The sequence below is a fragment of the Microtus oregoni genome, unplaced genomic scaffold (genome assembly GCF_018167655.1).
Source record: "Microtus oregoni isolate MIOR12 unplaced genomic scaffold, Mior012 000129F_ref0000347, whole genome shotgun sequence".
Lineage (NCBI taxonomy): Eukaryota > Metazoa > Chordata > Mammalia > Rodentia > Cricetidae > Microtus > Microtus oregoni.
This window is the reverse complement of record NW_024544772.1, coordinates 669,169-813,347: the sequence shown is the minus strand read 5'-3', so window position 1 is coordinate 813,347 and position 144,179 is coordinate 669,169. Positions and strand designations below refer to the sequence as shown.

At 44.1% G+C, this 144,179-nt stretch overlaps 1 protein-coding gene and 3 pseudogenes across 4 annotated transcripts; 2 read left to right on the top strand and 2 right to left on the bottom strand.

Annotated features, from left to right (window-relative positions):
* Positions 1–40,141: 40,141 nt before the first annotated feature.
* On the bottom strand, positions 40,142–55,686 carry LOC121444522 (WASH complex subunit 4-like). Of its 4 annotated transcripts, none has more exons than XM_041646340.1 (12): positions 55,564–55,686; positions 52,682–52,821; positions 50,858–50,911; positions 50,709–50,774; positions 49,891–49,936; positions 49,300–49,367; positions 46,661–46,743; positions 45,205–45,247; positions 44,712–44,815; positions 43,843–43,966; positions 41,776–41,899; positions 40,142–40,642 (listed from the first exon to the last, which is right to left on the bottom strand). In XM_041646340.1, the coding sequence occupies exons 1-12, from the start codon at positions 55,622–55,624 to the stop codon at positions 40,539–40,541; spliced, it is 1,017 nt and encodes a 338-aa protein (XP_041502274.1). In that variant the 5' UTR covers positions 55,625–55,686; the 3' UTR covers positions 40,142–40,538. The 4 variants fall into 4 exon arrangements, with proteins under 4 accessions (XP_041502274.1, XP_041502277.1, XP_041502276.1 ...); XM_041646343.1 differs by having other exon boundaries at positions 40,142–40,451; XM_041646342.1 differs by having other exon boundaries at positions 43,843–43,963.
* Positions 55,687–65,236: 9,550 nt separating this feature from the next.
* LOC121444524 lies at positions 65,237–65,407 on the bottom strand (annotated as a pseudogene).
* Positions 65,408–67,714: 2,307 nt separating this feature from the next.
* Positions 67,715–108,317, top strand: LOC121444505 (annotated as a pseudogene).
* Positions 108,318–122,374: 14,057 nt separating this feature from the next.
* Positions 122,375–123,473, top strand: LOC121444514 (annotated as a pseudogene).
* Positions 123,474–144,179: the final 20,706 nt, after the last annotated feature.

Below are 144,179 nucleotides of genomic sequence, written 5' to 3'. Positions count from 1 at the left end.
GACCCCCAAAACTCCACCAAAGAACTTATACAGCTGATAAACAGCTTTAGTAATGTGGCAGGATACTCCACAAAGATCAACTCCAAAAAATCAGTCGCCCTCTTATACACAAAGGATATGGAAGCAGAGAGGGAAATCAGAGAAGCTTCACCTTTCAAGATAGCCACAAACAGCATAAAATATCTTGGGGTAAATCTAACCAAGGAAGTGAAAGATCTACTTGACAAGAACTTTAAGGCATTGAAGAAAGAAATTGAAGAGGATACCAAAAAATGGATGGACCTCCCTTGCTCTTGGATTGGGAGGATCAACATAGTAAAAATGGCAATTCTACCAAAGGCTAGACCAAATTGAACCAAAGAAGGAGGAGACCTAGAAGGATAAAATATGGTGCATTCCCTCTGAGAGTCAGGCCAAATGAAGGATTGACAATGTTTCCCACTGAGGAGGAGGCTTATTCCATTTTGCCTTCTTTGTGCTCCAAGCCCTCCCACAAGAGTGATGATGAGGACTGGGAGAAGAAGAGGTGAGGGTGTACCATAATGCCCTGGTACAAGTTCTCACCCAAATTGTAGCCAAATCACCTGACCTGGGACAGCTGATCTACATGCTGGACCCTAACTGGCAGTTTGACAACTCTAACATTTTAACCAAGTTTGTGAAGATGAAGGAACCAAAAATCACCCCGTTACAGGATGTCAGGATCCTTACATGATGGGCGTCAGACATCAATATCATACTGGTATTTGGGGGTCTGATGGGTTTATGGGGTCTTTGCCACACTCCACCTAGCATCATGGACTCCCTAGTTTACTGATTTGATGGAGCTCGGTGCATTCATCATATGTGTGCATGTCACACAGTGGGCATCAATGTGTACATGTTTATTCTGTTTGTGGGTGAGTCTGTTGATGAGTTTTATAGCCCAAGTCCTACAGAACATGATTAATGAAAGGGAACACCATTTTCCAGATATGGCAGGGCAATGATTTAAATGAACTCATAAGGGTTGGATGGCATGCATAAGACCTATGAGAGTTCAAGGCATACCGAATCCAGGCATGACAAAGTAGGTGGCAGACAGAATTCTGGCAAAAGGAAGTAGGTAGCTTGACATCCGTCCCACTGCCTAAGAGCAACTGGGAGTAGACACTTTTCTCTAAGCAGGAGGCTCTTGGTCACTCAACATGCTCCAGTGGAGATCAAAATCCAGTGACTTACAGCCAGTACGAATTAAACCATTCATCAAATGAAACCTAATTTTCTCTGAATTTGCGTATACATTTGTGTCCCTTCCTGATTAATCTACTCTTTATCCTCTTAAGTCCCAATACCTCACTCTGATATCTGTCACATCTTTCCATTTTACATGTTTTTCCCTCAAGCTTTATCCTGCCCCGAGATCCTCCAATTTTTTGTCCCCTCTCCACTCCTCCCTGGACAGCCATCTTGTCCTTTACCACACCAAGCATCCCCAGTCCATCCTCTCCAAGATGAAAAGACCATAAATCCTGCTTTGTTTGGAGGCATGTATTTCTGTGATATCCCATCCACCAAACACAATCCATCATTGACCAAAGAACACAATATGTTCACAAATTTTTGTTTTTCGAGCAAGAATATTTCATTGGAAAAGATACCAGGATTAATAGAAGACCTGAGGTATCTCTGAAAAAAACACATTCCCCAAACACAGTATTAAGTCTGCCCCTCAAAATTGGAGAATTTCACTTTAACAGATCTTCACCAAATCATAGACATAGAAATGAAAGTCATTATCAAACTTGATGAAATACACAGAAGGTTTGGTGGGAACTTGGCAAATAATTTAACCTATCTCTTGGGTTCCATCTTTTTTGTTGTACTGCACACTTTCGCCTGCCAAGGAATCCATGCTTTATTCCCAAGTCAACTCTACTGGAGGACATTCAGGCATGATGTGGAGGTTGCCTTCAATGGAGTCATCAAGATGGTGGTAAATGTACAGGACTGGATCTCGTTGACAGTGTAGAAACAGGTCGTCATGGTCTGCACCTCATCTGGGACCACGCCACTCCACTCCTCCTTAGAGCCTGGCATGATGTGGAGGTTGTAAATGTACAAGACCGGATCTTTCTTGTAGGTAATATAGAACCAGGTCTTCATGATTGGCACCTCCTCTAGAACCATCTCCTTCCAGTCATCCTTACAGAGATTTTTTCCAGCGATGATATGATTCACTGCTCTGCCAACTATGGTGTTTGACAGATGAGTGTCTGTCACCAAAGGAAATGGCACATGATTAGGCAGGATCTTAAGGTTTAAAATCCTTTCATTGCTGTGAAGCTCCAAGCCATAGACACAATCAATCCCATCATATTTCTACAAATAGACAGAGGGATATGTTGGCAGTTGATCTAGAATGATGTCTTTCCACTGGGTGACTGGTTCATTGGCTTCCTTCCAGCCATGAGAAATTCTGCGGCCAACAATATTCTCCAGGGCCTCAAAAGGCTTACTCAGTTTTTGCTTCTGGAGAGATGGCCCATTCTTCTTCTGAAGAGGTGGCATGCATCTCATACTAAGAGGCATCTTCATCATGGCGGTAGACTTACTGAGATAGGCCACAACACTCCTGTTCCACTGTCTCTTGGCTCTCTTTCTGTGCTTGGGCTTCATAGCTGCCAATCTCTGCATTGGAAGCATTCTTCAGTTTCAATCAGACACAAAGTGGTTTCCTCCACCATAAGTGCCTGCAAGGATAAGAAGGTGAGGATGTGAGGTCACGGCTCCTTTCAGGAATAGCTTTGGGGCAAGTTAAAAAGGCAGTGCTGAATAGATTTGGATACCTAAATGTAATTTGGTCTTAAAAAATTAATAGGAAAATTATCAAACTATTGTCTACAGCTCAGTATATGTGTATAAGCGACACATTCCTGCTGCACAAAGCAATTGACCTCGACTGAGAAAGCTAATTCCTGACTGACTACGTCAATGAGAAGGGAAGGTATGCCTATCCCCAAAGTGAGAAAGAAAAATCTGAACAGATGCCAAAGAATTCGAAGGACAGCCACTTCTCTCCTTCCCACTCAAACTATTGGTTAGGTCAGTGATCCAAAACCACCTGCCCAAGGTCATGGCACTCCAGTCCACTGGCTCTCTGTATTGTGTCTCCTGATCCAGACCCAGGTTTATTACATAAAGCCATTCTGTGTTTTCATTAGAGAAGTGACTACTGTGAGACAAACTGCCAATAGAAAGACACATTAATCTGGGCAACAGCACCATTTAGAAGTAATTATCTTTTCAAACACATATGGACAAAGAGGATCTTTGCCATTGAAGTGGACTGATGAATTGGACTTTTTTTTAGCAAAGATAGAGTGGGGAGAATACCGGGCATTCACCGACCCCAGCTATCAAATATAGGAGCTGTTAACAACATAAATTTGGGACCCAGAGGAAATTTGAAAGAAATCTTTCTGGGACTACAGAAGTCCTAGTTGCTTCCTAAACATATTTACCAAAAGAAAATGTCTTGGCTCTCTAGATTCTATCTTCTGGAAATGTTCTGTGGCCTAATCCTGTTGAACAGTTGTGGAACCCAAGAGCTGATCTCACCTCCTCAGCCACCTTGAAGATAGTAAACTCACCGTCACAGAAGACTAGTGATTCATGTGGAATAGATTTTCCACCCCCAACCACAGCTTTGTGACATCACCAAGGCTCTACTTATGTCATAAAACCCCTCATAGGCAGGTTTCTTCCCTACTAACCCACAGAAATATCCAGCGTAAAAGTCCTAAAATGCTGCTCATGCAACCCCCTAAAGACCCAAATAAAAACCCCATTCTTCTTTCCAATTACTTGAGTCATATTTTGCCAAGTAACTCAATCCCTTTATGTGTTTTTTTTTCTGTAAAAATTCTTTGGTGTCTGAGTCAACAACTCACATGAATGTTTTTTTTTTTCCTAGCTCAAACCTCTTCATTGGTTATCTTCTATTGATTTTTATATTACTTCATAATACTAAATATCAAAATATCCACTTCCTTTTCTCCTCCCACTTTCTTCTCACTCCCCCACTAAACCTCTCCACTCCAACTCCAGTCCAAATAGAAGACAGGGTACTTTAACATGTGGGAAGTCCAAACCCACACTTCATCCATCCAGATTTAGGAAGGTATGCATCCAAAAAAAAATATGATCACAAAAAAAAAGCCTGTAATGAAGTGCAGAAAAATGCCAGTGCCATTATCATTGGTTCTCATTCTGCCCCAATTGTCAGCCACATTCAGAACTTCCAGTTTGATCCCATGTTCTTTCATTCCAAGGTCACTGGTTTAGTTGAAATCCCCTAAGTTCAGGCACAGTGTCTCAGTGTGTGGACCAAGCCATTTTATTCCTGATATCCTTGCTCTTATTCTCCATCTGTCTGCTCTTCCTCTGGAGCTTGGAAGCTCCATCTAGTTTTCTGATTTTTACCCTGACTTTATCTCCATCATTGGGCAAACAAAAGTGCCATGGTGATATTCAAGATAGTCATCAGTCTGACTATGGGACAAGCACCCATAGTGCCTATGGACATGGCACAGTGTAGTCAACATCACCTCACCTTCCTAATTTCCTAGAGGGGGTCACCCCAAGGTTTTCTAAGAACCCCTCGAGAGATAATGATCTTGACATCTCCAAAATGGCCCCCTAAATTGAGATATCATCACTGTATGTGTATTAACTTGTGTGTGTTTGTGTGTGTGTATTTAAATCACAATCAAAACAAATGGATTGTAATATTGAAATTTCTTTTCATCTTGAGAAGAATATTTGCTACAAAAACACTGTAACAGTAGTACTGAGAGTGTAAGCTGTCTCAGCAAGGAGTAGTAACTGGAGGAATCCTCCAGGAGGTAGTCTCAGGTCCCAGGAATTACGTCCAAGAAAAGTCAATGAACTCATGGATGGAAGATAAAACTCAGCCTAAATAACACTCCAAATCATTTACGTGGAACACGAGATACTCTTGCAACAGTTACAGGATGTCTAAAATGCCTGGACTAGATCATAAGGGGAACACAATGATGTGGAGTTGAGAGTGCATGGCAAAACCTATTGGATCTGGCAAAAATTATGGAAGCATACCAAGAAAACCACCAGTGGGACAAACCCTAAAAAATCTGTATGACAACATATCATGTTGACAATTCTGAGATTTAAAGACAAAGGAAAGATCTTAAATATATCACTGTCACACCTGTGAGCATTAACCAGTTCCATCATAGTGTGACTTCCTGATGTTTTTAAGATAACCTGTCACTCTCGGCGCCAGGGGAGACAGCATTGGGGTGAGTTTCTGGCCCCGGGGCGCCAGCCTAGGAAAGGGAGCTCAGAGGTTCCTTGGCCCCCTATCCTTCTTGGGCTCTCTGCAGGGCCTCCACTCCCTGCATACCGCCTCTTTCTTCGTAGCCCACCCAGCTCTCATCCAGAACCCTCCCCACTTCGGGCCCACTGCCCTCTTTCTGAACATAACATCACCCAGCCCAGCCTGTCTGGGCACTGGGTCCGAATCCTTGGGGCACTCAAGCGGGCGGGACTCCCTTTGTTTCTATCGCCTGCCTGCACCAAGCAGGGTAGGTGCTTTGTTTGCGACCTGCCCACCAGCACGGAGGCCTGAGCTCTGGGCACCAGGAGAGACAGTATTGGGGAGAGCCAACGTTGGGGAGAGCCAGCATTGGGTAGGCAAGGAGACCTGATCCGGTAAAAGAAGATTCATAAGGGAGCATTTGGAAGAAGAGATGGGCAGACGCCAAGGCAAGAATTCGCCCAACAAGCTGAAAAGCAACATGAAGCCACCAGAAACCAGCGACCTCACAACGGGAGGACATGAACACCATAATCAAGATGAAGTAGAAAAGACTGACTTCATGAAAGTGATTGATGCCCTTAAACAGCATGTAAAAAACGCCCTTATAGAAATGGATGAGAAATATAACAGAAAGTTTGAAGAATTGAATAAATCAGTGAATGATACCCTAGAAAACCAAGGAAAAACAATCAAACAGATAATGGAAACAGTTCAAGACTTGAAAACTGAACTGGAGGCAAAGAAGAAAACACAAACAGAGGGCTGGCTGGACATGGAAAATTTACGTAAACAAACAGAGTCTACAGAAACAAGCATAACCAAAAGAATACAAGAGTTAGAAGAAAGAATCTCAGATTCTGAAGATACCATAGAGAAAATAAACACACTGATCAAAGAAAACAGCAAGTCCAACAAACTCTCATCACAAAATATTCAGGAAATATGGGACACAATAAAAAGACCAAACCTAAGAATAATAGGAGTAGAAGAAGGAGCAGCTCAATGGTCCAGAAAATATATTTAATAAAATTATAGAAGAAAACTTTCCCAACCTAAAGAAAGATATACCTATGAAGGTGCAAGAAGCATACAGAACACCGAATAGGCTGGATCAAAAAAAAAAAAATCCCCTCGCCATATAATTATCAAAACACAAAGCATACAGAATAAGGAAAGAATATTAAGAGCTGCAAAGGAAAAAGGCCAAATTACTTATAAAGGTAAACCTATCAGACTTACACCTGACTTCTCCATGGAAACCATGAAAGCCAGAAGGTCCTGGATAGATGTACTGCAGAAACTAAGAGACCATGGATGCAAGCCCAGATTACTATACCCAGCCAAGATTTTGTTCACTATAAATGGAAAAAATAAAATTTTCCACGATAAAAACAAATTTAAACAATGCGCAGCCACAAATCCAGCCTTACAGAAAGTAATAGAAGGAAAATCACTAACCAAGGAGTCCAACAATGACCACAATAACTCAGACATCTAGAGACCCTTCACAAACACAAATCAAAGAAGGGAAACACACAAACTCTACTACTAAAAAAACGACCGGAGTTAACAACCACTGGTCATTAATATCACTTAATGTCAATGGACTTAACTCACCTATTAAAAGGCACAGGCTAAGAGATTGGATACGAAAACAGGATCCAACATTCTGCTGTTTACAAGAAACACACCTCACCCACAAAGACAGGCACCTACTCAGAGTAAAGGGCTGGGAAAAGGCTTATCAAGCAAATGGACTTAAGAAACAAGCAGGTGTGGCCATACTAATCTCTAACAAAGTTGACTTCAAACTTAAATCAATCAGAAGAGATGGAGAGGGGCATTTTTATACTCATAACAGGAACAGTTCATCAGGATGAAGTCTCAATCCTGAACATCTATGCCCCTAATATAAAAGCACCCACGTACATAAAAGAAACATTGCTAAAACTTAAGGCAGCCATCAAACCGCACACACTAATAGTAGGAGACTTCAACACTCCTCTCTCACCAATGGAGAGGTCAATCAGACAGAAACCTAACAGAGAAATAAGAGAATTAATGGAGGTAATGAATCAAATGGACTTAACAGACATCTATAGAACAATCCATCCAAATAGGAAAGAATATACCTTCTTCTCTGCAGCTCATGGAACTTTCTCAAAAATCGACCACATAGTCGGTACAAAGCAAACATCCACATTCACAAAAAATATTAGTAACCACCTGTGTCTTGTCAGATCACCATGGATAAAAGTTAGAATTCAACAACAATGCTACCCCCAGGAAGCCTACAAACTCATGGAAACTGAACAGTCAACTACTGAACCATACCTGGATTAAGGAAGAAATTAAGAAAGAAATTAAAGTCTTCCTGGAATTCAATGAAAATAAAGAAACAACATACTTAAACTTATGGGACACTATGAAAGCAGTCCTAAGAGGAATGTTAATAGCACTAAGTGCCCACTTAAAGAAAACAGAAAGCTCACATTGGAGACTTGACAGCCCACCTGAAAGCTCTAGAAAAAAAAGAAGCAGACTCACCTAGGAGGAGTAGAAGACTGGAAATAATCAAACTGAGGGCTGAAATCATCAAAATAGAAACACAGAAAACAATCCAAAGAATCAATGAAACAAAAAGCTGGTTCCTGGAGAAAATCAACAAGATTGACAAACCCCTATCCAAACTAATCAAACAGCAGAGAGAGAATTTGCAAATTAATAAGATCAGAAATGAAAAGGGGGACATAACCACAGACACAGAGGAAATTCAGAGAATCATTAGATCTTACTACAAAAGCTTATATGCCACAAAACTGGAAAATATAAAGGAAATGGACACTTTTTTAGATAAATACCATATACCAAAGTTAAACCAGGACCAGGTGAACAATCTAAATAGACCTGTTAGTCACGAAGAATTAGAAGAGGTTATCAAAAACCTCCCGACCAAAAAAAGCCCAGGACCAGATGGTTTCAATGCGGAATTCTACCAGAACTTCCAAGAAGAACTAATACCTATACTCCTTAATGTATTGCACAATATAGAAACAGAAGAGTCATTGCCAAATTCCTTTTATGAAGCTACAGTCACTCTGATACCAAAACCACACAAGGCTCAACCAAGAAAGAGAATTACAGGCCAATCTCACTCATGAACATCGACACAAAAATCCTCAACAAAATACTAGCAAACCGTATCCAAGAACACATTAGAAAAATTAACCATTATGATCAAGTAGGCTTCATCCCAGGGATGCAGGACTGGTTCAACATACGAAAATATATCAATGTAATCCAGCATATAAATAAACTGAAAGAAAAAAACCATATGATCATTTCATTAGATGCTGAAAAAGCATTTGACAAAATTCAACATCCCTTCATGAAAAAAGTATTGGAGAGATTAGGGATACAAGGGTCATACCTAAATATAACAAAAGCTATATACAGCAAGCCGACAGCTAACATCAAATTAAATGGAGAGAAACTCAAAGCCATCCCATTAAACTCAGGAACACGACAAGGCTGTCCACTCTCGCCATACCTCTTCAATATAGTGCTTGAAGTTCTAGCAATAGCAATAAGACAACATAAGGGGATCAAGGGGATTCGAATTGGAAAGGAAGAAGTGAAACTTTCGTTATTTGCAGATGATATGATAGTGTACATAAGCGACCCCAAAACTCCACCAAAAACTTTTACAGCTGATAAACACCTTTAGTAATGTGGCAGGATACAAGATCTTTAAGGTATTGAAGAAAGAAACTGAGGAGTATACCAGAAAATGGAAGGACCTCCTTTGCTCTTGGATTGGGAGGATCAACATAGTAAAAATGGCAATTCTACCAAAGGCAATTTATACATTCAATGCAATCCTCATCAAGGTCCCATCAAAATTCTTCACAGATCTTGAGAGGACAATAATCAACTTTATATGGAAAAACAAAAAACCCAGGATAGCCAAAACAATCCTATACAATAAAGGATTGTCTGGAGGCATTACCATCCCTGACTTCAAACTCTATTACAGAGCTACAGTGATGAAAACAGTGTGGTACTGGCATAAAAACAGAGAAGTCGACCAATGGAATCATATAGAAGACCCGGATTTTAACCCACAAACCTATGAACACCTCATTTTTGATAAAGGAGACAAAAGTATACAATGGAAGAAAGAAAGCATCTTCAACAAATGGTGCTGGCATAACTGGAGGTCAACCTGTAGAAGAATGAAAATAGACCCATATCTATCACCATGAACAAAACTCAAGTCCAAATGTATTAAAGACCTTACTATCAGTCAGAACACATTGAACCTGATAGAAGAGAAAGTGGGAAGTACCCTATAGCAGATGGGCACAGGAGATCGCTTCCTATGTGTAACCCCAACAGCACAGACATTAAGGGCAGCATTGAATAAATGGGGCCTACTAAAACTGAGAAGCTTCTGTAAAGCAAAGGACACTGTCACCAAGACAAAAAGGCAACCTACTGACTGGGAGAAGATCTTCACCAACCCCGCAACAGACAAACGTCTGATCTCCAAAATATATAGAGAACTCAGGAAACTAGACTTTAAAATGCTAATTAACCCAATTAAAAAATGGGGCACTGATCTGAACAGAGAATTCTCAGCCGAGGAAGTTCAAATGGCCAAAAGACACTTAAGGTCATGCTCAACCTCCTTAGCGATCAGGGAAATGCAAATCAAAACAACTTTGAGATATCATCTTACACCTGTCAGAATGGCTAAAATAAAAAATTCCAATGATAGCCTATGCTGGAGAGGCTGTGAAGGAAGGGGTACCCTCATCCATTGCTGGTGGGAATGCAATCTTGTGCAACCACTCTGGAAATCGGTGTTTCGGTTTCTCAGGAAATTCGGGATCAACCTACCCCTGGACCCAGCAATACCACTCCTGGGAATATACCCAAGAGATGCCCGATCATATGACAAGAGCATTTGTTCAACTATGTTCATAGCAGTTTTATTTGTAATTGCCAGAACCTGGAAACAACCTAGATGCCCTTCAATGGAAGAATGGATGAAGAAAGTGTGGAATATATACACATTAGAGTACTACGCTGCGGTAAAAAACAATGACTTCTCGAATTTTGCATGCAAATGGATGGAAATAGAAAACACTATCCTGAGTGAGTTAACCCAGACCCAAAAAGATGAATATGGGATGTACTCACTCATAATTGGTTTCTAGCCATAAAAAAAGGGTCACGGAGTCTACAATTGGTGATCCCAAAGAAGCTAAGTAAGAAGGTGAACCAAAGGAAAAACATATAGTTGTCCTCTTGGCTATGGGAAGTAGACAAAATGGCCGGGGAGAAAATTGAGATCTTGGGGGTGGGGTGGGATGGGGGTAAAGGGGAGATGGGGAGAGAAAAGGGAGAAGGGGAGAATGGGGGGAACTTGGGGAAAAAGGAGGATTGGGATAAAGGAAGGTTGGATAGGGGAGCACGGAAGCACAATTCTTAGTTAAGGGAGCCACCTTAGTGTTGGCAAGAGACTTGAACCTCGAGTGGCTCCCAGATGCCCAAGCCAAGGTCCCCAGTTAGTTCCTTTGGCAGCTGAGGATAGGGAACCTGAAATGACCCTATCCTAGAGCAATACTGACGAATATCTTGCATATCATCATAGAACCTTCATCTGGTGATGGATGGAGATAGAGACAGAGACCCACACTGGAGCACTGGACTGAGCTCCCAAGGTCCCAATGAGGAGCAGAGGGAGGGAGAACATGAGCAAAGAAGTCGGGACCACGAGGGGTGCACCCACCCACTGAGACAGTGGAGCTGATCTATTGAGAGCTCACCAAGGCCAGCTGGACTGTGACTGAAAAAGCATGGGATAAAACTGGACTCTCTGAGCATGGCAAACAATCAGGGCTGATGAGAAGCCAAGGACAATGGCACGGGGTTTTGAACCTACGTAATGTGCTGGCTCTGTGGGAGCCTAGCCAGTTTGGATGTTCACTTTCCTAGAAATGGACGGAGAGGGGAGGATCTAGGACTTACCACAGGGCAGGGAACCCTGACTGCTCTTTGGACTGGAGAGGGAGGGGGGAGGAGTGGAGGGAGGGGGAGAAGGGTGGGAGGAGGGGGAGAAGGGTGGGAGGAGGGGGAGAAGGGTGGGAGGAGGGGGAGGGAAATGGGAGGCTGGGAGGAGGTAGAAACTTGTTTTTTTTTCTCCATTTCTCAATAAAAAAATGGAAAAAAAGAAAAGCATTCATACTTAACACCTAAAAAAACCAAAAAAACCAAAAAAACAAAAAAAAAGTTAATCTGTCAATTCTGTCTATTTAGTTACAGGGAAATTTGCTTTGCTTGCACAGATTAACTAGCAGCATCATTTACTGCACAATCAAAGGCAAGGCAAAGCAATCATAGACATGTTGTTGAATGCTGATGATGTTATTCAGAGTTTTGTGGGGTTTTTCTGAAAGGGAAATCATTGTTGACTCTCATGCCTGAAACAGATCTGTTTATTAGATGTCTCCTGAAGTATTGAAATAAATAAACTAAAATAGTTTTTTTTCTCACATACTAGTAACATTTTTGTTGCTATATCCAAATATGTGTTCTGCTTCTGCTCCTTCATCTAATAGCCACTGAGATACCAGCCCATTGAGGTGTGGTCTCTCTCTCTCTTTCAAAAAGCAACATCTACCTTCAGCTTGATCTCTTGCTTCCAGCTTCTCTTCGGCTACTAGGCTCCTTTCCTGATCCCACAGAGGGCTCTTGTCAGTGATGGTCATCTGTAAGTTTTTGCCCTTTAAAGAAATAATCATTCTATTAATCACAATTCTAAACTGGTGTGGGAGATTGTTTGTGACTTATGCCTTCATATGTGATACAAGCAACCTGGGTGTGGAGGGTGTTCTCTCTGTTCATGTGGGAAAGGCATGGCAGCAGGAGTAGGAGGTTGCACGTTCTCTTTAAGGAAATCAGTAAACAGTGGGGACCAAGTACAAAGATGTCCTGAAATATCAAGGCATGTCCTATCAGCCCCAAAGCTTCCAGCTAGGTTCAGGTTTACCACAATCTCCAAAACCCACTGAGCATGAAGTATTCAGAACCAGGAACCTGTGTGTGCCATATCATTCATATGATATCATCGTGAGTACACCAATCTGTTTTTTAATGCTACATTCTTTTGTCCCATCAGAACCATGTTTATTACCAATAAACATAACTTGCTGCATCTTTTGGGTCTTATAATTGCTTTAAAAGGAAATCATCGGTGAAACTCATGTATTAAGCAGAATCTGTCTCTGTGATATATCCTGTAGGAATGAAATAAAAATATAAACTAAAATAGGTTTTTCTCACATACTGGTAATTTTTTTTTTTGCTATGACCAAGTATGTGTGTTGCAGGAGCTTTTTTCTTTCCTTCAGTTTATGTCCGATGAGATACCAGCCCATTGGGGTGTGCTCTCTCTCTCTCTTTCAAAAAGCAGGATTAGCCTTCAGCTTGATTTCTTTCTTCAAGCTTCACTTTCAGCTACGAGGCTCCTTTCCTGATCCTGCAGAAGGCTGTTGTTTGGAATGCTGATCTTTAAATTTTCCCTTTAATGAAATAACCATTCTATTAATCACAAATCTAAACTGGTGTGGGAGACTGTGACTTATGCTTTCATATGTGATGAAAGCAACTAGGGTGTGGAGGGGGTTCTCTCTGTTCTTGTTGGGGAAGGCATGGCACCAGTAATAGGAGGCTGCTCGGTCCCTGTAAGGGAATCAGTAAACAGTGGAGACCAAGTGAAAGGATGCCCTGAAACATCTAGGCTTGTCTTTCATACCCCAATGCCTACAGCTAAATTCTGGGTCTCCAGACATCCAAAACCTGCTGCGGGCTAAGTTTTCAGGACCAGAAACCTGTGTGGGCCATATCATATGCAATCATATCGATTACACCAATCTGTTTTTTAATGCTACATCATTTTGTCCCACCAGAACCATCTTTCTTACCAATAAACATAACTTGCTGCATTTTTTGGGTCTTAGAATTGGTCTAATGTGGTGCTGGAGAGTTCTTATGTACCTTTTTGTGTTGTTATGAGACCTTAAGGGGACAGCAATTGTTTCAGAAATCAAAGGCAGTTGGGTTCAAACATGAGGTTAGCAGTTGGCTGGACATTGGTACTCTATGGAAGTACTCTATAGTGACTCTATGGAAGGATGGATTTAACTAAGATAGGGAGGCAGCACCTGTGGAGGCAGGTTGCCTTACTTTGCAAATGACCCATTTTGAGGCCTTACTTCAGACAACTATGTTCTATTCATCTTGGTTTCTTCATCAGATTAGGACAAGAATTAAACCTCACTCTCCAGGATCTGTGAACACTAAATGAGTTAAGTATGTATGAACACAGTGATGTCTGCCAGTCTGTCACCAGGGGCAGAGCTCATGGACCTCTGACTCATTGTACAGGAATGCCAGCCATCATTATGTGGTCTGCTTAACTTTATAGCACAAGAGTTGTCATGGTTGCTCATCTGATCTTCCTCATATGGTCTCCATCCATACAGAAGCAAAAAAAAATATTCCCTGAGAGGATAATTTCTTTACAAATGAAAGGTTCTAGAACAGAAGAGACATAGAAGATTTATCTAGGCAAGCTGTGTACAGGATACAGGGGAAATAGAAGAGGGATTGAAGAAAAGAGAGAGAGACACGGAAGAATGGTTGAATTTTATTGGATAAGTGAGTGAACCAATGGATGAGTATGCCTTGTAGGATAAAACATGCTGCATTCCCTCTGACAGTCAAGCTAAATTGAGAATTTACAAGGTTTTCTACTAAGGAGGACACTTATTCCATTTTTCCTTCTTTGTGCTCCAGGCCCACCCAGGAGAGTGACGATGAGGACGAGGATAAGGGGTGAGGATGTACCAGTGTTGCCTGGTACAGGTTCTCACCCACATTGTAGTCAAATCACTTGTCCAGGGACAGCTGATCTACATGCTGAATGCTGACTGGCAGTTTGATACCTCCAACTTTTTAATCAATTTGTGAAGATGAAGGAACCAAAAATTGCCCCATGACAACAGGGCGGGATCCTTGCATGATAGGAGGCAGGCATCAATATAACACTGGTATTTGGGGGTATGATGGGTTTGTAGTGACTTTCCCACACTCCACCTAACATCACACATTCCCTAGTTATGTATTTTTATGGAGATCGGTACATTCACCATAAGTGTTCATATCACACAGCAGTGTGCATCAATGTGTACACATTTATCCTGTGTGCCGGTGAGACTGTTCATGAGTTTATAGCCCAAGTCCCACAGAACATGATCAATGAAAGGGAACACTGTTTTCAAGATATGGTAGGGCAGATATTTAAATGAACTCACCAGATGCTCATATACCTCTTCAAACAACTCTAAGGAATCAACCAACTTGCATGTGTTACCAAAGGCATTGGGAAAATTGTATGTCTCTCCAAAATACACTGAGTTCTTTTTCATCAAGATCAGGGAATGTAGAATATTGAGCATCTTCCACATTAATTCTGGGTCCACCAGAATCTTTCCAAAATAAGTTAGGACATCTGTTTTCACAGATTCATCACCATTTTTTCAAAGGGCCTACAGGGCCTTGGTGATTTCCTTCTGGAACTACAGGACATTTACAGCATGGCACCAGATCCCATGAATATTTTTTATCAACATCCAAAGATCTAGCACATTTTCTATATGACCAACTTTACATATCTACTCAGGGATCTCTACCTTATTCACCATATAATCAACAATCACTACAAGAGACAGCTTATATATATATAGTTGGGACTATATAAGATTGACCAGTGCACACATAGCCATCTGTCTTCTATACCAGATTATTTGGGAATGTCTCCATTTGTCCCAATGATTACAGACACATTGCCACCAACACCAATAACTCAAGGACTTTCCTCTCTAACAGAAGCAAGTCTAGTTCCTTCTCCATCTTTTTTTTGTTTATTTTATTTTATAGTTATTGCAAAAAAATTTCCACCTCCTTCCCATTTCTCATTACCCTCCCCATCCTCACACACATTGTCCCATTCCGTCACTTCTGTAACCCTTTCCCCTCCCCCAACTCCATTCCCCCTCTCTCTCAAGACTGAAGAGCAGTCCAGATTCTCTGCCCTCCCCGAAGTCCAAGGTTCTCCCACTTCTATCCAGGACCAGGAAGGTGAGAATCCAAACAGGGTAGGCTCCCACAAAGCCAGTTCATGTATTAGGATCGAAGCCTAGTGCCATTTTCCTTGGCTTCTCATCAGCCTTCTTTCTCTGCCAGTTTCAGGAAGTACGGTTTCATTCCATGCTATTCAGTCCCAGTCCCGCTGGCTATGGTGAGCTCCCAATAGATCAGTTCCACTATCATAGTGGGTGGGTGCATCCCTCATTTTCCTGACTTCCTTGCTCATGTTCTTCCTCTTTCTGCTCCTCATTTGGATCTAATTTTTTAATTGAAAAAAAAATTCTGCCTTCTTCCAGCCTCCCATTTCCCTCCTCCTCATCCCACTCTTCTTCCCCTCCCCCCACTGCTCTCCCTTCCTTCTCCAGACTGAAGAGCAGTCAGGGTTCCTGCTCTGTGGAAAGTCCAAAGATCTCCCCCATCAATCCTGGCCTAGGATGATGAACATCCAACCTGGCTAGGCTCCCACAAAGCCAGAACATGAAGTAGGATCAAAACCTAGTACCATTGTCCTTGGCTTCTCAGCAGCCCTATTGTCCACCATATTCAGAGAGTCCACTTTTATCCCATGCTTTTTCAGTCACAGTTCAGCTGGCCTTGTGATCTTAAGCTCAGTCCGGTGCTCCAATTTGGGTCTCTGTCTATATCTCGATCCATCGCCAGATGAAGGTTCTAAGGTGATATGCAAGATAGTCATCAGTATGGCTATAGAATAGTGTCATTTCAGGTTCCCTCTCCTCAGTTGCTAAAGCTACTAGCTAGGAACATCTCCTTTGAAACCTGCGAACCCCTCTAGAGTCAAGTCTTTGGCCAACCCTAAGATGGCTTCCTTAATTAGGATATAAATTTCTATGCTCCGGTGTCCACCCTTCCTTTATCCCAAACATCCCATTCCCCCATGCTCCCGCAATTCTCCCCTTCTCACATTTCTTACTCCATATCCCCTTAGCCCCATGCCACCTCACCCACAAGATCCCAGGTTTTGCCCTGCAATCTTGTCTACTTCACATATCCAGGCGGATGACTATATGTCTTTTTTTGGGGGGTGGGTTCACGTTCTTATTTAGCTTCTCTAAAATCATAAATTATATGCTCAATGTCCTTAATTTATGGCTAGAAACCAATTATGAGTGAGTACATCCCATGTTCATCTTTTTGCGTCTGGGATACCTCACTCAGTATAGTGTTTTCTATTTCCATCCATTCTCATGCAAAATTTGTGAAGTCATTTTTTTTTACCGCTGAGTAGTACTCTAGTATGTATATATTCCACACTTTCTTAATCCATTCTTACATTGAAGGGCATCTAGGTTGTTTCCAGGTTCTGGCAATTACAAATAATACTGCTATGAACATAGTTGAAGAAATGCTTTTGACATATGATAGGGCTTGTCTTGGGTATATTCCCAAGAGTGGTATTACTGGATCTTGGGGGTAGGTTGATCCCAAATTTCCTTAGAAATCACAACACAGATTTCTAAAGTGGTTGCACAAGTTTGCATTCCCACCAGCAATGGACGAGTGTGCCCCTTACTCCTCAACCTCTCCAGTAAAGGCTATCATTTGTGTTTTTGATTTTAGCCATTCTGACAGTGTAAGATGATACCTCAAATTTGTTGTAATTTGCATTTCCCTGATCACCAAGGAGGATGAACATGACCTTGAGTGTATTTTCGCCATCTGAACTTTTTTTGTTTGGAATTCTCCTTTCAGTTCAGTGCCCCATTTTTGAATTGTGTTTATTAGCATTTTAAAGTCTAGTTTCTTGAGTTCTTTATATATTTTGGAGATCAGACATTTGTCTCTTGCGGGTTGGTGAAGATCTTCTCCCAGTAAGTGGGTTGCCTTCTTTTCTTAGTGACAGTGTCCTTTGCTTTACAGAAGCTTCTCACTTTTAGGAGGTCCCATTTATTCAATGTTGTCCTTAATGTCTGTGCTGCCGGGGATAGGCCTAGGAAGTGATCTCCTGTGCCCATATGTGGTAGAGCACTTCCCACTTTCTCTTCTATCAGGTTCAGTGTGTTCAGCCTGATATTGAGCTCTTTAATCCACTTGGACTTGATTTTTGTCCATGGCGATAGATGTAGATTTATTTTCGTTATTCTACAGGTTGATGACCAGATCTGCCAGCACCACTTGTTGAAGACGCTTTCTTTCTTCCATTGAATAATTTTAGCTCCTTTATCAAATATCAGATGTTCATAGATTTGTGGGATAACATCCAGGTTTTCTACTCTATTCCATTGATCAACTTCTCTGTTTTTGTGCCAATACCAAGGTGTTTTCATTACTGAAGTTCTGTAATAGATTTGAAGTCAGGGATGGTAATGTCTTCAGAAGATCTTTTATTGTATAAGACTGTTTTGACAATCCTGGGTTCTCTGTTTTTCATATAAAGTTGATTAATATCCTCTCAAGATCTTGAAGAATTTTGATGGGACATAAATGGGAATAGCATTGAATTTATAAATTACCCTTGGTAGAATTGCCATTTTTACTATGTTGATCCTCCCAATCCATGATCAAGGGAGGTCCTTCCATTTTCTGGTATCCTTCTCAATTTCTTTCTTCAAAGACTTAAAGTTCTTTTCAAATAGGTCCTTCAGATCCTTGGTTAGAGTTACCCCAAGATATTTTATGCTATTTGTGGCTATCATGAAAGATGATGCTTCTCTGATTTCTCTCTCTGCTTCCTTATCCTTTGTGTATAGGAGGGCAACTGATTTTTTGGAATTGGTCTTGTATCCTGCCATGCTACTAAAGGTGTTTATCAGCTGTAGGAGTTCTTTGCTGGAGTTTTTAGGCTCGCTCCTGTACACTATCATATCATCTACAAATAATGAAAGTTTAACTTCTTCCTTTCCAATTCAAATCCTTTGGATCCCCTTATGTTTTCTTATTGCTATGGCGAGAACTTCAAGCAGTATATTGAAGATGTATGGAGAGAGTGGACAGCCTTGTCATGCTCTTGATTTTGTTGGGATAGCTTTGAGTTTCTCTGCATTTAATTTGATGTAAGTTGTCGGCTTGCTATAAATGGCTTTTATTATAGTTAGGTATGACCCTTGTATCTTTAGTCTCTCTAAGACCTTTATCATGAAGGGATGTTGAATTTTGTCAAATGTTTTTTCAGCATCTAATGAAATGATCATTTTTTTTCAGTTTATTTATATGATGGATAACATTGACATATTTGCATATGTTGAACCAGCCCTGCATCCCTAGAATGAAGCCTACCTGATAATAATGGATAATTTTTCTAATGTGTTCTTGGATTCAGTTTGCCACTATTTTATTGAGGATTTTCGTGTCGATGTTCATGAGTGAGATTGGCCTGTAATTCTCGTTCTTGGTTGAGTCTTTGTGTGATTTTGGTGTCAGGTAACTGTAGCTTCATACAAGGCAATGACTTTTCTGTTTCTTTACTGTGAAATACATTAAGGAGTATAGGTATTAGGTCTTCTTGGATGTTCTGGTAGAATTCTGCATTGAAACTGTCTGGACCTGGGCTTTTTTTGGTAGGGAGATTTTTATAACAAATTCTAATTCTTCGTGACTAACAGGTCTATTCAGATTGTTCACCTGGTTCTGGTCAAACTTTGGTATATGGAACTTATCTAACAAAGTGTCTGTTTCTTTAAAATTTTCCAATTTTATGGCATATAGGCTTTTGTAGTAAGATCTAATGATTCTCTGAATTTCCTCTTGTCTGTTTTTATGTCCCCCTTTTCATTTCTGATCTTATTAATTTGCATATTCCCTCTCTGCTGTTTGATTAGTTTGGATAGGGGTTTATCAATCTTGTTGATTTTCTCCAGGAACCAGCTTTTTCTTTCATTGATTCTTTGAATTGTTTTTTTGTGATTCTATTTTGTTGATTTCAGCCCTCAGTTTAATTATTTCCAGTCTTCTACTCCTCCTATGTGAGTCTGCTTCCTTTTTTTTCCCAGAGCTTTCAGGTGGGCTGTTAAGTCTCCAACATGTGCTTTCTCTGTTTTCTTTAAGTGGGCACTTAGTGCTGTGAACTTTCCTCTTTGCACAGCTTTCATAGTGTCTCATAGTTTTTAGTATGTTGAGTCTTTATTTTCATTGATTTCAAGAAAGACTTTAAATTCTTTCCTTATTTCTTCCTGGATCCAGGTGTGGTTCAGTAGTTGACTGTCAGTTACCATGACTTCGTAGGCTTTCTTGGGGTACCACTGTTGATGAATTCTAAATTTAATCCATGGTGATCCAATAAGATTCAGGTTGTTCCTAATATTTTGTAACTGTGTAAGTTTGCTTTGTTAACGATTATGTGGTCAATTATCGAGAAGGTTCCATGAGCTGCAGAGAAGAAGGTATTTTCTTTCCTATTTTGGTGGAATGATCTATAGATGTCTGTTAATTCCATTTGATTCATTACCTCCCTTAATCCTCTTATTTCTCTGTTAGTTTTTTGTCGGATTGACCTGTCCATTGGTGAGAGAGGAGTGTTGAAATCTCCTACAATTATTGGTTGTGGATTGATGACTGCCTTGTGTTTTAGTAATGTTTCTTTTACATAAGTGGGTGTTTTTATATTAGGGGCATAGATATTCAGGATTGAGACTTTGTCCTCATGAATTGTTTCTGTTATGAGTAAAAATGTCCATCTCCATCTACTCTGATTGATTTTAGTTTTAAGTCAACTTTGTTAGAAATTAGTATGGCTACACCTGCTTCTTTCTTAGGTACATTTGCTTGATAAACCTTTTCCCAGTCCTTTACTCTGTCTTTGTGGTTGGGGTGTGTTTCTTGTAAACAGCAGAATGTTGGATCCTGTTTTCATATCCAATCACTTAGCCTGTGCATTTTTATAGGTGAGTTGAGTCCATTGATATTAAGTGATATTAAAGAACAGTGGTTGATTACTCTGGTCACTTTTTTATTTTTTTGGTAATAGAGTTTGTGTTTTTCCCTTTTTCTAGTTGTGCTGGTGAAGGGTCACTAGATGTCTGAGTTATTGTGGGCATTGTTGCACTCCTTGTGTGGTGATTTTCCTTCTATTACTTTCTGTAAGGATGGATTTGTGGCTACATGTTGTTTAAATTTATTTTTATCCTGGAAAGTTTTGTTTTCTCCATTTATACTAAATTAAAGCTGGACTGGGTATAGTAATCTGGGCTTACATCCATGTTCTCTTTTTTTCTGCAGTACATCTATCCAAACCTTCTGGCTTTCCTCCTTTCAATAGAGAAGTCAGTTGTAGGTCTGATAAGTTTACCTTCATAAGTAACTTGGCCTTATTTCTTTGCAGATCTTTATATTCTTTCTTTATTCTGTATGTTTTGTGTTTTGATTATTATATGGCAAGAAGATATATATATATATATATATATATATATATATATATATATATATTTGGTCCAGCCTATTCGGTTTTCTGTGCTTCTTGAACCTTCAAAGGAATATCTTTCTTTAGGTTGGGAAATTTTTCTTCTATAATTTTATTAAATATACTTTCTGGACAGTTGAACTGTACTTCTTCTCCTACTCTACCCCTATAATTCTTTGGTTTGGTCTTTTTATTGTGTCCATATTTCCTGAATGTTTTGTTTGTTGGTTTTGCTGTTTTCTTTGATCAGTGTTTTTATTTTCTCTATGTTATCTTCAGTGTCTGACATTCTTTCTTTTATCTCTTGTAATCTGTTGGTAGTACTTGTCTCAGTAGTTCCTGTTTGTTTACCCAGATTTTCCATCTCCCTTCTTTCCTTGGTTTGTGTTTTCTTCATTACTTCCATTTCATTCTTATAGTCTTGAACTGCTTCCCTTACATTTTTTATTGCTATTTCTTGTTTCTCTTGGTTTTCTTGGGTATCTTTGAGCGACTTATATATTTCCTCTACCTTTTTGTTTGTAATCTCTAATTGTTTATGGCAGTTTTTCACCTCCTCTTTAAGGTCCTCTATTATTTTCATATAATTTACCTTTGAGTCGATTTCTTATAATTCTTTGGGAGTAGGCTGTACAATTCTTATTTCAGAATCCCTGGATTCTGGTGATATCATGTTGTCATTCAGGTTGTTGGAGGAATGCTTGCATTGGCGCTTTCCAATCTCTTCCTTCAAATGAAGTCAGGAGAGGCCTGGTGTCTTGGTAGAGACTTTGCTGTGACTGACTCTCTGGGTGTATCTTCTCAGTGTAGAAGCAGAAACCATTCCCTACCAGATGAAACTCCTCAGCACCAAAACATGAACACCTGGTAATCCAATGACCCGCAGACAAATGGGCAAACTTGGGGGGCAGGGCAGGGTCCAGTAGAGCACAGGAGACCCTGCCACCAAGCTGAAGGTGCCCGTGCTATCTTTGGGGGTCATAGAGGCCTGCCCGGTAGGCAGGCACTCACCTCTCTGGGTGTGTAGCCTTAGTGTAGGAGAAGAAACCTGTTCTTAGCAAAGGACTTGCAGACCACACAGGCTTTGGGGGAGTGTTAAAAAGACAGCACTGCAGAAGAGGCTTGGGGAGAAGGGTTTGTGCTCTCTTCCGGGACAATCCGCCCCTGTATCACACACACTCACCACTACAGATGGATCTCCTCAGCACCTAAACAGGGACGGCTGGTAGCCCAAAGAGCCTCCTTCTACATCTTTGAAAAAAGATGATGAATTTTGACCAACTTCACAAGAAACTGAAAGTGAAAACATAAGGGCAGGTGATGCTGAAAACTTCACCTACTACTCAAATTTCTGAAAAAACTGTTCCTTATACAGAACCCACTTTGGTAAAGCACACACAGGCACAAAGCACAGAAAGACATCCACCTTCTAAGTTAGAGACTAATCAATGTGCCCATAAGGAACTCAGTGTTTCACCACCTGCTCAAACGCTGCTGGTAATTGCTTTACCTACAAAAGGAACTGTAGAATTTTGGGCATCTGCCCAAGAATCTAGGATCTTCACTATCTAAACAAGTGTCTCTAAAACTATCTATATCAACACAATGAATTGTAGGGACTCTGGTACCTTCTAATAGGGCTTGGAAACATCTAATTTCTTCCCAATAGTCTAAAATTATTCCATGTATTCAACATACTACAAGGATTACAAGGATTACGGGACATAACAAATCTAGCCAGAAACCTCAGGGAAATTTTGTCTTAACTAGAGCACATAGAGCATTTATCATTTTCTTTAGGTGCTCTGGAAAATCTTTTATATAATCCATGGTCTCTAGGAAATTTGCTATTTTGAAATTTCTTAAAGTAATCTCGACAGCTACAGAGGTAACTTTGCTTGCCCAAGTTCTTTGTCATTTATGCAAAGGTCTTCAAAACATTCAGTATATTCTTCAAAAATTTTGAGACAATAGCAATATTCCCAGAATACCTTGGGGCATTTTTCTGGTGTGAGAGAGAGTGTGGAAACTTGGTCTGCTAAAAGCATAATAGAAGATTTGTAACAAACACTAGTGCCTAGATGATTTTAAGTTCTGCCAAAGATCTGCAGATTTTTTTCCCTTTTGGCCAAGGGAATATAAGAGCTTTGAAACCTGCAAATGGGCCTCTGGAACATGTTATGTCATCTGAGGAAATGCTGAAATTAGCATAATTTTCTCAAGAGACTCTACAAGTTTCTAAACTTTTAAAAGCAGTTCCAGTGCCATATACAAATTCTCCATTTACCCAAGTGACCAGGGGAACATTCCATGTGTCCCAGGGCATCTGGGTGTTTTGTCATCAAGATAAACAACTCCAGCATCTTCTTGTTCTGATGAAATGATTGTGGGAACATGCCCACCATCACAAGGAACTCTGAAAATGTCCAAATCTGCATAAGGGACTCTTAGAGTCTTCCTCTGCTTCCCAGGACACTGTGGAGATTCTCATACCTGCCAAAGGCACAATTGGATTTGACATCTGTAAAACATACAGTAGGACATTTTGCATCAAGGACAGAACCTCTGACGCTTATTCAAAATACCCAGACACTGTTAGAATCTTTGCAATCTAGTCAGATATCTTTGTGAGTATCAGGGTGCAGAAGGGCTTTATTGGACCCTTCTTTATTTCCCCAACGTTCATTATACTTATCTGTATCTGCACAAGGAACTCTAGCGACATTGCTGTGTAATCAAGGAACTAGGAAGCATCCTGCTTCATCCCAAATCCCTCAGAAAATGTCTCATTCTGTGCAAAATTCTTTACAGTATCCACCATCTGTCCCAGGATCTCTGAAACCTTCTCAATCTGAAAAGAGCACACGAGGATATTTGTCCTCTCCTTGAGCCATGGTTCTCAGGAAATGTTACAAATTTCTGCGAGTTCAGGATATCCTGAACATTTTCTATATTTTGGATCACCTCTGGAAATTTCCTTTGTGCACAAGGAACTCTGTGATTTTTTCATTTCCTCAAGGAGAACTTTATCCTTTACATTTATTTCTGGTAATCTAGAATCATCTCAACTTGTCCAAATGAATCTCAACCATTTGTCTTCTGTCAGAGAGCCTGTGGTCATCTCTCCATCTAGCCCAGGTCCTACATAGTCTTCTCCATTTAATAAAGTGCCTAGAAGATTTTCATCACATGTCCCAAGTGATCCAGCATTTCTAATCTCTACTCATCTGCCTCAAGAAGTTAATGTATCTGATCACTGAGTCCATCAGCATCTTCAAAAGGAACTCTGGGGCCTTTGTTATCTTCTGCAGACATCCAAGGAAAAGTCCAAAATACACATAGTTATCATGGGCAATGTCACATAAAAGAGAGACATTGGCAAATTCTCCATCACATCAAGGAAGTTCAGTAAATGATCCTTGTCCTCAAGAGACTCGGGGACTTTACTACTTTTGCCACGTGAGTTAAGCAACTTCTCAATGTGCTCAAAAAACTTAGGTTCCTGTGTATTTACACAAGGGTCTGTCCACATCTGCACAAAGGAGTCTAGGACATCCTACATGCTCAAGGACTCTTAGGAACTTCCCCAAATACACAACATACATTATCAGAGTAAACTTCTGCACAAAGTACATTAGCATATTCATCATCTACCCCAGTGTCTCAGGGATATAGCCAGCATGCCAAAAAATGGTAGAAACTTTGAAATCTGTTCCAGGGTCTCCAAAAATTCTGTAGAACCTTTGCTAACACCCTGGAACTCCCCAAGATATTCATCATCATCACCATGTGTATGCAAAAGTTCTACAACTACCAGATGACATGTGGTATCTGACGGGCAATGGGAATATTCCGAATATGCCCCAGAAAACTTGAGTTATTTCCATTCTTTCCAGTGCCTTTTATATCTAAACTGTCGGAAGAGGGAACTTTTGGTTACTCTAAACCTAAGCAAGGCCATCTAGGACCCTCTCTTTCATTTTATAGGACCTCTTGGATATTGGAAGGGTTCACCAAAGAGATCCATCTGCTCCAGACACTTTAGGAACTTTGACTTCTTGAAAAGGGCAAATGATTATTTCTTTATCTGGGCAATGCACTCTATCCTCTTCCCTAGAGTCTTTGGAAATTTCCTTATCTTTTCAAGTGAGTTCCAGACATTCATTATCTTTACTAGAAGCTGTGAAATCTTGCCTTTATTCATGTGGGAAAAAGACTCTGGAAGATTCTACCTGTGCACATGGCAATCTAGTGTTATCCAATTACTCAAGAGTGCATTTGAGATCTTCATTATCTACTCCCCAGACTCTAGGATTTTTTTTCCACCTAACAAAGTGGATTAAGGAATGTCTCCATCTGTTTCATGGATGCTCAGACCTCCTGTGTCTACTCAGGGTGTTCCAGGAACACCTCCATCTTCCCAAGAGGTATAGGAATCCATCGTTAATCAGAGGAGAACAGAATCTTTGCCATATGCCAATGATGATCTCATTCCCAAGGAACTGAGGGAAATTCTTAATTTTCAAAGGGGAAATTAGAAGACTGGTCATCTGCCCAAGGGGTGTTTAAAACTGCTCTGTCTATTTCAGGGCCTGTAGAAAAATTTCTATCTGCCTCAAGGACATAATGGCTTTTCAGTTCTACACTCCAAAATACTGGGAGCTTTTCTCTCTTTTCCTGAAATAAATCAGAATTGTGCACATCTTTCTAGAAGCATCTAGAATATTCACCAAACATACAAACTTCTCTCAAACATTCTCTATCTTCCCAAGAGTCTCTGAGACCTATCCCACTTAAACCAGGTACTCTGGAACATTCCCCAGTAGATCAAGTGTCATTGAAAATTTCTTTATCCACAAAAGTGATTCTAAGATAAACAACACATCAGAAGGCATATGAAGGACTTCATTATTTCTACAGGGAACTTTGTGATTGTCTATATCACGACAAGAGTCTATAGGACATTGCTCATTTGTCCAAGGGTCTCCAGAATCATCCAGATCTTCCCACAAAGTACAAGATTCTTCTTATAATCAAGGGTCTGTGGCAAAGTTCCCATCTGTCCCACAAGAAACACATTTTTCCCTGTCCAGGGAATATTGTAATATTTTTCAGCTTCTCAAGTTATTCTAGAAACATCATCTTCTCTCCACAAAGTAGAAGGTTCTTTAGATGTGCATGGTGCTTGGCAACTTCAACCTGATTCACAGAGTAGTTGGGAAATTCCCAATTGATTCCAAAGTCATCAGAAACTATAACATCTCGCCTAATGGTTTTTAAATGTTCAGAGTCTTCATCTGTGAGTCTAGAAACTTTGACACCTCTCCCAGAAATTCTGGTACATTCAATATCTGCCTGAAGTGCTCTGCTGTGTTCCTTTCTGTTTCTGACTAATAAATTCAGGAATCATCATCTCTCTAAAAATCTGTTCAATTTTCTCCATCTTCTAAATGTTCACCGAGACCTACTCCATCTGTACTAGGGACCTCCCAATATGTATTATCAGCTACTCAAAATCGTCTAGAGCTGCAAAGGGATTATCAGATCATCACCACTTCAGTAAGGGTGTTTAGGAGATTGATTATGCATGCAAAGGGCTCTTGGAACTTACATATCAGCAAAAGCATTTGTAGGACATTCAAAATCGATGAAGAACCTCTAGAAATGTTCATTTCTTCTCAAGCGGACCTAGAACCTTCTTTAGCCCAAGAGGCTGGTGTACATTCATCATCTATTCCACAAGATTGTGGAATTTCTCAATCTTCAAAAGATCCTTTAGGAACATCAATATCTACACAAGGTGCTCTCCAAATTCTGTAGTAACAGCACCATTATTACCTCAATGTGTTCTAGAAATTCAGGCTTCTTTGGAGTGGCCTCTGTGTTCTTCCCAATATTGCTTAAGAGACAACAGATCCTTTGCCATTTTATATAGAGATTTGTGGTATTTTGAAATCTCTTTCAAGGTCTATAGACACTCCGACATCTATTTTAGAGACAATGAGATTTTCAACAATTGCCAAAGGTGCACAGTCCCTCTTTAACTGAACAAGTGACACTGAGATCACCAACAATTTCCTACAGATCTCTGGGATTTTCTCCATCTAACCAACACTTTGTGAATACTGCCTCATCTCAAATGGGGCCTGATAGAATTTCATTAATGGACAAAGATTTAAAACAAATGTCTTTCATGCAAACAGGTGACTTTATGAAACCACTTCAGCAAAACTGTCCACGAAATGCACTGTCTACACAAGGGGCTCTAGGATTGTCCATATCATCACAAGTATCTCTTCAACACTTGCCATCTTTTCATGGATCTTCAGATAGTTCCTTGTCACTTGAAGAGGCTTCAGGAACCTGTTTGGAACAAGGGTATGCAGGGAAGTCCTTATCATTAGCATTATCTGATCTAGGAGATTTTGGGCTATCAGTATATTCACAGGGGACACTTAGAAACACCACAATCTACCCATAGCACTCTAGAAATAGCATCTTCAAATGAAAGGAATATAGAAACTAAACTACCTGCCCAAAATTCTCTAGCATATCTCCTTCTTTCAGTGCAAATTCTAAAACAGGCTCCCAGTATGAGAGACATCAGAACTTTTTCATCTAACAAAGAGGCTTGTAATATATCAGATGCTTCCTGAAGAACTTCAGAAACTTTTCCATTTACCTCACGATCTCTGGAAATTTCATTCTCTGACAAAGTACTGTGGGACCATCTATATCTGAGAAAGAAACTTAGGACCATCAGTATCCTTGGAGAAATCCCTGAAAACTTCTTTAGAATATCAACCTCCTTCAATGTAGACTCTGCAACCTTCCCTTACACCAGAGACCTAAGAAACTTTGCCAACAGCAAAAGAGGTTTGTAAGACCTCAGAACCTGTGTCAGGTGCTCTAGAAATTTTACCATCCTTTGTAGAGGCTCTGAGACATTGTAATGCTGAAAAATGTACTCGAGGAACTTCAGTATATAACCACAAGAATATGGAGCCCCCAAGACCTCTTGATGATACATTTGGAAATCCCAAACCATTCCAAGACTTCTAGAACCGATACCATCTACCCAAGAAGGAGTGATAACTTTCTTTTCAATGGAGTCTTTAAGAATGTTTACTTGTTTTTCCTTGGGTTCCCCTTCTTACTTAGCTTCTTTAGATTCACCTATTGTAGACTCCGTGACACTTTTTTTATGGCTAGAAACCAATTATGAGTGAGTACATCCCATATTCATCTTTTTGGGTCTGGGTTAACTCACTCAGGATAGTGTTTTCTATTTCCATCCATTTGCATGCAAAATTCGAGAAGTCATTGTTTTTTACCGCAGCGTAGTACTCTAATGTGTATATATTCCACACTTTCTTCATCCATTCTTCCATTGAAGGGCATCTAGGTTGTTTCCAGGTTCTGGCAATTACAAATAAAACTGCTATGAACATAGTTGAACAAATGCTCTTGTCATATGATCGGGCATCTCTTGGGTATATTCCCAGGAGTGGTATTGCTGGGTCCAGGGGTAGGTTGATCCCGAATTTCCTGAGAAACCGAAACACCGATTTCCAGAGTGGTTGCACAAGATTGCATTCCCACCAGCAATGGATGAGGGTACCCCTTCCTCCACAGCCTCTCCAGCATAGGCTATCATTGGAATTTTTTATTTTAGCCATTCTGACAGGTGTAAGATGATATCTCAAAGTTGTTTTGATTTGCATTTCCCTGATCGCTAAGGAGGTTGAGCATGACCTTAAGTGTCTTTTGGCCATTTGAACTTCCTCGGCTGAGAATTCTCTGTTCAGATCAGTGCCCCATTTTTTAATTGGGTTAATTAGCATTTTAAAGTCTAGTTTCCTGAGTTCTCTATATATTTTGGAGATCAGACGTTTGTCTGTTGCGGGGTTGGTGAAGATCTTCTCCCAGTCAGTAGGTTGCCTTTTTGTCTTGGTGACAGTGTCCTTTGCTTTACAGAAGCTTCTCAGTTTTAGTAGGCCCCATTTATTCAATGCTGCCCTTAATGTCTGTGCTGTTGGGGTTACACATAGGAAGCGATCTCCTGTGCCCATCTGCTATAGGGTACTTCCCACTTTCTCTTCTATCAGGTTCAATGTGTTCTGACTGATAGTAAGGTCTTTAATACATTTGGACTTGAGTTTTGTTCATGGTGATAGATATGGGTCTATTTTCATTCTTCTACAGGTTGACCTCCAGTTATGCCAGCACCATTTGTTGAAGATGCTTTCTTTCTTCCATTGTATACTTTTGTCTCCTTTATCAAAAATGAGGTGTTCATAGGTTTGTGGGTTAAAATCCGGGTCTTCTATATGATTCCATTGGTCGACTTCTCTGTTTTTATGCCAGTACCACACTGTTTTCATCACTGTAGCTCTGTAATAGAGTTTGAAGTCAGGGATGGTAATGCCTCCAGACAATCCTTTATTGTATAGGATTGTTTTGGCTATCCTGGGTTTTTTGTTTTTCCATATAAAGTTGATTATTGTCCTCTCAAGATCTGTGAAGAATTTTGATGGGACCTTGATGAGGATTGCATTGAATGTATAAATTGCCTTTGGTAGAATTGCCATTTTTACTATGTTGATCCTCCCAATCCAAGAGCAAAGGAGGTCCTTCCATTTTCTGGTATACTCCTCAGTTTCTTTCTTCAATACCTTAAAGATCTTGTATCCTGCCACATTACTAAAGGTGTTTATCAGCTGTAAAAGTTTTTGGTGGAGTTTTGGGGTCGCTTATGTACACTATCATATCATCTGCAAATAACGAAAGTTTCACTTCTTCCTTTCCAATTCGAATCCCCTTGATCCCCTTATGTTGTCTTATTGCTATTGCTAGAACTTCAAGCACTATATTGAAGAGGTATGGCGAGAGTGGACAGCCTTGTCGTGTTCCTGAGTTTAATGGGATGGCTTTGAGTTTCTCTCCATTTAATTTGATGTTAGCTGTCGGCTTGCTGTATATAGCTTTTGTTATATTTAGGTATGACCCTTGTATCCCTAATCTCTCCAATACTTTTTTCATGAAGGGATGTTGAATTTTGTCAAATGCTTTTTCAGCATCTAATGAAATGATCATATGGTTTTTTTCTTTCAGTTTATTTATATGCTGGATTACATTGATATATTTTCGTATGTTGAACCAGTCCTGCATCCCTGGGATGAAGCCTACTTGATCATAATGGTTAATTTTTCTAATGTGTTCTTGGATACGGTTTGCTAGTATTTTGTTGAGGATTTTTGTGTCGATGTTCATGAGTGAGATTGGCCTGTAATTCTCTTTCTTGGTTGAGCCTTGTGTGGTTTTGGTATCAGAGTGACTGTAGCTTCATAAAAGGAATTTGGCAATGACTCTTCTGTTTCTATATTGTGCAATACATTAAGGAGTATAGGTATTAGTTCTTCTTGGAAGTTCTGGTAGAATTCCGCATTGAAACCATCTGGTCCTGGGCTTTTTTTGGTCGGGAGGTTTTTGATAACCTCTTCTAATTCTTCGTGACTAACAGGTCTATTTAGATTGTTCACCTGGTCCTGGTTTAACTTTGGTATATGGTATTTATCTAAAAAAGTGTCCATTTCCTTTATATTTTCCAGTTTTGTGGCATATAAGCTTTTGTAGTAAGATCTAATGATTCTCTGAATTTCCTCTGTGTCTGTGGTTATGTCCCCCTTTTCATTTCTGATCTTATTAATTTGCAAATTCTCTCTCTGCTGTTTGATTAGTTTGGATAGGGGTTTGTCAATCTTGTTGATTTTCTCCAGGAACCAGCTTTTTGTTTCATTGATTCTTTGGATTGTTTTCTGTGTTTCTATTTTGATGATTTCAGCCCTCAGTTTGATTATTTCCAGTCTTCTACTCCTCCTAGGTGAGTCTGCTTCTTTTTTTTCTAGAGCTTTCAGGTGGGCTGTCAAGTCTCCAATGTGAGCTTTCTGTTTTCTTTAAGTGGGCACTTAGTGCTATTAACATTCCTCTTAGGACTGCTTTCATAGTGTCCCATAAGTTTAAGTATGTTGTTTCTTTATTTTCATTGAATTCCAGGAAGACTTTAATTTCTTTCTTAATTTCTTCCTTAATCCAGGTATGGTTCAGTAGTTGACTGTTCAGTTTCCATGAGTTTGTAGGCTTCCTGGGGGTAGCATTGTTGTTGAATTCTAACTTTTATCCATGGTGATCTGACAAGACACAGGTGGTTACTAATATTTTTTGTGAATGTGGATGTTTGCTTTGTACCGACTATGTGGTCGATTTTTGAGAAAGTTCCATGAGCTGCAGAGAAGAAGGTATATTCTTTCCTATTTGGATGGATTGTTCTATAGATGTCTGTTAAGTCCATTTGATTCATTACCTCCATTAATTCTCTTATTTCTCTGTTAGGTTTCTGTCTGATTGACCTCTCCATTGGTGAGAGAGGAGTGTTGAAGTCTCCTACTATTAGTGTGTGCGGTTTGATGGCTGCCTTAAGTTTTAGCAATGTTTCTTTTATGTACGTGGGTGCTTTTATATTAGGGGCATAGATGTTCAGGATTGAGACTTCATCCTGATGAACTGTTCCTGTTATGAGTATAAAAATGCCCCTCTCCATCTCTTCTGATTGATTTAAGTTTGAAGTCAACTTTGTTAGAGATTAGTATGGCCACACCTGCTTGTTTCTTAAGTCCATTTGCTTGATAAGCCTTTTCCCAGCCCTTTACTCTGAGTAGGTGCCTGTCTTTGTGGGTGAGGTGTGTTTCTTGTAAACAGCAGAATGTTGGATCCTGTTTTCGTATCCAATCTCTTAGCCTGTGCCTTTTAATAGGTGAGTTAAGTCCATTGACATTAAGTGATATTAATGACCAGTGGTTGTTAACTCCGGTCGTTTTTTTAGTAGTAGAGTTTGTGTGTTTCCCTTCTTTGATTTGTGTTTGTGAAGGGTCTCTAGATGTCTGAGTTATTGTGGTCATTGTTGGACTCCTTGGTTAGTGATTTTCCTTCTATTACTTTCTGTAAGGCTGGATTTGTGGCTGCGCATTGTTTAAATTTGTTTTTATCGTGGAAAATTTTATTTTTTCCATTTATAGTGAACAAAATCTTGGCTGGGTATAGTAATCTGGGCTTGCATCCATGGTCTCTTAGTTTCTGCAGTACATCTATCCAGGACCTTCTGGCTTTCATGGTTTCCATGGAGAAGTCAGGTGTAAGTCTGATAGGTTTACCTTTATAAGTAATTTGGCCTTTTTCCTTTGCAGCTCTTAATATTCTTTCCTTATTCTGTATGCTTTGTGTTTTGATAATTATATGGCGAGGGGATTTTTTTTTTTTTGATCCAGCCTATTCGGTGTTCTGTATGCTTCTTGCACCTTCATAGGTATATCTTTCTTTAGGTTGGGAAAGTTTTCTTCTATAATTTTATTAAATATATTTTCTGGACCATTGAGCTGCTCCTTCTTCTACTCCTATTATTCTTAGGTTTGGTCTTTTTATTGTGTCCCATATTTCCTGAATATTTTGTGATGAGAGTTTGTTGGACTTGCTGTTTTCTTTGATCAGTGTGTTTATTTTCTCTATGGTATCTTCAGAATCTGAGATTCTTTCTTCTAACTCTTGTATTCTTTTGGTTATGCTTGTTTCTGTAGACTCTGTTTGTTTACGTAAATTTTCCATGTCCAGCCAGCCCTCTGTTTGTGTTTTCTTCTTTGCCTCCAGTTCAGTTTTCAAGTCTTGAACTGTTTCCATTATCTGTTTGATTGTTTTTCCTTGGTTTTCTAGGGTATCATTCACTGATTTATTCAATTCTTCAAACTTTCTGTTATATTTCTCATCCATTTCTATAAGGGCGTTTTTTACATGCTGTTTAAGGGCATCAATCACTTTCATGAAGTCAGTCTTTTCTACTTCATCTTGATTATGGTGTTCATGTCCTCCCGTTGTGAGGTCGCTGGTTTCTGGTGGCTTCATGTTGCTTTTCAGCTTGTTGGGCGAATTCTTGCCTTGGCGTCTGCCCATCTCTTCTTCCAAATGCTCCCTTATGAATCTTCTTTTACCGGATCAGGTCTCCTTGCCTACCCAATGCTGGCTCTCCCCAACGTTGGCTCTCCCCAATACTGTCTCTCCTGGTGCCCAGAGCTCAGGCCTCCGTGCTGGTGGGCAGGTCGCAAACAAAGCACCTACCCTGCTTGGTGCAGGCAGGCGATAGAAACAAAGGGAGTCCCGCCCGCTTGAGTGCCCCAAGGATTCGGACCCAGTGCCCAGACAGGCTGGGCTGGGTGATGTTATGTTCAGAAAGAGGGCAGTGGGCCCGAAGTGGGGAGGGTTCTGGATGAGAGCTGGGTGGGCTACGAAGAAAGAGGCGGTATGCAGGGAGTGGAGGCCCTGCAGAGAGCCCAAGAAGGATAGGGGGCCAAGGAACCTCTGAGCTCCCTTTCCTAGGCTGGCGCCCCGGGGCCAGAAACTCACCCCAATGCTGTCTCCCCTGGCGCCGAGAGTGACAGGTTATCTTAAAAACATCAGGAAGTCACACTATGATGGAACTGGTTAATGCTCACAGGTGTGACAGTGATATATTTAAGATCTTTCCTTTGTCTTTAAATCTCAGAATTGTCAACATGATATGTTGTCATACAGATTTTTTAGGGTTTGTCCCACTGGTGGTTTTCTTGGTATGCTTCCATAATTTTTGCCAGATCCAATAGGTTTTGCCATGCACTCTCAACTCCACATCATTGTGTTCCCCTTATGATCTAGTCCAGGCATTTTAGACATCCTGTAACTGTTGCAAGAGTATCTCGTGTTCCACGTAAATGATTTGGAGTGTTATTTAGGCTGAGTTTTATCTTCCATCCATGAGTTCATTGACTTTTCTTGGACGTAATTCCTGGGACCTGAGACTACCTCCTGGAGGATTCCTCCAGTTACTACTCCTTGCTGAGACAGCTTACACTCTCAGTACTACTGTTACAGTGTTTTTGTAGCAAATATTCTTCTCAAGATGAAAAGAAATTTCAATATTACAATCCATTTGTTTTGATTGTGATTTAAATACACACACACAAACACACACAAGTTAATACACATACAGTGATGATATCTCAATTTAGGGGGCCATTTTGGAGATGTCAAGATCATTATCTCTCGAGGGGTTCTTAGAAAACCTTGGGGTGACCCCCTCTAGGAAATTAGGAAGGTGAGGTGATGTTGACTACACTGTGCCATGTCCATAGGCACTATGGGTGCTTGTCCCATAGTCAGACTGATGACTATCTTGAATATCACCATGGCACTTTTGTTTGCCCAATGATGGAGATAAAGTCAGGGTAAAAATCAGAAAACTAGATGGAGCTTCCAAGCTCCAGAGGAAGAGCAGACAGATGGAGAATAAGAGCAAGGATATCAGGAATAAAATGGCTTGGTCCACACACTGAGACACTGTGCCTGAACTTAGGGGATTTCAACTAAACCAGTGACCTTGGAATGAAAGAACATGGGATCAAACTGGAAGTTCTGAATGTGGCTGACAATTGGGGCAGAATGAGAACCAATGATAATGGCACTGGCATTTTTCTGCACTTCATTACAGGCTTTTTTTTTGTGATCATATTTTTTTTTGGATGCATACCTTCCTAAATCTGGATGGATGAAGTGTGGGTTTGGACTTCCCACATGTTAAAGTACCCTGTCTTCTATTTGGACTGGAGTTGGAGTGGAGAGGTTTAGTGGGGGAGTGAGAAGAAAGTGGGAGGAGAAAAGGAAGTGGATATTTTGATATTTAGTATTATGAAGTAATATAAAAATCAATAGAAGATAACCAATGAAGAGGTTTGAGCTAGGAAAAAAAAAAACATTCATGTGAGTTGTTGACTCAGACACCAAAGAATTTTTACAGAAAAAAAAACACATAAAGGGATTGAGTTACTTGGCAAAATATGACTCAAGTAATTGGAAAGAAGAATGGGGTTTTTATTTGGGTCTTTAGGGGGTTGCATGAGCAGCATTTTAGGACTTTTACGCTGGATATTTCTGTGGGTTAGTAGGGAAGAAACCTGCCTATGAGGGGTTTTATGACATAAGTAGAGCCTTGGTGATGTCACAAAGCTGTGGTTGGGGGTGGAAAATCTATTCCACATGAATCACTAGTCTTCTGTGACGGTGAGTTTACTATCTTCAAGGTGGCTGAGGAGGTGAGATCAGCTCTTGGGTTCCACAACTGTTCAACAGGATTAGGCCACAGAACATTTCCAGAAGATAGAATCTAGAGAGCCAAGACATTTTCTTTTGGTAAATATGTTTAGGAAGCAACTAGGACTTCTGTAGTCCCAGAAAGATTTCTTTCAAATTTCCTCTGGGTCCCAAATTTATGTTGTTAACAGCTCCTATATTTGATAGCTGGGGTCGGTGAATGCCCGGTATTCTCCCCACTCTATCTTTGCTAAAAAAAAGTCCAATTCATCAGTCCACTTCAATGGCAAAGATCCTCTTTGTCCATATGTGTTTGAAAAGATAATTACTTCTAAATGGTGCTGTTGCCCAGATTAATGTGTCTTTCTATTGGCAGTTTGTCTCACAGTAGTCACTTCTCTAATGAAAACACAGAATGGCTTTATGTAATAAACCTGGGTCTGGATCAGGAGACACAATACAGAGAGCCAGTGGACTGGAGTGCCATGACCTTGGGCAGGTGGTTTTGGATCACTGACCTAACCAATAGTTTGAGTGGGAAGGAGAGAAGTGGCTGTCCTTCGAATTCTTTGGCATCTGTTCAGATTTTTCTTTCTCACTTTGGGGATAGGCATACCTTCCCTTCTCATTGACGTAGTCAGTCAGGAATTAGCTTTCTCAGTCGAGGTCAATTGCTTTGTGCAGCAGGAATGTGTCGCTTATACACATATACTGAGCTGTAGACAATAGTTTGATAATTTTCCTATTAATTTTTTAAGACCAAATTACATTTAGGTATCCAAATCTATTCAGCACTGCCTTTTTAACTTGCCCCAAAGCTATTCCTGAAAGGAGCCGTGACCTCACATCCTCACCTTCTTATCCTTGCAGGCACTTATGGTGGAGGAAACCACTTTGTGTCTGATTGAAACTGAAGAATGCTTCCAATGCAGAGATTGGCAGCTATGAAGCCCAAGCACAGAAAGAGAGCCAAGAGACAGTGGAACAGGAGTGTTGTGGCCTATCTCAGTAAGTCTACCGCCATGATGAAGATGCCTCTTAGTATGAGATGCATGCCACCTCTTCAGAAGAAGAATGGGCCATCTCTCCAGAAGCAAAAACTGAGTAAGCCTTTTGAGGCCCTGGAGAATATTGTTGGCCGCAGAATTTCTCATGGCTGGAAGGAAGCCAATGAACCAGTCACCCAGTGGAAAGACATCATTCTAGATCAACTGCCAACATATCCCTCTGTCTATTTGTAGAAATATGATGGGATTGATTGTGTCTATGGCTTGGAGCTTCACAGCAATGAAAGGATTTTAAACCTTAAGATCCTGCCTAATCATGTGCCATTTCCTTTGGTGACAGACACTCATCTGTCAAACACCATAGTTGGCAGAGCAGTGAATCATATCATCGCTGGAAAAAATCTCTGTAAGGATGACTGGAAGGAGATGGTTCTAGAGGAGGTGCCAATCATGAAGACCTGGTTCTATATTACCTACAAGAAAGATCCGGTCTTGTACATTTACAACCTCCACATCATGCCAGGCTCTAAGGAGGAGTGGAGTGGCGTGGTCCCAGATGAGGTGCAGACCATGACGACCTGTTTCTACACTGTCAACGAGATCCAGTCCTGTACATTTACCACCATCTTGATGACTCCATTGAAGGCAACCTCCACATCATGCCTGAATGTCCTCCAGTAGAGTTGACTTGGGAATAAAGCATGGATTCCTTGGCAGGCGAAAGTGTGCAGTACAACAAAAAAGATGGAACCCAAGAGATAGGTTAAATTATTTGCCAAGTTCCCACCAAACCTTCTGTGTATTTCATCAAGTTTGATAATGACTTTCATTTCTATGTCTATGATTTGGTGAAGATCTGTTAAAGTGAAATTCTCCAATTTTGAGGGGCAGACTTAATACTGTGTTTGGGGAATGTGTTTTTTTCAGAGATACCTCAGGTCTTCTATTAATCCTGGTATCTTTTCCAATGAAATATTCTTGCTCGAAAAACAAAAATTTGTGAACATATTGTGTTCTTTGGTCAATGATGGATTGTGTTTGGTGGATGGGATATCACAGAAATACATGCCTCCAAACAAAGCAGGATTTATGGTCTTTTCATCTTGGAGAGGATGGACTGGGGATGCTTGGTGTGGTAAAGGACAAGATGGCTGTCCAGGGAGGAGTGGAGAGGGGACAAAAAATTGGAGGATCTCGGGGCAGGATAAAGCTTGAGGGAAAAACATGTAAAATGGAAAGATGTGACAGATATCAGAGTGAGGTATTGGGACTTAAGAGGATAAAGAGTAGATTAATCAGGAAGGGACACAAATGTATACGCAAATTCAGAGAAAATTAGGTTTCATTTGATGAATGGTTTAATTCGTACTGGCTGTAAGTCACTGGATTTTGATCTCCACTGGAGCATGTTGAGTGACCAAGAGCCTCCTGCTTAGAGAAAAGTGTCTACTCCCAGTTGCTCTTAGGCAGTGGGACGGATGTCAAGCTACCTACTTCCTTTTGCCAGAATTCTGTCTGCCACCTACTTTGTCATGCCTGGATTCGGTATGCCTTGAACTCTCATAGGTCTTATGCATGCCATCCAACCCTTATGAGTTCATTTAAATCATTGCCCTGCCATATCTGGAAAATGGTGTTCCCTTTCATTAATCATGTTCTGTAGGACTTGGGCTATAAAACTCATCAACAGACTCACCCACAAACAGAATAAACATGTACACATTGATGCCCACTGTGTGACATGCACACATATGATGAATGCACCGAGCTCCATCAAATCAGTAAACTAGGGAGTCCATGATGCTAGGTGGAGTGTGGCAAAGACCCCATAAACCCATCAGACCCCCAAATACCAGTATGATATTGATGTCTGACGCCCATCATGTAAGGATCCTGACATCCTGTAACGGGGTGATTTTTGGTTCCTTCATCTTCACAAACTTGGTTAAAATGTTAGAGTTGTCAAACTGCCAGTTAGGGTCCAGCATGTAGATCAGCTGTCCCAGGTCAGGTGATTTGGCTACAATTTGGGTGAGAACTTGTACCAGGGCATTATGGTACACCCTCACCTCTTCTTCTCCCAGTCCTCATCATCACTCTTGTGGGAGGGCTTGGAGCACAAAGAAGGCAAAATGGAATAAGCCTCCTCCTCAGTGGGAAACATTGTCAATCCTTCATTTGGCCTGACTCTCAGAGGGAATGCACCATATTTTATCCTTCTAGGTCTCCTCCTTCTTTGGTTCAATTTGGTCTAGCCTTTGGTAGAATTGCCATTTTTACTATGTTGATCCTCCCAATCCAAGAGCAAGGGAGGTCCATCCATTTTTTGGTATCCTCTTCAATTTCTTTCTTCAATGCCTTAAAGTTCTTGTCAAGTAGATCTTTCACTTCCTTGGTTAGATTTACCCCAAGATATTTTATGCTGTTTGTGGCTATCTTGAAAGGTGAAGCTTCTCTGATTTCCCTCTCTGCTTCCATATCCTTTGTGTATAAGAGGGCGACTGATTTTTTGGAGTTGATCTTTGTGGAGTATCCTGCCACATTACTAAAGCTGTTTATCAGCTGTATAAGTTCTTTGGTGGAGTTTTGGGGGTCGCTTATGTACACTATCATATCATCTGCAAATAACGAAAGTTTAACTTCTTCCTTTCCAATTCGAATCCCCTTGATCCCATTATGTTGTCTTATTGCTATTGCTAGAACTTCAAGCACTATATTGAAGAGGTATGGCGAGAGTGGACAGCCTTGCCGTGTTCCTGAGTTAAGTGCCATTTCCTCAGGTGACAGACACTCATCTGTCAAACACCATAGTTGGCAGAGCAGTGAAACATACATTCACGGGCACAAATGGCTCTAAGGAAGACTGGAATGGGATGGTCCTAGAGGAGGTGCCAATCATGAAGACCTGGTTCTATATTACCTACAAGAAAGATCCGGTCTTGTACATTTACCACCTCCTGGATGTCTACCTTGAAGGCAACCTCCACATCATGCCAGGCTCTAAGGAGGAGTGGAGTGGCGTGGTCCCAGATGAGGTGCAGACCATGATGACCTGTTTCTACATTGTCAATGAGAATGATCCAGTCCTGTATCTTTACCACCATCTTGATGACTCCATTGAGGGCAACCTCCACATCATGCCTGAATGTCCTCCAGTAGAGTTGACTTGGGAATAAAGCATGGATTCCTTGGCAGGCGAAAGTGTGCAGTACAACAAAAAAGATGGAACCCAAGAGATAGGTTAAATTATTTGCCAAGTTCCCACCAAACCTTCTGTGTATTTCATCAAGTTTGATAATGACTTCCATATCTATGTCTATGATTTGGTGAAGATCTGTTCAAGTGAAATTCTCAAATTTTGAGGGGCAGACTTGAAACTGTGTTTGGGGAATGTGTTTTTTTCAGAGATACCTCAGGTCTTCTATTAATCCTGGTATATTTTTACAATGGAATATTCTTGCTCGAAAAATAAAAATTTGTGAACATGTTCTGTTCTTTGGTCAATGATGGATTGTGTTTGGTGGATGGGACATCACAGAAATACATGCCTCCAAACAAAGCAGGATTTATGATCTTTTCCCCTTGGAGAGGATGGACTGTGGATGCTTGGTATGGTAAAGGACAAGATGGCTGTCTAGGAAGTAGTGGAGAGGGGACAAAAAGTTGGAGGATCTTGGGGCGGGATAAAGCTTGAGGGAAAAACATGTCAAATGGAAAGATGTGACAGATATCAGAGTGAGGTATTGGGACTTAAGAGGATAAAGAGTAGATTAATCAGGAAGGGACACAAATGTATACTCAAAATCAGAGAAAATTAGGTTTCATTTGATGAATGGTTTAATTCGTACTGGCTGTAAATCACTGGATGTTTGATCTCCACTGGAGCATGTTGAGTGACCAGGAGACTCCTGCTTAGTGAAAAGTGTCTCCTCCCAGTTGCTCTTCTGCAGTGGGATGGACGTCAAGCTACCTACTTCCTTTTGCCAGAATTCTCTCTGCCACCTACTTTGTCATGCCTGGATTTGTTATGCCTTGACTCTCATAGGTCTTTTGCATGCCACAGCCTTTGATTTCTGAAATAAGTGCTGTCACCTTAAGGTCTCATAACAACACAGGAAGGTTTGTAAGACTATCCCAGCAACAATTTAAAGCAATTCTAGGACACCAAAGATGCAGCAAGTTATGTTTATTGGTCATAAACATGGTTCTGATGGGACAAAAGAATGTAGCATTAAAAAACAGATTGGTGTACTCACGATTATTTCATGTGATTTGGCACACACAGGCTTCTGGTTCTGAAAACTTCAGCTCAGTGGGTTTTGGAGATTGTGGTGACCGTGAACCTAGCTGGAGGCTTTGGGGCCTGAAAGGACAAGCAATGATATTTCAGGACATCCTTATCCTTAGTTTCCACTGTTTACTGATTTCCTTACAGAGAATGAGCAGCCATCTACTCCTGCTGCCATGCTACATGAACAGAGAGAACACCCTCCACACCCAGGTTGCTTGTATCACATATGAAGGCATAAGTCACAAACAATGAAGAGACTGGAGCTAGGAAAAAAAAAAAAAAAACATTCATGTGAGTTGTTGACTCAGACACCAAAGACTTTTTTTACAGAAAAAAACACATAAAGGGATTGAGTTACTTGGCAAAATATGACTCATGTATTTGGGAAGATGAGTGGGGTTTTTATTTTGGGTCTCCAGGGGGCAGCATTATAGGACCTGTATGCTGGATATTTCTGTGGGTTAGTAGGGAAGAAACCTGCCTATGAGGGGTTTTATGACATAAGTAGAGCCTTGGAGATGTCACAAAGCTGTGGTTGGGGGTGGCAACTCTGTTCCACATGAAGCACTAGTCTTCTGCGACTGAGGCCAGCCTGCACTACATAGCAAGACCTTGTCTCAGAATTAAAGCAAACAAGTTAATGTGCGCGCGCGCACACACACACACCACTCACCACACATACATTCATGAAATGCAGTTATTTTCATTTATCATATTGCTCACTTCAAGAATGTGTACACGCTCAACTCTATGGTTTTATTTCTGCATGTACGTGTGGTGTGCATGCATGCCTTTTCATGTGTGTGGGTACACACATGTGAGCACATGTATATATTGAAGCCCACGTGACACTGAGGGTCTCTCTTCATTGCTCTCCACTTTAGTCATCCAGAGTTCTAGGACACATGTCAGTATTATCACTAGCTTGTGAGATATGGTCTCTGCCTCACTTCCATGAGTTCTGGTAACCTCCACTCCAATCGTCACAGTGTACTACAATCACTAATCCATGATGACAGCTCCCCAGCTCTATTATTTTAACACAGTTTTATATTTCATAAAAGATAACATTCTTTTTTCAATAACTTTTTATTAGCACTTTTATAAGATATCTAATTTTATCCAAACTTATATCACAAATTGAAAATTAAAAGTTTCAAGTTCTTACCTTCTTACAAATGTCCAATAAAGACTTATAAAACTTTTTATCAACAGTTCGAAAAATTTGAAAATGCAGTACAAAGAGCCCACAAACTCCAACATACTTGTCTCTCTGGTCAATTTCAGAAGGCTCACCTTATAAAGGGACACCAGACAAACAGAACCAACCATAGATAAAGTGGGCTTTTAAGGACATGTAAACTTGATAAACACTCAAACGCAAAATTTACATTACCAAGTTTGGCTTCCACGTTTGCAAAAATTGAGCGAATGCTATGTGCAAATTCTTCCGCAAAAGTGCTGTTTTTCGACACAGATATTCCTCCATTGAGGGAGTCAAACTGCTGTTCAATACAGGCCTAGACAGGAAACATTTGGAGAGAAATTCAGTCTCTAGAGAACAAATGAGCAAACACCTAGGTAAGATGAAACACTCGGTACTCATTTTAACTACACTGGGTCTCATGCTCTTTAATATTTAAATCCTTTGACAAGGTATGTGTATGTAATGACAGTGAGCGCCATCACACAGCACTTAAACCCCAACTGAGGAGATCCGAGTGAAGCAGAAATGAACGGAAGGGATCACTGCTGATGTACTGCAAAGTGGTGGGGTTTCTGTTTGTTTGAGAAAGTGTCTATGTAACCCTGGCTGTCCTAGAACCCATTATGTAGGCCAGGCTGGCCTCGAACTCAAGGATCTGTCTGCGTCTGCCTCCCAAACGGTGGGATTAACAGTGTGTTCCACCACACCCAGCAGAAAGCATTTTTAAAAATTTGCAGGTATAAGTGTTATGCTTACACATATGTCTCTGCACTACATGCATGAACTGCCTATGGAGGCCAGAAGAGGGTATCAGATACCCTGCAACTAGAGTTACTGATGGCTGTGAGCCACCACATGGGAGCTGGGAATCAAGCCCACGTCCTCTTCAAGGCAGTACTGCTGAGTCACCTCTCCAGCTGCTACATCGTTTTGTGAAGAGCACCTTAAGGAGCTTCTGTTCATTTAGTTATTACAATTCCTTTCTTAGCATTCTCCTCCCCGCCCCCTTTGGGGAGTGTCTCACTCTGTAGCCCAAGTTGTCCTCAGATTATGATAATCCTGCTTGAATTTCCCAAGTACTAGGAGATAATGGGCATGAGCCACAATACCCAGCTCCTAGCATACTCTGTGCAAAAATGTAGCCAGAGTTACAATACCCAGCTCCTAGCATACTCTGTGCAGAAATGTAGCCAGAGTTACAATACCCAGCTCCTAGCATACTCTGCAGAAATGTCCCCAAGAGGGAAAACAAAGCATCTAAGAAACTGATAAACCCACTTTAAAAACCAAGAGCTGGGTCCATCTGTTAAAACTGTAATAATATAGAACTAGACACACAACTCTGAAGCAGACAGAGTAGACACCACCCCTCGGCACTTCAAAGGTCCTTCTGGGAGGAAGACAACATGCTGCTTCTGTACTGTCCACATAGGGAGAACATAGAAGTGATGTTTCTAACTAATGTTAGCTGGTTTCAATTTAGAAGGCATGCATTTGTGCACATGTACTGAGTGTAGAGGAATTAACTAAGCTTTTATTTGGCTTTGCTAAGGGTTTTGATTTGTTCTTTGTAGATCTGGGGATTAAATCCAGGACCCTGAGCATACCAAAGTGAACGCCCCACCACTCAACTGCATCTCCAGCCCTTCAAATTTATTTTAATCTTAAAAAAAAAAAAAACAATCTAGAAGCTAGTAACAAACATAATGCAAATAATTAAGTCTTAGGTTTTTGTCTTTGTTTTTGAAATGGGATATCATTATGTATCTCAAGATGACCTAGAATTCACTTTGCACACCAGGCTAGCCTTGAAGTCTTGAACAGTTTCCTGTGTGCTGGAACTATAGAAGTGTATCACCATGCCAGATTCAATTTTATATTTTTGCATAGTTTAAATTTTAAAACCCTCATTATAAGTAACTTTTTATTTTGTTTACTATTAGACACTGAGTTATACTTTAATATACTAATAATTAATTTTTTTTAAGACAAACCACTTTCTAAAGAAAAGAAATGTCAGTAGTCAGGCAGTGGTGGCACACTCCTTTAATCCCAGCACTCAGGAGGCAGAGGCAGGTGGATCTCTGTCAAGGCCAGCCTGGTCTACAGTGTGAGTTCCAGGCAGCCAGGGCTGTTACACAGAGAAACCCTGTCTCAAAAAAAAAAAAAAAAAAAAAGAAAAGAAAAGTAAAGAAATTCAAAGTATTCTACAAAAGTGTCCCCCCGTAATTTGGAGCTGCACCAATCTCTACTTACCTGAAATATCATTCCATCAAGTAACTGCCCTTCCAACTTCAGCAAGAACTTTTCAAATGGCTTTAATTTTTCTTCCTGAATCCCAAATTTCGAAGGGTTGTGATGGACAGACTTCAGTAACCTTCTAGATTTAAAGAAAGAGCTTAAATCTATCTAATAAATTCTTAAAAGCTAAAAATATTCCAGGAAATAAAATTTTGTATTTACTATTCCTTCCTCGGCTCTCCACATTGGAAAACATGGATGGAGCAATGTTAATGAAATTCTTACGCTTTTTATTGCCTTTATTCAGCTGCCTATTGCTCTGCACTAACCAAATATTCAATGACAACTTGTAAACTGAATAAAAATTTAAGAGTGTTCCAGCGTATGTAATCAAATAAATGAAAAGCAAGGCAGAAACTTTCACTTGCACAGAACCCCAAGGGGAACCAGTAAGCTTCTGCAGCACTGAGCATGCTCACACACATCTCTCTCACAAAAGCCCATCTAACAGCAGGGCTGACTGCCTTCATGAAACTACTGGACACCACAGGGCTGGAGAAACAGTTCAGTGACTCAAGAGCTGAGCCCTGCAGAGGAAACCTGAGCCCAGTTCCCAGCGCTCCCATCAGGTGGCTCACAACATGGGACTGTGGCTCCAGGGAATCCAGCTCCCTCTTCTGGCCTCCCTAGGCATTGACCCATGTGCGGGAACACATGGAGACAGGCAGACATAAACACATACACACAAAAAAAATAAATATTGGACATGAATTTCTTTCCATTAGAGTTGCTAGGTCTTGTTAAGAATCTGAATAATTTGTAACTGTTTAGTTTTACCAAACTAACACATCAACTGTACAAAGTAAGTATTTTAGGTGGCGTACCTTTTGTACATGGTCCAATGGTCTTTCAGTGTGACATGATTGTCAACAATTTCATCCAGGGTAAGTAAAACTGTTAGCAGTTCTCCCAAGTGCTCATACATAGTCTGTCAAAAAACCTTTAATGATTATCATTTAGTCACTCGTTAGAAGTCTCATGTGAACTTTTAAAGAAAAACACATGTGGGCTCATTATTAAATTGGTGAAAGGAGGGACCAACTGGCTTATTAACTACAGTTCTGAGTTCAAATGGTACTAGCCTAAATACAATATATTTTACCTAATATTTCTTCCTTAATTGTGATGCTGCAGATTTGTTCACTGGCAACAGAAAATCTGCACGGAACACTACCGGGAAAAACTACAAGAGGCAGTGCAGAGTAAGAGATGCCTTGACAACCGCATGGACGGAGGGAACACAAGAACAGGGGTGGAGATGTGTTACACTTCTTAATTATACAAATTCCAAAATAAAGTAGAAAAATTAACTTTTACCTGAAAATGAACTCCAGTTGTCTCTATAATTTTGGGTCCTATCCTATAATAAAACAATACCAAAGTTTAAAAAAAAAAAAACAAAAAACACCTTTATGGTTACAGTTCATTCTAAATTCAAGAAACCAATACAGAAGCAGAAACTCTGACTTGTCTGGGCTACCCCTGCTATGTGGCACTCACAGGTAAAGACCTGACAACTGACCAATGACCTGAGTTTCTTAACCCTAAAGGATGAGCCTTGGCATAGAAGTAGAGGAAGCACACTGATGAATTATGAGTCTCTCAGTTAGCAACTATAATCTGTTCACTCTACCAAAACTGGCACCTGGAGAGTCCTAAGAACAAACCAAACTCCTTCAGTTCTCACTCCTGCTAAGAAGCAATGAACCACACCCTCTAGGGTTACACCACTTACTTCCTTCTGAACTTAATCAATATAGTTCTTACATATCAAACTACATATGAAGTATTCCAGAATACAGGACGCACATCTAAAGTTGAACAAAATCTTTAAATATTATCTTTCTATAGCAGGAACGAGGAAGAGTCCCCAGGATTCCACCTCAGGTAGTGCGGGGGGGAGTGTGGAGATCTGGGACTACCATCCTTTGCACTGAGTGGGGGAGGGGACTGCCACTCCTTTGCTCCTGGTATAAAGATCGCTTTGGTGAAGAGCCAGAATACATAAAGACAGCAAACTGACCAGAAGTCCCCGAGAGTGAGGTGATAAATGTCCTCTACCCCCTCACAGCGTGGTACAGCAGGAACAACAAATGGACTGCTGACCACAAGGAACAGTACCAAAGCTGCTGTGAGATCATGGTAATGCCACCTCTGGGTCTTGGCTCTCATTAAAGTATGAGTCACATCCCTCAACAGCAGTACAATAGATGTAGAAAAAAATACAAAGAACTGACCAAAGGTTAGATGTAATTTATGGTGATAAGAACAGCAAGGGCACTATGGAAATTTGATCAGTTCTTAATTTAGGGTCGATCTGGAAGATCATTAGAATTTTAAGTACTTTTTCAGTGTAGACTGCCTACACTCGCTCCATCCCCAAGACTCTGTAGTTTAAGAAAAGTCATATGACCACTAAATGTACGCAGGAAAAAAAAAATAAAACCCTCTGTGTGAACTAATTCTGTATCAGTTTTTTTCTATCGTGAAATATCTTTAAAATTTTTTGTTCAACATTCTCATGCTGACAGAAATCAAGTTCGTAACTTGGTGAAAACTGCAGCTCATTAGTCTATAAACACACACACACACACACACACACACACACACACACACACACACACACACACACACACACACGTCCAGCAGTACCTAAATATCCTAAGTGTACATACTGAGTAAATAAATGAATACAAAGCTATTTCAAATAATTACTTTTCTAAGAAGTACTCCCTCTACTTCATGAAAGTCAAACAATGCTAAAGTGCATTACTTGTTGCTGATGTAGAGGGCAGCCAGCTGGTGGATAACATTCACCAGCACTTCATAGCACCTCGTGACAAAACAGGACAGCTCCTGAAAGGACAAGGAGAGTATACATCACAGGGTTGCTTCAGGAACGTCACGACATTTGGGCTGAACGTTCTAACACAACCCCAACAGTTTCGGGTCGAATCCCCAGATACCCAGCAGCCAGACAGAGGAAGCCCTCAAGCAACACTTCCCTCAGCTCCTGCACAGCTGGTCATCCCTGTCTCTGCTGCCCCTGCTTCACTCTCGCAGTCTGAGTCTCTGTTTCAGTTACTCGCAGCTCCGAGATGAAGGGGACAGCCCACCCCTGCCCTGTAAATGAATGACAATGGCTTCCAGAAGTGTGACCAAGACAGAGCAAGGTCCACTAGTCACTAGGTCACTTCATGTGTTACCTTTGGTCACAAATATGTACCTTGGCACACACCAAGTGCAATATCACTTACCCCAAAGATATTAATTCACTCTGCTGGGCCCAGACCTCACCCACTCTAAACTATAAGTCCTGAGCAAGAGTTTTCATTGCTTTTATGTGCTGGTTTCCTCCGTCACCAAGAGTAGCTTGGCAGCGCGCGCACGCGCGCGCGTGCACACATACACACACACAAGCACGCACACACAGCCACTGAACACCTCAGATGAACTCTGGGACAGTAAACAGCTTTTACTGACACATAAACAGAATTTGAAGTCTTTCAAAGTAAAAATAATGTTGTTTTTTTTTTTTAAAAAAAAAAAACAGCTTTTTGCTACATAGGCCAGACTAGCCTTCAACTCATAATCCCAGCTCAGCCTTCTCAGTGCTTGGAGTCCTAGGATACAGGCATTATCAATGTGCTAAGTAATAGATTTTAATTTCAAACAGCTCATTTTACATGTTATTAAACTTCTGAAGGTTAAATGATAGCAGGAGAATAAAAAATACAAAGCACAGCAAAATAAGTTCGGATTCTGTAAGACAGAAATAGATGGAGTCAATTAAAAGACTGTCAGATGGTATAAAAAAACAAAACAAAACTGGAATCCATCCATTTGCTGTTTTCCCTCCAATACTGAGAAGCACTGCTAGCTCACTTGGATGTTTCAGACACTAGAGCGCTCCCGGACAATCAGTATGCTGGAGCGCAGCTAACAAGGCTCCTGCTGAGTGTGTGAGCACCTATGCACAGGTATCCACACAGAGGCACTGGATCCCGAGTGAAGTTACATGTAGCTGTGAGCCCCGATACTCAACTAGGGTTCTCTGGAAACAGTACATGCTGTTAACCAGTGAACCAAAATGAGCTCTCCAGCACACATTTTTTTTTTAATCTTACTTTTTTTGTTTATGGTCTTGTCTACATGTGTGTCTATGCCAAAAGAGGGTAAAGGGTCCCTCCAAACCAGAGTTATAGACAGCTGTAAGCTACCATGTGAGCAGGTGCTGGGACCTGGGAATCAAACCTCAGAATTGCAGGGAAGAGCAGCTGATGTGGGAGTGATTTCTTTCTATCTGTTGCTTTCATTGGTTAATTAATAAAGAAACTGCCTAGGCCCATTTGATAGGCCAACCCTTAGGTGGGTGGAGTAAACAGAACAGAATGCTGGGAGAAAGAAAGCTGAGTCAGTGAGTCGCCATGATTCTCCCACTCCAGACAGACGCAAGTTAAGATCTTCTCTGGTAAGCCACCTCATGGGCTACACACATTATTAGAAATGGGCTAGTCCAGGTGCGAGAGTTAGCTGAGAAAAGGCTAGATATAATGGGCCAAGCGGTGTTTATTTTTTTTCAGGTTTTTTTTTAATTTTTTTTATTTTTATTTTTTTTATTTTTTAATTTATTTATTTATTAAAGATTTCTGTCTCTTCCCCGTCACTGCCTCCCATTTCCCTCCCCCTCCCCCAATTAAGTCCCCCCCACCCAGCCCGAAAAGCAATCAGGGTTTCCTGTCCTGTGGGAAGTCCAAGGAACCCCCGGATGCTCAACTTACTAGACCAAGCGGTGTTTAAAAGAATACAGTTTCCGTGTAATTATTTCAGGTAAAGCTAGCCAGGTGGTGGGACACAGCCTGCCGCTCATATTTCAACAAGCAGCCAGTGCTCTTCATGGCTGAGCCATCACTCCAGCACCCCCCCCCCAAAATTTTTAAAGTTAAAAACAATATTATTCACAAATGAAACTATACAAATCAAATTATACAAATTATATAATCTATCAAAACAATTTTAAACAATTGTTCACATCTCTTGATACCTTATTCTCCAAAATTCCCTTAGAAACAGTTCAGGAGTCACAATGGCCTACACTATAACTACACTAACTGCTTTACTCTCTGAGTGCACAAGTCCTCGGCATTGAATGTTTCACAACTTTTCAATCATGTGCAATTTTTATGCAAAATTACAAAGAGAAGACTCAGCAAGACATAATGAGGCACACCTTTAATCTCAGAATGTGAAGTGCCTGAGGCAGTGACCCTCTTATAAGTCTGAGGCCAGCGTAGTCTAGACAGTAAGCTCCAGAAGAGTCAAGGCTACCTAGTAAGACCCTATCTTGAATAAATAAATAAATGGCTCAAGAGAAAGTAAAAAAAAATCAGCTACCTTAAAAAAAATAGTTACCTGTAAGAATGAAACGAATCTCCCCATTTGAATTTGGCAGTCACCTTCCACCATACTGGAATCTGTAGCTTTAAAAAGCAGCATGAATTTTATTTCTATTTTTATTTAAATCCAGCAACAAAGACAAACAATTCTTTCACTAGTGCCCAGTACCGAAACACTGGACTTTTAACACTGAAGAGAAAAATGGCAAAGTCATAAACTATATACAACATCCAGCAGCCACGCCTGACTGCCACGCGAACCCCCACACTGGTCCCATCACAGGACCGTGCTGACACAACACATGCCGGCTCTAGAGGGTCTGCTGCCATACTCCACTTCTCACTTGTTAACCCATCCATGCACCAACGAGACAACTCAATGTCAGGGCTGGAGGGCGGCTCAGCAGCTCAAAACACTTGCTGCTCCTCCAGAGGACCACAGTTTACATTTCCAGCACCCACAAAGAGAGGCCCCTATGGGCACCCACATACACAAAATATATCTTTAAAAATTTCTGAATGTTTGTTTTTTCTAATCTGTTAGCTTTTGGCTCACTTCAGTTTCATAAAAGGCAGCAACAAATGCAATTCTAAAATTTGAACTTACCTCCTTCACCATAAAACAAAAGGCCATTGTAAAACTTAGTTTCCGCCTGTTTAAAAGAAAATCAAAATAATTTAAAAGGTTGCTTTCAAATCCTAAACTTTCTTAACTCTCTAATGACATATGACATGGCTTACACATAAATCTCAGAATCTGCTCTCAGATGATCAACTTCTCTTTACAGGGACGAAGATAACCACTGACACCCAAGCTGAGCTTGGTCCTCTAGCCTGTACTCCATCATCTGCCCACCCTCAAGACCACTCATCTCCCCACCGGTTCAGTTGCACTCACAGAACATAAAGAAAGGGAGGGAAAATAACAGAAGTTCACCAATGTCTACAATGGCTCCAAATCCAAATCCATATAAAAAGTTTAAACTTAAAAGGAAAAACAACAACAAAAAGCTGGAAGTGGTGGCGCACACTCAGGAAGCAGAGGCAGGGGGGATCTCAGTGAGTTCCAGGCCAAGGTCTACAGAGCGAGTTCCAGGACAGCCAGGGATGTTACACAGAGAAACCCTGTCTTGGGGAGTGGAAGGTAGGGAGGGGGTGTACCTCTGGACAGCCAGCACACACACCACATATACTACTCTGGAGGCAGGCAGGCCTAGATTCACACTGCTACTTTTAGCAATACCCACTGTAAGCCCCAATTTCTCACCTGTTCCTCACCTGCTGAGTCCTCACCCTACACATAACACAGTAACCACTCAATGAGTGCCAGATTATTCTAAGTCCTTCAGGACTGCTATTATTGTAAGTGGGTCAGTATTTATTGCACACTGCTTTTAATTGATCTTAAAGAAGAGAAACAATTACCTCATACTTTAATTTCTTGATTTCACAACAAAGTGCAGCATACACAGTGATGACTTTGTTTAGGACCTGGTTTCAAAAATAAAGACAGAAAAAGTGAGTGGTAAGCACCAAGAGCGTTCTCTGAATGCTCTTTAGGTTAGGACAATTACCTTGTTCTCAGTCTTTATGAGCTCCAAGAGGGAGGACTGCTCATAGGGCAGAAGCTACGGAAACAAAGGGAAAGAACATCTTTTAATTTGAAGGGAAGAAAAAAAACACTGAAATTTTAAATATATAAAATGAGATTAAATGGATTACAGTTAAACTTGTGTTAGACCCTATAGTCAGTCAGCATTAGCATCAACTCAACTACTATGTTTAAGATAATTTTAACAAAGGACGAAAGGTACAATCACTCGAGAAACAGCCTGCACACAACACGAGGCACCCAAACAGCTCCAGCTGTGCCCAACAGAAAGTGGCTGAAAGTGGGAGGACACTAAGAAAAGACTAACAGTGAGCTTTGTCCTTTCAGAAACTGTTATGCAAGCATACACTTAGTAAGATGTCGTAACTAAACGGGCCAAATTTAAGTCATTACATCTGATGCAGCTTCATTTCCTTCTGGCTCTAAAGCTTTCCTGATTAGTAACTAAAACGAGTTTTCTATTAAGTGAAAACTGGACCTTTCTTTGAGTTACATACTAACAATAAAGTACATACGTAAATTAAAAATAACTTCTCTCATTTAGTTTGCAATTTCTATTTATAAGGATCTTATCAGAATCTATAACCCTTGCAGAGCAGGAACATAAAATAATTTCCCAATAAAGGGACTAAAGAAAGGTCCCAGGGTAAGCTGGGAGAAAAAGGGCTGTACTGTACAAGAGGATAAATGTATAAAGAGATTTTAAAGTTTCTGTTGTCCGAAGACTAAAGCTGAGACAATTTCATTGTTTCACAAAGCCATGAGGCTTCATTTCACATCCATTAAGATAGGGTTGATTTTAAAAGACAAACAATAACAAACTTTGGCAACAATGTAGAGAAACTGAAACCCCCATATATTACTGATAGGGACGAAAAACAGTGTGGCCACAGGAAAAAGATGAGAAGGGGGTCAGCAAAATGGCTCAACAGGTAAAGGCACTTGTTACCAAGCCGGGTGATCTAAGTTTGGTGCCCAGAAGACATATGGAAGAAAAGAATTGGCTCCTACAAGTTGTACTCTTTCCACACACACCATGGCACAGCACATGCACACAAACACACACAAATATGTGTACAGTAAAATCCTCAGAAAACTAAGCATAGCTACCAAACGACTCAGTAATTCTGCTTCTAGTATAATGCATGACATGAAAACATGTGTACATAAAACCCCAGGACACATAATTAGCATTAGTTCCAACAGCCAAAACTGGAAAACCTAAATGTCTATCCCTAAAGAATGGACAGCTCGGGCTGGAGAGATGGCTCAGAGGTTAAGAGCACTGGCTGCTCTTTGGAAGGACCCGCGTTCAGTTCCCAGCACTCACATGGCAGCTCACAACTCTCTGTAATTCCAACTGCCAAGGATCCAGCACCCTCACTCAGATACACATGAAGACACAACACAATGCACACAAAATAAGTAATTGTTTTTAAAAAGGCATTCCCACATTAAGATCCCCGATTTCATTCCTTTTGAGAAATGACAGCAATGTTTTCTATCTTCATTCGAATATGTGGTGGATGAGCTCTGTGCTCAGGAAAACTCAGTGAGAAATCCTTAAAAATCTGTATATTTTAAAAAAAATCTGTATATTTGACTATGTGTAAAATAGCTACAATGAAAGAAACAAAGCCAGTGTGTCCATCTAGCTCTTTGTTGAAGATCAAAACAATGACTAGGTGGAATAATTGGACTTTGTGTTATGATACTGTAAGATTGTCATTCTTTCAGAAATATATATATATATATATATATATATATTAATGAAATTAATTCAGACCTTTAATGCTATAGGATCAAGATTGAAATCCCAAACATCTCCAATCAAATCATCCAGTGCGTCCTCAATTCTTCTCAACTGAGATGTATACTCCTCAAGGAATTTCCCATAGTTCTTAAGCTGGACTTCAGCATGAATTTCTAAATTGTAAAACAGAAAGTTACAATTACAACTACTGAATGGCAGAACACTAGCTTCAAATGATCTCAGTAAAGCAGCAAAACACGGTCAATGACTACCTTGGAGTGCCTCACTTCATGGAAATAGGCTCCAAAGTTAAAGAGTCATTCGGCTTTGAATTTTCTCCAAATATGTCAAAGTACTCAAAACCTGCAGTCCTTACCCTAGGATCTGGGGCTACCAACCAGCCCGAGTCATGCCTCAGACAACCCAGGGTCCAGAAGCTATCCTATGTTATTTTGGTCACACACAACTCTGCTGCAAAGCTTATCAGCTACCTGACGGGAAGCAGGTACAAAATTCTGTGTTGTAATAGAGCAAACTGCAAAAAGGTTGGTTAATTTTATACATAGTAAAATGTTTAAGAATACAATCAAATCTATTTTACATGTAGGTTTTAGACCTGCTACACTGTATTATTATTTCTCTAATTCCCAACTTACCAAAATGCTTTACTTGTTCAATTTTTTAGTTATTATAATCAACATGTATAAGCCAGATAAAACATACTGGCTGAGGTAGGGGCTGGAGAGATGGCCTAGCCACTGAGAGCACTGGCTGCTCTTATTACTGGGGTTCAGAGGACTGCGGTTCAGTTCCCAGCACCCATGTGTCGATTCTGTAACTCTAGACCCAGGAGATCCAATATCAGCTTCTGGCCTCTGCAGGTATTGCACACACATAATAAAACATAACAAAAAAACAGCTGGGACCCACAAAATTTATATATTAGTACATGACCTTAAGCTTAGAGCCACTGAAATAAGTTGGATTTTTCAGAAGCCTACTCACCAAAATTAATAAACATTCCATCTTATACCTAAGAATTGATTACTGATTCCAAAAATTCAACTTAAATTCAGTTCTTTAATCAAGGACTTAAAAAAAGGTTTTTTTTTTTCCCTTCAAATTTGAAATGTGGAGCCATTATGAAATAAAGTCCTGACTCACACTGTGAGGAAATAAAGACACCTTTCTTCTATTTTGCTACTGAGGCCCTGAATCAGGGGCATCAATTCAGTTCACTAAGACTGCTGTCTCAATATAGCACTCAGTTAATTTTGGAAAACAATTAGTCTAGATATGAATCAAAGTCCAAAAACTAATGGAAACCAGGCAAAGAGAAATCTCTTACCTACAGCTAACAATCCTGTGTTAATGTCTTACTCTATTGTATGGGAAATGGCCAAAGTATCACTTGACCAGCAAATGGGTTCTTAAAGACCGCACTAGAAAAACACGCTCTTAGATCAGCTGGTGAGACCAAGGTTAGAAACACCTGAAAACCTGCAGAAGCATTTTAAGCTCTTTGCTGATAAGATATCTAACAGCTCTGAGCTCATAAAAGTTAAAGTGCACACCACACTTCCCTCCCAACGAACTGCATTTCTTGGTTTATTTTTCTTATTCCTTTTCAACTTAGGATAGAGCGTTAAGGGCTTTATCACAGCGCATCCACACACACGTGTACACACAGGTGTGCTTACCTTGTGTCCTCACTCAAGCTCTCTCTCCCCTCCTTTCCCCAGTCCTGTTTTCCCCAACCCTCTAGGGTCTAAAACAATGCTCACATGGTATTATGATTAACCAGCTGATCATTCTACTTCAAGCCCTATATACCTTCATTCCAACTTCGGTCAGATGCAAAACAAAAAAGAACACCTGACAAGGTACAGTTCACTTTAAAACCGAAAATACAAAACCCAAAAGTGGTTATTATCCTTTCGCCCAGATCTTTATGCCGCATACAATTAAGAAATGTTTACTGAAATACTGCACGGAACAGGACCCGGATGTAAAGGCAACTAAAACCTCAGTATATATAAATCTGTACATGCTAAATCTCTAAAATAATCCGCAATTCAGCTGTAATTTTTTTTGAAATGGCATTCCTACTTTGGGGAAAGATACACATTTTAAAAATTCTCAAACAACTACCCCAATTTCTCTTCTATGACTCAGAAGATAAGAAACAAATCAATCACAAGAGTTTCTCATATAATTATTAGGTTGGCTTGTACATTTCACTGACACAAACTGCGAGGCTTTTAGGGTTGTACCTCTGATTTTAAAAATAAAACCGGACGACTCGATTTCATTAAGCAACTGCGAAGCAGATCTTGTAAAAATAATTAAAATAAATTAAATTTTAAAAGAAAATTCAGCTGCAATGACAATTATAGAATGTTTTTTTTTTAACCATATAAAATCAATAAAAGGCCTAGGATTGATGAGATGACATTCCCGTGTTGACTGATGTTTTTGTTTTGGCTTTTTTTTTTTTTTAATGCCAGGAAGAGTTATTTTTCCGCTATCTTCCATGGTTCTAGGAACGCGAACCCAAACTTCAATAAAGTTGATTTGAGAAGTAAAAAAAAAGAAAACAGGAAACCGAAATGGGAACCCAGACTCTTCTAAAACTGAAGGCTCAGAGCATCTGGCGCCAGCCCTGGGATGGGATGGGCATCCCGGGGAGGCTGGCCTGTCGTGGCGGGCCCCCAGGGAGCGAGCGCCGCTGGCCGGTCCCCCGCCTCCGCGAGGGACACCGGGCACCCGAGCGGCTCGACGCGACCCCGGCAGTCACGCAGCGCCGCGTCCCACCCCAGGGGACAGTCCCCAGCGGGCGGCCGCGCCTCCCCGCGCCGTCCGAAGTCCCTCGGCCGCGCCACCCGGCCGGCCTCGCCCGACACCCGGAGACTCACTCTGAGAGCCGTCGTCCACGCGGTCGAACTCCCAGTCCGGCGACAGAGTGTCCACGGCCATCGCCGCGGCGGCGCCTCCCACAGACACAGCACCTAGCTGCCACCGCCGCGACACGGGCCTCACCCCAGCTGCTGTCACGGCACGTGACTTCCGGGACCCGGCCCCGGCCCCGCCCCCGCGCGCCACAGCCAGTGGACGCTCGGCCCTACGGACCGCGGGGGCCTCTGGGAAAGCGAGTCCGTCCGCCTGCGCCCAGCGGGGCCGCTATTAGTGACGATGGCTGTTGGCATCCTGCACCCTTTCCCTGTCCTCGCTGCCGTTTGCATCTGTTCTCAAGCCACATTCAGTTTCTCCTATGCTGCGTCCAGGCTGTTTAAACACCTGAGGGAGCTACTCTATCAGTCTAACGGGGAAAGAGCGGAAATAACGGGGTGGGGACCAACGCAAAGACAGGGTCCTTCACCAGGACACTGCCCTGGCCCTCCGACCAAGATGCTTGCCCCACCAGCTCTTTTCTGACTTTACCCTCGCAGTTCCCACCCCGTGCATGTCCTGCCCCATTTGTTTTTGTTTGTTTTGTTTTTTGACAAAAGACCTCTGTGTATAGAAGAGTAGTGACTTTAAGAAGGCTATCAAACAACCTCACTACTGGATTTGCTTTACACCGATTACTGCTCTTCCTCCCTTGTTTGGAAGACAGTGGGATTGGAATTTGTTACCCAGAGTTCTACATTTACCCTAAAATTTACACAAAAAGCTTCCTATCAGCCCGGTTTTTAAGAAGTGCTAATACGAAACAGTCTAAAGAGCCATCAAAAAGTAAAACTTAATCATTCATACTCTGAATTCCTAGAGAGCTATGTAATGAAATAGGTCTCAAATGGCGTGAAAAATAAAAGGACAGGAGGCAATTTTAGAACATCACATATTTGCCGTTAAATTACAATCTATGTAAACATGCCCATGTGGTTGCAAATACATAGGAGAATTCAAATCTCGTTAAGACAATGGTTTACTTGGGAATGAGTAGATGCTGATATATACAAAGTGGCTCTTATATTTTTCTTGTCTATTAGCTGACTCTTTTGCAAGTATAGTTTTTAAGTTATTTGCATCATAGAGTACCAAAAAATCAATAAAGAATATTCTCTTGAAAAGCATGTTCTGAGATGTTGAGGTTTGGACATGGTTTTGAGACAAGATCCCAATACCATAGCTGAGTGGCCCTGTTGCTACTGGGTCTGCAGCAGGGTGTTAGACCGAAACCTCCGAAGATCTGAGCCAAAAAATGACCATCTTCTTTGTAAGATACCGATCTCAAGAACGTGTTACAGTGACACCTGTCACACCCGAGAGGACTTCCTGCGCCTCTGCCTTCAGGATGTCCCGTTGGAATGTTTGGTGTCTTTCTGTAGCGTGCAGGGTTCTGGCAGCCTTGTTTAGCTTCCCTGTTGGCAGCTTCTGACTCAAATCATCACAAAACTAAATCCAGCCTACGGGAGAAAAAGAGCACGCTTAACGAATAACTCGAACAAAAGTCACGGAATCAAGTCTTGCCAGTAGTGATTGCCTTTCTTGGTACTGGCGCACACCTTCCAGCCTGTCTTGGAAACAGGAAGAACGGGAGGGGTGGACAGATTGGCTGAGTGTAGGTCACGTGCTCTGCGGATGCAGAGAGCAAAGGAAAAAGCAACACTGCAGGAATCGTTTGGCCTGGGAGTGGAAGAGACTAGCCTATATGGAAACCAGTGGGTATTATTAGCACAAGGAGAGGGTGTATATGGCCGGGGGAGAGCTATGATAGTGATTTTACCACTGAGCCACTTGGTCTTAGCAGCCAAGCATCTCACGGTGACTATGGTGTAGGTATTGGAGTTAGCAATTAACTATTACAGCAGGACGGCTTTTTTAAAATACCATTATTTCAGCTGGAGAGATGTCTCAGCAATTAAGAGCACTTGCTGCTCTTCCAGTGGTCCTGACTTCAATTCCCAGCAATCACATGGTGACTCACAACCGTCCTATAATGAGATATGGTGCCATCTTCTGGCCTACCGCCATACATGCAGACAGAACACTGTACACATAATAAATAAAATCTTTGTAAGAAGATTGTTTTTAAAAAAAGACTATTTTGTAATAATTTTATTATTTAGATGCTTACATTTAGAATTTTAGATAAAAGAACTTCTAGGACTTTACTAACGCAGATAACATTTATTTTGTGCTTATTGCTGTTGTTATTGTTAAGCCCAGGGAACTCAGACTAACCTTGAACTCTTTGACGCTGGCCTTGAATTCCAAATCTTCCTGCCTCCACTTGCTAAGTGGTGGGATTACAAGCATGTGACACTATGCCTGACTTTGCAAGGAATTTTTTTTTAAAAAATCAATGATTTTTTTCTAACAAACCCAAACAGAAACAGAAATCTGGAAAAGAGTTGAAGAATGGGCAACCAGGGCTTGTTGATCTATAGAAAGAAAAGGACCTAAAAAAATAAAAAAATAAAGAAAAGGGTCTGGCAGAAATATGTTTGGAGGAAAGTCACGAGTCTAAGAACACATATATCACCAAAGTTTGATAAGGTCTTTAAATATACTATAATTTCATGCTATATCAACTAGACATTTCCACAGGAACTTTACGTGGGCATCTGATCAACGTCATTGAACCCACAACGGAATTCTGGGTATTCCACTCCCAGACCTGCTTCCCACCCTGTGTGAGATCCACGGCTTACTTAGTTAATAGCTGTGTGACTCAGCCAGCAGTCTGGGTACAACCACAAGGCTTTCTGTTTCTCATCTTTCTAGAAATCAGTGAAAGGTTAAAGGAATCTTATTTTTTCAAATGAGATGCAAACATCGCCAGGATCAAAATGGAGTCTCATGCGGGTAAAGATGGCCCAGGAGGTACAGGTGCTTGTCACCACACCTGAGTTCAACTGCTGGGACCCGCGCAGTGAAAGGAGAAGACAACTGACTTCTGATGTTTGTCCATGGACCTCCACATGCCCGCCCTGTGTTGTACATAGATAAGTAAAACGTTAAAATAAAATGAGGTCTCTTGTCAACCCTACAAAAAAAAAAAAGCAAAATGAATGAAGCCAGGAGGTTGTGCAGAAAGGGTCCTGTACCCATGACTGCCTAATAATCATCATCACAAAATATTCCGTCATATCTCAATGTTTGCAAGGAGGGCTAGGCAACCTTCAGGAGAAGAATCTCGAAAGAACCTGATGGGTGACTGTCCAATCATGAGCTGATACGGCCCCCTGTTATAATCACTGTGGCCAACAAAAATGGTTTCACAAACTGATGTAACCCTCTTCCATTAAAATCTCCCTTTTTCCTCTGCCTCTTGAACATGCCAGGAGTTTACTGACTGTTTCCCATATAGCTATTCCTTATTTTTTCTCTTCGAAAAATCTCTCATTTTGGTTTTAGTTTGGCTTGACGAAATAGTTGTTATCCTTGGGTTGTGGGATTATTATTATTATTGACTTGTTTTTATGTCTTTATTCATTTCATTATTTTGTATTATTCAACAGCAAATAACAGAGAAAGATTTCCATCACCTTCTCAGCTTCATTGACCTATGGCTGGCTGGCTGGCTGCAGTCTCTCCCTGCCTCTCCCTTCTGCAAACCTCCCCCCAGCTTCAGTGAAAGCACTGTTGTAGTGATTGGCTTAAAATGTACTCAGAGACATCTCTTCCAGGAACTGCTCTGGAGGCTGCCAGGAATGACCAAAAACCATCCTCTGTTCAAAGAGTGCAGACAGTCTTGCTTTTAAATTTTAAATAATAATAAGGTATCAGGTCTGTTTGTAATGTATCTTTTAAGAAATATATTTAGCTCCATGGGCAGAGTTCATGAGAGGCATTGACCCTTGTGTGTGCAGAGAAGTTGAGGACACAGCAGCTGAAGCCACGGTGGCACTCCCCACTGCTGGCAATCTGCCAGTAGATAATGCTCTAGCATGCCATTTCCAACCACTGGCCACAGGAGAGCCATTGCACCCAGAGAAATAAGAGCCAACAGAAATGCCTGGCCTATGAGCTCTCTGCTAGTCAAAATGAAGAGGAAAATTGGAGGGAGGGAAGTATTTTAGGTCACTGGTGATCATTGTAGGTTTGTCCCTAAAGACCTTTATTGAAATGTTTATTTGCAATGAGATCAATAGCAGGCAAAAAAGAATGACTTTGAATCTTACAGTGTCCCTAGGTTTATTCTGTAAACAGAACAAGTGACTCTGAAGAATATATAAAGAGGTTTATTCCGGAGTCACAGTTCCACTGTCTGTGGAATCTAAACAGGATGGCACTGACATCTATGAGGACTCTAACTGTGTGCCAACATGGCAGATGGGCAGAAAGGGAGCCTCTTTTCTGCAGGGAGGGCCAAGCACACAAAGTGACCCTTCAAAACTAACCCAACTGCAGGAATCCCAACTCACTCCTGGATCTCACTGTTCCCCACTGGGCTCTGCCTCTTTCCCAGAGCCCAGCACCTCTGCTCCCTTGCCAGATGATGTCTCTTCGTGAACTCGGTGACAACACACCACAGCAAAGTGACATTTATAGAAGACCCAGAGCTACAGAGATGACCCTGTGGTTAAAAATGTTTGCTGCTCTTCCAGAGGACCAGGGTTCAGTTACCAGGATCTGTGAACAGCAACTCACAAAAGCCTAACTCCAGCTCAAAGGATGCAATGCCCTCTCCTGACCTCCACAGGCACCTAAATGTACAGGTGTGCACACACACACACACACACAGAGACATAAGTTTTAAAAATAAAATGTTTTAAAAAGCAAGTACAAAGACTTACATTATTTACTAGGAGGAAAGCCTATGCCGCATTAATATTGACTGGTCTGATTAACATAAGCTTCATTCTCATTCTTTACCTTCTCTCCCCAACTCCGTGTGTGCTGGGGCCAAACCCAAGGCCTGGTACATGCCATGAGAGCGCCTCACCCAGTACCTCAGTTTTCAAGACAGATCTCACTATCTAGTCCAGCCCTGCCGGAAGTTTTCTATCCCTCCATTTCTGTAGTGTTGGGATTATGGCAGTATACCCATGCCCAGCTCTAAGATTTTTTGTTTTTAATCAATATTAAACTTACTTATTAGAGTTCAGTTCTCCCATTTACAGGAGCTTAGACTGGCATCCTCTAGGGCTGTGTTTTTATCATAACATCATTTTTTTTTAACATTTTGTGATTTTATGCATATGTGTTTTGTTGCCTCTATGTATGTACGTGTAACAATGTGTGCCTGGTGCCCACAGAAGCCAGAAGAAGGCATTGGATCCCCTGAATCTGGAGTTACAGATGGTTTTGAGCCACCACATGGGTTCTGGAAATAGAATCCAGGTCCTCTGGAAGAACAAGTGCTTCTTAACTGCTTGAGCTATTTCTTCACCATATTTTATCATTATAACATTATTATTATTTCTATGGAGGAATTTTGAGCAGTAATAACAGTACAAGTTAAAAAGCAGTTAATTGTCACGGCCACCCTCGTCCCACAGGGATGACGCGACCACCGGAGCTCTTCTCACTGCAGTTTATTCCAGGATCTTTATTCACTCTCTCTCTCTCTTCCTCTCTTTCCTTGACCTCTCTCCTCTCTCCTTTTGACCTCTCTTTCCGTTGACCTCTCTCCTTTTTTCTTTTCTCTCCTTGACCTCTCTTTTTCTTTCTCTTTGACCTCACTCCCAGTCCTTAAGTAGGCACGGGCTGCCAATCCCGAACTGCCAGGTGGGCACTTCCCATAGGCCCACGCATATGCAAGCAGCTGATAATCATTGTGTGATCATAGCATAGGTCAGACTTTAGCCATAGGAGTTGATTATACATCTCCATCAGGTGTGACACCATGCAGCTCGCTATAGTTCCCCCTTTTGTTTTGTAAAACAACAGGTAAGAGTATAGGTCCGATCTCTGTTAAAAATGAAACATGTACTAGTGTCTGTCCAGGTGTCATCCACTCAGAGAACACTAGACCTGTCTGGTGCCTTTTTACAGAGGTGGGAGCTAGACACCAACACACATGCAATCAGACTTGCTCTTACATCTCTAGCCAAACTTGGGGAGACTGTCCTGTTTCAATGGCTGTGAAGGCTTGAATGATCATAACTGCACTGCGATGCTGTGAAACGCTTATGTGACAAATGCACCATAGGCATACCAGGGAGGCAAGCACCATTAAGCTTGCCAAGGCTCTTATTCCTGCCCACTCCCTCAGATGATCCATGGAGTGATCCAGGAAGATAGTTCTTCTGCCAGGCTGGTATCCATGCGTGTGGAGTTCACAGTCACCATCGTCACCCGCAACTTTTCCAGTTGTTGTTCGAATTCACCAGACCAATTACCTAAAAGATAGCTAGACAATTCTTTAGATTTTTCATATCACACACACAGCCCCGGATGGATAGAAATGTCTGACAGACTAAGGTATAGACTTAACATACCCCAGCTGCCATACCCCTGTGGCACATTCATTCTTGTCAGCTGAGTGCATGGAAGACACCTTCTCCCTCGTGCACCTCTTTGGCTTCCCTAGCAACCCAGCTGATCCTGCTTCTGCTCTGAAAGGGCCCCGCTTAAACTGTGTTTTAGGGAATTTGGGCGTTGTCAATCTCTCTGGCTACTTGCTGCTGAGCGGGGACGTTGCATTCTTTCGGGTATTTACTACAATCTACAGCCATTTTCCAGTCGTGCTTGGACTCAGGTCGCAGAGACAGCAGGAGAGAGGCGGAGACTTCCCCGTGGAACTGAAAGGAGGAGGCCTGAGGGGGTTGAGCCGCCAGCCCCACCCAGTCCTTGCCAGTTGCCCAGGGCTAGGACAGAGGTTCAGGCCAACAGATCTTAACCACAGTTGTGCTTCTATGCCCTGAGGCAGGTCCCGGTGTTTGCAGTTTTGCAGACCCTCAGTGCTGCTTGGCCTTGGAGCCACAGCTGCTCACACTCCACTACAAACTCCAGAGGTCTCGGTAACTCAAACCACATGAATATAATTTCCTTCCTTAGCATACCTTGTTCAGCAGCAAAATCCAGATCTCTACCAGGCTTATCCCAGGATGACACATTAAGATTGCCAGAGACGGCAAACCAAAGAGCAATTGTGTCACCTTCAGCCAAAAACCTCTCCAAAGTGCTCTGTAACAGCTCGTTAAGAGCCAGAAAAATCAGGTGTGATGTTGAAACGTCCATTCTAAACTCCTATTCTTCCTTTTATTTTCATTTTAAACCGTCCACTATTGCTGTGGCTATACTTTAAACCCTCCATTTTGATCGTGGCTCTGACTTTAAACCGTCTGCTTTGGTCACAGCCCTATTACCCCCACTCTCCCTTCTACCAGCGAGAGCGGAAAACCTGCTTTTTGTTGCGGATCCCCAATCTTTACCTTGAGGATTATTTGGTGCACCCCCTGACTGCAGCAAGTTCTGGGCTCCACGGAGAGAGGTTTGGAGGTTCCTTATATGCTTGTCCCCATATGGGCCACCAACTGTCACGGCCACCCTCGTCCCGCAAGGATGACGCGACCACTGGAGCTCTTCTCACTGCAGTTTATTCCAGGATCTTTATTCACTCTCTCTCTCTCTTCCTCTCTTTCCTTGACCTCTCTCCTCTCTCCTTTTTTCTTTTCTCTCCTTGACCTCTCTTTTTCTTTCTCTTTGACCTCTCTCCCAGCCCTTAAGTAGGCATGGGCTGCCAATCCCGGATTGCCAGGTGGGCACTGCCCATAGGCCCACGCATATGCAAGCAGCTGATAATCATTGTGTGATCATAGCATAGGTCAGACTTTAGCCATAGGAGTTGATTATACATCTCCATCAGGTGTGACACCATGCAGCTCGCTACAGTTAATAAAAATGGGATTCATAAGTTTTATGTCATTCTCACGTGCAATAAAATTAATATTCAGTATAGCAATTTATAAAAACAGAGAGTCAAACAGCAGCATTCCTGCATAGGCAAAGTGGTCAAAAGTCACTCAGTCAAAACAAGCCACCAAATGCAGACAGTGTGGAGACACATGGAACTTTACCCTAAAATTGCTAGTTACTGTAGGAGTAAATACTTTCTACACTTCAGAAAGTTTGTAATTGGACCTTCACGATGGCTCAGTGAGGAAAAATGTCTGCCACCACTAACAACCTGAGTTAGAGCGCCTGGGACCACACAGAACAAGAGCTGACTCTTGCAAGTTGTCCTCTGACCCCGACATGCTCACCTTGGCTTGCAGCTGTGGCTGACTGTCCTCAGCCTTACAGCTATGCTCCTATCTCTATTTCCAAAGCACTATGATCACAGGTGTGAGCATCTCACCAACTGCAAAAGAACAGACTTATCCAGGCAGGTAGATGGCTCAATTAGCTGAAGAATTTGCTGTGCAGGGGTGAGAACCCAAGCTCAAATTTCCAGCACCCGCATAAAAAGCTTGTAGGCAAAAGTTTCTGTCACACCTGGTCCCACAGTCGTTCAGTTCCAAAGAAATGCACAGAGGCTTATATTAATTATAAACTGTTTGGCCTATTGGCTCAGGCTTATTATTAACTAACTCTTACACCTTAAATAACCCATAAATCTTGTCCATGTTTAGCACATGTGGCTTAGTACCTTTTCTCAGTAAGGCCTTCTCATCTTGCTTCTTCTGCATCTGACTTGTGACTGCATCTCTCTCTCTTTCCTCTTCTCAGAATTCTCCTAGTCTGGTTGCCCCAAATATACTTCCTGCCTGGCTACTGGCCAATCTGTGTTTTATTAAACCAATACAAGTGGCAAATCTTTACAGTGTACATTATCCCACAGCAAAAAGTTGTATACCTATAACACCAGTGCTAGTGACAGGGTGTAGACGGGTGGATTGCTGGGGCTAAGCAGTCTCTGTGGAGGCCCAAAAATGTGAGCCTATTTCCACATTGACCAAAGGTCAGAGAGTGGGAACTTACCTCGATTCCTTCAAGGTTATTGTGCTTCTACCTCAAACAAAGGTCCCACCTAGATTCAGGTCAGAGAGTTCTCCTCTCTCAAGGTTATTGTCAACAGGTGTGGCTAATAGCCAGACCTTGAATTTCAGGAATAGAGAAGTAGACATTTTGTTTCTACTCTAAACAAAATCTAAGGATCCAACTAAGTTTCTACTCCCTTAAGGAGATAACTATGGATTCTACCCAGGGAGTAGTTTGCCTACAGAATGCTTTGGTCTAGGGTGCCAGTTTTACTTGTCTTGTTCTAGCAACAAAATGTTTACCTAAGAATGTAACCCATGACCTTCAGCTGGTTTATTCATTTTCTTATATCATGTTAATGCAGTTTTTTTTTCTTACTCCTACCCCTTGGGGTCTGGGTATTTTAAGCAATTGGAAATTAAATGAGGACATTTTTAGTATTCGCTGGAACTCCCTCCCTCTATCCTATGTTTCTGCTTTATTGTTTTCATTCATATCTTTGATCTCTTTACTATTTTTCTGATCCCCAAGCCTCTATCCTGGCAAGTGGTATTTTTGCCAAGGCATGTCCCCGACAAGTCACCAATACAGCTCCAGATTCAATGAGAAAAACCTAATTCAGGAGAATAAGATGGGGAGGGATAAAGCAGGATACCTGGCATCCTTCACCGATCTCTTGGTGTATGCATGGACAGGCACAGCCACACACCTATGTACACACACACACCAAATAAATGAAATAAAAGTAAGTTAAAAGCTTAGAAATTGCTCAGTCCATTTTATTCCTTCGATACTGAAGGCAGACTCTTTTTTTTTTTCAATTAGCAATAATCACGCCTCGGATAAACCTCATTGGCTACGATACTGCCACTGCGCAAAGCTGTTTTTTTTTTTTTTTTGCTTTTTTTTTGAGACAGGGTTTCTCTGTGGTTTTGGTGCCTATCCTGGAACTAGCTCTTGTAGACCAGGCTGGTCTCGAACTCACAGAGATCCTCCTGCCTCTGCCTCCCAAGTGCTGGGATTAAAGGCGTGCGCCACCACCGCCCAGCAGACTCTTTTTTATTTTTGTTTTGGTTTTGGTGTTTTGAGACGGGGTTTGTCTGTGTAGCTTTGGAGCCTGTCCTGGAACTCACTCTGTACACCAGGCTGGCTTCAAATTTACAGAGATCCACCTGCCTGGGATTAAAGGCGTGCACCACTACCCCCTGACCAGAAGGCAGACTCTGTAAAATGATCTGGGCTGGATATCCGTCCAACCATTTGCTACCAGAAAGGTTCAGTTCAGACCGCACAGTTCCACACAGTTGCTGACAGACATATCAGTACAACTGGAACAAAAATCTAGTCTCAAAATATTGGTAGGATTATAAGCAATGTCCTGGCTGGGGGCTGGAGAGAAAGGTCAATGGTTTAGTGCTCGGACTGCTCTTACAGAGGATCAGAGTTCAGTCCCCACCACCCACTTCAAGTGACCTACAACCTCCTGCAAGTCCCCTCTGAGGGCACCAGCAGTCGCCTTCAGATACCCACATATAAACAACACAGTGCACATAATTCAAAATGAAGTAAAAATTTAAAAAGGAAGGAAGCTCCCTAAACAGCGTACCTGAACTCTGAAGGCTCAAAAGTGAAACAGATCGAAGCAAGAATTCAGTAACAATGTCTTCACATAATTACAATGAAAAGACCAGAGTGTTGGCTACATGTTTGGATCAGAGAAAATAGAAAAAAAAAAGAAAAAAAATATTCACAAAATTAGAGGTGGGGAGGGGAAGAAAACCTAATGTCTTTCACATCTGGCTGTTTTAAAGTCTATGGCATTCAGTGCTGTTTGCTGTCCAGGCAGGGCTGTCTAAATAAACCACGTGGATTGTTGAAAGGTATTAGGGACTGTGGAGTCCATCAAAGAGCAACACTTAAGTATGGAAACGGCAGAGAAAGCTATTGCTCTGTTCAATGAGCTCGTAACAAACAGCTGCGAAGAAATGATCACATGTGAAGAACATGAAGAAACAAGGATGGATGCCAAGCCCCGAGCAGTCCCGAGCAGCCCCGAGCTCCGGGCTAAGACGTCTTTTTGGGACGAAGGTTCCACTACAGCACGTGTGAGATGTCTTCAGAGGGGCAAGGGACAAAGACAGGTATGGATTATCTACTGGGGACCAGATCTAGACGACAAGCCCAGGGAACCATATCTCACCGACCTTCATCCTCCGATGATCGAGGTACCAGGCTGTTTCTGAAGCAAGGCTGCCCAGACAGCCCCTTAGCTTCCCAGCTCAAGCCGGTCGATTTCCTGAGACTATTTCCTGGGTGACTTGGGAAGTGTTCTAATTTAATTTCTGTTACAAAATACTCTGACAAAAAGTGGTTTAGGGAGCTAGGTTGTGTTAGCTCATGCCTTTAATCCCAGCACTAAGGAGGCAGGGGCACACTGATCTCTGTGGGTTCAAGGCCAGCCTGGTCTACAGAGCGAGTTCCAGTACAGCCAGAGCTACAGAGAGTAACCTGTCTCGAATCCCCCCCCCCCCCCAGAAAAAACTTAGCAGAGAAAGGATTTATTTAACTTGGGAGTCTAGGTTATTATCCATCATGGTCTGGAAGGCAAGGGGAGGAACCTGAGGCAGAGAATGGGGGGGGGGAGGAAAGAAGGGAGGGAGGGAGGGAGGAAGGGAGGGAGAGAGAGAGAGAGAACGCGTGCAAGCTTACTGTAGGACCCAGCCCATGAAAGACTGCCACCCACAATTAGGATGCATCTTCTCACTTTTAACACAAGAAATATTCCATCTAGGCAATCCCTTTTCCAGGCTAGTTTACCTTGTGCCAAGTTGTTAAAGAAGAGTAACCCTCGCAGGGTGTCCAATGGATCATTTTGAGGTGCATCTCTCTTCCTGACTCCGAGAGATCTGAAGGTCCCACCGCTGGTGAACACCTTGGTTATTCATGGAACAGAGGCGGAGTCCAGGTAGCTTCCAAGAGATGCCCGGGCAGCTGGGCACCAATTCGTTTCCAGACTGCTCCGGGTCACGTGGGAGGGCGGGAGAGCAGGAGCTCTGCCAGCTGAGGGGCGGGACCTGTCAGTTGAGGGGCAGGGCCTTGAGCAGAGCTTGGATTGAACATTCTGCAGCCCTGGTGCCCACTCCCAGCGCCTGCCTCCCGAGCCCGTGCAATCGCGCGCTGCTGTTTATCATGCGGTGGCCAGGCAGCCAGGCGCTTCGGCACTTCTCCACCGGTCAGGTGAGTTCAACCAAAGCGAGCATCCACGTCCTGGTCTTGCTTTCCAGACCTCAGGGGCTGCAGGGTCAGCATGGCAGACGCTGGGGTGGGCAGTGATGCCCAGATCTTACAAGATGGGACCGCATCATTTTTCATACTGGGCGACTTCAGAGAAGACTGCTGCGGTATCCGGGATGGGGATTGTCAAGTGAGCCTTTGTCTCTTGCGGGGAATGAGTTGCAGACGAGGTTACTGAATGTGTCAGGTCTGGCTGGGATGACGAGCTGGGGAATGACAATGAGTAAAGGAACAGGAGCTAGCATCTGTTTTCTTCCGTTTTGCATTTCAACCGAGAGGTTCCCTGGCCCCGATGTGAACGGTATAAGATCGGGATGATGAATTAGAGTGAGCACTAGGCACCAGCCTTGCACGGTCTGTCAGATGCGACCGTGACTCAGGCAAGCTCAGCACTGAAAGCAGGGACTGCCTGGTGCTTCCCACCGAGTCGCAGCAGCCAGATTTCCAGGATCACCCAGCACTGCTGGAGTAGCCACGCTGGAATGCTGTTAAACTGTGGGAGTAAGAATTACCGGCCATGGCCCAGCCCTCAGGCTTGAGATTGCATCAGCGCTTCTAGAAACTGAACGGGAGCCGACACGTTGCAAATGGCTCAGCCTTCAGCACTTGGGTGGGCCTTGGGAGAAGAGCCTTTCTGAGCCTAGACGGTTCAGGCTGTTCAGGCCAAGGAAAGCGGTTATCCTGTGTACATAATCTCTTTTGTAAGCAGTACGTCCTAGCTGTGTTATAAAGGATTTTGCCCCATTTGTTTTTCTCTGACAGTGCCATATGTAAAACAAGTATAAGGCAGAATCTTGAATCGTGCTAAGAATTTGTCCCTGGTTTTCATTCATTTCAAAGTTTTCTGTCTCCTAGATAAACTCAAATGGTCAGAATTCATCTTGCTCCTTAGAATGAACTCTAGTGATTTCGGGGAAGAGTCACAGTTACCTGCCTGCCCGGGGCTTTTCATTGCTCAGCTGGGCTGCCCTTGGACCCTTCCTTAGCTTCTTCAACCACTCACAAGACAGCAAGGGGCTGTCACCTCACCGGCCATTGTCACCACCTGTCAGTGAGCTGTTGGAAAGCTGAAGGGAAGGAGTTTCGAAGGATGAGGATTTCCACGTAGAGTTACAGAAGTTTTCAGTAATAAAAACTGAACAGACCAGGTGACAGCAGAAATAGAAACAAGGCTGGGGGAAGCAGCAGGCTGTCCCAGGGGACCACTGTCCCCAGGGGTACATGTGGGAAGGTGGCCACGGAGAGAGCTTAGAATCAGGCAGAGTTCTGCATGGTCAAAAGGAAGATGGTGAAGAACTAGGGACATTTTACTCTAAAGATAATATAGATCACCTCCTTTGGACTGTGATCTGCTCCCTAAGAATTATTTTAAAATAAACACACACAGCTAATAAGAATACAAAATGGTACGACCACTTTGGAAGCTTGCCAGTTCCTTTTGCAAAATTTTTCAATCACATTTTTACTTGAGGCGGTGACATGCCGTAGCACACATGGAGAAGTCAGTGACTTGTTCTTTCCTTCCCTCTTGTTGGTCCCCAGGCTTGGCAGCAAGTGTCCCTACCAGACGAGCCTTCTTGCTGAGCCATTTTGTATAGTGCTAAATGGTATCTCCACCACAGGATGCTGCCTCCGCTCTATCAGGTCTTTGTTTGTTTTCATGGTGTTAGGGATGGGGCCGGAGCCTCCCACGGGCAAAGCACACCCTGCACCCCTGAGTTATAGGCTAAGCTCCACACTTCTAGGTACCTGTTTACCCACAGGAAATAAAACCTGTGTGCAGATATTTATAGGGTGTTTCTATAACCATCCCTAATTGGAAAGATCGTTCTCATCGGGTGATAGGATAAACAAAATGTAACAAAACCACGGATATAATGGATTTTACCTTGCATGGGGAGAAAAGAACCACAGGAGTCCACACTGGGAATGAAACTCAAATATGTATGTTAAGCATATGAACCCCCCCCCCAAAGGTCTGGATAGTCACAGATCTGACGTTTTTGAAAGAGGATCTAGAGACAGAAGAAGTCACTAGATCTCAGGATCACTAGTAGGAAGGAGCAAGTATTGGTGGCATAGGGAAATGGTAGCGAGTGCTGGAACGTCCGCTGGTGTGGCAGTGCCTATGTGTTCCGAATTCATAGGCATGAACACGAGTACATAAGAAAGGGTATGTCTGGTTGCATTTAATGAGTTTGTGTTAGTCTGTTTGCTGTGGCTATTACAAAATGCAGGAGGCTAGGAACTGTATAAAAAGAGATTTCTCTAGCTCTCAGTTCTAGAAGCCCAGGAGCATGGTACCAGTATCAGTTGGGCTCTGGAGAGGCCTCAGAGAGATGACATTACAACGATGGGGACACACTGGAGAGTGGAGATGATGCATTCCCCTTTCCTGAAAGTCAGAAATGTTAGCGCTCTCTCTCTCTCTCTCTCTCTCTCTCTCTCTCTCTCTCTCTCTCTCTCTCTCTTCCGTCCCACATGCTAAGCATCCCTCTTCAGGTATCACCTCCTGACAGGCCTCTGTGTTGACATTGACATATTGAGTTGAAAAAAAAACTATGATTTTTTTTTTTTTTGCGGCGGGCGTGGTGGGGGGGTGTGACAGTAGTAAAGCATGCCTTTAATCCCAGCACTCAGGAGGCAGGGGCAGGTGGATCTCTGTGAGTTCGAGGCCAGCCTGGTCTACAGAGAGAGTTCCAGGACAGCCAGGGGCCAGGACAACAGGGGCCAGGACTACACAGAGAAACTCTGTCTGGGGTGACTGGGAGGAGGGAGGGGAGAAGGGGGAGACACAAACGTGTTGCGGGGTGCTTGGGAGCTGGCTCAGAGGATCAGAACACTTGCTGCTTTCACAGAGGATGGGAGTTGATTCCCAGCATCTCTGTGAGGGTCCATGCAGACTTCACAGCCAGTAGGGTGAAGAACAAAATTCTCATCAGTCTGATTTGGTAACCTGACCAAATCTAGGGCTTCTAGGGTCTGACACAGATCGTTTGACTTCAGCCATGCGTAACCACGGCCCAGTTTTGGAGGAAAGCATTCAGATAACAATTAGCTCAGCCCTGTGAGTGAAATTGTTGACTTAGAAACAATGCTCAAGATGAGGTCTGGGAGACGACCGAGGTAAACATAACGGCCGTGGGCCTCAGGACTGCCCTGGATCTAAGATGGCATAGAAATTACTTAGGTTGTAAAGTACAGTGACATTGCTCACAAAGATGAGTTTTATGGCCTAGAAGTAATGTTCAAGGGTTTTTTGGGGAAGCAGGGCAGCGGGGAGTCCGGGATAAACGAACAATATTCTGGGGGATACATGGGTAGCCTCTCCCAACATGTAGCACAGGATTACCAGGTTGTAAACCACATCCCCTCTTAACACCATTCCAGGAAAACAACTATGTACTTTGTTCCATGGAAGAGATAAGTTATGTGTTTAACTTTCTTGGCCTCTCCAGTGCTTTTCTGTGTACACAAGGATTTTTTTTTTACCCTCTGCAAGTAACCCTGTTCAGCAGCTCGCCACCACCTGTAACTCTGAGACCATCACAACACTCATGGCATAAACCCATGCAGTCACATACACATTAATAACGTGAAAATAACAACCCTTTGAAAAGGATTTTAAAAAGTGATGAGGGCTGGGGGTGTAGCTAGAGGCACTGGCCTGCCATGTACAGCAACTCAGCTTTGACCCCCCAGCACTGAGAAAAAAAAATCAGAATGACAATGGATATGAATGCCTTCTTTATGTTATGATGCAATAAGGAAATCGAGTTGCACAAGCTTGTCGCTGATGTCTTAGATCTTGCGTAGGTTCATCTCTATCTGAAGCATGACACGCTGCTCCTGCTCAGGTGAGAGCTTGTCACACTAGCCAGAGCCTTTGCACACTCCAAATGCATCCTGGGAGCACACTGAAAAGCAGCTGTTATTTTCCCTCTCTGCTCCATTTTCAAGCACGAGAGGCACGCCTCGGAGCCGGCTCATGCCTCGACAGAGCTGCCCCAGAGATGGGCTAACCCGGGGAGGAATCCACAGCACCCTCCTGCCCACAGTCACTCAGGGATTCCCACTGTCTTCATAATATGGTACAAATAACTGGAATCGATAAAGCTCTCTGCCGCTCCTGTCTCGATTGCCGCTTGTCAGTACTCCATGGCTCCCCATTCTGGACGCTACCATTTCTTCATTTCCTTCTCCCGGGAACTCCCCGGGGGTCTCAAGTAATCCTCCCTCCCAACTGATGAAGTCTCCGAGGACAGGGACCACTCTTTCTATGAATCTTGTAGTATGGGGTAGGGGGTCCGAAAGGGAAACGAGCACCGAGAACAAACGAGAGCATCTTCTTGGTGGATTCCGCCAGCACGGACAAGTCAGCACTCAGACTGTACTTGGAGACACAGAAGCAAGAAATATCTTAAGTTTAGTCTTCTGGAATCCTGCGAATTCACAAATAGACTTACAGTCCTGGAATCTGAGCGTTTCCCGGCATTAAAAACTCACGTTGGGCTTGGGTGTGTGGAGGTGGCTCTGTAGTAAAATGCAAGCTTCAGGTTGAAGGCTGCGCTGTTGTTCACAGCATCAGAGAGAGGGATGGGGTGCGGAGTCACCCACCACGCTCAGAAAGCGGTCAGTGAATGCAACATGGTTGCTTTAGAGACTTTCTCAGCTGATCTGGAACTGAACTCCAGCTAGCCAGATGACAGTCCAGTCAAATGTAGAAGCACACTGCATTGAAGGACGAGGACTCTTGACTTCTGTGTGCTTTGAAGTTGTCCACGCCCACCCCACTTTGGTTGGTAATGTTGGTTGTCGGGCCAAGGGTCTTGCACATGGCGAACAGATGCTCCCCCAAAGAGCTACGGCCTGGCCCCTCTATGCATTTTGAAAGCAGAGTTTCAGATGCCTTAAAATATCTGGCATTAACAATTGTGTGGGGCGAAGTTGAAATTTTTGTAAGGTGGCCAATGGGAAGATTCTGTTTCTGCCCTAATTATAGGATACAGAGTTCAAATAGTTATGGAGCATTTTTAATTTTTCTTGGTGTGTGTGTGTGTGTGTGTGTGTGTGTGTGTGTGTGTGTTTGCCAGAGGTCAACTCTGGTTTGTTCCTTGGGTACTCTTTACTCTGGTCTGTCTGTCTGTCTTTCTTTCTTGCTTTCTTTTCTTTTTCTTTCTTTTTCGAGATAGGATTTCTCTGTGTAACAGTCCTGGTTGTCCAGGAACTCACTTAGTAGACCAGGCTGACCTCAAACTCACTAGAACCACCTGCCTCTGCCTCCCAAGTGCTAGGATTAACGGTATGTGCCACCACCACCTGGCTGGTTTTATTTCTTAATAAGTGTGTGCATGTGTGTCGTGTTTGTGTGTGTGTGTGTGTGTGTGTTTGTGTGTGTGTGAAAACCTTCTGAGTCCATTTAACATACATGCTTAGGGCTGGTCACTTGGGATTTGAGGTGCAGGCACTGTATTATAGTTGGGGCTAAGCATCCCATGGCCAGTTCTGCATTTTAACCAATCATGTGGTTTTCTATAGTTATCTCCATCCACTATGAATAAAAAGCTCCTTTGATGAGGGGCGAGAGCTACACTTATCTGTGGATACAAGGATGAGTATTTAGGATGCAGTTGGGACTCAGACTAGTTTAGTAAAGAGGCAGTGCTGTAGGGTCTTCTAAGGTCGACCACCTCACTAGCCATGGGGAGTTGGCTAGGTTTATCTTACCAACCATAAATTCCCTATTTAGAGGGTCTTAAGTCCTTGCCCAATCAAGTTGTTGGTTGCACCAAGATGTGAGCACAACCATTGCACCTTTTGGGATATCCTGCCATAATGATTGTTGTGTATGCAAATGTCACAGCTATTGTTGATTTTCTCCCCTGGCTGCTGGCAATGCCCCCTCTAGTGCTATAAAAGTTAGTACTCAGGGAAGGGGCTGTACCTGGAGGTTTCTCTCCCACCCGCCAGTTCCCAAATAAACACTCTGAGGATTAATATTAATTACAAACCGTTTAGCCAATGGCTTAGGCTTCTTACTGGCTAGCTCTACATATTTAAATGAACACATTTCTAATAATCCATGTGCTCTGTGACTTACCGGTAATGTTCTGGCATCTTAATCCTCCGGTGGCTGCTAGCGTCTCTCTTGACTCTACCTTCTTTCTCCCTATATTTGGATTGTCTTTCCCACCTGGCTATATTCTGCCCTGCCATAGGCTGAAGTAGCTTTATTCATCAGCCAATAAAAGCAACACATATTCACAGCATACAGAAAGGTATCCTGTATCAAGAGGCGTTGCAGCCAAATCCAGCTTGATTTTTCTGAATCCTATATCTGAAGTACATGGCATTTTCAGCAATAAGGTCTGGCCTTCAGCTTCTGAGAGGCAATCAAGGGCACAGTAACAGTGTTGTTTTGGGAGTTTTTTGGACTCCCCGGAGCAACAACTTGACAGAAGGTTTCTCATGTCTGAAATGGTAGTTTTTGTTAGAGTCTAGTTTTCGAGAGCATTATTACCCCAATTGGCCAGCAGGACTGCAAGTCACTAAGTAACCCAGGCTGGTCTTGTACTAGCAACCCTCCAGTCACCATAGCCACCAGACTAATCGTTTTGTGTTGGAGGTCTTGGAACTTCTGGTCCTTGAGTCATCTTACGACGTTTCCCGCTATCTGTCATCCAGTGTTTTCTGCCCACGATGTCAGCTGCCACCATTACCACATTCTTTCACAGGTCTATTTCAAAAACAAGCTGAAGTTGGCACTTATTGGCCAGAGCCTCCTCGGAAAGGAAGTCTACAGCCACCTCCAGAAAGAGGGCCACCGAGTAGTGGGGGTGTTCACAGTTCCAGACAAGGATGGGAAGGCTGACCCTCTAGTACACCTGGGAACACTGGGTCAAACCCTCCTGCCGTGGCTCCTGGAAATGACCTAGTATGGATATATAGAGGGCTGACATACATACACAGATACACACATACACACACACACACACACACACACACACACACACACACAACATATACACACACCAAATGAATGAATAAAAATGTAATGAAAGAGCCAGGCGGTAGTGGCGCACGCCTTTAATCCCAGCACTTGGGAGGCAGAGGCAGGCGGATCTTTGTGAGTTCAAGGCCAGCCTGGTCTACAAGAGCTAGTTCCAGGACAGGAACCAAAAAGCTACAGAGAAACCCTGTCTTGAAAATCCCCCCCCCCAAAAAAAAGTAATGAAAGTCAGTATCTGAAAATATGATCTACTCATCAGCCTCTGAACGCATTATGCTTTTTTTGTTTTGTTTTGTTTTTTTTCAAGACAGGGTTTCTCTGTGGTTTTGGAGCCTGTCCTGGAACTAGCTCTTGTAGACCAGGCTGGTCTCGAACTCACAGAGATCCACCTGCCTCTGCCTCCCAAGTGCTGGGATTAAAGGCGTGCGCCACCACCGCCTGGCTGCATTATGCTTTTAACATAGATGCACGCCAACACATAGATGATGCACGCCCCTCTAGAAAGACAGACGAGCCTGATACAAACAACATCCAACTCTAGTCACGGTCCAAGTTCCCCTCTGTGACGCTTAACCTGTCAAAGTTTTGTGAAACTGTGATATTACCGTGTGGGAATAGAAGAACATGACCTGAAAAAAAAAACTTTTCATTTATTTATTTATTTATTTATTTATTTATTTATTTTTATTTATTTATTTATTTTGTGCTCAGCTTTGGCTGCAGAGAAAGATGGGATCCCTGTGTTCAAGTTCCCTAGATGGAGAGTCAAGGGTAAAACCATCAAGGAGGTGGTGAAAGCCTACCAGTTAGTGGGCGCCGAGTTCAACGTGCTCCCCTTCTGCACACAGTTCATCCCCATGGATGTCATTGACAGCCCAAAGCATGGCTCCATCATCTACCACCCTTCCCTCCTTCCCAGGCACAGGGGCACTTCTGCCATCAACTGGTGAGACTTGGAATAGCAGGAATGGTGGCTGTTCCCACACGCTGTGTTATGTATTTCCTACATGATGCAGACACTGGGGGAGCTTGGGGCTGGAAAGATGGCTTAGTCAGCAAAGCGCTGTGTAGACAGACGTTTCTATCCCACCCGTCCTGAAATCATTCAGTCCCAAATAAACACACAGAGGCTTATACCAATTATAAACTATTTGGCCTATTGTTCAAGCTTATTTCTAACTACTTCTTACGACTTAAATTAACCCATGTTCAGCCGTGTGACTTGGTACGTTTTCTCAGCGAGGCATTATGCTTCTGTGGTCAGATGAATGAGATCAGTTTGATCATGCTGGCTTACGGCAGGACTTCTTTGCACTTTTGACATCTACTTTAACGGTCTTCACAGTGTGTGATGCTCTCGGAAAATTTTTCCCTTTTTACACAAAGGATCTCAAGTACATTTAGGAAGATGTGTGTCACTTTAATCTGCCTTCTTTATCATCCATCCCCTTCCTTTGACTCAAAGTTCCTCAAAGAGATGGTCCAACATCCTCATATCTGTGTCGAGCACAGCTCCTGGCACTCCCTAAGCTCCTAACACCACAGCACCCCATGCTGAGGCTGAACTGGGTCTCCCCACCATGTCCACCTTCATTCTCATATCTGCCACCTTCCTGATAAGCTTGGCATTAGCTATCGAGTATATAAAAACATCGACGTGTGGATTAAATGGCTGGAAAAAAAAAGGAAAATACTTGTTTAAAAGTTGATGCCAGGAATTCATTTTCTTTTGGTCTTATAAATAATAGTAGTAGATACCTTTGCATTTGAATCTTTTCTTTTTCATTTTGAATTATTTCTATATGCAGAATCATTGGGAAAGAGCATATAAGTATTTTCAAGGCGCCTGGCAGTGTAATGCTAATTCCTCAATATTTCTGAAAACATTTAGCGCTTGCTTACTCGATCACTCAGAGAAATACAGATGATTCAGAGAAGGGGTTAAGGCTGGGGAGACAGCTCAGAAGTTAAGATCACTTGCAGCTGTTACAGATGTCCAGAGTTTGGTTCCAGCACCCACATCAGGTAGCTCTCAGCAGCCTGTGGCTTCAATCCCAGGGGATCTGATGTCCTCCTCTGGCCTCTGTGGTCATCTGCACAGACATGGCATGCACTCAGAGACATATGCATAAAAATTAGAATAAATCTAAAAAGACGATTTAGGGCACTGCTGAACAGACAGTTTGCAACCTCTCTGTGTGTGCCTGTGCTCTGATATCAGCATTAGGCGTTTCCCACATATACTGCATATTGTTTGCATTATAAGCCACTATAGAGATAAGTATTTCTCTCAGTCTAGGCTGTATACAGCACGCAGTATGAACAGCTGATTTTATCAACTGACTTTTACTACAGTTTATGCAGCCAGCCTAGAGCTAATTCTAACCTTGAGTGACATTTTACTCTACGATGCAGCCTAAATCAACCACCGGTTTTCCTTTGCACGTTGTGCTGGGTGCCCTCTGTTTTAGTCTCCACTCTGTTCTAACACATGACCAAGCAGGACGTAGGAAGGACAGGCAGGGATGGAAATTACTCAGTCCCAAAGAAGAGGAAAACTGCCAGGGGTGGCAGTAAGGCCGGATTCTGAAGCCTTTTAAGAGGCACCACCAGCCATTACTGCAAGACATAATGCGAATGCATGGACAGCGACCGTGGGGGGTCGCCTGCTGTACCAGCCATTACTGCAATACACAATGCGGATGCATGGACAGCAACCGTGGGGGGATTGCCTGCTGTGAGCTCTGTTATCAACTTCTCGGGCCACTCACTCACTACCTGTTTTTTTCATTGCAATTCCCCTTTCCTTTAACATGACGTATTAATTCTTGACTTGACACAAGCAACCACCATTTTAAGTTGAAACCTCTTCTTTTCACAGGACTCTGATCTCGGGAGATAAGCAAGCTGGGTTTTCTGTTTTCTGGGCAGATGATGGTTTAGATACAGGACCTATCCTTCTTCAGAGAGCATGTGACGTCAAACCCAATGACACAGTGGATGCCCTTTATAACCGGTTCCTTTTTCCCGAGGGAATCAAGGCCATGGTCAGTATAATTACACCACCAACACCAACATAGGAAACCTCTAAGGCTAGAGGGCTGTTTTTTTTTTCGTCGAGAGTTTGCTAAGCCGGGCATGCAGGCACACGCTTGTGACCCTTGGTGGCTCACGCCTGTAGTGTCAGTGTGAGCTTGAAACTCACTCTGTGATGCTGACAAGAAAGAAAGGGGACAGACGGGACGACAGCCAAAGTGTCCCATCCTTTTTGTTAAATACCTGAATCGTCAACCCTGTAGATAATGGCTGATTATAAGGAAGTATAAAGAATCTTTCAGTTTTTTTTTTTATCTGAGTAACAGACTTACTGTAAAGGTGTTTTACTTAGTCTACATAACAGAGTGAAATATAATGATTGATTTAATCATTCAGATGTGCTCAGGATGGAGGAGAAAAACTCCGAGCATACATATTGCCCATGAAGTAAAATATTTTGTCCATAAACATATCCAGAGATTCAGCAAGTCATTTGGTCATCCTCTCCCCCCCCCCCCCAACCAGAATTTGGTAGGGAAAGCAGCCAGGTTCTACTAAGTCACCACTGATGTGAGGGATAATTGAGACCTTTGTTTATGTCACTTAGTGATCAATTCAGACGGTCCTTGGTGTTACAGAGACTCATCTGCAATTCCTGTTCTACCACTTACACATGATGCTTTGAACAGACAGCCAGCGCCTCAGCCTCTATGGCCTTGGTTCCTTCCTATGTAGATTGTGGAAAACACTATCTGGCTTGTAGAAGTATTCTCAAAGTTAAACAACATCATTCATGTAAAGAACCTAGCTCACGGCAGGTGCTCAAAACAGAACATAATAATCCAAACAGCACACAGGCACACGGGGACGTCCCAGTGAAGTGTCAGGAAAGAGAATATAGACACACCCCAAAGAAGTGAAGTCACGGTGGCGAGCATCACCATGACAACACAACAGCCCATTTCCTCCCGCCCTTGCCCTCCCGTCTTTCTGGGTGGAACTTGAGGCCTTGCAGATGCTAAGCATGAGCTTTGCCCCTGAGCTCCACCTCCAGCTCCAACAAGAGTCCATGCTTCAATGCAGGTTGATCTTGAGAGTGGGCACGCCTAGTGGGCACGACATCCTTCCAGGCATGTCGAACCTTTCGCTGTTGTGAAATGACACTGAGATCTACAAAGTTCACACTCAAAAGATGTGCAGTTGTATTAGCAAAAAAGAAAAAAGAAATCAGCCAGATAGGGTGACGCATGCCTTTACTGCCAGCACCGGGGAGGCTGAGGCAAGAGGATCTCTGAGATCAAAGCCAGCCTGGTTACAGAGAGGGTTCCAGGACAGTCAGAACCACACAGAAAAACCTTTCTCAAAAACAAACAAACACACAAAAAACCCCAAAACTTTTGATGCTTTAAGCTAGTTTATGTATGAAGTCGTGTTTGGTGGCATTCATAACTATCCCTAGCCAAATGTGGCTGGACCTAGAGTTAGTTCTCTGGCTCTTCCTGAAACTCCACAGCTTCCTCATTTGCAAATCAGGAAAGTGGTACACACCTGTCAGATACCTGTGATGTCTCCAGGGGGTAACTTACATAAGTAGCCATATGTGTGCCATGGAGGGCAGCTGTCATCACAGCCTGGCTGACTTCTGAGCAGTTCTATGCAGTCAGTCTGTTGGACACAGATTTCCATGCCTTTGTGGATGACGGGGATGTAACACCAGTGATGCTCTCGGCTTTAGGTAGAAGCCGTGCAACTCATAGCTGATGGAAAAGCTCCTCATGTTCCCCAGCCGGAAGAGGGGGCGACATACGAAGGGATCCAGAGGAAGGAAAATGCCAAGGTACCTACATCAATAACGCACAGCCAGGTCACAGCCCTCTGCCTTTGAGAAGTTCCCAGTATACCATTTCCTGGCCTCCAAGCCAGCTGACCCTATGTGTCCCCATGCCTGTCCCTGATGGAGAAAAAGGTTAGCTAGCCCTTACAGTCTTTATTGTGCCCACCTAGATTTCTTGGGACCAGCCGGCTGAAGTTTTGCATAACTGGATTCTAGGTCATGATAAGGTCCCTGGAGCCTGGGCAGAGATAAATGGACAGGTATGCGTTCATGGGATACATTTCCCCCATACAAGCTCGCTCTCTCTCTCTCTCTCTCTCTCTCTCTCTCTCTCTCTCTCTCTCTCTCTCTCTCGTCTGTACTACTGGCATTTAAACCCAAGCCTCGCTCTGTGACGAAGGTTAAATGAGTTAATACATGTCCATTTCCTGATATGCAGGAAATACTCAATACATATAATCATTAGAGCTTAATAAATAACGAAATTTATAGAATGATTTTTTTTTTTTAGTTTTTTGAGACAGGGTTTCTCTGTGGTTTTGGAGCCTGTCCTGGAACTAGCTCTTGTAGACCAGGCTGGTCTCGAACTCACAGAGATCCACCTGCCTCTGCCTCCCGAAGGCTGGGATTAAAGGTGTGTGCCACCACCGCCTGGCTAGAATGATAATTTAAAAAAAAAATCAGTGTCCTTTGCTCTTGGTCACCATCCTTTTCTAGTCTTGTTTTCTTGAACTGATCCCCAGAACATCCTGCACAGCTCACCTCTCATCACCCTGCACTGGAAGGGTCCCCATGTTCCTGAGGGCTTAGTTGTAGAGTGACTGCCTAGCATATATGAAGCCCTTGAGTTCAGCCCTGTCTTAGTTAGGGAGATATTGCTGTGATAAAACATCGAGCAAAAGGAACCTGGGGAGGAAAGGGTTTATTTCATCTTACACCTCCAGGAACCGGTCCATCACTGAGGGCCAGGGCAGGAACCTGGAGGCAGGAGTTGAAGCAGAGGCCATGGAGGAGTGCTGCTGACCGGCTTGTTCCTCATGGATTACTCAGCCTGATTTCTTATAGAACCCAGGACCACACACCCAGGGGTGGCGTGGTCCCTCCCATGGCATCATCAATTAAGAAAATGCCCCATGACCATGGGAGAGGGGAGAAGGGAGGGGACCAGAGAAAAATATATAGCTCAATAAAAACAAAAAAATAAAAATAAAAATTTCCCCACAGATATACCTGTAGGCCAATCTGATGGAGACATTTCCTCAATTGAGGTTCCTCTTCTCAAATAACTCTAGCTTGTGCCAAGTTAACAAACAAATAAACAAAAGAGAACCAGGACAGTCCCCAGGACTACAGGCCACCCCCAGGGCCAACACCATGCGTGCACACACACATACACATACACACACATCTTTATGATAAAAAGGCTCCACTTTTTCTCTTTTAATCTCAGTCAGTTTGAATGACACACCATATCACCTGGTTGTGCAACTGTTTGAACCTTTTCCTTGTATGTGTATATATGTGCTCCTGTGTGTGTGTGTGCATGTGTGAGGGAGTATAGCATGTGAGGCCATATATGTGTGGGAACATGTGCATACATGTGCATAAGTGTGTCTGGAGGGCAGAGACTGGTGTTGATTTCCTCTCTGCTTTGGTTTTGAGATATTTTCTCACTGAGCCTGGAACTCAGCAACGGGCTAGACCGGCTGGCCACTGAGCCTCTGGGATCCTCCAGTCTCTGCCTCCCCAGCACTGGGATTGCAGGCCAGCACGATCACACCCCGCTTTTTACCTGGGTGTCAAACTCAGGTCCTCAAGCTTATGCAGCAAGTGCTTGTATAAACAGAGACTGCTTTTACGTTTTCCAGCCGCCCAGAACCAAATAATAACCCAGAAACTGTATTAATTACAACACTGTTTGACCAATAGCTTAGGCATATTCCTAGCTAGCTTTTACATCTTAAATTAACCTATTTCTATTATTTTATATTTTACCGCAAGGCTTGTGGTTGTTACTTCTTGCTTCTTGGGTAGCTACACAGCATCTCCCTAACTCTGCCTACTCTTTCTCTCTCTCTTTGGATTTCCTGCCTGGCTATATTCTGCCCCACCATAGGCCAAAGCAGCTTCTTTATTAACCAAGGGTAATAAAACATATTCATAGCATACAGAGGGGAATCCCACATCACACTTGAGCAGCTGAGAATTTCCCCAGCCCCCATCTTTAAGACTTTAAAAAATTATTTATTCATTTTACTTGTACATATGTGCATGCCTGAGTGTGTGTGTGTGTATACCACTTGCGTGTAGCAGCCCTCAGAGCCAGAAGGCATTGGATGCCCTAGAACTGGAGTTACGGTGGTTGTTAAGGGGTCACATGGGTGCTAACAGGCACTCTTGACCCTTGAGCTTCTCTCCAGGCATCTCTGAGACTTTGACCACACATTTGCAGAGATTCTCATTTGTCCCCTTTCTACCGATGCTTGGTTCATAAACACACACGACAAAACCATGTCTCAACGTTACTACACAAATCTGAACTTCGGTGTTTGCACACACACACACACACACACACACACACACACACACACACACACACTGGGCAGTGGCTTTACCTCCCGAGTTCACAGGGTTTGATGTCTTCCTCAGATGGTGACATTCTACGGTTCATCGTTATTAACTAGCTCTGTGCCTGCTGGAGAGCCATTGGACATTAGAGGATCCGAGAAGCCTGGCCTTGTTACCAAAAATGGACTTGTTCTTTTTGGTAACGATGGAAAAGCAGTGAGTGTACAAAGTCACTTTTTCTGCCTTCCTTCTATAATCATAGCTCACAGGGGATAACTCCTCCAGCTTTCACTGGGAGGTGGGAGGGTCACGGTGTGTGCCCTGCCTCCCGAGATGAGAGACCTTTGCATGCCTAAGGACAAGGTTCCTCAGGAAGACCCCATGGACCCTCACCTCTGCTCTTCCACCTGATGGCTTGGGAAGGATAGTTTCCCCTGCTGGTTCTCAGATTCCCTATCTATAAAGCAAGGAGAGATCCATATTTATCTCCCCCTGTCAGAGATTGAGATGATCCAGTGAAACACAAGTGGCCTCTTCCATTGTCCACTACTGTCCCCTCCCCAAGCCAGCCCCACCCATGTGGCTATCTCTGGGCCTTCTGGACAAGTTCCCATTAAAAGTATAAAAGGATATTTGTAGTTTACAGAGCTGTCCCCGCTTAACCATAAATATCATTAGTTATCATTAAGGATAAATGGATTGTTAATGTTACAACATTTTAGTGCCAGCTACTGCTGGGTCTTTTTTATTTGTTTGTTTGGTTTTTGTTTTGTTTTGCTTTTGTCTTTCAAGACAGGGTTTCTTTGTGTGGCCCTGGCTGTCCTAGAACTAGCTCTGTAGACCAGGCTGTCCTCAGATTCACAGAGATTCACCTGCCTCTGCTTCCTGAATGCCGGGATTAAAGGCGTGTGCCACCACCTGGTCACTGGTAGATCTTAAACCAGCTCTGCTATTTACTACCCGGGTGACACTAGAGAATGAATTTCACTAAGCCTCCACTTCCGCAATAGCAAAGCAGGCACAACAGCATTCATCTCCGTCAGATCCCAGCACATGTGTCCACAGTGCACCACAATGACTGCGTGCTGGGAGCAGTGGAGTGTAGCATCCTGTAGGAGTCTTTGGTCCAGGCATCTGTAACCGCAATGCGAGTTTTCCATAGGTGTACCATTTATCCATTTTGAGATGCATCTGGCCCTAGAATTGACTCTATCCTTTTTTCCTGCCTCCATTAAGATGTCATTTGAGTCCTCTTAGACACAGGGAAGTAGTTCAACCATATGTTTGTATTATCCAAACAAGCTGGTTTCCACACCCATCTAACACATTAGACTCCGCCTCCCAAAAGCCTCCCTCTCAGAAGGTCCAGATGCTCAGCTCTTTCTCCTGCTGTCTCGTAGCTGGTAGTGAGAAATCTGCAGTTTGAGGATGGGAAGATGATCCCTGCCTCCCAGTACTTCTCGTCGGGTGAGACCTCAGTGGTAGAACTCACAGCCGAGGAGATGAAGGTGGCAGAGACCATCAAGGTGAACGTGCATTGTCCATAATGAGACTCTTACCTGGGGAAAAAAGAGACCTGTTTGTAGCTGGTGTAATTATCCTTAGTGCAGTAGAAGCGTGACTTTTTCTCCTGGGATATGGAGGACAAAGGTCGAACCATTCAGAAACCCAGGCTGGAGGTCATTTTACGCTAACGAGGACAAAACCTCACCTATAATTGCATGTCGTTTTTCACGGGACGAGACTGGTGGGGTAGAATGCTCCCGTTCTGTCATGTTTACTGGGCATCTGGGGCGAACAATACCTCCACGTTGCATCTTCATGTAAAGGTCAAAGAGGTCTCTGCCCCGGCATTCCATACGGTCCTTCTTCATGAAAGTGGCCCTTTCTGTGCAGGTTATCTGGGCTCGGATTCTAAGCAACGTCCCTGTGATTGAAGACTCCACAGACTTCTTTAAATCTGGAGCCAGCTCAATGGATGTTGTGAGGTAAAGGCACTACCTCTGTGAGTACGCACGCATGCGTGCACACACATACATTTCCCTGGGAACGTGTCCATCATACTTCCCTCTTCTTTGTGATTTTTGTTGTTGTTTCCATGGCCACACTCACAGGTCTGGTTATTTATTGGTTGCTAACCAGACTGTTTTCACGTTTCTTTCATGATTCGAATTGTTTGCTATTTTAAAAAAATATATTATTTTTTGTTTATGTGTATGTGTACATGTGTGAGAGTGAGAGAGAGAAAGAGAGAGGGAGAGAGTGAATGCCAGTGTCAGTGTGTGCAGGTACCCAGAGAGTCCAGAAGAAGGCATTGGTCCTCTGAAGCTGGAGTTACAGGCAGTTATGAACTGTTCAAATGGTGCGGAAACCAAACAGGTCCTCTGCAGGAGGATGTGCCCTTCACTGCTGAGTCTCACTGCAGCCCCAGGACACTAATTCTTACACCTTACCTGCCCGTGTCCCAATATGACCGTTTCCCACTCTCTCCACTCCCGACACCTCTCTCTTATTCACAGAGTAACCAAAAAAGTATTCATTTCATGAGCATGTGACATCATCAAAGTCAAGAGGATTGGGCCTATAAACTATAATTTCGTGAGTTCTGAGGAAATTCTGATTAGCTTGGTAAGGATTCCAAGACCGTACTGTAGTTATTGTTGTCTACTGCTGACAAGATGCCTGCAGGAATTGCCCATCTCCTGTTGGTCTAACTTGATCATTCATTATTATCTTTATAAAAATCATGTATGTATTTGTGTTGGTGCACTGGGCAACCACATGCCATGTGGAAGTAGGAGAAAACCAGTGGGAGTCTGTTCTTGCCCTCTACCATTTGGGGTTTTGGGGTCAAACTCTTGGTTTATTGGTAAGAGCTTCTGTCTACTTTATCTTGCTAGCTCTGTTATGAACAATTTACAAGGTATGTCAGCTTCTTCAGGGAATAAATTATTAGAGGACTCTAAATAGCAGGCTTTCCACACTGGACTTGGTGGACCTTTCCCACTTAAGAAAGACTGATGAACAACAGCAGTTCCATGGAGAAGCGGAAGTGACAGAGAAGTACTTGTGAATGACACTGGCCTTCAGGGGTGCTATCTGCAAGGACTTGTGAATGACACTGGTCTTCTAGGGGTGCTATCTCGTACTTAAGTTAGACATGTAAGACAAACAAATTATTCTTATAGATAGTCTACAGAAAATATTCTCTACTTCATTCAGGTATCACGATCTTTCCAATTAGAAAGTTGCCTCTTTTTTTTTTCTCATTTTCTGAGTTCATTTGAAAGGTTCAGACTTCTGTGCTCCTAACTATCCGCTGTAGCTAAAACATCTTTCCTTAACTTCCTAACTTACAGCTGCGGGTAAACTTAAAAGCAACAGAACTGTTCTCCAGACTGATTTGTGATTTTCTCATGCCACATTATATTTTAAATTTATGTTTATCTTATGTCTCTGTGCGTGCATGTGTGCATGTTTGTCTTACATGCATCACATGCAAGCAGCCCACAGAGGCCTGAAAGGGACTGAGTTACAGATGGTTGTGAACTGCCCTATGAGGGTGACGGGCATTGCACCCAGGTCCTCTGTGAGAGCAGAAAGTGTGTCTCTCCAGGATGTCCCCCATCTTATCATCATGGCATCTGTACCTGCCACGTGGACAATCTTGTATGATGCAAACAGGACTCATTCTTAAATCATTTGACCAAAATTAGCGAAAAGGCTGTGAGACTCTAACGTGAGCTGGTTCTCACTTTAAGGCTGGTGGAAGAGATCAGACAGAAGTGTGGTGGCCTTCAACTGCAGAACGAAGACGTCTACATGGCCACCAAGTTCGAAGATTTCATCTAGAAGGTCGTGCGGAAACTGAGAGGAGAGGACGAAGAGGTGGAGCTGGTGGTGGATTATGTAAGTGTCTCGTTGATGCTCAACTCCAAACACTTCCAATCCACTGCTACAGAGAGCATGCATATCTGCATTTATACTGATGGCCTTTAGGACTAGTTGTATTGAGATTCTATTCAGGTGTCACACAATTTACCCAGTTAAATTAGCCATTTGGTGATTTTTAGAACATTCACACATTTTGCAATCATCATCAACACTGCTATCTTATTTTGGAATATTTTTATCACTCCACAAGGAAAGACTGGACCCATTGGTGACCATCTTATGCTTCTCTGCTCACCTACTCTGTATCCAGGCCCTCAGAAACCACAGTTTCTTCTCTGTGTCTATGGATTTGCCATAAAGTAAATATTTTATATAGGTATATGTGGGCAGCATGTGGCCTTTTGTATCTGTTCTCTTCCACCTGACACCTGCTCAAGGTGCACCCGGTAGCAGTTATCATCACTTCAACTTTCTTTCTGGCCAATATTATCTCACTGTGTGCAGGTACACTTCCTTTTTAAAATCCATGCTCTCTTTTTATAAATCTATTCGTCAGACTACATGTGTTTAGACCATTTCCCTTGGGCAGCCGTTATTATTATACTGATATAAAACTTCAAGGCGTATGCTTTGACGTGAACACACATCTTCAGTTCTTTTGGGTGCCGTGCTGAGAGTGGAGCAGGGGACTCAGACTGTAACCCTGTGTTTAATCTTTTGAGGAATTGCCAACAGCAGTCATATCATCTAGGAATCCCGCCATCAGTGTAATGGAGAGATCTCACTTCTCCGAGCCCTTTCTCAAGCTCCATCGCTTGCCTCTCTCTCTTTACTTTCTCCACAGGTGTGTGAGAAAGCACCCCAGTATAATTTGGATTTTACACTCGCTAATGGACAGTAATATTAAGCATCTTTTCAAGTATTTGCTGTGCATTTGTTTATTTTTCTTTGTGAAAATGCTTATTCAAATCTTTGTCCATTTAAAAAATTGGCTTTTTTGATTTTTTAGAGTCAAAGTCCTCTGTCAATTCTGGACACTCAATTCTTATCACATAGGAATTTGTGAATATTTTCTTTTACCCTATGAATGGGTTCTCTCTCTCTCTCTCTCTCTCTCTCTCTCTCTCTCTCTCTCTCTCTCTCTCTCTGTGTGTGTGTGTGTGTGTGTGTGCGTGCACGCTGATTTGTTTTTTCCCTTTCTCGGTAACATCCTTTGACACAAAACAAACTTTTCTTCCAAGACAGGATCTCACTATGTAGCTCTGGCTGTCCTATAACTCGCTCTGTAAACCAGGCTAGCATCAAAATCACAGAGATCCACCTGCTTCTGCTTCCTAAGAGGAACTCCATTCAGTGCAGATGTTTATTTTTGTGAAACTCTTCGTCACTGCGCCTTCTATCTGTCTAGTCTGGTGTCTATTTCTCTTCGCCTGTCTTCCTTGATGTGTGAGCCTTTACCATCCTGCTTTGTTTGTCTTACTACTTTTTTAGTTATTTTCTTTCAATAAGCATTTTTTGCTTAAAAGCAATCTAGGTCAGATTAATACCAACTTAATACCAATTGTACAGGAAACCCCCACTGCCACACATCTCTGTTATATACTCCGCAATGTGGGCTATTATTTTTCATATGAATTCTTTCTGGATTTGCTATAAAACAGACCACAGGTTTTCAATTATTGCTTTATATAAATGTCTTTTTTCTGTTTTTAATTATGTGTATGCATGTGTATCTATTTGGCTTTTGTGTGTGTGTGTGTGTGTGTGTGTGTGTACATGAATGTAGGTATCCATGGAAACCACAAGAATGTGTCAGATCCTGCTGGAGCTAAAGTTACAGGCAGCTGAGCTGCCTCATGTGGTTGCTTGGAATTGAACACGGTTCTCTGCAAGAGTACCAAGTGCTCTTAACTACTGCACCATCTCCTCACAGGCTGATAGCGACTGTTTTTATAACTCGGGTTCTGAGCTTGACGGAAGCAAGTAGAGTGGTTTCAGTCTCTGCTCACCACCTGGCAGCAGAGAGAACCATGCGGTAGCTCATGTGTAACAGACAGAGCGTAAGGAGGAGAACTGGAGATGGTCCCAGATAAGAGAAAACTTTCCAAGGATGGAAGTGGTGCCACAGGGGCGCTGTTGCGTCTGCTGCTACAGGGCGCTGTCTGTGGGTGTTTGAGGAATTTCTTCTGTCTGTAATAAAGAACATCTGAGCTAAGCCCAGGGCAGAACTGCCACCTGAGTGCATCACACCATGCCTGTCTCTGTCCCGTGACATCCCTGTGACTTGGCCTTTTTTCCACATCAGTGAAAATTTCTTTCTCTCTCTTCCTCCTTCTCCCTCTCTCTCTTCTGTCCTTCCCTCTCTCTCTCATTTTATGGGTTTTAAACTTCCTTTTTAAACTTGTTTATGTGTGTGCGTGTTTTGCCTGCATGTATGCCTGTGGACCATGTGTATACTTGGCCCCCTTACAGATGAAGAGAGGGAACCAGATGCCCTGGAACTTGCATTACAGAAAATCTGTGAGCTATGCAGGTGCTGGGAACCCAGCCTGGCTCCTCTGCAAGAACAAGTGCTCTTAACCACATGCAGTCTGTCCAGCCCTGGAAATACTTCTCCATCACCATCTACTATCAAGCTGATAAGCCCAGAAACACATTTGTTTTATTCTCAGGTCTCCTAGGAGGTACACAAAATGACCGTGAACATGCCATATCAATGTTTCATAAACGGGCAGTTTGTGGATGCCGAGGACGGGGAGACTTATGACACTGTGAACCCCACAGATGGATCTGTGAGTAATGACAGCCGCAGGGACCACCAGCCATGAGCTTTGGGCTCACAAGGCTGGTCACCAGGCAGGCTGAGGTCACTCAACTCTAGCTCTGCCCCCAAGCTCCTCAAATACATTTCGTGCATTTCTTACCCCTTCAGCTCTAACACTGGCTACTGTGACCCACAGAAACCTCGTTTTAAGGAGACTGAGTATTTATGATGAACTTAGACTGTTGTGCCTGCACACAGAAGATCTCTCTGTATCGAGCACCATGAGGGAGGGGGATACTTCAGACTCTGAGAACTCAGGGCAAACAATCCCACTTCCCTGAGGAAAAACGGAACAGCTGTCCTGAATGGGTTCTTCTGGAATAAGATGAGGCATAGGATGGACCATGATCAGGTTCAGTTTCACTGTCCTAACTTTGCCCTTTTCTTTGCCTCACGTGGATTGGTTTCCTGTCATGGATTTCTCCTGCCCACCCCCTGTGTGATAAGTCACACTCTACTTTTCCTAGTAATAGAATATTAATTCCAAGAGCCATACCGATAGATCCCTTAGGAGACCTATTTTTCGCTTGCCCTGAAATAGACGATCTGCAGAGTGTCCTACGCCTCTTTAGCGGATGTGGACAAAGCGGTGGCTGCAGCCAAGGACGCCTTTGAAAATGGTGAATGGGAAGAATGAATGCCAGAGAAAGAGGAAGGCTGATGTACAGGAACACTTTCTGTAAAAACAACTGTGTGATCTCTGGGTATCTGGGTATTGGAGAAAGAGGAAGGCTGATGTACAGGTACACTTTCTATAAAAACAACTGTGTGATCTCTGGTATCTGGGTATTGGAGAAAGAGGAAGGCTGATGTACAGGTACACTTTCTGTAAAAACAACTGTGTGATGTCTGGGTATTGATTGATATTGTTAAGACTTTAAAAATTCTCACAAAACAAACATTCTATGTTGAATACACCTGCGGAAGATGTAATGTGTCTCTTGTTACTTGAGTCATATAAAATGCCACACATGTTCCTGATGTTTGCATTACTGCTCGTATCAGTCAGAGCTCATCAAGGATTAAGTAAGATGTGGAGAACATCATGGAACCCCCACAAAGACCAGGGGAAGATAGGGCTGGTGGCAAAGAAAGTTGGTGCTTCCCCGAGGTCTGAAGAGATAGAGGAGTAGATTGTGGCTAGAACCTGGCAAGGTCTATAGTTGCAGAATAGGGCTCTAGTACCTTCTTTAGCTGCAGAAGAGTGTTCTAGAGTCCTCTGTAGCTGCATAATAGCACTCTAGAGTCTCTGTAGCTGCACACACTTCACGTTACAAATGTCCTGAGGTGTCCTAGTCACCAGGTAATAAATAGGATACACAGGTCATTCTCCAAGGTCATGGACAAGAGTAGAGAAAATGGACAAAAGTGCACATGGGGACATGATACGCCTTGTTTTTTAAGACAAAGAAGTAAGGAGGATAGCCGGGTGGTGGTGACACATGCCTTTAATCCCAAGACAGGCAGAGGAAGATGGATCTCTGTGAGTTCGAGGACAGCCTGGTCTATAAAAGCTAGTTCCAGGACAGCTAGGACTATTACACAAAGAAACACTGTCTCAAAAAAAAAGGAAGGAGGAAAAATACCAACACTCTGGAAGAATATTAAAAATGAGAGAGTATTCTAGAAGTAGTTCCAATAATTTATCCTGATTTTTGCTTACACACAGCTAAACGTTTGGCCTGAATTGACAGACCTCTTAGATCTGGATTTAGTAGAAGCATGGAGGCTCCTGTGCAGCCAGACTCCTGAATGTCCAGAACCACCCCAGGGAGGGAAGGATGGAGAGTGGGAGAGGAATGGGGGAATCAGGGTGGGGCATTGATGGAGGAAGGTCATTGGCTAATAAAGGAACTGCCTTGGCTCATTTTATTGGTTAGAAGATAGGTGGGAGGAGTAGACAGAACAGAACGCTGGGAGGAAGAGGAAGTGAGGTCAGACTCGACAGCTCTCCTCTCGGGAGCAGACGCCTGAGAGAGACGCCATGCCCCACTCCCGGGATGAAGCTCCGACCCAGGATGGACATAGGCTAGAATCTTCCTGGTAAGCGCACCTTGGGGTGCCATACACAGATGATTAGAAATGGTCTAAATTACTATGTGAGAATTAGCCTAGAAGAGAATGGGCCAAGCAGTAATTAAATGAATACAGTTTGTGTGTTGTTGTTTCGGGGCATAAGCTAAGCTAGCCGAGCAGGTGGCTGGGTGTTGGGGAAGCAGCCCCGCCACCAGCTCATATTACTACAGATTGGCGCTCCACGTGATGGACTAAACCCACTTAAAAAACCTGAGAAGGCTTAAAAATAAGGGAAAGAGAGTTTAACACAGATGTTTGCTGTTTGTTGGTGGCATGCTGTAGAGAGATTTCCTGATTCGGCAACAGTAGCAGAAAAAATGCTGTGTCATTTTAAAGTGCGACTTCCTGGGGCTGTGCCGCCATTGCGATCTCTGTCTGGCTCCTGCGGGAGGCAGAGCTTTTGAATAGAGCATTTGGAGTAAAGTGCTACAATTTGTTTGATGGCAACTAGACTCGCTGTGTTCTCGGGTCTGCTCTGCTTGTTAGAGGCAAGCATGCGCTTTCTTCTAAGAGAAGCTTCCTGACTCAGCTTTAGCTGCAAAGCCTGCAGCTCATTAAGAGGTCCTGCCACGAAACACTTAAACGGTGTTGACGAAAAGCTGAACGCATGCTTTTCGGTTTTCAGCCGTAGCAGGAAAAAAGCTGCGCTGTTTAAAAATGCCAGCTTTCTGGGCTATCCTGCCAGGACAAACTCTGACTCTTTTATGCAGGCGGTTTGTGCGGTTTGCAAGCACAGGCTGCTGAAGCTCGCTTGCTGGTTACAGCCAGTACCTCAGCCACGAGGCTGGAAAGCTAAGGAATGGGCTGGATCTAGCCGGCAAAGCCACGCCTTTAATCCTACTGATATTGCTTGGTAAATTAAAGACTCGTGTGGTCAGAAAAAGAGAGATATACAGTAAAGAGAGATTCAAAGACAAAGAAAATTTCTAAATGGTTTGAGGTGTGTTAAAAATATATGCAGACTAAAATTTAAAGTTCTTAAAGTAACAAAAAAAAGGAAGAGAGTTGTTGTGTGAGGTACACACCTTTAATCCCAACACTTGGTAAGCAGAGGGAGATAGACCTCTGTGACTTCAAGGTGTGGTAGCACACGCCTTTAATCCCAATGCCTGGGAGGCAGAGACAGGCAGATCTCTGAGAGTTCAAAGACAGCCTGGTCTACAGAGTTACTTCAGGTCAAAGATACAGAGAACCTGTCTCAAAAAGCAAAGAGTTAAAAGTAAAAATAAACAAAATAGAGGTTAAAACAAAGCTGCACAAAGATGGAAAATACACAGAGAATTTTGATACTGTATGCTATTATGCTCTCTTTGAATTGTTTGAATGCTGAGGAAAGAGCAAAAGCTACTAAAAGATATTTATTTATAAATGCTGCTGAACTAATCCAACATAGATATTTTGAATTTGGATCTAAGGATATGATACTTTGGAAAGGAGTTTCTTATTTTGTTTTCACAGAGGATGAGACGCTGTTCATTTCTTCTATTCCGATTTGGTATGATGGACCACGCCCTCCTGAAGGATTGGTGTGAACACCTTCAGAAAATTGCTTTGCTCAACTGCCAACTCAGATGAAACTAGCACACAGGTTATACCATGAAAGACCTAATTAATGATGCCCCCATTCAGCAGGAAGCAGTTTGGAGAGAAATAACTGCGCCCATATTCCCCAAAAATGTTTATAAATGTTCTTTTACATTTAAAGGGGGATATGATATAGGTATGAATAATTTGCATTAGTATAGATTTTGCTTTATTGATAGAGATTTACGGTCAATTTTGTTATATGTATATGTATTTCTGATATTGATTAAGGTATTGTGATTGTGTAGTTCATTAAAAAATGTAATGTATAATTAGGAAATATAAGTTGTTAATAGATAATCATAAATAATAGTCAAGTTTGTAGTCATGTTAGTTAATATTTTCTAGATGTGCATAGATATATTTTAGATAGACATTCTTCATGTCTTTCAAAGATTACAGAATAGGACATTTAATGTTTTAATAACTGAGGACTTTTCATGACAATGAGACACTCTGCTCCTGGCAGCACCAATGTACTTCAAGAGGAAGATGGGCATCAAAGAGGCACCTTATGGAGTTTGATAGCCATTTGGGCAAGAAACTGCTCTTGCCTGGACTATTGCATAAACTGGACACAGAGAACCTGCAGAGAGAGGACTACTGAACTTGCCTAAGGTGAGATGATCTTTCGGGGTTCCTGATTCATTTTGAAAGAGTCTGCAAGACATTCTGCAGGACACAACAGATAGTGACTGAACTGACTTTGAATTTTCCTGCTTTATGGAAATGTCTGCTGGATACCATGGGCCTGAAGGCTGAAGATGAATGCCCCAACGGTACAGAGAAACTTTGGATGACTGTCCAGGCAGCGAGATGTCTTTGTCATTTCTAGAGTTTGAAGTTTCTTAATTCTTGTTTACTTAGGTAATATTATATCTTTCTGGAGTCTTTGATGGAGTTAAGAATAGCTAGTTATAGTTTTCCTTAGTTATGATACAGATTATTGTAACTTTTACTTGATAACTGTTTTGTTATATGTAATTTTGCTATGTTAAAGTTAAAGCCTTTTTTTTTGTTTAAATCAAAAATGGGGAAATGATGGAGGAAGGTCATTGGCTAATAAAGGAACTGCCTTGGCCCATTTTATTGGTTAGAAGATAGGTGGGAGGAGTAGACAGAACAGAACGCTGGGAGGAAGAGGAAGTGAGGTCAGACTCGACAGCTCTCCTCTCGGGAGCAGACGCCTGAGAGAGACGCCATGCCCCGCTCCCGGGATGAAGCTCCGACCCAGGATGGACACAGGCTAGAATCTTCCTGGTAAGCGCACCTTGGGGGGCCATACACAGATGATTAGAAATGGGCTAAATTACTATGTGAGAATTAGCCTAGAAGAGAATGGGCCAAGCAGTAATTAAATGAATACAGTTTATGTGTTGTTATTTCGGGGCATAAGCTAAGCTAGCCGTGCGGGCGGCTGGGGTGCTGGGGACGCAGCCCCGCCGCCCTTATTACTACAGGGCATGAGTACAAATGGCTCTTTTGACTATTCCCAACAATCCCACAGGCCCCATTCATGTTTCTGAGGAAACTGGCAGCTTGAAGAATCTGCTGTGGGGTTTGGGATCCACTCCACATGCCTGCTTTGTCCTCTGCAGTTAGTTTTGAAACATTTCTGTACCAACCAAAAAGCCACAAGTGTTCACGGTCCTGAGTGGGGTGCGGTTTGTGTTCTGACCCCTCCCTGTGTGATAATGAACTACTCACTTGCTGCTGGTTCCTTTGACCCGCCACCTCCTATCTGTGGCTGCTCTGGCTCCGCCACCACGCCACTGCTTATACCTAGGAGGCCAGGTTGGCTTTTCCCTGCAGCTTAGTGGTAAAGCACTTACCTAGCATGTGAGGTCTGGGGTTTGATCCATAGCACTGCAAAATTTGTATTAATAACCTGCTGAATTACACCATTTATACAATGATTTATTTAATTGCTGCCTTCCTAGACTATGCTCTCCATAGGGGGAGGTATGTTGCTCTGGATCAGTCTCTGGAATTGCAGAGATAGCATGTATAACTAGCGCTAGCATGTACAACTAGCGCTAGCATGTACAACTAGCGCTAGCATGTACAACTGACTAGTGCTAGCATATCCAGCTAGTGCTAGCATGTCCAACTAGTGTTAGCATGTACAACTAGTCCTAGCATGTACAACTAGCGCTAGCATGTCCAACTAGTCCTAGCATGGACAACTAGACTAGCACATACAACTAGTTCTAGCATGTACAACTAGACTAGCACATACAACTAGTCCTAGCATGTACAACTAGCGCTGGCGTGTACAACTAATGCTAGCATGTACAAGTAGTGATAGCATGTACAACTAGACTAGCATGTACAACTAGCGCTAGCATGTACAACTAATGCTAGCATGTACAAGTAGTGATAGCATGTACAACTAGACTAGCATGTACAACTAGCGCTAGCATGTACAACTAGTGCTAGCATGTAAGTGCTGAGTGGATTCCTCCCACTGTGCACACAGACTCGCTGATCTGATGGAAGAAAACCAAGAGGAGCTGGCGACCATAGAAGCACTGGATTCCAGGGCTGTCTACACCCTGGCTCTGAAGACTCACATCGGAATGTCTGTGCAGACATTCAGATACTTCGCAGGCTGGTGTGACAAAATTCAGGTAGGCACACACGCTCCTCATCCCTAGAGGGAGGTGGCCTCAAGAGCACTGGTTTGTGGCAGGGCTGGCCTCTAGCTCTGTGGCATCACTTCATTTCCCGTCCTCTGGGGGGGGGGAGCAGTGTTGGATCCCCGTGCTGCAGAAAAGCAGGCAAACCCACTAGGAGCCTCCTTTAAGAATTTTTCTTTCTTGATCTGTGTGTATACATGTGTTCATGCGTGCAGTGTGCATGCATGCATGCGTGTGTGTGTGTTTGGTGGATGTTGGGTGTCTCTTCCTCAATTGCTCTCCACCTATTTTTTGAGACAGGGTCTCTCATTGAACCTGGAGCTTGTGGATTCGGTTAGACTGTCTGATCCGAGATCTCCAGAAGTCTGCCTGTCCTGCCTCTCCAGTTCTGGGATTATAGACATGTGCCATTTCATGTTTTATACGTAGATGCTGGGGATCTGAACTCAGGTCATCAAGCTGACAGCATTCACTTTCCCGAGCAGGGTCATCTCCCCAGTCCTATCATAGTTCATTTGAAAAAGAAACAGCAATTCATTCTAACACAGGAATTTATTTCCTAGACGTTGAACAGGAGAGAGCATAAAAGCATATTATCTGCGATTAAGGTTAGTAATTTAAGTTAATAAAATATCAACCTCCGTTTCCTTTAGGGCTCTACAATCCTAATAAACCAGGCCCGTCCAAATCACAACCTAACCTTCACCAAGAAGGAGCCACTTGGGTAAGAGGAGAACCTCTGGGTGACGTGGACGCTGCGCCAGCATGGCGGGGGGGCACTAAGGGCGTGGGCCTTTGAGCCTGGGGTGACGTGGACACTGTGCCAGTGTGGCGGGGGGCACTAATGGCGTGGGCCTTCGAGCCTCTGGGTGGCGTGGACGCTGCGCCAGCATGGGGGGTCTAAGGGTGTGGAGCTTCGAGCCTCGGGATGACATGGACGTTATGTCAGCGTGGGGGGGGGGCACTAAGGGCGTTGGTCGTCTCCCCGGAGCGCCTGCGCCATCATCATCCCCTGGAACTACCCACTGATGATGCTGGCCTGGAAGAGTGCAGCATGCCTGGCGGCGGGCAACACCCTGGTCCTCAAGCCGGCACAGGTGAGCCTCACCAGCGGGCACAGGGCTCCGCTTGCCTGTAAACTTAACACAGACACACATCTGTGAACAGCACACCTCCAAGCTTCCCACGGTTCACAGACAACGCTTCATATGTTATTTGTAAATTCTCATTTTTAGAAATCGCAGGTTGGGGAGGAGCGTGTGCGTGCGTGGGCGCAGAGCTCAGGGGACGAGTCTGAGGAATTTGTTCTCTCCCTGTAAGATCTGGGAATCGAACTTGGGTCACAGGGTTTGGTGCCAAGGGCATTGTCTATGCACCATCTTACTGACCCCATTCACATTTAATTACCAAAAATCTCACAAATGGATGGAAGATGGGGGAAAGTACATAAGATTAACGTAGAAATTGGGCAACTGTGTAAGGTCCGGGGGTGTACAAACTTCGACTCTGTGATGTAACTCGGTCATATGCACAGTCATCCAGTGAGACAAATGACGGAAGGGCCACAGGTTGAACACGCCTGAAATCATGTACACGCATGGACAACAAGGGAATGCTTAAGAACACACCTCAGGCACTTCTCCGAGAAGCCTACTGATGCTGCAATAGTTTCTGTATGTGTTAAGAACACCTCATGTGACTCAGGCTGATCTTGAACTTCCCTGCACCTGAAGCTGGCCTGAAACCAAAACATCTGGTCCTTCTGCCTCCACCACCCCAGGGCTATGATCACAGGCAGAGGCCATACCCAGCTTTGGGAGTGGGTATAAGCGTTATTCTACCCATGGTGGCTTCATTCCAGGGCATAATAACACACCGTGGATCAGTCCCCTCTTCAACGACAGTGCTGTGGTAGACTAAACAACAGGCTGGCACAGTAGGCTTCTTGGCACTGCAGCAACTGCGGCCGGCTTCTCAAGAGTTTCTCCAGGCGGCCCTGTCTAAGCCTCTCTGTGTAGCTAAGGAACCTGTCACTAGAAGAGGGAGCAGGTGCCCTTTCTCCACGTGGGCTGCGGTATTTGTCATGCAGGTTCCACGCCGGGTCTTTTGGCTACTTGTCCATTCTGTGAAGGTTGCTTAATTTAAAATAATAATACGATCTGTGATTCCATGTAGCCAGGCCTGTTGACTGCACACAGGGCAACTTTCAGGGCAGAGGAACAACTGAGTGGGCCAGTGGCACAGACACACAAAGCGAATGCGGGGACTATGGTGATCTCCCACTCCTTCCCCACCCTCCCACAGGGAGAGAGGGAGAGGGAGAGACGGACAGATGGAGGGAGGGCAGGTCCCCCTTGATTCTGCGTGTGCTTCATTCACAGGACACTGACACCCTCTGTGATCTCCCACCCCACTTCCATTACACTGAACACTACTGTCCAGCCCTAAACGTGAGTCACAGATGGTTTACTGTGTACCTGCCGGTGGAAACAGAAGCTCAGATATTCTCCATACCTCCCTGGGATCTTCCGCCTACCCCACTGTTAGAGGTCAAACGAGAAAAAGAAGCACTCGTTTAGTTAATCAGCGTTAGCATAGAGAAAAATAAAAGGATAGAGAGAACAAGAAAGAAACGCAGTGAAGACTTCATATTTGGGTGGCCAGGGTGAACAAGGAATTCTCTGGACTATTTTAGAAACTTTACCATAAGTCTGAAGTTATCTTCAAATTAAAAACATAACAATAGAGAAATGTAAGATACAAAGAGAATGAACTCCCAGGGGCAGGGAAATGGCTCACTGGGCGGGAGGACAAGCTTTGCCAGCATGTACACCTGTGTCTGGATTCTCAGAAGCTGTGTGGTGAGCTGGACACAGATGGATGTGTCTGTAGCCCGTGCAGTGATGGGGAACACGTGGATGCAGCCAGATTGATTATAACCAGCTTGGCTGAAACGCCATGCTTCTGATTCAGTGACAGGCCGCGTCTCAGGGCAATAAGGTGGACGACACCAACATCCAGCCCTGGTTTCCATAAGTGTGCATACCCACACTCCTGTGCACATACCTCAAGTGTGCACCACACCCACAAACGAGGGAATCAGGGCCCTGGTAAGGACAGGACAGGTCTGAGGAAGGCAACGACTGTCTTCACTTCCAGGTCACGCCCTTGACAGCCCTGAAGTTTGCAGAGCTGACAGTGAGAGCTGGGTTTCCAAAGGGGGTAATCAACATCGTGCCAGGCTCAGGTAAGTCAGCAGGGGACCAACGGGTACCTCAGGAAGCTGAATGCTGTTTTCCACTGCAGTCTTGGCCTGAATGAACTGTGATACAACTGAATACAGTTCATGAAGCGTAATACATTTATGGTGCAATGGAAATATAGAGTTGAAATCTAATGTGTGTGGAGTGTGGGGAGGAATGGCATTGTAAAACCGCCCTAAGGGGGCCATATTGACTTTGGAAGGTAACAACTGGGGCTTCTCCATCAATGGGCACCGCTGCATGGAGGACACTGTTTAAATCCATTTGTAATTAACACAGAAAATGTAACTGCGGGTTCGAATCTAAGCTTAGAAACCTACTTGAGCAAACGCAAACCCACACTCCCTGCACGATCTGAGTCGTGTCTTCCCCTCACTGAATTCTGCAGGCGGAGTCGCAGGACAGCGGCTGTCTCAGCATCTGGACACCCGCAAGCTTGGCTTCACCAGCTCCACGTCTGTGGGCAAACAGATCATGAGCAGGTACTGGCTTTCTGTGGGAAGCCCACTCAATCAGGCTTCGACCTGACATCTAACAGAGTGTGTTGGAACAAAGAAAAGGCTGGGGATAAGGCTCAGCTGGCAGATTGATTGCCGAGGTTGCACAACGCCCTGGATTTGATTCCTATGGCTGCAGAGAGAGGATGTGATGGTCCACACTGCAATGCCAGCACTCTGGAGGTGGAGGTGGGGGGTCAGAAGGGAAAGGTTAGCTGGGGTGTGTGAGATGCTGTCTCAGGAAACAAAATAAGCAACAACAATAAAACAAGAAATAAGAGAAACAGTAACAAATGGAGAAACTGCCTTTATCACTGACAAATACTGAGAAACACAAATGTAAGACAAAGCTCTCCACAGTTGAAACCAGGGCCCTGGGCTGGAGACAGAGCTGCACCGAGACATGGGAGAATTCTGTGGGCTATTTTTTTTCCTATCAATAATTCTATCCACTCAGCATAAGAGTGCTTAGGAAGGCTGGGAAGGCTTTCTCGTGGGTTGTCTCCATCACCATTCAAAAAGCAAACCAACAAAAAGCTACGTAATAAGGAGTGAAGAACTAAGTGTACCTGAACCATTGCTATCCCGCCTGTGGCGGTCTCGCAGGCTGTCTAGAAGCGGATTTGCCTGCAGACCTTGATATACAAAATCCCTAAAGGTGAATTTCCCTTATTTCATTATTTCATTATTAGACCACCGGATTTCTCAAACATTACAGAACACCTCTGAAGTATGCAAACCATGGGAAAAACCACGTGAACCTCCCACATTTACCGCCCAGCCACCATATCGGGTTTCTTTTCTCTTCCTCTCTCCTCTCTGAGACATGGTTTCTCTGTGCAGCAGGGCAGGCCTTGCACTCACCATCCTCCTGCCTCCACGCTCTGAATGTGGGAGCTACAGGCATGCACTCCATGCCCTCATAAACGAGGTTCTTAATGTTTCTGACGCTCAATTGTATTTTGCATGTCAAGTACAAACATGGTTAGGAGAGAGAGAGACACAGACAGACAGATGGATGGACGGACGGACGGACAGAATAACTGCTTGTTCCTATTTGTTCTCCTCTAGCTGCGCTGTGAGCAACCTGAAGAAAGTCTCCCTTGAGCTGGGCGGCAAATCCCCACTTATAATATTCAATGACTGTGAACTTGACAAGGCTGTGAGGATGGTAAGGGGGCCCAGACCAGGCAGAAGGCGCCTAGATCTACAACACGCTTCCCTTCCTTTATTGGAGGACTTCAGATGGGATCTAGTTGAGCTACTCAGAAGCAAATGCCATCTTTGTGTTTATCCTAAGGATGCTTAATTGCTTTAAATGGCTTTTTATAATAGCTCCCTCCTGTCTGCTAGCACCTTGTCTCCTTCATCTCTCTTCTGGTCTAGAAACCAGGCTCTGGCTAAACTCTTTAAAGAAACTCAGCAAAGGGTTTGCCTCCATGCCTGACACCCAAGTTCCATCCGCAGACTCACGAAGTGGAAGAAAAAAAACACTTCCTGCAAGTTGACCTCTGACCTCCATACACATGTTAGAATATTTATGCACCTGCCTCCAAAATTTAACACGTAAAATATTTCTAAAATAAGGAGAAAAATAGTTAGCAGGGCTTGCCTTTGCCTGCAATGGAAGTCAGGGTTTGACTCCCAGCACATCATAACCGGGCATGGCGGTACTCATCTATAAACCCTGCACAGGATCATCTTAGGTGTATCCTCATTGTCACACATTTTAAATAAGTGCTCACGAGCTGCAACTGGGAAAAGTCAAAACAACGATCTCCCAGCAGTCGCTAAGAGTCACTAACAATCTACAGGACTGTCTCCAGTCTCTTGTTACCATGACACTTGCATAAAAACAGGTGAGGCCAGGGCAGAGGGTTCAGTCAGTACAGCAAGTGCAAGGACCAGCATCTGGATTCGTAGCACCCATATAACATAAGGCAGTGTGCACCTGGAGTCCCGGCACTGGGAGAGGGGAGCATCCCTGGAGTTCACTAGCCAGTCAGTCCAGCTAAACAAGAGACTCTGACAAGAAAAAAAATTAAAACGTGGAGAGCAACTGAGAAACACATGTGGTGTTGACCTCATCTCCATGTGCACACACACATGAACATGTTCTTACACGGAGTGCCGCCCTCTCTGTGTGATGGGATGACCGGCTGACCTGAGCAATACTAACGTGGCTTTCTCCTCTGTTGCTGAAGGGCATGGGTGCAGTGTTTTTCAATAAAGGAGAGAACTGCATTGCAGCAGGACGGCTGTTTGTGGAAGAGTCCATCCACGACGAATTCGTCACCAGGGTGGTAAGGCATCTTAGATCTGCTGCAGGTTGTACACGAATAGTTCTCTGGAAAAGCACTTCTGGGATTATTCCTGAATTTCAGATGTGAGATAGCAATGGCAGAGTTGTGATAGTTGAGGTGGCCAGGGGTGCAGATGGTTCAGTGACTACTTAACACACACATGGCCTTGTGTTCCAAGACACACACACACACACTTAATACACACACATACATACACACACACTTAATACACACATACATACACACTTAATACACACATACATACACACACAATACACACACATACATGCACATGAATACATACACACACACACACACACACACACCGTGCACTGGCACATACCTGTAATCCCAGTGCTGGACAGGCAGTAAACACAAACAGAGGCCAGGGACTGGCTGACCAAACACCATAGACTGACCAGCAGGCTTCGGGCAAAGGAGAAACTCAGCCTCAAAACACAGGTGGAGAACACGTGGGGGAAAACAGCCATGTTGTTCTCTGGCCTCCGCCTGTGTGCGCACTCACACACATTCACCTGCACCAATACAGACACATAAACAAACACACAAAAGCAGAGGCATCCTTTCTTCACAGAGAGCACGACAGTTTTTCAAAGGCAGGTCGTGGGGAATCAGCAGGCAGTAGTCACTGACTCCTCAGGCTTACAGAGTAATTTACTTTGTGTCTCATTAGAATCCAGTCCACAGTATAGCCATAGAGAGGCTCATAGGATCTGACACATGAGACATTTCCAAAGCAGAGACCAGAAATGTCAAGCACTTGCTGTAATAGTCCAGCACAGGCCTGTTTTCTAAATGGGCAATTTTTGTATTCATTTATCCTGTTTCCTTTTTTAAGACTTGGATGAGCAGGCTTTCACTGTGCAACTTGCATAACTGGAAGCTTGCTAGGTAGACCAGGCTGCCCTCAAACTCAAGAGATCTTCCTGCTTCTGAGTCCTAAATGCTGGGATTAAAGACACGCACCACCAAAACTAGATGAGATTTATTTGCAACTGTGTGTGCATGTGCATGCGTGCACCCTGTGGGTCAGAGGTGGTTGTGAACACCTGATGTAAATACTAAAAACCAAACAGGTCTTTTGAAAAGACAATATGCATTCCTATCCTCTGATCCATCTCTCCAGCCCCTCAACAGCTAAGTGCTGAGCACCCAGCAATGTCATTTGCTGGGCATTGACAATACAGAACAGGCAGGCAGCCAGGGTCACCATCTTCTGGGCGTTGACAATACAGAACAGGCAGGCAGCCAGGGTCATCATCATGCAGAGTATCTCTCCAGCACAGGGTTTGCAAGACACCAAGAAATCAGTAGCAGATCTATATTCAAACTGACGGGGCCATGGGGGCTTCTGTCCTTTCTCCTCATTGAGCTGGAGTTACAGCCAGAAAACGACACAGAGGACGACCAGGATGAGAAGCAGCACACACAGGTGTGCCAGGGAGGAGTAGTGCAACACTTCTCACCAGAACATTCCATCCCGGTTACGGGTCAGGTCGGCCCTGGTTACACAGGGGATTCTAAGACAGCCTGGGCTACATGGGGTCTGTCTCAAAAATACAAAACCCAAAAAACAAAACAAAACAAAAAAACCCAAAACAACAACAAAAAATTACTAGCAATTCTTCCAACCTGGCAATCTCATGAGAATCTCACAAGGCCACTCTACCACACTTAAAGAAGAAAAAACACTAGAAATTCTTTTCCCATCAAGAGTCTAAGACGTTAATGAAAACTCCAGAATGTCACTTTGCTCTTCATGGGTTAACCTTCAGGACTTGGATACACAGCACCGGGCTTGTATTGTGAGAATATAGTACTTGGGGACTTGACCTTTAAAGTCACAGTGTAAACTGACTGTGTGTGAGAAGACAAACCCATTTAACCCCTTCGGGGCCTCGGTTTCTCCTTCTGTAACATGGAAACATTGAAGACTTGCTTCCAGTGCAGCTGGAAAGAGCCAACCACACATCTGTCAACCGCTCATGACACCACGACACAAATATACACATAGAACACGTTACTGGTAACACTGCTACTACTAATGGCGATGGTGTTTTGTGGATTGGGTAAAATACAGGTGGAAGAGATTAAGAAGATGAAGATTGGTGATCCGCTGGACAGATCTACAGACCACGGGCCCCAAAACCACAAAGCCCATCTAGAAAAGCTACTGCAGTACTGTGAAACTGGGGTGAAGGAAGGGGCCACCCTGGTATACGGAGGACGACAGGTGCAGTGGTCAGGTAAGAACGTCTCTGGGGAAGTGCCTGGTGCCTGCCCCACCCCCAAAACCCAGAATGGATGGTAATGAACTATGCTTCAGTGCCTCCCCTGCAGAAGAGTGGTGTGTCTGTGTGCACACACACACGTGTGCATGTGTGCTTATATGTGTATATGTGCAGTGTGTGCATGTGTGTGTGTGCACACACGTGTGTGCATGTATGCTTATGGATACAGGTGTGGCATATGCGCCAATGTGTGTATGTATGTGTGTGTATGTGCAGTGTGTGTATGTGTGTGTGCACATCCATGTGTGCCTATATGGGTGAATATGTATATGTGCAGTGTATGTATATACATGTGTATGTGTGTGTGCATATGGGTGCATATGCGTGTAGGTGCGGCATGTGTGTGCGCCTATGTGTGTGTATATGTGCAGCGTATGGATATACATGTGTGTGTGTACATGTGTTTGTGCACATGGGTGCATATGCGTGTAGGTGCAGTGTGTGTGTGTGTACTTATGTGTGTGAATATGTATCTGTGCAGCGTATGTATTTACGTGTGTGTGTACGTGTTTGTGCACATGGGTGCATATGCGTGTAGGTGCAGTGTGTGCATGCAGGTTTCACCTGCTGACAAGATGGGGCTTGATATGTTGATCTTCAAAACCAGACAAGTACTGATTGGATGGTTACTGTACACAGGCTCTTTATTTTAAATAATGGTGAAAGCAAGGAAAATCAAAGTATATATCCTGTGTTCCCTGGATGAGCTGAGTTTCCAGAAGTCTGAATAGGTGGTACAGGGACATTTCCAGAAAAGAGCTGATGTAAATCAAAAGAATAAAAAAGCCGGGTGATGGTGGCGCACGCCTTTAATCCTAGCACCAGGCAGGCAGAGGCAGGCAGATCTCTGAGTTGTAGGCCAGCCTGGTCAACAGAGTGAGTTCTAGGACAGTCAGGGCTACATAGAAAAAAACCTCGTCTTGGGAGAAGGAAAAAAAAAGACAGAGTAGAAAAATCACTGCTCTGCAATTCTCTAGATGAAAATCACTGATTCAGGGAGAAAATGGTGGTCCATGGAGACTGGAGTCCTTAGACCAAGGAACTGGGAGCTGGAGAGGGATAAGGCATCTACATCACTGCTGCTCCTGCAGAAGACCTGGGTTGATTCCCAGCACCTACATGGGAGCTCACAGCTGTGACTCCAGTTCCAGAGGACTTCTGGTATCCGTGGGCACCGAGCGAGAGCACAGTGGGCATTGAGCGAGAGCACAGTGGGCACGCATGCAGGCGAACATATAATTATTTTTTAAAAAACTTACTGTTTTTATTTTATATGTATGTGTGTTGAACCTGTATGTGGGTCTGTGTATCACATGCTCACTTGGTTATGTGTGTGTTGAGCTTGTATGTGGACCTGTGTATCACATGCTTGCTTGGGGTCTGTGACAGTCAAGAGAGGGTCTCAATCTCCAGGGTCTGCAGTTCCAGGTGACTGTGAGTTGCCATGTAGAGCTGGGAATCAAACCCGGGTCTTCTGGAAGAGCAAGTGCTCTTCAGCACTGAGCCATCTCACCAGGCCCCAGTTATTTTTTTAAAGGAATAGACAATATAGAAAAACAAATATCACCTAAAAAAGCAATGGCAAATTAAAAATTCTAAGATATTCAATGGTACAGCTAGGTAGGGCAGCATACACCTTAACTCCAGCACTCGAGAACCTGAGGCAGGATGGAGGTTCAAAACACGTCAGTGGGGAAAAACAACAACTCAAAGGAGCTGAACTATGAATATATATTAAATACATACTCTTTTACATCCTTATACTTTCCACAATAGTCATGTAAAAAAATGAGCATCCAGAAAGGCCCCTGCTACACAGAAGACGGTTCTCATCTTCTTTAGATAAGCCTGGGGTGGGGGCTGGACTACCTCAGTAAACTGGGGATGAAAACAACATCTTCTGTGGCTGATGCTTCTATTCTTCCTCCCAGGCTTCTTCATGGAACCAACTGTGTTCACAGACGTCGAGGACCACATGTACCTCGCCAAGGAGGAATCTAAGTTTCCAAATGGGTGTGTTCCCTACGCATACTGTGTAACATGGGTTTCAGCGAGATGACTCCTCTGCCTGGTGCTGTCCCTAGAGCATGCAATCAATGGATGTGCAATTCTCCACCCTAAGAGTAAACCAACGGGTTAATAAGTTAGAAGCACCTGGTGGCTTGGAAATAGCTCACTGGATGAAGGGCTTCCTGGGCAAAGGGGAGGGCCGGAGTGCAGATCCTAGCACCCACTTACAAGGGAGGTGTGGCATCATGGCAGATGCAAACTCAGAACTGAGCAGAGAGAGGAACATCATCCCACAAGCCAATCCAGCCTGACTGGTGAGCTACAGGTTTAATGAGAGACCCTGTCTCAAAAGCTAAGGAGACAGAGTAGCTGCGTTTGGGGAAGAAAGGAGAGCTTTGAGGCTGACAGTTCTGAAGAGGGGTGAACACAAGAAAAAATGCTCCGAAAACTGGCAGAGGAAGCACACACATGATCCCTGCAGAATAAAAAAGATGATGCTGGTGAAATGGGAAGAGATACTCCCTGACCTGTGTGGAGAGTGGAATACTCTCCCTGCACATTTAATGGTGTTTTCTGCTTCTGGAAACATCTCACAGGGACATCGATGGAGTTCTGCGCCGAGCAAATAACACCGAATATGGTTTGGCCTCTGGGGTTTTCACCAGAGACATCAACAAGGCCATGTACGTGAGTGACAAGCTAGAGGCGGGAACAGTTTTCAGCAACACCTACAACAAGACAGATGTGGCCGCCCCTTTCGGCGGAGTGAAGCAGTCTGGCTTTGGGAAGGACTTAGGTGAGTGTGGCTTATTTTGCTCCTGGACATTCACACTGCACCACACAGAAACATTATTTCCAGGCCACTGCACTCCCTTATTATTTTAAACGGGATCTCCTACACAGCAGTTTACAAAGGACACTGGAATTCTAAAAACCATTAAGTACATTGTAAGACAACCACAACTGTTTGTTTCCATGCATGGGTATGTGTGTCATGTCGCACATGTGCTCGGAGGAAAACTGTCCATGTTGGTTCTCTCCTTTCACCCCATGGATCCTGGAGATTTAACACAGGCCATGGGGCTTGCTTGAGAAGGGCCTTTCCCTACTCAGAAATCTCTTGGGTCAATTGTTTTAGCTAAAACATGTTTTTAAATCTGACTTTCAGTATGAAGTTGGTTTTGTGGAACTCAGTGGAACCAAGACGACAGTCTGGGGGGGTCAAAGTAGCTCTGGAGTTGGTCCTCTCTGTGAGTCTTGCAGAGTCACGGAGATAAGCAGGGTCTCCTGGGCACGTAGGGCTTCTAGGCACAGAGAACACACGATGCTGGACTCAGTTCATGGTGAGCGGTTTTCCTGCCATCTCTCAAGACACAGCTCACTCTGGATGCTGAGGTTGTGCTGGGCCCTCATGGAAGACATTACCTGATGAGCACAACTGAGGAAACCCAGCAGGAAGCTGCTAGGATGCCATTGTTCCGATCAGGGGAACCAGGCCCAGAACAGGGGGATGAGGTGCAAAGTTCCACACCCACAGGTGCAGACAGAGAAGTAAAAGTCAGCCAGTCCGCCTGCAGATCTCACCTCCTACTCTGTAGTCCTCCATGGCTTAAAAATATCAAGTGTAAAAATACACCTTAGGAAGGGAGAGCATGGTATGGTGGTTCGTGCCGACAATCCAGCACTTAGGAGCACAGGAGACAGGAGGACCAGTTCAAGAGCATTGTTGGCCAAATAGCAAATATGAAAGCAGCCTATGCTTTGTGAATCTCAAAACACTCTGAAATAAAAATACTTGATTTGCTGAAACTTCCCTGCAAATTTGGCTCAATTAAGGCATTAGATTCTTTTTCCTAGAGATTTTTGACAATGTATTTATAGGAATAAAAAGTGGTTTGGGTCTAAGACAGTTTCAGGTTTTCTTGGAAAGTTTTTGTCACAGAAGAAGCCAATTCTGTTTGTTCTCTGACACTGTAACCTACAGCTAAAGGCTTGTTTGACTATAAAACAAAACAAAATTCCTCATGGTACCAACACGACTGAAGGCTCCTTGGCTCAGTGTAGTCTCAATCTCGGCAATCGTGGGTTATACTTACCTAGGGGCTGTAAAATATCTGATCTGATTGCTCTGGAGAAGGCTGGGAACAAGTTTGCTCTAATGAGGGAACAAGTTTGACAGCTCTCTCTCCAATAAGCAAAGGAAGCTGCACTTCCATTCCCCTCTCAGTGACTGCCCCCAAGCTTCCGTCCCTGTACTTAACTCTGCTTTATTTAATGCAACTGAACAGACAGCACCCTGGTCACAGGACCACAAAACAAAGAAACAGTTCATAAAGCAGGGAACAGGAGGAAGGTTAGGGCTGAAGCTCACCAACGTGCCAATCCCTGAAGGGCCTGGTAGGCTACTCTAGCCCTCACTACTCATAACAGTCTATGATCTGCTAGCATCCACACTGTGAGGACTGTTAGTGATGCCTAATGTCAGGGTCTTCCCCTAACTTACTTCAAAGCTCTCGAACATCTCGTGTGAACCTGAGGCCACAAGTTCTTACCCATCCTTGTGTGTGTTCTACTGCCTAATCTCTTCCCCCAGGTGAGGAAGCCCTGAATGAATACCTCAAAACCAAAACAGTGACACTGGAGTATTAGAGCAATGCTAGCATCAGGAAGCCATTGACCAACAGTCGCTGATGAACAAGGAACGATCTGGGAGCCACAAAAATATACAGAAGGACCAAAGAAAACCAAAAAGTAGATTGCACCACTTGTGCGGCCATTTGCCTGAGTGTTGGGTCTCTTGGGGAGCATTTGCACAAGGACCTCAGTAAATTCCAGTACGCATCTTTCTTATCACAGAGTGTCTTACCTCTGTCAGGTTTTAACAACGTTGGTTATTGTTGGTATTTCTAAGTGTGGGAGTCTGCTATCTCTCGGGAAGAACTATTCTCTTCAAGGCCTTCCTTCCTCACTCAGCGATAATATATAGGACTTCTGGGTCTCTAATCTCTGAGCCATACATACGGGATACCGACAATTATTTCTTTACTTTTGCTATCAAAGAACAGGCTATCCCCATAGAAAGTGATGGCTGTCCTTTTCATTCCCATAGTAAAGTGATTTTGGTGCCTTTGACTATTCTGTTGCCCATCATGACATGACAGATGAGCACCCAGGAAAACGTCCTCCAGAACTACCAGCCTGGTACAAAGTTAAGTTCTGAGGACACCAAAATTACTGACATTGTCTTTGGTCCTATAATTTAAACCCCAGTAAACATCTTTCTAAGCGAATTTTGGGAGGTGAACAGCGTGAGACAGCCAATCTTACTCGTAATAGACTGCCTTACTGTCTGGCTTGGAAAAAATGACCCACCTTCTCTTAGCTTTCTATGTCTTCCTTGTAAAGAGGGGATCACAGTGCCTTCTCACAGCTCTGCCTACAAGGACTCCGTGCAAAAAGCAACGCCCCACCACGGTGCTTCACTTGAAATACTCAATTGAAGTCTTTCTTTCTGTCACTATTTTAGAAGTAGTAAGTTAACTGGCAGCATGAGGGAACTTCTTAGAAGGCTCACTAATCAGTGAAGCTAACTGGTGGGTAAATGAACTACCTACACTTCTCAGTCATCAGTGCTTGGACTCCTCTTCCCGCCCATTCTCCTCACCTATGGCATGCGACAGTACATGCCACATACAGTACAACACGTCACACACAGCACAATGTGACAACTGTCGTGCCGTAAAAAACGATGCTCATTTGCAATAGTCCACGTCTGTAACGCCAGACTCAGGAGGCCAGGACAGGATGACCGCTGTCACTTGAGGTCATCTGGACTATGCAGAAAGCTCGAGGCCAGTCTGGGTATCAAAAACAGTAACAAAAGCCAGTCTTTAAAATGTCAATGGCACCAGGGAAAGCATCACCCTCTCCGTGGCTTTCCTCCTAGCTGCCTACTCACCCCCGCACAGGACACTCGAGTCCCACTCTTCTACCTGCTGGCTCTGCTGCTCGCTGGCTGTGGGATGTCAGGCAGGTTGGCGACCTCAAGTCTCTATGGCTTCATTTGGTGTATGAAAGACGGTGATGAACGAACGCCATGACTTATTTGGATAGTGAAGGACTGCATTTGCCCAGCATTTGTATGACATCATTTAAGAGCTGGCCGCTGCTCCTGTGTGGTGCTCACATAGTATCCCGCTGTGACACGGGTTAAACTACTGCTTCTGACATGTAACCAGATGATGGAGACTTCCTGGTCACAGAAGGTGGCCACATCAGTTAGCTTCAATTACATCTTTCTTTTGAAATGCAACTTCAATGAACACTCCTTCTCTGGCATGGCAGACACTCCTGAGAAGTGCTCGCTCCTTAGAAGACTATACAGAGGTGTGTACGAATAACACGAGAGGCAGAAAACGTTCCCAAGGAAAGACCCTAGCTTGACCAACGCAGCAAATACTGCCTTCCAGCACATTTTATTACACTACATTCCATTATAGCAGTTAACCCATTCAATCTTGCCAGATGATGGTGAACGAAGCCGTTCTTTACCTGCGCCCATGCACGACATCATCTCTGCTCCCTCCCACATGTGATCCTTTTCAAAGTCTGTCAGCCTTGAATCTCTCCTCAGAACCTAAAAGTTTGTTTAAAATAAAACTCAGTGTACTTACTACATCCATGCATCTCAGTCCTCTGACTTCACCTCTGCTGACTTCTCTATGTTCTGTCTGTCCTGGATGCTCTGATGTTCCTGACACACCAAACCTGCCCACGTCAGGGCTGCTGAAGACATTGCTTCCTTATGCTACCACGGTGATGGTAATAGTTTTTTTTTAAATATTTGTTTATTTATTATGCATACAATATTCTGTCTGTGTGTATGCTTGCAGGCCAGAAGAGGGTACCAGACCTCATTACAGATGGTTGTGAGCCACCATTTGCTGGGAATGGAACTCAGGACCTTTGGAAGAGCAGGCAGTGCTCTTAACCGCTGAGCCATCTCTCCAGCCCCGATGGTATTAGTTTTGTTGGGGGTTGAGCACATGGCCCTCGACGTATAAATATCCTCTTAGAGCTGACTTTGACTTACCAGGTTGCTTCAATGAACGTGGAGCTGGGAAGAAAAGCAATTGAAAAGTCAGGCCTACAGCAGCACACCTCTGCCTCCTGTGGAACTCTTCTGGCTGGTCATAGCTCCCTGCTGCCTCAGACTGAGGTTTGGACAAGAATCGTGTTCCATGACAGCTCTTACCGCTCTGTCACCCTGTGCTTCCCTGTGTTCTTTCTAAAGCGCTCGGCATAACCCGGTCTGTACCAACCAGCTCAGTGCAGACAACCTCCGAGAACAAGTGCCGGCTTTGTTCAGTGCTGTATCTCCTGTGCCTAAGAGGTTGGGGAGCTCAAGAAACATCAGCTTTCCAGCTGAGGGGTCAGGTGACCTGCCTAAAACACACAGCTGTTGAGTATTTGTGCAGTGACCTCATGGTCTTAACCATGGGATTTTTACTCCCAATGCCTGCAATAGGGCATGGAGACTGGAGAGAGGAATACAAATAATGACTTCACAAACTAAAAAAAAAAAACACAAGAGCTTTTCCAGAAGTGGTTAGGATGAGGGGGAATGAGCCGAACCTGCTGCTCCATACTAATGTCCCATGAGAGTGGGAGACGGGGGAAGCCCAGGGTTCACGGAGCAGTGGAAGGCAGGTGAGAATGGCTCATGGGAAGGGCACTATTACTGCTCTTGCGAGGACACTCTAAAAATTCACTTCCGTATCAAATGATGTTTTTTTAGAAAAGACGCAATTTTCTTCCCAATCAGGTTCCAAAAACACAAAAGGAGCTAAGAGTGACTGAGAAGATAGATAAGGTGGCTCATGCCTTTAATCCCAGCCCTTTAGGAGGCAGGGGTAGGCCTGGGCTAGTAGGGGCTGCAAGGTCAGCCAAGACTACATAGTGGGACCCTGACTCAAAGACAATTTAAAAAAAGGGGGGGGGCATAGTGATTGTGAGGGATTTTCATCCTGACATAAATACTCAAGTGAACCTTCAATAGTATATAATCATGTGAAAACCACATGAAGCTCACTCAACATCAGTTCCTTTTCACAGAAATGAACACACACCTGAGACTGCTGTGATCACTGATACACTGGTCAATTGAATGTTAACTGATCACATCCACTTTCAATCAGCGAGGCCATAATCACTCATGTCAATAAACACGTCTTTGTACGGTTTGGTGACTGTAATCCAAGGTGTCGACTCATTGTAAAATTGTTTGTGTGATGAATGTCACAACACAGCCTACTGAGTAACTTGCTTTAGGAGCCAATGATATGGCTCTAGAGACAAAAGCTCTTGGTGTCAAACTTAACATCCTAAGTTCCAGCCCTGGAGTCCACAGGATTGAGAAAGAGAACTGACTACTACATGTTGACCTTCCTTTGACCTCTGCCCTGCGCTTTGTATCTACACGCACAATGAAGAAATAATGTTGTTTTGTTTTGTGCTTTGTTTTTCTAGAAGGGTTTCTAGCTGTCCTGAAACTCACTCTGTAGACAAGGCTGGCCTTGAACTCTCAGAGATCCTCCTGCCTCCGCCTCCTGAATGCTGGGACTAAAGGTATGCGCCACCACAACCTGGCTAAGAAATATGATTTTTTAAATAATTTGTGTCCTTAGGACTGGAGAGACAGAGGGACAAAGGTCTTGAGTTCAAGGCCACTAAAAAACACGTAATGCCACAAATACACAAATAAAAACTCGTGGCCAAAGTTACACTGACGAGGAAATTTCCTAAGAAGGCAAGTCTTGGGTCAAATACACAATGACCGTGTTTCCCAAGACATCTGCTGCTGTTCTGTAATATTCATCACACAGGACGCAACAACTCGGCTTTTACCGAGTGCTGCTCTATACACCATGCCTAGAGACCCTAAGTTCTTACAGTACCTCTACAGGGGAACAGATCCCAGCTGATCGCTGGCAACAGTGGAGCGGCTGGGCTGGAATTGGGTCAGAGTTTGTGTTCATGGCATAGTGATGCCAAGGCCTCATGGCTCACGTTAAATGTGGAAAAACTGCCGGCAGGGACAGTGAGGAAACGCAACCCACTGCCAGGCCGGGAGTCAGAGCAGCAGGCCGTCCTGTGCAGGGCCACTCGAGGCAGCAACGTTTGACTTGCCCTCCTCTCCCTCCCTCCCTCCCTCCCTCCGTCACCTGCTGGGTCTCCCTGCCACCTCTTAGACAGTTCCAGGAAAGACCCTAAGACACTACAGTATCCCTGCACTTCCTGCTTGGAAGGTTCATCTCACACACCCTGTTCTGACACTAATGGACATGAAGGCTCTGTGACAAGATGGAGGCGAATCCAAAGATGAGAGTCTCCTAGCAATGCGTTGTTTTCTTCAGAACTGAGAGTCAGGAAATGAACCAATGTTTAAGCTCAAGTAATTTATTGACACAAAATTGAAAGAAGAGTTTATTGACACGATATATTCCAAATAAAGCCTCTGTACCAGACACTGGGAGACACAGAGAGGGCCTCATAACAGCAGTGGACACACAGGGTACACTCCAATACAGCAATACACACAATATGCGGTCTGGTTACACAATTAAATTAACAATTGAACATGACAATTCGGTACAAAAGTCATTGACATGCTGTTTTCTAACTCCCTTTCCACAGACCACAGAACAGTTCAAAAAGCAGTGCAACAACCACCATACAGTAATATACCCAAATATGAAATTAATAACTGAAGAAGGGTTTGTACACATGCACAGTGAAAGCACTTTGGGCAGTAACTAATACAGGATGGACTGGGGGAGAATGAGCCAGTCTCTTCTACCAAGTCCGTAAGAAATGCAAACAGCTTTTGAGCTGACGACACAGAAAGCCCTGGACTCACTGCAAACTAATGCTCCCCGATCTCCAGGACGCAGGATCTGGCTTTCATGTCCAAGTTCCTGTTTCCACTGATGTCTGATACATCATCGAGTAATGTGGACCTTCACATTTTCAAGTTTCGAACGTGTACCCAGGGTTTTCTAGACTTTTGAAGTCTCCTTCTGTGAAGTTTTACTTTTTTTCCTTTCTGATTTCAGACTTATATGGGGGGGGGTGTTCTCAATTGTTATTTAAACGTGATAACAATTTAGTACTATGCCCTTATAATTTTATTCTTGTGCATTGAAAATCTTCAAGTTGTATAAACACATCAAAAATTAAATACATACACATACATATATAAACATACATACATACAACTATAAATGACCTTTGTATAACAGGATGTTAAATATAACGTTTTGGAAACAGCCTGTCCAGAAGAGTCCACTCACATTCACACTGACTTGGGGTAACATAGCCATCATAGCGAGTTTTCACTTTCCCTGACCCATGCACATGTAGGCACCACTAACTAGACTCAACAGGCTACATATACACAAATACAAATGAAATGTTAGAGAAGGGAGGACGATCTGGGGTTGGATATAATCTAAATAATTTGCATACATGAAATTGTCAATGAATGAAAAATATTCAAAAGTTTCTTTATTGTTTCCCCCCTCATCTCTTACAAGATAGTACATTTAACTGGTGGACACCATTATTATGGAGGAAGCAGCCCAGGCAGGGTAACGAACAATGACAACCTAAGACACAAGCCCATGCATACCTCAGCTAACAGGACAACAGAAGATCCTCTGCTGGACATACCACAGGCAAAGACGTGGAAATACGAACTGGAGAAACAATAGCAAATGTTCTAAGAGGAAAACATTAGCTCACACGCAAAGGCAGGAAAATCAGAGGAAGAAGCACCTCCACCTTCCTTCTTTCCTGGTTTGGACACAGTGTCTGTGTTCTTCTACTGTTCAGAATGGGGGGGGGGTGTTTGTGGTTATTTCTTCTGAAACACTGGCTGCGACCCTGTATGCCCAGGGTAAGGGAGAGGACCACTGGAAAAAAAAAAAAACACAAAACTACAAACCGAGTGATCAGAAGGGCACTTTTTAGTACAAGAGCTCCTAAGCAATTTTTCTCTACTCCAACCACCAAACTGCATTTTATCTTCATTAATAGAAGGCTACCATCTAGTGGTTTCTGGGCATGCAGAATGACCTTGGTAACTCTGAATGTCCGTGTCTTAGGTTTTCTATTGCTGTGAAGAGAAACCATGACCACAGTGACTTACACAGAAAAACTAAGTGGGACTGTCTTACAGTCTGGAGGTTCAGTCCATTACGAAGCATGGTAAGTGTGCAGGCATGAGATGCTGGAGAAAGAGCAGAGATCCACAGACACCGGAAGAGGAGAAAAACTGGACCGAGTGTGAGCATGTAAGACCTCAAAGCCCACACCCACAGAGACACACTTCCTCCAACAAGGGCACACGTCCTGATCGTACCACACCCTATGAGCCAGCTGTATAATATTTTCTGGTGGTTAACATTGTTTTAAGTCCTTGAATTACTGAATGACAGCAAAAACCATCTTTTGCTTGTGAGCCTCCAGTTTATGGAAATATACCGTCAGCTAATTTGACTAAGATGGAATGAATGTTCCTTCCTGGAACATTGGGGCTATTCTTCAAAGTGTCTACTGTTGCAAAAAAATTTATCTGCCTCTGCTGATCATGAAAAAAAAAGGTCACGAGACAAAGAGCTGATGCACTACTGTACAAACATCCTTGCATGCTCAGGATAACCATGTTACCTTCAAGACACCTATTGCAAATGTTAAGCTCTTCTTAAACAAAGACCTCCAAAACCTAATTTTACTTGGCTCATCCCAACATTCACCTGATCTACTGATGGGGAATCTTTGTCAACCAATTATCTCTAACAGGTGGGACCAAGCCTGGTGGCGGTGGTGCACGCCTTTAATCCCAGCACTCGGTAGGCAGATGTAGTCGAATCTCTGTGAATTCGAGGCCAACTTGGCCTACAGCAGCTGGCCGTAAGACAGGATCTAAAGCTACAGAGAAACCTTGTGTTGAAAAACCACATACACAAAAAAAGAGGTGGGACTAAGGGTGTGGCTTTTTGAAACGCGGAGAAAAAAAACCAGCACTATGTACCATCTCTCTGTGTGGTTCCCTCGCCACACAGCTGAGCTTGGACTTCTTGCTCCTGTTTCATGAGTTTCCCCCTCATAAGGAATAAAAATACAATTGTTTTATCTTTTAGCTAGCCTGGTTATTGCAAGGACCAAGATAATTCAACAGCAATGTGGGGCTTGGGTCTCCAGCTGACGTGAGGCTCAGCATGGTGCATTTAAAGACAGAATTGCTGTGTGGCGGCCCTGAATAACGCTAGACGCGGACACATCTACAACCTATGCCACCAGCAACTGAGCGGCTGGCTTCTGGGTCCAGGTTTCCCGGCCCACCAGCTTACCTGTCAGCATTGCTGCCTTTCTGTCCTTGTATGCCTGCTGACCAGTCAGGGACCTCCGCAGAGCGCATTCTCAGTGACTAACACTGAATAACTGTTTTTAGTCTGAGCATCTTTCAATATTTACTGCTAAAACCAAGTTTGAGCCAGCCACGTGGCTTCAGCTGTGTCGTGACACCTACTGGCTGGTAACTGGTACTGGTTCGGGGGATAAAAGCACTAACTGCTCTGTCAGAAAACCTGGGGTCAATTCCTAGAACCCACATGGCAATTCATAGCTGTTTATAACTCCTGTTCCATGGTATCCGACACCCGCACACAATACATACATTCAGACAAAACACAAATGTACATAAAATACAATTAAATTAAAAAAAAGACCCTGAGGTTTCTAGCTCATTTGAGGTTTCTAGCTCATTTGAGGTTTCTAGCTCAGACAGCTCTAAGGAGACAGACAGCGATGAAAAAAGGCTCACTCGGGAGATTAAGACTTCAAAGGAGAAACTGAGAAGATGTTCACTAAATGGTAGGCTCCCATCCCGCAACCCTGACTTCCAGGGTCAGCTGTCATTACTTGAGCCATCGACACAACCTGCTAAAGCTGCCTTTGTAAATTATCCAGCTACCCATAAGGCTGCACTTCTGGGTCGCCCATCATAAGCATGTGTCACATCTTCCCCCTGTGCGTATGTGCTAGGCAGCCCTTTAAATCTGGACATGCCATCTTTGCTCTCTCAGTGCACCATTCCCAGGCCTGTGTGCACGATCCCTTCTAATAAACTAAGTGGGTTTGTTGGCCTCATGTTCTCTTCTCACTCCAGCCAGATCATTTGATTGGTGCCGTGACTCGAGAGACTCTTCCGCTCCAAACCTCTATCCTGAAAACAGAATCCATTCCAGACGCCTCTCCTAGGGTCAGAACTGTTGTTCTTTTGGGAGGATTCGCATCCCCCAAAAGACTCCTGCCGGTGTGATGAAAAGACCGCACATGCGCAGAGGATACAGCAGAGGCTACAGTGTCCCGCCGGACTACAATTCCCAAAAGCATTCAGTGTTCGACGAAAAAGCCACGCATGGGCAGGGCATATTTCTCAGACGCACCTAGCTCCCACTTAAAAATAGAGAACGTCGTAACTCGCACCCCTTTTTCTCTTCACCCCGTCCCTCACTGTCACCACGCCCCCCCATTAAAGCTTACCCACGTAGGACTGCCGTGCTTTTAGTGTTTCCTCTCCAACCCCGCGGAAAAAACATTTTGGTGCCGTGACTCGAGAGACTCTTCTGCTCCAAACCTCTCTCCTGAAAACAGAATCCATTCCAAACCCCTCTCCTAGGGTTAGAATCAAAACCGGGGACCTTCTCAAAAAAAAAAAAAAAAAAAAAAAAAAAACACATGTTCCATATGCCTGAGCCTAACTTCTCCCAACAACCCTTGCTTCGATTGGCGAGTCTTCCCATTCTGGTCAAATTAACTGTTTCTCTGAACCTAAGGAACTGATCATTGAGCTCCCAGCAACCCTCTGGAATTCCTAGAAATGGGGGAAGGGCACCCAACCATGATCTTCAAGGTCACGGTTGTTCCATTTGTTGAAAATCATCTGCGGTTTGCTTCCCTTGGCTAACATCGTGTTTAGACTGACCCAGGGTCAGTCAGCCTGCACTAGCACAGCAAATTCTGTGTGATGCATTCAACAGATCCCCCCCCCCATTTCTTTTCCTTCTTTCCTTTGCCATGGAAGGGAGCTCAGAGAAGCCTCTGACCTCTCTGACTTCTGAGTCACCCCGACCAGATCAAGCCAGGCCCTGGGGTCAGGGGATGCCTGGCCACGGGTCACCTCGGTGTTCACGCTAATTCACACCCCATCAACAGTAAACAGCCATCTTACTGTGTGAGCCTTGCAGTGTCTCTGTTTTGTGTGTTTACACAGCTTGGACAATGGGAACCAAACCTTCCAAACCTATCAATCCAGCCTCCCCCCAGGGGTGCCTTTTAAAGACTCTAAAACCTCAGGCCTTAATGACCTACCTGCAGATTCCCACACTTGTCCACCTTTGTTCAAAAAAAAATGGCCTCATTACAATTCAGGTGGTAATGTAAAGTGGCTCCTTTAATCATGATATTTAAAAGGAGTTTGCTAACTATTGTCAGTGCACAGGCAAATGAAAGGAATTTCCCTATATCCAAGCCTCTTTCTATTAAAGCTGTAAGTACAAGCTGTTGTGCTTTCCCGTAGCTTTAAGGGACAAGCCACGCCCACTCTTTTACCTCTGATTTCCACCACCAACCCCTCTCTCTCTCTCTCTCTCTCTCTCTCTCTCTCTCTCTCTCTCTCTCTCTCTCTCTCTCTCCTGTTCTCAACTGGTGTACCCACGGGGCTTTGCCTCTCTCCTCCTTCTCTCTCTCTCTCCTCCCCTCCCTTAATAAATACTTATGGCTATCTTTTGTGTCTATGTGTCTGTTACCTGCCACCACCGCCCGCGAGGCGCCCGCTGGTGAGAAACTGTAGCTGCCTGTCACATGGCGGGCTCTGGCAGCCCGCCCAGGGATCTTGCAGGTTACGACAACCATCTCTTCCGGGCTAGCAGCTGTGCCACAAGCATCTTAGGAATAAGATTGGTGCCGTGCTTGTGAGACCTCTTCGTTCGGTATTTTTTCTTTCACATGAGGCTGCGGCTCCGGTTTTGGCGCCTCCCGGGACAAGGTCAGGACCGATGACCTGCGACCGCCCCCTACTTATCTGAACACGGCCCTCTGCGACCAACAGTGGCTGATTCGTGAGTTCACCTGGGTTGGCTTACCATCCCCTCTCACCCGGAGATTGTCCGGTTGAGCTCCCGGCTTTCTCAGGCGTGTCCTGGGTACGGGTGCTAACACCCCCGACCCCCGGCCTTCCACCCATGGCTAGACCTGTGTTTTTACCAGTGCCTGGAAACTCGGAGCTTCCAGTTCTCACCTCTTCTTTCTGATCTTTTTCTGTACTCTTTACGTACGGGCTCATTACGGTATGAGCACCTCGGCTGCAACGCGCTGCCTTCCAGCCTGTTTCCACCCTTCCCGGGAATTCGTCTCCTGTCGGAGGCTAGGGTCGGTTCAGTCAGGCTATTAATACTGCCCTCTGGTCAATCGGACGCCTGTGTCCAGAGTTTGCCAGTGTTCATGGCATCTTCTGGGTGCCTTTTGTGGATATTTTCACGGTTCTAGCCATGGGTGCTAAGCCTTCAAAAAGAGTTCCCCCATCCTCTCCACGCTGGGATGCCCTTTAGACGCCCTTCAACCTCACACTTATCTGTCTCGGTCCAGATAAATGTCCGGATTAATACTATAGACAGCCGTTTTTGGGTTCCAGCCTTTTGCCCTTCCCCTCTGCGGCTTTTGTTATGGGCATGGCGGCTCTCCAACAGAGCAGACTACACGTGGTGGTCGCCATCTTGGCTGAGGGCCAAATCACAAGACCACACTCTCCCGATTTTACTCCCAGCTTTCATTTCAGACTTCAAAACCATTGTCAGTACCGTCACTATATTACAAGCAGTTTTTTCCCTCAACGGCTCAGAGATCTTGGGAATGTGATCTTTAAATATTTAATTATTAAAAACTTTTCACAACAATAAAAGAGACAGGTTGGCTCCTAGCGGCAGCTCTCTGTTCCCTCCAAAGAAGACAGAAGACAGACACGCGCAGAACAACGCCCTTCAGTGTAGCGCACCGCGGCACCGCCATGTTCTCAGGGTTGGGCACTCAGCCCGTGGTCACCATTTGTTAGTTGTCTCTAGTTGGTAAACAACTTTTTTGTAAGCTCGCCTCTGGCCCAAGAGTGGTTTGATTCCCACCTATCACTTGCTCACACGACTTGTTTACATGATCGCCTCAGTGTGGTCTGAGCCAATCAAGCAATGACACGTCATAGGTGGGCCAGGTGCGGTATATATTTCCTGCGCGGTCGGGCTCGGGGTCTTTTCGCCTCTATCTGAACTTCAGTCTTCTGCACTCCAATAAAGTACGTTCCAAGAAGAATCCTGTTGTGGTAGCCTTCTCTGCTGGCAGAGCTGCGCGCCACAAGTGGTGCCGAACCCCGGGACCTCGACATCCAGGCCCCAGGCAAAAGACCCTCAAGTCAGTGAGAGGATTCAGAACTTGGATGTGCAGAGCGGCGGTGCCGGTAAGTCCTCCGTAAGTTATTTTCTTGACGTGCTGGTCGGGGGAGTCGATCCACTGATCTATACTCTGGACCTTTTTTCTTATCGCTGTTCTGTTGTGCTGTTTTTCTTACGCTGTCACAAAGCAAAAGTAAGTCCTGTGTAGATAGGTCGGCATTTCCTGTGGATAAGTTGTGCGTAGATAAGCACACAGCATGGGGAATGCTGCCTCTAGTTCAGCGAATGTGAGCTCATTTTTGCATCCACGCCAGCGACTACTGAGAACCCGAGACCTGAAGGTCTCGGATGGGACTTTCAGGAAGTTCTTGGAGGATGTGGATCAAGCAGCTCCTTGATTCGCCGGTTTGGGGGACATTAATCTTCCCGGCTGGGAAAAAATGGGTAAAGATCTTGAGGCAGCCAAAGAACAGGGCACACTCCGACCGGGGACACTTCTTCCCCTATGGAGATTAGTGAGGGCTTGTCTGAAGGAAGGTAAATGTGTTGAGGCGTTGAAGGAAGGCCACAGAGCACTCTCTGCCTACCAGAACAGCATGTCAGAGTCAGAATCAAAAGGGAGGACTTAAAAGAAAAGAAACTAAGGAGAGCGACAATAGCTCTCAAAAGGGAAAAAAAAAAAAACCTCCAGAGTAACGCTACCCCAAAAAAGAAAAGGATATATCCACCTTTGGATAAGTGTGGGGAGCCACCCCCACATCCTCCATTACAAGATGGCGCCTGCACCCGGTAGCGCCAAACCGATAAGCAAGTTAGTGCGCATGTGTGTGGTAAATTTCCATCCCTAGCTCTCTGCCTCTCCCGTGGCATTATAAGGGCTGACGAGCTGCAGCCGGTCGGGGGAAGGACACGTCTTAGGCGAGGACCATTAACCTATTTAAGGGCTGGGTTTTCGTCCCCTGGGGTCTCCGTTCTGTAAGCTTATGCTCTCCCTCTTAAGATGTATTAAAGCTTTTCTGCAGAAGGATCCTGAGTGTGCCGTGTCATTCTTGCTGGCGAGACGTTAGCGTGGAACATCTGGTGCCGAAACCCGGGAATCCAACATAGTCAGCACCGCCGGAGACCCCTTGGATTCAAGGAGGATTCAGAACTGCAGGTAGGTACGCTCCGAGAGGTATGTCTTTTCTGGATTTCGGATTGGACCTTTCACCGCCTTGGGAGGGTAGCGTGGCCTTGGTGATTGTTCTGGGATCGCTTTTGATCCTCATTTTGGGAATGCTTTGCTTCAACCCTTATAATTGCTAGGTGTGTTAAGTCCGATGTAAATAAGCGGCAGTACCTTGGTGCGCTCTTCAGCCTCTTGTAGATAAAAGAGCCATGTGCGGACTCTACTTTCGGTTTCTTAGCACTTGTAAGGTGGATGTGGATAAGCCGCAGGTGCGTGCTCGCCATCATGGACTCCCCACAGTCTGTCATTATGGCCTTAGAGTTGGTGTTGAAGCAAAGAGATATAAAGATGGCTCGTCAAACATTGAAAAATTTTGTAAAAGAAATTGATCGGGTAGCTCCCTGGTATGTCTGCTCCGGATCATTGACTCTCGCCTCGTGGAATAAATTGGGTAGAGACCTCGATAAAAAACTAGCCGAGGGAGACCTAAGACAAGGGACCAAGGCCATCTGGAAACTTGTTAAGAACTGTTTGGAGGAGGAAGCCTGTCAGGTGTTCATAGCCGAAGGATGAGGTGTCTTAGAAGAAGTTCAGGATAGCATGTCAGAAACTGAGCGTAGGCGCGCTGAGGTTTCTGAGGTTGGGCGCGCGCAAGAAAAAACCAGTCCCAGTCAAAGAAAAGAGCCCCCCCCCCGGTGTGCCTAAGGGCAAGGGGGTGTCTACATCGGACCCTAGAGGTCCTACACCTGTTATGAAGAAGAAAAAAGAGGATACTAGTACTAGTATATACCATTTACAGGAACTTGAGGCTTTAAATATTGATAGTTCTACTAATAATTCTGACAACTCTGAAAGTTCAGGAGATGAAGGTTTAGACCTGGAGGAAGAAGCCGACGTAGAGGAGGAAGCGGCCAGATATGAGGAGAGATATCATCCTGACGATTACCCTCCGAGTAACAGGGAGCTCAAAAAACGGCAGTTCCATGTGGCCCCTTCACCGGTGGCCCCTTCGGCGCCCCCCCCCCCTTTACGAGATGCGCCCGAAGGCCTTCTCCTTCCTCCCAGAAAAGGTAAAGAGAAAGCTACACCTCACCTACCCTGTCTTTGAAGGAGCAGAGGGAGGACGGGTGCACGCACCTGTAGAGTACAATCAGATAAAAGAATTGGCAGAGTCAGTCCGAAAATATGGAGTAACAGCTAATTTCACTCTAGCTCAAGTGGATAGGGTGGCTATGACTGCCATGACCCCAGCTGATGGCAGACGGTTACAAAGGCATCACTTGTCAGCATGGGCCAATATTTGGAATGGAAAGCCCTTTGGCATGAGGCAGCTCAGGAGCAGGCCACGGTTAATGCTATGGCCTTGACTCCAGAACAGCAACAATGGATGTTCGATCTTTTGACTGGCCAAGGGCGGTTTGCCGCCAATCAAACAGATTATCATTGGGGTGCATATCGGCAAATTGCTGATACAGCCATTAGGGCGTGGAAAGCACTTCCCAGAAAAGGAGAAGTAAATAACCAACTCACTACGATTATTCAAGGAACCCAGGAGCCTTTTTCAGATTTTGTGGCATGAATGACAGAGGCGGCAGGGTGCATTTTTGGCGACACTGAAACGGCTGCGCCTCTTATTGAGCAACTTATTTTTGAGCAGGCCACCCAGGAATGTCGCGTGGCTATAGCCCCTATAAAAAATAAAGGGCTACAAGATTGGCTTAGAGTTTGTAGGGAACTTGGAGGACCTCTTACCAATGCAGGACTGGCCGCTGCTATTTTACAATCTCAGAAGCGCCCCTTTAAGGGGCCTAATAAAAGAGTCTGTTTTAAATGTGGAAAGCCGGGACACCTAAAAAAGGACTGCAAGTCAACAGAGAGGGCTCCCCCTACTCTTTGTTCCCATTGTGGCAAAGGCTACCACAAGGCTGAGCTATGTATCTCAGTGAGAGATATGAAGGGCAGAATCCTCCCCCCACTAGAGACATCTGATAATGAAAATCCAAAAAACGGGACAGTGGGCCCCCGGTCCCAGGGCCCACAAAAATATGGGAACAGATTCATCAAGGCGACCGACGAGGTGCTCCAGGGACGGAGCAAGAATGGACTTGCACGCCTCCTCCAACTTCTTACTAATGCCCCAGATGGGGGTTCAACCCGTCCCTGTTTGAGTGCCCGCGCCTTTACCCCAGGGGAGTGTGGGCCTTCTCCTGGGTCGGGGGTCGCTCACCTTATGGGGACTGATTGTCCACCCCAGTATTACTGATGATCAACATACCCCTGAAATCCAAGCATTGTGCTCCAGTCCCAATGTGGTCTTTTCTATCAGCAAAGGAGATAGAATAGCTCAGCTACTACTCCTTCCGGGAGAGATCCATCAAAAACCAGACGATAAACAAATGGGATCCTCAGGTCAGGATTCAGTTTATTTGGTTGTTAGTCTCCAAGACCGGCCAAAACTGTCTCTCTAGGTTAACGGCAAGCGCTTTGAAGGCATTCTGGACACCGGAGCTGACAAGAGCATAATTTCTTCCCACTGGTGGCCAAAGTCTTGGCCAATCACTGAGGCCTCCCATTCGCTACAAAGACTAGGTTATAATGCTCACCCAACCATTAGCTCCTCGGCCCTTATCTGGAGGACCATGGAGGGGCAGGAAGGACGGTTCACCCCTTATGTGCTTCCTCTACCCGTTAACCTATGGGGACGAGACGTCATGCAGGAAATGGGGCTAACCTTATCTAATGAATATTCACCACAAGCAATTAACATGATGAGAAAAATGGGGTAAGAGACAGAAAAAGGACTGGGGCGCCTAGGACAAGGGCAGATTGGGCCTGTGGGCCCTGACCCCAATCAGGGAAGACAGGGTCTGGGTTTTTCCTAGGCGCCATTGGGGCAGCACGGCCCATACCATGGAAGACAGAGAATCCAGTATGGGTTCCCCAGTGGCCCCTGACCTCTGAAAAATTGGAAGCTGCAACTAAACTTATTGCAGAACAGCTAGCCTTGGGGCACATAGAGCCATCAACTTCCCCTTGGAACACTCCTATCTTTGTTATCAAAAAGAAGTCAGGAAAATGGTGCCTACTACATGATTTAAGAGCAATTAATGAACAAATGCACCCCCTCGGGGCAGTACAACGGGGACTCCCTATACTCTCCACCTTGTCCAAAAACTGGAGTTTAGTTATTATAGATATTAAAGATTGCTTTTTTTCTATTCCTTTACATGCTCCTGATAGACCTCGCTTTGCATTTCCTGTTCCTTCGGTTAATCATATGGAGCCTGATAAGCGATTTCAATGGAAGATTTTGCCCCAGGGTATGGCCAATAGCCCTACTATGTGCCAACTATATGTACAGGAGGCTCTCAAACCAATAAGAGAGCGTTTTCCACAGATGCTTGTGGTCCATTATATGGATGACGTGCTTATGTGTCATGAGGATCTAAAGATCCTCAAAAAGGCCTATCCATTGCTACTTGACAATCTACAGCTTTGGGGCCTCCAGATTGCCACATAAAAGGTTCAAATTGCTGATGCTGGCCAGTTTTTAGGTTCTATAATTATTCCAGATAAGATCCTTCCACAAAAACTAAAAATTTATAAAGATGATTTACAAACATTGAATGATTTTCAAAAATTGTTAGGAGATATTAATTGGCTGCGACCATTTTTAAAGATCCCCTCTGCCGATTTAAAACCTCTGTTTGATATTTTGGAGGGGGATGCTCATATTACTTCCCCCCGGGCTTTAACACCAGCGGCAGAAGCAGCCTTAATGTTGGTAGAGAAATCCATTGAGGAGGCCCAATTGTGCCGCATTGATGTTACCCGGTCGTTTTCTCTTTGCGTATTTAAAACGAGAAAATTGCCTACCGCTGTGTTATGGCAAGATGGACCGTTGTTGTGGATTCACCCACATGCCTCCCCTCAAAAAATTGACAATAGAGAATTCTACCAGAACTTCCAAGAAGAACTAATACCTATACTCCTTAATGTATTTCACAATATAGAATCAGAAGAGTCATTGCCAAATTCCTTTTATGAAGCTACAGTTACCCTGATACCAAAACCACAAAAAGACCCAACCAAGAAAGAGAATTACAGACCGATCTCACTTATGAACATCGACGCAAAAATTTTCAATAAAATACTGGCAAACCGAATACAAGAACACATAAGAAAAATTATCCAGTATGATCAAGTAGGCTTCATCCCAGAGATGCAGGGCTGGTTCAACATACGCAAATCTATCAATGTAATCCACCATATAAATAAACTGAAAGAAAAAAACCATATGATCATTTCACTAGATGCTGAAAGAGCATTCGACAAAATTCAACACCCCTTTATGATAAAGGTCTTGGAGAGAATAGGGATACAAGGGTCCTACCTAAATATAATAAAAGCTATTTACAGCAAGCCAACAGCTAACATTAAATTAAACGGAGAAAAACTCAAAGCCATCCCACTAAAATCAGGAACACGACAAGGATGTCCACTCTCTCCATACCTCTTCAATATAGTGCTTGAAATTCTAGCAATAGCAATAAGACAACATAAGGACATCAAGGGGATTCGTATTGGAAAGGAAGAAGTTAAGCTTTCGTTATTTGCAGATGATATGATAGTGTACATAAGCGACCCCAAAAATTCTACCAAAGAACTCCTACAGCTGATAAACAGCTTTAGTAATGTGGCAGGATACAAGATCAACTCCAAAAAATCAGTTGCCTTCCTATACACTAAGGATAAGGAAGCAGAGAGGGAAATCAGAGAAGCATCACCTTTCACGATAGCCACAAATAGCATAAAAGACCTTGGGGTAACCCTGACCAAGGAAGTGAAAGATCTACTTGACAAGAACTATAAGTCTTTGAAGAAAGAAATTGAAGAAGACACCAGAAAATGGAAAGACCTCCCTTGCTCTTGGATTGGGAGGATCAACATAGTAAAAATGGCAATTCTACCAAAAGCAATCTATAGATTCAATGCAATCCCCATCAAAATCCCATCAAAATTCTTCACAGATCTGGAGAAGACAATAATCAACTTTATATGGAAAAACAAAAAACTCAGGATAGCCAAAACAATCTTATACAATAAAGGATTGTCCGGAGGCATTACCATCCCTGACTTCAAACTCTATTACAGAGCTACAGTATTGAAAACAGCTTGGTATTGGCATAAAAACAGAGAAGTCGACCAATGGAATCGAATAGAAGACCCTGACATTAACCCACAAACCTATGAACACCTGATCTTCGATAAAGGAGCTAAAAGTATACAATGGAAAAAAGAGAGCATCTTCAACAAATGGTGCTGGCAAAACTGGATGTCAATCTGTAGAAGAATGAAAATAGATCCATATCTATCACCATGCACAAAACTCAAATCCAAATGGATTAAAGACCTCAATATCAGTCAGAACACACTGAACCTGATAGAAGAGAAAGTGGGAAGTACTCTACAGCACATGGGCACAGGAGACCACTTCCTATGTATAACCCCAGCAGCACAGACACTAAGGGCATCATTGAATAAATGGGACTTCCTGAGGCTGAGAAGCTTCTGTAAAGCAAAGGACACTGTCACTAAGACAAAAAGACAACCCACTGACTGGGAGAAGATCTTCACCAACCCTGCAACTGACAAAGGTTTGATCTCCAAAATATATAAAGAACTCAAGAAACTAGACCGTAAAAGGCTAATCAACCCAATTATAAAATGGGGCACTGATCTGAACAGAGAATTCTCAACAGAAGAAGTTCAAATGGCCAAAAGACACTTAAGGTCATGCTCAACTTCCTTAGCGATCAGGGAAATGCAAATCAAGACAACTTTAAGATACCACCTTACACCTGTCAGAACGGCTAAAATAAAAAACACCAATGATAGCCTTTGCTGGAGAGGTTGTGGAGAAAGGGGTACACTCACCCATTGCTGGTGGGAATGCAAACTTGTACAACCACTCTGGAAAGCAGTGTTTCGGTTTCTCAGGAAATTCGGGATCAACCTACCCCTGGATCCAGCAATACCACTCTTGGGAATATACCCAAGAGAGGCCCTATCATACAACAAAAGTATATGCTCAACTATGTTCATGGCAGCATTGTTTGTAATAGCCAGAACCTGGAAACAACCTAGATGCCCTTCAACGGAAGAATGGATGAAGAAAGTATGGAATATATACATATTAGAGTATTACTCAGCAGTAAAAAACAAGGACTTCTTGAATTTTGCATACAAATGGATGGAAATAGAAAACACTATCCTGAGTGAGGTAAGCCAGACCCAAAAAGAGGAACATGGGATGTACTCACTCATATTTGGTTTCTAGCCATAAATAAAGGACATTGAGCTTATAATTCATGTTCCTAGAGAAGCTAAATAAGGTGAATCCAAAGACAAACACATAGGCATCCTCAGGAATATTAACCTTCATCAGGCGATGAAAGGAGACAGAGACAGAGACCCACACGGGAGCACCGGACAGAAATCTCAAGGTCCAAATCAGGAGCAGAAGGAGACGGAGCACGAGCAAGGAACTCAGGACCACGAGGGGTGCACCCACACACTAAGACAATGGGAATGTTCTATCGGGAACTCACCAAGGCCAGCTGGCCTAGGTCTGAAAAAGCATGGGATAAATCCGGACTAGCTGAACATAGCGGACAATGAGGAATACTGAGAATTCAAGAACAATGGCAATGGGTTTTTGATCCTACTGCATGTACTGGCTTTGGGGGAGCCTAGGCCGTTTGAATGCTCACCTTACGAGACCTGGATAGAGGTGGGCAGTCCTTGGGCTTCCCACAGGTCAGGGAACCCTGATTGCTCTTCGAGCAGATGAGGGAGGGGGACTTGATCGGGGGAGGGGGAGGGAAATGGGAAGCGGTTGTGGGGACGAGGCAGAAATCCTTAATAAATAAATAAATTTAAAAAATAAAAAAAAGACAAAAAAAAATTGATAGGTATCCTGCAGCCACAGCTCAGATCGCCCTTAGAGGCCTAAAACCATCTGTTAGCCATTTTGGTAAACATCCAGCTATGATTATTGTCCCGTATACTTCCCCTTAGATACAAACCCTGGCTGCTACTTCTAATGATTGGGCCATCTTGGTCACCACCTTTTCTGGGAAAATTGATACTCATTATCCCAAACACCCTCTGCTACAGTTTGCTGCATGTCATCCTCTTGTCTTTCCCCAGGTAACATCTTCCGTTCCACTAAAAGGCGTAATGGTAGTTTATACAGACGGCTCCAAGAGTGGCATGGGAGCCTATGTTGTGGATTCCAAGGTATTTTCAAAAAACTTCTCTGTAACCTCACCTCAGATGGTGGAATGCATGGTGGTGTTAGAAGTTCTTCAAAGATTCCACTGCCCTCTCAACATTTTTTCCAATTCTGCCTATGTGGTTAATGCTGTAAAACTGCTTGAAACCGCCGGGATCATAAGATCTACTAGCACGGTGGCATCTCTTTTCCATAAATTGCGGGAATGTTTGCTAAACAGGAGAGCTCCACTATATATTACACACATCCGGGCACATTCAGGGCTCCCGGGTCCTATGAGTCTGGGTAATGATTTGGCAGACGGCGCCACGTGGTTAGCCGCAGCGGCTCTTGCCTCCCCATTACAAGCTGCTAAAACCTTTCATGATAATTTTCATGTCACAGCCGAAACCCTGCGTAGACGCTTTTCCCTTACTAGAAAAGAGGCTCGTGATATCGTGACCCAGTGTCACAATTGCTGCCAGTTTCTCCCTGTCAGACACACAGGGATAAAATCCCAGAGGGATTCTGCCTCTACAAATATGGCAGATGGATGTTACCCATATCTCTGCCTTTGGAAAACTTCAATATGTGCATGTGTCAATTGATACATGCTCTGGTATTCTCCATGCCACGCCTCTTACAGGAGAAAAGGCTTCTCATGTTATTCAACATTGCCTTGAGGCATGGAGTGCTTGGGGCAAACCCACATTTTTAAAAACTGACAATGGGCCCGCCTATACCTCTCAAAAGTTTAATCAATTCTGTATGCAAATGCAGGTGACACATATTACAGGCCTGCCCTACAATACTCAGGGTCAAGGCATTGTTGAACGAGCGCACCACATGCTCAAATCCTACTTGCTTAAACAAAAAGGGGGAATAATGAAGGATTTACCCCCAACGCCAAGAGTGGCTATTGCTATGGCATTATTTACTATAAATTTTTTTTAATTTGGATGATAATGATCACAATGCAGCAGAACGACATTGCTCGGATCCACAGCGACCTAAGGATCTTGTAAAATGGAAAGATGTGCTGACTAATGAATGGAAAGGCCCGGATACTATTCTAATAAGATCCAGGGGAGCTGTCTGTGTTTTCCCACAGGATGAAGAAAATCCTTTTTGGGTCCCTGAACGGCTTACTAGAACAGTCCTGGAGCAAAAGGATGACACAGACCAACCTCATGACGAGAATGATCAGGCTAATCCACATGATGTTAATCATGGGGATCCCAATTGCCCAGGGAGAACCAGGATGGCGGATCATGTCGACTTTTCCACTGCCGATGCCGGTGATGTATAACGCACAGGTTTTCCCTCGATTTTTTGCCACTAATAAAGAATTAGGTCTTACATTTTTACCAAAGAATAAGCAAATTGAAGGACTTAAGGAAAACAGAACCCTTTTCCTTAAAGGAAGCTTATGCTTTTTGGTCAAAGATAAGCTGGATAATAGCAACCCCTGTATTATATTAGGAAATTTATCTTCCGCTTGGCTGAAAGAGGATGCATGGGGGCCCAGCGGTAACATTGTAGCCAATGCTACTGTTATCTATGGCTGGGGCCACAGTTCCAATCTATAAATGGTTCTTTTACCCCGCCACGGCAACCAAAATTGGCCCCCTTTTGCACAGGCAGACAAACGGAAGAGATGGCATTGCCTTGGACAGGATGCCAAATTCAGGGATGCTGCCTGGTTTCCTTTTCCCCAAGGATAGGCATGGGAACTAACTTTACATCTTTGGACCCCTTGCGGGCAGATACTAATCCTTTTGATCAATGGCTGCTTTGCGGCGTTAATGGAAGTTGCACTGATCTTACACCCGTGGCCATGCTGAAGGGAGGCAGAAGCAAACAGGGCCAATTGGAATTTGACTGGAAGGGATCCCTGGGCAGTCAACTCCAATCAGGCAAGAGTTCAGGGTCATTTCAATGGACTGCCTAAGGAGTAAAATATAAATCTTTTAGACATGTAGATTATGAGGCCACTCCAGTTTGTGTCTGGCCTCCCTTTATGTGGATTGTGAGCAATAAGAGTGCCACAGACAATGAATTCTATTGTAGATCCGGTAAATGCTATTATACCCTGTGTTGGGATGCTCAAAAATTTCCCCTTGCAGTGGTGACCCGGATGCCACGTTTTGTACCTGTCCCTGTAGAGGCATCCAGCAGCATGACACTGTTTCGAGAAAAGAGAGATTTTGGAATTTCGGCAATTATTGTTGGCATCGTAGCTGCTACAGCAGTTGCAGCATCTGTTACTGCCTCTGCTCTTGCCCTGTCTAATTCAGTACAGACTGCACAGACCATTAATAGTCTGTCAGCTTTATCCCATGCTTTTTCAGTCACCGTACAGCTGGCCTTGGTGAGCTCCCAATATATCAGCTCCACTGTCTCAGTGGGTGGGTGCACCCCTCGTGGTCCCGACTTCTTTGCTCATGTTCTCCCTCCTTCTGCTCCTCCTGAGCATGGCGAACAATGAGGGCTGATGAGAAGCCAAGGACAATGGCACGGGGTTTTGAACCTACGTAATGTGCTGGCTTTGTGGGAGCCTAGCCAGTTTGGATGTTCACCTTCCTAGGAATGGACGGAGCGGGGAGGACCTAGGACTTTCCACAGGGCAGGGAACCCTGACTGCTCTTTGGACTGGAGAGGGAGGGGGAGAGGAGTGGGGGGAGGGGGGGAAGGGTGGGAGAAGGGGGAGAAGAGTGGGAGGAGGGGGAGGGAAATGGGAGGCTGGAAGGAGGTGGAAACTTGTTTTTTTTCTCCTTTCTCAATAAAAAAAATGGAAAAAAAATGTAAAAAAATTTCAAATAAACTCTATGGAAGCAAGAAAAAAAAAATAGTCTGTCAGCTATTGTTTCTATGGCCCTGGACAAGCAAGCTTCTGCAAATACCCAAGTCCAGGGAGGTCTTATGCTGGTCAATCAGCATATTGACCTCGTGCAGGAACAGCTGGATATATTGTGGCAAATGGCACAGTTAGGCTGGGAGCAAAAGCTCCCTGGCCTTTGTGTCACCTCCATTCAATATGAAAATTTTACTAATGCAGCTAATTTGTCTAAAACCCTTTCACAGTTCATTTTACAGAACTGGACCTTTGAGTTTGAACAGACGCTTCGCAAATTGAGGGCTGCCATCGTCCAGATCAATTCTACCAGGCTTGACCTGTCCTTCACGGACGGGCTGTCGTCCTGGATTTCCTTTGCTGTTTCTTACTTCAAGGAGTGGGTGATGGTGGGACTGTTTGGTGTGGTCATCTGCTGTGAAATGGTGTTTCTCCTCTGGCTGGTCTGTAGGCTCAGAACCCAAAACTAGAGAGACAAGGCGGTTATCGCACAGGCCCTGGTCGCCCTAGAACAAGGGGCTTCCACTGACATCTGGCTAACTATGCTCAAGCAATAGGCCGCCGGCTGAATAGCTCTTGCACACCCGGAACTTAGGATCATTGCACAGAGTAGAGTGTTCGGTTTGGCCCCCAGGAGGGGTGTTGAGCTGAGAGCATCGCATAGAGAGCCGTTATGGTACCCTCTCTGAGAGACATGTTGTTCTGCATAAGGGTTTCCTGCCTTACTTTCCCTTTCCCAGAAAAACGGCAGAGGACAGGTCGAAAGCATCCCGGGTTCAGTTGAATCTAGGGATAGCTTTCGTACACATCTTACATGTTCTGTGCCTGGTAAGTACAACCACTGTTTCTACCCTCATGGATTTGGGGATGCCTAGTCGCTTATAATAATAAAAAGGGGGAGATGTGGGGAGTCACCCCCACATACTCCATTACAAGATGGCGCCTGCACCCGGTAGCCCCAAACCGATAAGCAGGTTAGTGTACATGTGCGTGGTAATTTTCCATCCCTAGCTCTCTGCCTCTCCCGTGGCGTCATAAGGGCTGACGAGCTGCAGCCAGTCGAGGAATGACACGCCCTAGGCTAGGACCATTAACCTATTTAAGGGCTGGGTTTTCTTCCCCTGGGGTCTCCGCTCTGTGTAAGCTTATGCTCTCCCTCTCAAGATGCATTAAAGCTTTTCTGCAGAAGGATCCTGAGTGTGCCGCGTCGTTCTTGCTGGCGAGACCATAGCGCGGGACAAAATCCCATCATGTCAAGGACCTTTTCAGAAGAACCAGGTACAGTGCAGAACTGGACCACTGTGACTCCAACCTGAGCAATAACAACACCACAGATCGGACCATAAGCCAATAGGAGTGAGACCTATGAGCCACTTCCCTCGGGGTCTGTGAGTCTTTTGATGGGGTGCAGCAGTGCCTTATTGAAAAAAAAAATAAGAGTCAACCCTGGAAACATACACAGAGGACACACTGGGAGAGAATAATATCATGGTAGAGGTTCTAAAAGGCATTACAGTCATCCTGCAAGACATTCGCACTGCTCAGCTACCTCTGATGCCCAAATTACAAACGATAATCCTTTCCTGAATCCAGAAAGAAAAGGAGGCGTTGGATCAATCGAATAACCCCTGGCTTGCTGGGTTTCTACTCTGAAATCTTTGCCTATATTACCTTTAATAACATGCTGGGAACCGATTTGAATAGCTGCCATTTCAAGATGGCATTTGGCCCCAGCCTTGCTTGATAGATAACTCCATATTAGGGTTGCAGTTCTTCCACGGGAAAACAGGGTGAGTTGTTGTGATCTAGCTGCCCACACTTCCCCTGACAGGCAGGGGAACATCCTGGTCTGTAATTGACAGGGATGTTCCCCTGCTTTCTTTCCTGCCGGTGGGTCTCCAGAAAAATAGTTAAAGTATCAAAGTATCAAAAGTTGCTAGGCAGACTCCCTATATAAGCAGCTATAGTGCAGAGCCCCTTGTCCCTTGCTTTCTGCTCTCCCTACAACCAAGAGGCTCCAATAAAGCGTGATTTGAGAAGAATCCTCGTCTGGTGGCTGTTCCTTCCTGCTGGTCAGGGAGCTCGCCGCAATAACAGAAAGCAGAAAATTCCAGGGTCGCCTGGAAAAGGAAGCTGGTATTTCTGTTGTACCCTGAAGATTTTGGGTTGAGGCTTGGCCTGTTCATGAATCTAGCATAGCTCTCCAAGGTGTAGGCACTGAGCACGCTCCATTGCCAAGTTTGTATCTGCTCCCCTGGAAGGATGAGGGACACATTCCAGCCTCTTTCAGCCGTACGTATTGCCTCACATCCTATTACCCCATGGAAGAGGAATGTGCTGGAAGGCATGGGGGCGATGCTCACCCCTCAGCTAGTGAGAAGATGCTAGAAAAACCCAGTGATTTTGCCACAACGAAGGCCTAGGGAGGAGATTACAGGGTATTCTCAACCTGTGACAGAAAAGACTCATGTGGCTCGCCAGTCAGGAAATCATGTGTGACTGGGGCATTTTTAGCAGGGGCCATTGCTAAGCAGACTTCGACCATTACACCCATTCCTATCTCATGGTGGGGTGGTGGACCCGTCTAGGTTGAGCAGGGACTCTTCCTGAAGCTCGTCGCCAGTGCAGTAACTGAACAATCCTTGCAGAAAGCACCTGTCAACTACGTAGACTACTCTCAGCCTTTAAGGCTACTCACCTTCCCCACGGACCCACAGGGCATTCTGGCGAGTGGGGCCCATACTCTGGGTACACTCGCAGGCTTCACCCTCCAACAGTAGTGGCTTCCCTAAGGCTCTCATTTTCCTTCTGTTTATAGCGACCAAACTCAGTGTCCAGCAGTTTGGCAAGGAGCCTGATGTAATAGTGACAACTTTTAACAGCTCAATGACTATCCTGGCTTCAGCATAATGGTGATGATTAAACCATATTCCTCAGTGCTGCGAAGAGTCATCTGACAACCATCCCCCCCCCCCAACAAATACATTGACTCTTTCAGAATGCGCCCTGTGATTGATACTAAAATTGTTAAGGCTCAACCTACACCAGGAGGACGGGTCGTTTTTATAGATGGGTCCTCCTCCAGGCCAAGCAGCCGTAGTGTCCCTTCCCACAGTACAAAAGGCTATAGTGGAGAGCAAATCTGCTCAGGTCACTGAATTGATACCTCTCATCCCAGCTTTGCAGCTCTCCCTGGAGGAGGCACTCAATATTTATACTGATCATCGCTATGTGGCCAGAATAGTTGGCCCTTTGTAAACTGCCGCACGTGACACTCCGGTCTCCAAGATTCAGAAATACCTTCTTCAGCAGCATGAACAGGACAGAGAAAACTTTGCCTTCACAGTGCCAACTTATAGTAACTCTTAACCTACTAGGAGATACCAATGGATCATCCTTCCATGGTGAAAGCTCACACTGTGCCAATACTTTGTAAATCAGTCATTGGAGATACTATGTAAGAAATTTCCTAAATCTGTAATTTACCATTGCATGGATGACATTTTGCTGTCTGATTCAAACATAGATACTATAGAAAGTATTATTTAAGAAGTAAACTTTGCAACAACAAAAAATTTGCTCCTGAAAAAAATAGAGAGAAACTTCTGTCAATCCTACATTATAAAATAGGTTTACAGAAAATTAGAACATAATGGATGTGTTCTGCTTTCAGATTTTAAAAAATTGAAATATGTATACCATACCATTGACACTTATTCAGGTTTTTAAGGAACTGGGCCAGGGAGGGGAAGATGTTTATCCCTAAACCCAGGACTAAAGACATATGCCCTGACTCTGAAACTAGTGTCAAAGAAACACACTTTGTCCCTAGAATCAGAGCCAGTGAAAGAAATATGCCCTCACACCTGTGAAAGGAATATGCCCTGGTAGTAACATTAGAGTCAAAAAGTTAAGAAGTTCAGCGAAATAAATACACTTTTCCAAGAAGTCAGAGTCATCTGGGCCCCTGACCAGATAAAGACCAATCCCTGAGCAGAATAAAACTAACAAGTCCTCCTCCCCCTGGGAAATCTCCACCCCTAAGAAGCCCTATAAATAAAGGCCTCTCTGGCCCTTCAGGTAAAGGCTGCCCTAAGGTCGACAGGGTACTGCAGTTCATCCATCTCTGGCAGAGGCAGCCACACTGCTGGACTCTTCCTTTCCAAATACATCTTTCTCCAAACAGTCTTTGGTGATGGCCTTGATTCACCTGCCCAGCCCAGACTACAAGAACCTGGCTGGGACGTCCCTTAGGGGACTGAGCTAGGAAACCTTGCTGTGAAGCTCCTCAGGTGGCTTCAGAAAGGTGGAGCAGAACAGGAGAACTTGATAGGATGCTGGGGGGGGGGTGTTTGAGCAAGGCGCAAAGTACAGCATTGCCCACTGGACCCAGAACACCACTTTTCCCAGGAGCACGCGCATCCAATGTCCAACGCAAAGGCCCCTGCAAGCAGGTGCAGGATGCATCGTTTGACTCACGTGTGTGGGGATCCCCTTTAAAAGCCAAAAAGCTGTTCATTCACTCTCTTTCCCCTTTTCTCCCTTCACTGTCGGACACGCTCCACCCACCCCGCAATAAAACCTCTCCATGTGGGTCCGTTGTACCTTGTGTCTCATTTCGAATCCGAAGAAGAACAAAAACAACGGTAGAAGAAGAACACTTTGAACTTTTTATAGATGAAAAACAAGGGTTTGCAAAGGGGGCCCTCACTAAAAAATTGGGGCCCTGGAGGAGGCCTATAGCCTACCGTTCTAAGAAACTGGATCCGGCGGCCTCAGGATGGCCCCCTTGTTTGAGGATGATAGCTGCCATAGCTATGCTCCTAAAGGACGCTGGAAAACCACCTCTGGGTCAGCCCCTCACCATTTTAGCCCCTCATTCGCCAGCCACCGAGCCGCTGGCTCTCCAATGCCCGAATGACTCATTATCAGTCACTCCTGCTGGGTAAGGACAGGGTCCGCTTCAGCCCAGCAGTCATCCTGAATCCTGCCATGCTGCGCCCCACTCCGGATTGCCAACAAACCCTTGAGGAAATACATGGAACCTGGCCAGACCTGACAGACCAACCCCTGAAAAAGGCTGACCTGACCTGGTACACCAACGAAAGCAGTTACCTGCTCAACGGAGAAAGGAAGGCCGGAGCAGCAATAGTGGACGGAAAGCAGTTAATCCGGGCCAGCGCCCTGCCACCCGGAACTTCAGCTCAGCAGACAGAGCTCATCGTGCTCACCCAAGCCCTATAGCGGTCAGAAGGTAATGCACTCAATGTCTATACAGACAGCTGCTATGCTTTTGCCACGGCTCACGTTCATGGGGAAATATATCAGAAGAGGGAGGAGCCCTCTAACCTCAGAAGGACATTAAAAACAAGGCTGAGTTTTGTGGATGGAGGTGGGTGGTCCTTGGACTTCCCACAGGGCAGGGAACCCTGATTGCTCTTTGGGCTGATGAGGGAGGGGGACTCGATTGGGGGAGGGGGATGGAAATGGCAGTCGGTGGCAGGGAAGAGATAGAAATCTTTAATAAATTAAAAAAAAACAAGGCTGAAATATTGGCCCTGCTTAAAGCCTTGTTTCTCGCTAAGAGACTAAGTATTATACATTGCCCTGGACATCAGAAAGGGGAGACCGAGATAATTAAAGGAAACCGCCTGGCAGATGAAACGGCCAAGCAGGCGGCCCTAGGCCCTCAGCTCGACAACAACAATATTAACTGGACAGGAAGGCCCGGAAAGAGACATGGACACGATTGACTACACCAATGAAGATCTGGATATAGTCCAGAAATTAGGGGCAGAGACAACGATGGATGTGCCAAGGAAAGACTGTAATGTCAGTACAGGTAGCCAGAGAGATCATTTCCTACTGGCATAAACTGAACCACCTGAGCACCAAAAAGATGAACATCATGCTCAGCAGACAGGAAATGGGTAGCTATATACACAAGAAAGAAACCCTGATACAACAAATCGTCAGCAATTGCAAAGCCTGTGCCCAAGTGAATGCTGGCAAAACAAATAGGCCGCCTGGACTCAGACTCAGGTGGCATAGGCCTGGGATCCACTGGGAAATAGATCTAACTGAACTTAAGCCTGGCATGTATGGTTATCGGTATCTGCTAGTTTTTATAGACACCTTTTCAGGATGGGTCGAAGCCTTTCCTACCAAAAAGGAAACCGCACAGACCGCTGTTAAGTTCTAGGAAGAAATCCTCCCAAGGTATGGACTACCCAAGGTACTTGGGACTGATAATTGTCCTGAGTTTATCTCCCAGATAAGTCATTTAGTGGCCAAGTTACTGGGGATTGCTTAGAAATCGCATTGTGCCTATAGACCCCAGAGCTCAGGGCAGGTAGAAAGAATGAAGAGAACAATCAAGGAGGTTTTAACTAAATTAACGCTCGAGACAGGCGCTAGGGACTGGGCACAGCTCCTACCCCTGGCATTGTATCGAGCCAGGAACACCCCTGGCACACATTAACTCCTTTTGAAATCTTACATGGAGGTCCCCCTCCAGCTATAGCCTTTTTTGATTCTGATATTGCTAATTATGCAACCTCCACCACTTTGCAGGCTCACTTGCAAGCCCTCCAGCTGGTACAACAGGAGATCTGGAAGCCCTTAGCAGCAGCCTACAAAGACTCAGACCAGTCTCCTGCCCTCATGGTCTGTCTCCATTAGGGGCTATAGGAGCCGCTGCTCATGCGGATGTGATTGGATAATGCCCTTTCCACTTCCTTAAAGACTTTCTACGTGGCATTCTGTAAGGAAATAAATCTGTTCCTACTTGACTTAGCTCCCCACTGTGTCCGAAACCTGGGGGTTGCATGGTGATACTTCCCCTCCTCAGTCAAAGTCAGTTGCGGTTGGCTGGCTCAATTTAATTTGTTTACAGACGGGCCCCTGCACCATTTCTCTAGGGCTGAGCTGTTCTCCTTAGGCTCCAGCCTCCGGAGCGGTCCTATCACAGTCCTAGCCTGCAGAGATGTGCTACTGCAGATTTAGGCTGCTGGGGGAAGCTATGTCAACCGAACACCTCTAAGTGGAACCTAGTTAAGGCATGGCTACCTGAGACCCATGAAGAAAATTGGGGTGGACCAGGTGCTCGTGTGCTCTAGGTGATTCCCATGGGACACGGCAGAACTCGGACTTCCCATTCTTGTGGTGTGAGTTTTCCCTTATAACAATCAAAAATATAATTGTTTATCTTTAAGCTGGCCTGGTTATTTCCCAAATTGAGGGAACAGTTAAGGTTGGTGCCCAGTTCGTGGGGCCACTTGAGTCTCTGGCAGTTCTGGCCAATGGCGGCTATGCCACACTCATTCAGGCATAGATATCTGGTATAGAGGTCCTGACAGCTACCAGCCGACTTCAGGTCCATTCAGCCTTTTCTGCGCTCGCAAAAGCTCAGGCATGGCATCTGGTCTGCATTCTGTGTCTGATTTGTTAGTCTATTTGTGTTTGTTTGTTTCCCTCTGCTTTCTGTCACAGGGCAGGGACTAACTGGTAGGAAGTCGTGGGCCGAGGCAACAACCAGCGGTGGAGGTCAAAAACAAATATCAGACTCTTTGAAAGACCCCAACCCTAGTCTCTAGTCTCCATCATAAGATGTTTTTGTGAACAACTGGGCCAGGGAAAAACAGATATCTGTGGGCAGAACCTGTCTTGAGAATCCGGGACCTTCAAGGCAGTAGACTAAGGCCAACACCCCGGTGGGTCTGGGCAAGAATCTAGGACCTCCCAAGAACTAGGCCTGAGACAGGACCTCTGCCAGCTTTGGCGTAAGTAAACCTGGGTCCTCCGAAGGAAAAGGCAGGTACCAGAGATCTCGGGGGGGGGGGGGTTGGGGTGGCATGAGTCTGGGACCTCCGAGAGAGTAGTCCTGAGCCAGGACCTCTTTGAGTTTGGGCATTGGTCTGGGACCTGCAGGTCACAGTGTGAGTCTGGGACCTCTGAGGGAGTAAGCAGGTCCTCTGCCAGTCCGGACGCACCTGAGCCTGAGTCCTCTGAGGTAGCAGACTGTAACCAGAAACCCTCCCAGGTCCAACTCCAACCCAGGGATTTCTGCAGGAGGGAATCCTGACCAGGATTTACATATACAGGTCAAAGCCGGTAACCATGAGGAATAACCATCTGAGCTTCAGATTTACTGGCACCTAGGAGATTATTCAACAGAATCTCAGCCATTATTTTGAGTGGGAAGAAGAAAGTAAAAAAAAAAAAAAAAAAAAAAGAAAGAAAAGCAAAAGGATCTCCTTAGTAAATTGGGAGCATGGGGACCTTGGGGAAGGCTTAAAGGGGGGAGGGGAAGAGTCAGGGAGGGGAGGAGAGAAAAATTTAGAACTCAATAAATATCAATAAAAAAGTAAACGTTGAGCCATCTCTCCAACCCCATTTTTTTTTAAATTAAACTGAGAGTGGTGGAGAGGCGCGGCACACAGTCGCGGCAGAGAGGCGCTGCAATCAGGAATAGGCTTTGGGGGACCGGAGCGGCAGCAGACGCAAGCGGCGCTGATGGGCACGCAATAACAAGAGCACATTGCCCCACAAGTAAATCAAAGAGAAACCCCGAGGGGGGACCGGCGCGGCAGACCCAGGCAGACCCAAGCGGCGGGGACCACAAGGCAGCAGACGCATGAGCGGGGATGGACAAGAGCAGATCGCCCCACTACAATTAAATCAAAGAGGTAGACCTTTCGTAGGCGAGGTCACTGGCAAACGGGGAGCCTGGTCCTGATCCTGAAGACCCTTCGGAGGGGTGAGAGGATTCTTAGCCTGTGGCAGGAACCAGGAAACAGCAGGGCAGTTGGTAAGCGGAACCCTTGGCCAGCAGGGAAACCTGATCCGATTTTAAAAGACCCATTAGATAGGATCAATAGGAAGAGATGGGCAGGCGCCAAGGCAAAAACTCACCCAATAATCTAAATTAAACTGAGAGTTGCTGAGAAGCTTTCTGGCACTGAAGCTCCAATTTTATAGGACAAAGTGATATGGCTCAGAGGTAAAAAAAAAAGTTTAATTGATTATGTCAAATATTATTTATTATAATTGAAAAAAATAAACAAGGCAATCCCATACCATCGGGAATCGCTATGGGAAGCCTCTCGCAGGCCCCATGAGAAATGTGGTCCAGTCATTGCCAGTTACTGTGGAGAATGTGTCTCGACAGGAAAATTAAAAATTCCAATGCCTGCTGTCAAAAGCACTAATGGTCTGAATGATGGGATAAATGTGGAGGATGAGTCAAGAACTCTAGGGAAGCCGGGCAATAGCACACGCCTTTAATCCCAGCACTCGGAGGCAGAGGCAGGCGGATCTATGTGAGTTCAAGACCGGCCTGGTCTACAGAGCTAGTTCCATGACAGGCTCCAAAGCCACAGAGAAACCCTGTTTTTAAAAACCAAAAAAACAACCTCTGGTGAGAGAGGAAACATATATTCTGGCAGATTTCTAAAAATGAAATTTTAATTGAAGGCTTATTAGACACAGCTGAGTATGTAAGTATCATTACTCCAGAATCTTGGCATCCAAATTGGGCTCTTCAGGAGGTAGATGTTCAGTTCCTGGGAATTGAAACCCTATCTCGTGTAAAACAAAGCAAGAGATGGGCTGAATGCAAAGGGCCAGAAGGGCAATAGGAAAACTAAGGCCTTATGTAGCCAATATTACAGTGAATTTATGGGGTCGTGGCCTATTGCAGCAATGGAATAGCCAGATTAACATTCTTGCAGCCCCCAAAACTTATGTTTCTGAGGAAAATATTAGAAGATATTACAGGCGACAGACACCAGCCATTTGGGCTGTATAAGAATACAGAGGAATTAATAACCCTTCAGATGTACCAACAGTCCTACCTTTAAAGTGGTTGACTGAGGAACCAAGACAGGTTAAGCAATGGCCCCTAGCTGAGGAAAACGTTGCAGGCTTGAAAGCAGCTGGTACAGAAGCGATTAGATGCTCGACATATAAAAAAATCTACGAGCCCTTGAAATTCTCCTGTATTTGTTGTTAAGCAAACATCTAAAATACAATTCGTAAGCAATTTGCTAAGTCTATAATTTACCATTATATGAATAACATTTTGTTACCTGATTCAAATACAGATACTTTACAAAGCAAGCTTCAGCAGACTTATTTAACCATGGGAAAAGTTATTGACCCTCCCAGCACCAAGGTATTCCCATCTGTTCACAGTGGCATCTCATGCTCATCTCTGATTGGCTAGGTACAATCAGGAACTCGGAGAGCACAGTCACTATGTCATAGACTCTGTGTGCCTGCAGTCATTGGCCACGTGTTACTGTGCTACCAGCAGGTGTCAAGCTGCTGTGCTGTCAACAGCCACCTTGCTGTTGAGCCCCTCGTGGTCTTTGGAAAATGTGACTCTGAGCATGTGGCCCAATGCACACCCTCAAAAGATCACAAGGCGGCTTCAGTGAAGGCTACAGGTGAGGGGACAAGGCAGTATGAATGCTCCTACAGAGGCTTCAGGGAAGAAGCATAGACACTATTGGGGGACGGAGCACTGCAGACTCAATGTGACCACCACTGTCAGCCCTAGCTGGACTGGACCAATACAATGCAGGAATCCTAAGAGCTTGACTAATCAGCCTTTGTAATAAGGCATGGACCAAATACCCCTTAGATAATCAGTCAAAATGTTATACAGAACCATTGCAACTCCTGGCAGCAGTCAGGTAATTAGCTTGATTCAAGAAATAATCCAAGATGTGGCACAGACGCATACTTATATTTTTTGATGGTCCAAGCTTGAAACAGTGAAGCCCACACTGAGAGCATATCGTTTCACTACAACTAATTCAAGTAGGTGTTTTGGTGGCTGGCCTACAGAATGGTAGGCCTTTTGTTGGCAAGATCCCTGGTGAACGGGGAGCATGGTCCTGTTACTGTAGACCCTGCTGAGTGGTGAGAGGGATCTTGGCCCGTGGCAGGAGCCAGGAAACGGATCGGGGGCATTTTGTAAGCGGGGGCCCCTGGCCAGCAGGGAAATCTGATCCTGTTTTATAGACCCAATAGATAGCATCGGTAGGAGGAGATGCGCAGGCACCAAGGCAAGAACTCACCCAACAATCTGAAAAACAACATGAAAACACCAGAACCCAACGATCTTATAACAGAAGGACTTGAACACCCTAGCACAGAGGTGGAAAAAATTGACTTTATGAAAGCAATAGAGTCCCTCAAACAATATGTAAAAAATGCCATTATAGAAATGGATGAGAAGTATAACAAGAAATAATCCAGCTAGCTAAATGATAAACAATTGTATTTTTATTTATTATGAGGGGAAAACTCATGAAACAGGAACAAGCTCACCAGTGCCAAACGGTAATCACACAAAAAGAGCCCACCTAGACCTTGCACCCATTTTCTCTGGGTCCCAGAAAGCCGTAAGTTAAGCAATACCTTAACCAGGACCAACCTCTTAAAGACAATAGGCTAGCAAGGCATCCCCATGAAGGCACTATGTAAAGTTAAATATGCTAGCCTGGCCTGGCACCTGGATACCCTGTTCCTCTAAAGACAAGGCATGCCTACTCCCAATCTCCAGCTTCCAGGAAAGCTAAGTGGATCTCCTGCCTCCTAGTCAGCCTACTTACTTTCTGTCTGCCCTTCCTCTGGATGGAGAGGTAGCTTCTACCTCTCTCCCTTCTCCCCCCAATACCCTTTCTTCTCTTTCCCTCTTTCTTCACCCCCCCCCCCATTAAAGTCAGCCTATACCCAAGCTCTTTCCACATAGCATATCTGTATGCCTCTAACTAGCCAGGAAAACTGCGCGGCCTTGGGTTGCCTGGGTCATGAATAACACTGGTGCATGGCTCTGCCAGTCTCTCCTACGCATTCTGCAAGCCAGCAGCCTGAGCTATGTGAGGATCCTGAACTCAGACCATTTTCCAACTTCCTGTGCCTGCTCCATTGCAGCACCCGTCCAGGTCAGCTTTCATGAACATTCATCTCTACTGATTCCCCGCGGCTGAGGACTGACATCTAGTTACCTGCCCAATCACTAACACTCTGTCCACAGAAGCCCGGAAAACCCAGTTGGTCTTACCTCACTCATGTTCTTGACAACATCACCCTCCATAACCCACTAAATAAATATCCAACCTCACTCTGCACGGTGTGCCTATCCACGTCTCTGTCTCGTACCCGCCCATTGCTCCCTGCCCAGAAGCAGCCACTTTCGGAGACCTGTGGCACAGTATCGTGGCGTATCCATTTGGCTGTCTCTCCTCGTGAAACTGGTGGCCCCATTGACGTCTCTCACCCACAACCAGCTCCCTGTCTGAAACTTTGGGCCACTGTAGCCAATCGCGGAACTGCATTGTCCATCCCTGGACTGGCTGCTCTCCACACCCACTGCAATCTCAACCAGAGGAACCCTCCTCTACTCTGGACTGAGATATCGAACACACGATGTAGGTTCGTTCTAACAGCCCAACTCTGGTACCTACTTTCACCTGTCCTGTGACTTGATTCCAGTCCGCTACGGGACCATTTTCATCTCTTTCTACCAAGTACAATGGAGCCACCATTCTACCTCTGCAAGAGGTCACTGGAGTGGATAGACTGCTTAGACTACTTCCCCTTTATGTTAGGTGAACAATCTTAAACAGTAAAAGACTGAGATCAAATATAACTACCTCGTCTTCCTTCATTAAAGCACTCCAATATTCAAATCAATCGT

Coding starts and splice junctions, on each gene's coding strand:
- LOC121444522 (XM_041646340.1), bottom strand. CDS start 55,624: ATGGCCGTGGACACTCTGTCGCCGGACTGGGAGTTCGACCGCGTGGAC. Junction 44,816..45,204: donor CAACTGGAGTTCATTTTCAG/GTAAAAGTTAAT, acceptor GTTTTTTGACAG/ACTATGTATGAGCACTTGGG. Junction 43,967..44,711: donor CATTGGACCATGTACAAAAG/GTACGCCACCTA, acceptor CTTTAAATCTAG/AAGGTTACTGAAGTCTGTCC.